This window comes from Pongo pygmaeus, chromosome 4 (genome assembly GCF_028885625.2).
Source record: "Pongo pygmaeus isolate AG05252 chromosome 4, NHGRI_mPonPyg2-v2.0_pri, whole genome shotgun sequence".
Taxonomy (NCBI): domain Eukaryota; kingdom Metazoa; phylum Chordata; class Mammalia; order Primates; family Hominidae; genus Pongo; species Pongo pygmaeus.
The window spans coordinates 129,056,783-129,200,961 of NC_072377.2; the positions used below are offsets into that span (position 1 = coordinate 129,056,783).

The window sequence follows — 144,179 nt, forward strand, 5'->3', positions numbered from 1 at the left end:
GACTCCTCAGCTCCCTGCCAGTGCCTCACAGGGGTGGAGTGACTCACCGCATCTCCCTACCTTTGAGCACATCTGTGGCTCCCCAGTGTCCCGTTATGGCCCAGCCCACAGCACCGCAGGGTCAGAGGCTTCCTCGGCTGTCTGCTGGGGCCTCTCCATGAGTCATCCCTGCTTCAGCCCTCAGCAGCCCTCAGCGGAGGGAACAGTCTGGTCACCAAGCTGTTGTCATAAAATCCACCTTTTATGGTCTGCCTCCCAGTATCTTATCACTGAGGGGATGGTGGGGGCTGGGGATGGCAGACACACGGGCACCTGGGGGTTTCGGAGGCTGAGCACAGCAGGTTCCCAGGTTTATGAGCTTTTGAGGCAGAGTCTCACAGTGAGTGCTTGTCTTCATGGCAGACCTTCTTGGCCAACACTAGGTCTGCAGAGTTCAGCTTTGCTCAGCTTTACGGAGACATCTATGTGCTCATCCAGAGGTGGGAGGGGGTGCCCCACTCGTCTATAAGTGGGAGAGGGCAGGGCCTGGGCACCCTGTCCCCAGGACACAGGACCTGGGCACTCAGTACCTAGGCCCCTCACAGGTACTCAGGAAATACTTCCTGAATGAATTCTGCCTCATGACCTGCTCGCCCACTTTCAAAATTCCTTCTTTTGAAGGAATTAACACTACCCCAAGGGTTTACAGTCACTAGATCTGCTGGGTGGGTCACTCGCCCACCACTCACCCAATCAGGGACAAATTCAGGTTGGTAGAGGGGCAGGAAAATGAGGCCAGTCCTTTATCTTCTTCCCTACCAGACACATTCTGCTCTGCTGAGAGTGGAGAGAGGGCCAAAGGCAGAGAGAGAATCATGCCCCCACCCAGCTGGAAGTTCTAGGGGTTGCCCACCAATTCTTCCCCTTCCAGCAAGAGTGAGATGGTTTTCTGAGACTTGGTCAAGGCTCCTTCCTAACCTTGATAACTCTACATCAGAGACCCCAAGCTAAAGCCTGGTTTCTCTTTCTCCTGAAGGAATCTCCCTTGTTCCTGATATGGTGAGATTCTCCCTCTGCCAGTGGGCTAATTTGTTCTTTCTCTTTCCAATTTTGGTATACCAGGGCTCAACGCTTGCCCTTTCTAACATTCCAGTCCCTTCACCCCTCCACCCACCGCTCCTAATTATATCTAAATTCTAGTAAAAATGGTCCTGAGTTCCTCTTTTCTCTCCAGAGTGCAGAACTTGCTTTGGGGAGAAGGCAGGTCCCTGTTCTTTCTTATATGCTGTAAGTTCTGGAGAACCTCTGAAGAGCGGAGTGTGTGTGTGTGCGTGTGTGCGCTAGGGAATGGTGGAAGAGAGTGGCACCTTTCCTCCTACCCATAGAGTCTTACTCAGCTGTGTCATGGAAGAGAGAGAAAAGACAGACGGTAGGTTTCTGAATCTCTTCATGTTCCTTCAGAAGAGTGAGTGCGTTCAGTGCAGCCCTGTGCCCGCTATCCTAATTCTACCCAATCACCAGATTCTCTAAGGAAAAATCAGTTACAGCGGAGGGTCTCTGAGTTCTGCTGGAGTGCAAACAACTGTCTGCCTCCCACCCACACCCATCCCAGACTTACACCTCAGGAGAACCCAGAGGACACTAGGAGAATCTACCACGTTTCACTGGCCTCAAAGAAAAGTTCATGCCTCAGACAACAAAACATTCATCCCCCTCTTCGTTCTCCCCAACAGAATCCTAGTTCTAAGCCATGAGCCACTCCTCCCATGCATGACTCAGGGGCAGATTCTCATCCTTCTTAGCCTGAGGAACTCATGGTAATCCCATTCTCTTCCGGTAATGTTTCAGGAGTGAGCATGTGTCCTGGTTCTGGCCAAGGATATGGGAGAGATGCCTGCCAGAGGCATCTGAGGAAGGTTTCTTCCCTCCTAAGAGACACAGGAAGACACAGTTCTCTCCCCTGGACGTTGATGTCTCCAGACAGAGATCTGGAACTCCTGTGGCCATAACACAGGGGACAAGCCCAAGGAAGACTGAGCAAAGAGTATCACAGAGAAGCAGAGTCAGCAGCATGAGGGATGATGTCTGGAGATCACCCTGCTCTTGGCTTCGCGTTAGGGGAGAGAACACATTTCCTTGTAGTTGATGGCAGTTTCAGTCATGGTTTCTGTTACAGGCAGCTGAAAACATCCAGCTGTACAGCAGCCTTGCTAGAGACAGTCTCCCTCTCCATGGTTATTATGCTGAAAGATCATCCCCACTAGGCTAGGGATTTCACCCCCCTTCCCCCACCCTGGAAAATTCCGATCTGGTCTAGGAGGACAGGTTGGGTGGCTGGACTACCTTCTCTGGAGAGTGATGAGGAAGATGCAACTACTTTCTCTTTCAGACCTATAGCTCAGTGACCTCCAGTGATTAAATGGGGCCAGGATGTCTTGATTCACTGGCCCCTGCCACCCTTATTAAGGAAGAAGTTTTCAATCAATTTCTGTATTTTGCCCCAACACATACTATTTAGAGCAAAGTCCTCTCAGAAGCCAAGAAAAATCTAGGCATTCATTTTTTGAGGTTCTCACCATATCGAAATAAAGAAGCAATTTCAATATAACATTGCAGAAATTATAATTTAAATGTTTACATCTTGCAAGTATGTTTCACATATTCCCTTGTCCCTCAGTACACACAGAATACACTGGAGAAGGATCTGGTTAGGGGAGGGTATTTAAAGAGTTAAAGCTGAGGTTTGAACATCCTTCTTTCCAATATTTTCAAAAATCCCCTGAGACAGTGAGAATGACATCATTTGTAGATAATTGAAAGTACAAATTTGGGGCCCTTTGTCAGAATGCTGGAATGACCCTTTGTAGGAGCCCATGATAGTCTCTGCCAGAATCACAAAAGCATCAGCCTTCCCACCAGCCTCTGACACCCAAGCACCAGTTCCTATGAAGCCCAACTCTTGTATTCTGAGCTTCTAGTCATCAGATACATATGGTAGAGTATTGAAAAAGGCAAGGGCCACCATGACAATGAGAAAACAAAAAAAAGGTAACCCTTTCAGCAACCTCTGCCAGCAATGCACTGAAGAGCCGCTAGGCTCTCAGGATCCTGGGCCTGGAATGTGGAGTTTAACAAGGGCTTGATGCCTGGCTCCAGCACAGGCTGCACAGAGGCTTTGTCTCACAGCAGCCTGGAGAGACACACTGTTATTTTCCCCTCTGAAATAGTAAGCACTTTAGCAAAGGAAAATCTTGTCAATTCCCTAGGGAGTGTATTATCCCTTCTCTGAAGCAGTATAGCATGGGGTTATGGTCCTGTCACTTACACAGTGGTGTGAACTTGGGCAAATTACTTTAGCTTGATGCCTCAGTTTTTCCGGCTCTAAAATGGGAATAGTAACTGGGTGGTTATGAGAACTAAATGAGTTGTTACACATGAAGTGCAAAGTAAATATACTATAATTTTGATGATGGTCATTATACCAGTTGTAATATTGTATATTATACAGTAGAACTATTATACTATTATTATTGTGTTAATACTGCCCAGGCAGAAAGGAATTTGTGTTGGGTGGTGTGGCAGGTAGAGTGGTAGCCCCCAAAGATGTCCATGTCCTAATCCCCAGAATCTGTGAATCTCGTTACATGGCAAAGGGGAATTAAGATTGCAGATGGAACTAAAATTGTTAATCAGATGACATTGAGAGGAGATGATACTGGATTATTTGGATGGACTCTATCTAATCAAAGATCATTATAAGAGGGTGGCAGAAGAGCCAAAGAAGATGTGATGATAGCATGAAAGTAAAAGAGAAAAAGATAACACCTCCATAAATCAGTAGAAAGTTGGGTCAATAAGTAACGATTCTGGTTCCCCAACTTTTCTGACTGAAGAAATCAGTGCTTTAAAACACTGAAGGTACATAAATAACTTCCAAAGTTTCCAGTAGTTGAAAGCAGGAATAGTGCCATGTTAAGTCTCCTTGCCTGAAATTGGGGGGTATGAGGGTGACACCCTTGAAAGTTATAGGGGTCATGATTTAGTCCCATAAGAATTTAGTTTCTTGCAGAAGTGGTAAACAGCCTTCATGTTGTGTGTCAGCTTTGGTCTGTTTTTTAGGGACTACTGGGAAAGCTGCACTGAGAAAGTTGTTATGAGGTCTCACACACATTCAGGTGGAGAGTACACGGCAATGATTAGCCACGTCCGTTATGGACACAGGAAAGAAGCTTTGTTCCATCGTACTACTTGCCATTCTAGGTAGACAGGGACATGACAACAGCTGGCCAAGGGTCAGGCCAGTCTGATCAGACCTAAACCTAGACTTGTCCATGGGTGTTATCATGGCTTGTGTTCATGATAGCCCTGGATACTTTAACTTTCTCCATATTGCAGATTTTGATGTTTCCTTTCATTTTATTTTCAAATGTCTAAGTGAAAAAAAAACTTCACTGAAATGTATAGTGTATGTGAGAACCTCTCAAAGTTTGTTCCTGTATATGAAAGAAATGCCTCTCCCTGTGTGAAGAAAATCTGAGTTCAATCCCAGCAACTCAATTAAGATTTATCCATTTTTTTCCAGGTTTTCCACTGACAGCCTTCATTCCAGAAGAAATAATATGTATTTTTAGTGGGCTAGCATTGCTAATTGACGTGCTGTGAAATGAATCCGGCCCTCAGATGTGGTTTTAAAATTGAATTCATCTTCAACCTAAAAGAACTACTAATTATTATGTTAAAATCTGGGTCATCCAATTCTTTTTAAGGAGCTGGAGGTCTGGTCCAACTTTATCCACATTGGTAAAATGAGCATCCCCATTCTGTTTACATCGAGTTACAAGGAACCATCAATGGCTTTCCTATCTCCAAAAGCAACAAAGAACAACAGAACTCAGCACTCTACCTGTGGCGCAGGGGCTAGGCATGAGTTCTAAATTTCATACGACCTGTTGGTTGTCACAATTTGTTGGGGAGGTTGCTACTGGCGTCTCCAGAGTAGAGGTCAGGAGTACTGCTAAATATACTACAATGCACAGAACAGTCCCCCACAGCAAAGAATTATCTGGTCCCATATATCAATAGTGCCAAGGTTGAGAACTCACCCCTTGCTTTAAAGAGTGAATTTGTTAAGAAAAATGAAAAGTCAGACTGGGGGCTTTGCTTTGTTTTCTCTTCTAAAGTTAACTGAAAGTAAACAACATTTATGACTCAGGCTACTGCAAGAAGCAGGGAATGGAAGACTGTGGTTAGTGACAAAAACAATAATAAATGGCTTTGCCTGTCTTGTCTCTTTCAGAGTCAGGGAAGGAATGAAATGACCAGTAATTATCATTTAAACTGCTGTTTTTCTCCTGCATCAATCAGAGCTATTCATTCTGGTTACTCACAGACCCTTGGGCTGAAACCACACTAAATCAGGGTCACAGCCAGTGTGAATGTATAAGGCCACACTTTTTACTCTGCAAGTGTTAATGACCTGGGCTGAACAGCAATGGCAAGTTTCAATGAAAAAGTCATCTGAGATTGTAATCTAGGAATAAATGGTTCTATATGGAGCCTATTACCTGGTTTTTAATATTCTGTATTCAATGGGACCACAGCTGTAAACAACTCACTTCCATTTCTCCATGAAGTTAATTTGCACTGTATCAGCACGGCAGGCTTTTTGCATATGTTCAGGACAAGCTGATATGAGCAGGCCTGGAATGAGTAATGTTTAGTAAAATCAATAAACCCTATTATTAGTCACTAAGGGGACTGATTTTATGTCTATAAAAGTAAAACAATTAGAACGTATTAATGGCAGATTCATCATAGTAATATAATGGAGCCAAGTACACTTGTCTTTTGGGAATCTTTAATTTACCATTCGGTACTGACTATATACTCAGCCAGAGAAATGGCACACGTAATACAAATAAGCCCTGGCCTTTGGCAATTCATGTTGTCATCAGCAAAGACAACGCTGTAACAGTAAGAGGAAAAAACAAAACTTCATTTAGTGATTAATGTAAACCAGTCATGAATAATGTTCCAGTAAAAGCCTAGAGGAAGAGCCTATTCAAATTGCAATGTGCTTTTGGTCATATATCTCTTTGTATTTATCAGCATTCCTGTTTATTATAGGGGCAGAGTTAAACATGGTCCAATGCAGCTATTTATAACCTATTTACTTAACCACCTAATTAGAAGTGATTTTAAAAAGCCTGCTATGTAATAAACATACATCTAGTCATTTTGCAGCTGAAAGGTAAGATTGGCTTCCATATATATTAATGCAAGCAAGAAAATTATCAGGAATCCACAGTATCACCCAGCTACCAACAAGAACATGAAAATTCAGCTAGTGAAGATGTAAGTTGACCTTAGTTCTGTTTCTGTGCTTTGACAGTTAAGGGGTTGGTCAAGAACTGGATCAGCATGTAGGCAACCAACAGATACCCTGCCAACTATAGTCTGAACAGAGAAAACATACTTGCTTAACTGGTATAAGACAAATTACCTCAAGTCTTCAAGGATAATCAAGATGTTGTATAAAAACGAAAAAGCGTTGATAGCTTAAAAATGATGAAAAATACGTGAAATACTCTTATGTGTAGGATTAAACACCATAAACAATGTTTTTATAAATGACAGCTTGGATGATATTCAAAAGAGAAACTGAAAACTAACAGAAAAATATCTTCTTACTGAAATCTATTAAGAACATAGACTAGATGTGTAAGCCAAGCAGCAAAGGCAACACCCTAAGGTGGTCTTTCAAATCAAGGGAAACATTTCTTTTTGATTGCAAAATTCTATTCATTTCTGACGCAAAGGCCTCTAGGTAGAACTAACCAAATTATACCAAGACAAATTCCGTCAGCTTGAAGAACTTTTTAGTAAACCACGTGGTAGCACTGTCATTAGCAATTATAGTAAAATAATAAAAACTTACAGCTGGAATGGAGCACTGAAATCAACCAGTCCAAACATACAAAGCACACTCCCACCTTGGGGCTTCGGTACTTGCTCTTCCACATCACCGCAGTGGTGTTCCCCCAGGTGTCTGCATGGATTCCCCCCCATCTTTTAGTGGCCACTCTGTTTACAGTTACAAACTCCAGCACACATTCACTATGCCCCACTCCCATGCTTCATTTCTCTTCATTGCATTTATCAACCATCTAACATGCTCTATATATTATTCAGATATTTTATGATACGTTTATCCCACCCACCAAAAAATGAAAGCTCCATGAAGACAGAAATTTGTGTCTGCTTTGTTTACTGCAATATACCAGAACCCTGTGCAGTGCTTGGGATAAAGCAGGCACTCAGTAAGTGTTTGTTCCAAGCAAAGAAGGGAGAGAAGAGGCAGTTAAAATTTGGCATAAAATATTCTTGTAAATCAATGTAATGACAGCTAACTGACTAAATGACTTTTTACATATTTTCCCCATTATCCACATGTCATAACATTTGCATCTTTGAAGTATCAATCCATACCATAGAAACCTGTATCTACTAATTTCTAGTGATATCGTGCTCCATGTTTAGGGTAAATACCCTGTAAATGGGAATACATTCACCAAATTAAATACACTATTTGGTTGTTACACCTATGTATCCTATAAGAAAAGTTAATATCTGTTTACTGTATCTTATGCATTGGATATTAATAATATTAAGAAACCCTTCTTTGAAAATTAGAATGACTATCAGCCAGGTAGAAAATAACATGAGACAGACAAGAAGCCATTATTTAAAAAAAAAAACTTTTTAATTCTGATTGCCAAATTATTTAAGGCAGGTATAAAAAAGGAAAGCATTCAATATACATTTTACATAAAATAAACTAGATTACAGCATAAAACAAGTAACCAGGCAATGGCGTTAAAGTCTCTCTCTTCTAAAACTGGATAATTGTAAACATTAAAAAAAAAAAAAAAAGACTGTAGAACTATTCAAGTAATAGAACAATCACAGATGTCTCTGGTACGCAGGCTATTGGGTTATTTGCCATTCAAGATTATCAAAAAATGACACCTCATTATTCACAGATGCTCATTATTTCCCCATTTTAATCTTTACATTATATACAACACAGTTTTTGTGGTACTGGCAACCCCATGCCTTCCAAAAGTACTTTTTCCACAATACACAAGTACAAACAGTGACTACAGGAACATTTTACACTGATGCGTCTTTAACAGGAGCCACCAAATAGACATCTAAATTGTACCAAAGTGTCATCATCACAGTTAGCCTTTCTGAGGGGCTTATGGGAAATATGTGAAGGATATGCAAGGTTCAGGCACACTGATACATAACATTATTTATTTACAATTTTAAAGGAAAAGGAAAAGAAAGTAAGTAGCCTTTTGTGGCTAACACTTTTCAACGTGACAAATACATTTTTAATTTCCTTTACTGAGTGGTTTGCGACGTGGCAGCAGACCCTGTGTGTGCGAGCCTGGTTACTGATACAAAAAGTAAAGAATATATTTATATTTATATATATATATATGTATATATACAGATATGTATACGTATATATATATAAAACAGAAGTTTAATTACAGCAACATTTGTTACTCTGTGATAAAATCTGTAATTTACAAAAATGAAATGACTGGTTTTTGCCTGCCATTAAGGCATTTCAAATTAACACCATGGAACTGATGTCTGTATAAAGCGCTTCCCCATGTGATCCAGTCACATGACAATGTACATTTCCAATCTTGTTATTCTCTGCAAAAGAAAAGCAAACCTTAGCACACGGTTCTATCAACATTTTGTTTGTTTTTTGAGTCGGAGTTTTGCTCTTGTTGCCCAGGCTAGAGTGCCATGGCTCGATCTCGGCTTACTGCAACCTCCGCCTCCTGGGTTCAAGTGATTCTCCTGCCTCAGCCTCCCGAGTAGCTGGGATTATAGGCATGTGCCACCATGCCTGGCTAATTTTATGTTTTTAGTAGAGAGAGGGTTTCTCCATGTTGGTCAGACTGGTCTCAAGCTCCCGACCTCAGGTGATCTGCCCACCTCGGCCTCCCAAAGTGCTGGGATTATAGGCATGAGCCACCGCACCCAGCCAACAGTTTTTTTTTTTTTTTAATTTTGAGACAGAGTCTCACTCCATCACCCAGGCTGGAGTGCAATGGTGCAATCTCGGCTCACTGCAACCTCCACCTCCTGGGTTCCAGCAATTCTCATGCCTCAGCCTCCCTAGTAGCTGGAATTACAGGCGCACACCACCACGCCCAGCTAATTTTTGTATTTTTATTAGAGACGGGGTTTCACCATGTTGGCTAGGCTGGTTTGGAACTCCCGACCTCAGGTGATCCACCCGCATTAGCCTCCCAAAGTGCTGAGACTACAGGCATGGGCCATCATGCCCAGCCTCTATCAACATTTGGCACTGTAAACCAGAAAACCATAAGACTGATAGTCTTATTTTAATTCCATTCAAATGTGGAATTCAATTCCAGAGAAAGTGAATAAACATAAAGTAATGACATACATTGTGAAAAATGTTAATTTTATAATATTAATAATTTAATTCCTTTAAATCATTTTCCTTCTTAAAACTTAGGGAATAATTTAAAATATCAAAGAACAAACATTACCTTTAGCATTATGAAAATAAATGTCTCCATTTGCGACTTTATCTTTAAACATAATAAAACAAAGGGAGTCATGGTGAATTATTTTAGCAATGCCATAAGGATAACCCAAGAAAATTTCAACTGTCTAAAAAACTAATCAGTTAATTACTAATCTCTGTAACCCTTACAGAATGAGGTTCATGGAATTTAAGTTGCATGTGAAGCAACTTACATTGGCATAATAAACACATTCATTACAATGATATAAAACCCAAGGAGTTAAGTTTTTGGTCTAAAAATCCTGTACTTGCTTCCTCCCAACCATTAAGATATTTCTATCTACAACTAATTAAAAATGTAGAGGATATTTACCTTCTTTGTCCAGGAAACATTCCAGATGCAGATGCCTGGGCAGCCACCTGCTGAGAGGCAACAAGGGCAGCAGAGGTCAAGCCTAATGGGGAAAAAACGTAGAGTGTCTGTGATCTTTAGAAGGATAAGAGTAGATACAGGCCCAGTGGAGAAGGGCCGCAGACCTAGTAGCAGCACGGTGTCCTCTCCTAAACACACACATGAACTGTTTCATGCAGCAAGGACATAGTACAAACCATTTGGTCTATCTGCTATCTATCCTTTCTTGAATACTCTGCAGTTTTCTTAATAGCTATTCGAAGGAGATACAGCATTCCATCTCTCCGGCTCTGCATGGTGCCAAACGGTTTGCATGCATTCCCTGAATAGGAAGCTCAGGAGAAATAACAGATACCAGGTAACAACAGGAATCAAAAGTCACAGTGAATTACAGAAGCAGCATGCTATTTGCCTAGAATACAATACTTTCATAATAATTGTTATCACTTTAACATTTTCCCCAGTGACTGAACACAATGCACCCATAAGATACACAGAATCAGTAAATCAAACTTAGAAATGCTCTTAACTTTCACCCTGCAAGACGAAGGTAGCAGTCAGAGACTGTAATAGCTCCAAATGGCATGATGTTGCCTAACAGAGAATTCTTTTAAATTCTATAGAAGACAGTCCTGGGGAAAAATAGAGTAAACAAATGCAAACCTAGGGAAGATTACTGTCTCCTTCTAGGTCTTTTATTTGGATATATTTTCTTTTCCCAGAGGTAACTTAAGACAGTACAATAACAATAATATTATCTTAAAAGAGACAATTGTTTTCTTCTCATATATACTTTATTTATATATAGATATAATGTGTTAGACTAGAAATAAAACCTCTTTCTCTTCCAAGTTCTTATCACATTCAATACAAATTGTTTAAGAAATAGGAAAGCTCTCTTTTAACACTACTAGATGACATCACCTAAAAAGACCTGAATAAATAAAAATGACCCCTTCACATTTATATATCACTTCCCAGTTTTGGAAACACCTTCAAACATATTATCTTACTTTCTATTCACACAGCAGCATAAGAGGCAACTTTGCAAGTGCAATAGACTAAATTATGTCTCCTCAAAATATGTTGAAGCTCTAATCCACAACGTGATTAGATTTGGAGATGGGGCTTATAAGAAGGTAATTAAGGCTAAATCAGGTCATATGGGTGGGACCGTAATAGGGCAGGATTAGTGTCCTTATAAGAAAGCACACGAGGGCTCCCCCCTGCCCCTTCCCCACCCACCAGCTCATGCACAAAGAAGAGGTCATATGAGCACACAGCAGGACAGCAGCTGCACACAAGCCAGGAAGAGAGGCCTGAGCAGACGCTGGCTGTACTGGCACCCTGACTGATCTTGAACTTCCAGCCTCCAGAACTGTGAGAAAACAAATTCCTGTTGTTTAAAACCATGCAATCAATCTGTGGTATTCTAGCAAGTTGTAAAGATGGTGCCACCACCCACCCGCTATGAGATGACAAAGATGGGACAAATAATACATGCTCAACTAATGAACCACAAGGTGAAGTTTTCCTCATATCAATCCTATGGCTTAAAACATGTGTCTCTTTCTCAATTCTCCCATTTAGTGAGGTCGCAGCAGTGAAGGGCTGTGAAGAGCCCTTGAATGAGGTTATAAAAGTGTTAAACCTGATCACATGACTCCCATGATTTCCATGGGAAAAGAGCAACTTAAAAGGCAGGCAGAAATCAGAACAAGTAATTTCACCAAAGCTTCCCACCATCCCTCCCTTTTTCTACAATTTCCCTGAAGTCGATATCTGATCTTCTGATTGTTATATTCAGTGCCCCAGACACTGGCCACCGCCCTCAGTCTGTGAGATAACAGTAAGCCACCGATAACATCAACTGGTGACAATTATTAAGTGGTAGCCATTTCATGTCTCAATAGAATACAAAGATGTGGGAATAGCCTTAGCTGTGTCACCAGAAAATAAGTGTTAAAAACCCTCCTGAGAGCTAATGTGAACTCAAAGCTCAATATTTTTAAGATGTGAAACGCAATTTTAGCAACTGTTTTCCAAAGCAGAATGGACAAAGACACAGTAATGATAGAGCTGCTGACCTTGAAAAGGGTCATATTGACCCGGGATTAGCGGGTAACCCATGCCAACGTGGGTGTGGTGGTGCGTGTGCAGGTGCCGCTGGCCGAAGGGGGAGTGGCGATCCCTTTCCCTTTCTGCCTCCCGTTCCCGCTCAGCTGTAGCCTTTTCCACAGGCTGCAACAGAAAAGAGAAATTTTCCCCCTTCATGCTCTGAAAATCAACTTTTAAGAGTACTAAACCACCTTTGTCCCTTCGACAATATTGTGTTAATGATTAAAAAGTAAATATAAAGATACAATTCGTTAGTAACTAAAGAGAATTTCAAAAAACATGCATTAGTTTCAGTTGGAATTAAGCCAACACAAAAGAACTGCTCCACCCAAAGTAAACCAAGTGACACCAATATTTTCCTGAAATGACGGAAATAAGAGCACTTCTCTCTATATTCATTCATAATTGCAGGTTAAGAATTTACCCAATTGCTTCCCATAAACAACTTTTACAAAATAAGTAGTTTTGGAGATATCTTTAAGGTCAAGTTTTCTAATTACACTTGTATTTTGTGGAGAGAACCTATCTCACAGTTTTAAACGTGTCTGTATACATTTTGTTGTACTGAAAAAACATGCTCTAAAGTTATATGCCAATATAAAGCACAAGAAATCACTGTCCTACACCCACATTTTGAATCTCAATTTTTGAACTCTCAAAGAGAAGCCCCTGTCCTCCCAAACCATAGTTTGGGGTAAGGATGGTTTATTTCCTATGACTTTCTACCTTCAGAGCCTAATCATCCTTTAACTAAAGTTATCCTTCTCACTTAAAACAAATCCTTGTACTAAGAAGGAGGACTCAGAAAAAGATTCAGAAATCACCTTTTCTGGTTTCTCTGTAGAGTTTCTGGTAGACTCATACACATTGCAGATGCTATTATTTTAATTTACTTTAAGCTCTTTCCTAGCCAAGCACCATCCTATTTTTGTTTAGTCTCTCTTCACAACAGTCTCTAGGACTAGAGCAGTCCCCTTTTTTGGGGAAGAGCCATCTTTCACAGACACATATTTGTATTACTTCAGCAGAGTTAAAGGGACATGACAAAGAGTCAAGGCCAGAAAACAGCAGACACAGTTCTCACTCCTAAGCCACATGACTTACTCTTGCAAATGAGCCTCACACTGTGCAAGGCTCAAATTTGTGCCTTATTACATGTCACGGGCACTCAGCTTTGCTTGTGATGAACCCCCAACCATGAACACTGATGATGTGAATATGAAGGGTCAATACAAGTAGCAGAAACCTCAAATCTCTCCAGAAGTCAAGCTAACAACAAAGAGAAGTGATGCAGGTTGGGGAGCTTCTATTTATATCCATGCACACTGATGGGGAGCAGCACATCTGCGTAGATGGGGCTACTAGTTCCCATCAGTTACTGCCATGTCATTTTGAACCAGATTTTCTATTGTCTTTTTTTTTTTTTTTTTTTTTGAGACAGAGCCTTGCTCTGTCGTCCAGGCTACAGTGCAGTGGCACGATCTCTGCTCACTGCAACCTCCGCCTCTCGGGCTCAAGCAATTCTCCTGCCTCAGCCTCCTGAGTAACTTGGATTACAGGTGCCCACCACCACTAGGCTACTTTTTGTGTTTTTAGTAGAGACGGAGTTTCACCATATTGGCCAGGCTGGTCTCGAATTCCTGACCTCAGGTGATCTGCCCACCTCGGCCTCCCAAAGTGCTGGGATTACAGGCAGTGGCTCACTCCCGGCCCAGATTTTCTATTGTCTTAAGAGAAAGAGGTCATCTGAACTTGTATGTAAAATGTCTGATTTTTAAATGGTATCCCGCAAGAAAACATTTTTTGAAAAGCTTGATTTGCCCAAAAGGTCAACAGTTTGTAGCCTCTGAACTACTTACGTACAAAAATTATATAAAATATATTCCTCTGTTACCTAATTCCTCAATGTCTTATCAAACATATTTTGCACCAAAAGTTGGTTCCTATGAATTTAAATTTCCACCTAACGACCATCCTCCCGGGTAAGCAAGGTATACTAGATTTTGCAACAGAAAAGCTTGCTACTGCCATACATGCTTTAACAATTTTCTCTCATGTGTGAAAGCGTCTTACTTTTGAACGCTCCATTCTTTATGTATTAGGATAAAACAGCATCCTGAAATCACAGCTGGGTTCTGAAACCATTTATATTTCAAGACTGTTCTCTAGCTTGTTCCCCTTTCTCCCCAAAACACAGTACTTTTAAATAACAACAAAAGGAGGCTTACAGCAGGAGACTTGCTGCGGTATTGGTTAGCATGCTGCTGGAGCAAATCCAGTGCTTTAGATTCAGTGGTTGTTTTCGTGTTGATGCTAGGGCTGGTATTGACTTTCTCTGTCTCTTCTCTCCCTGACATCTTCCCATAAACAGGATAATGAAATCCTGGAGAGAGATAGGCCCCTGCAGATAAACAACAAATGCCACATCAAGTTACAGGCTATATCTTTAAAAAAAATCATTTGGGTTACATGAATTTGGGATAAGAGTCAAAGAGATCTTAAAATAGGCGGTTACATTAAGAATGGGCTATATCATCATTAAACTGTATCTAGCTTCTCCAATTTTCTTCTCCCAGTTAATTCATCCTGATGAAGGGAGCTTATAAACAGAATTGAGCTTACAGCCATTTCATACATTTACGTGTCCGCTTAAGTGAAAGGAATAGTAACTATAATGATTATGACAGTAAGTGCTTAGAATATTTTTATAGGCAATAAAGTATCTGTCAGCCTAACAGCTATAGCAGACCATCAGAGACTATGGAAACTATGGCTGAGGATTCTTGACATTTCATTAAAAAAACTTATATTAAATCAGTTTTATCTTTGGGACTTTAAACAGCATAAAAACAAGCAAAACAAATGTCATTCTCGAAGCTTCTAATTTATCTTGAGTTTTTAACAGCTAATATTTGAACATCGCCTCTTCCCTCCAATATAGTCAGAACCGACAACACGTACCAGGATAACTGTGCATTAGGACAGGAGAAACTGCCCGGTATGCAGGATGGCTGGGGTCATACATCTGTGGGTAAGGATAAGCATGCAAGTACTGTATGTATGACTGATGCTGACTCATGGGTGAGGAGACAGCCACTCTTGTTCCCCGAGAGTCCTTCCAGTTCACAGGAGTCTTTCGATCATCATTTTTCAGCTTGCTCTCCTCCATTGATTGAGAATCAGGACGCTTGGCCTCTTTGGGCTCCTCTTTAATGCTTGTTAATGATACAGGAAGGCTGGGCACACCACTCTCTTTATTAGGAGTTTTCCTCGGACTATCCTCTTTTAATTTCTTCTCTCTATCAAGTTCTTCTGACTTTTGCTGATCCAGATATTTGGGCTGGTATACATAATGATGCCATGTTCTTGAATCTGGGTCCTGATTTTTTTTTTTTTAAAGAAAAAAAAACCAACAGATTTGTTTTAAAATTTCAATTTTAAAGAAAACTTGTTAATAATCATGACAGCACTAGCACTCTTAATTTTAATGCTAAGTTGACATTTATTTCTGTGCTAGACACTGTGCTAATTGCTTTACCTCCTTCTCTTACAAAGTAATAATGTCCCAGGTAGGCGTTATTGTTGATCCCTTGTACAGAAGACAAAACCAAAGTGTTTAAAGTTCAGGCAACATCAAGGTCATGCTGCTGCCCAGTCATGGAGCTGGGCTTCAAACTCAGGTCTGCTGAAATTCAGAGCTGGGCCCTTAATGTCATTTCTCAACACTAAATAACATCCTCAGACATATTTAATTTTACCTTCATTTGCCTTTTAATATCTCACACAGGTAAAAAGAATGTTAAAAACTCCAACTCAAGCTAATAATAGTAAATTTAAGTAATTGCTATAGCTATTAACATCACTTAGGAGGAAAAACTCTTGGTTTCCTAATACATTTTCCTCATCTACTGCAGCTGAGGCTTAATATATTGGCTCACTTCTCATTACGTGCTAACATCTTAATCAAAACAAAATTTCAGAATAATAGCACACATTATGGCTTCTCTATTGGAAAACAAAACCATCTATAAACCCCCAAAATTATACCATTCTTCTGCAGCCCTGTGAAGTGACAGCCTGATTTATGCCTCTGTAAGTGGGGAAACTGAGAATCCTAAATGGCCTTTGTGATCCCCATCCCATTCATGATATAAACCCACTGGGGATTCAGGTTCTCAGAGAACATGCAAAGTTGTGCCTAAGTAAATGTATGTGTGTGTGTGGTGGTGGTGGGGGCTGGTGGTTCTTGCTCTGATGCACCAGGGATTATCTAAGCATGGGGGTGAGGGTGGGAGTGGGGATGTGCAGTGCTGGGAAATACCAGGATTAATGCTCACAGGGTTGCAGTGGGTCAGGATGTCTGAACCATGACAGAAGGTGCTAGTACATTTGTGGTTTCATGGTGATCAATTTTCAGGTGTTCTCAAGCTGACTGACCCATGGGGCTCTGGGACAGCTATTGAGGCCCGCCACCCAAACCTCCTCACCCTCTTCACAAACATTCAGCACTGAGCTCTGAGTTTTGGGGTACTTAATATAGAGAGTAAGGCTGAAATCTAGGCATCTCTGACCCCACGTGAAAGAAATTTGGGCCCCAAATTCTATTAAAAAGATTAATGGGAAATGTAAATTCAGGGACCCAGTTTTTATTATCTTCCAAGAAGATGCTAGTAGAAATTTGAAAATGGAAAATAAATATTTTAGAGATGAGACTCAGAATCTCAGAGTTAGAAGAGAATTCAGCAGCCCCATCGTGGAATGCCCTAGCCTTGGACTAAGAAATTAAGGGATCCTGGCCAGGCGCGGTGGCTCACGCCTGTAATCCCAGCACTTTGGGAGGCCAGAGTGGGTGGATCATGAGGTCAGGAGATCGAGACCATCCTGGCTAACACGGTGAAACCCCGTCTCTACTAAAAATACAAAAAATTAGCTGGGCATGATGGCACGTGCCTGTAGTCCCAGCTACTCAGGAGGCTGACGCAGGTGGGCGGATCATGAGGTCAGGAGATCGAGACCATCCTGGCTAACATGGTGAAACCCCATCTCTACTAAAAATACAAAAAATTAGCTGGGCATGGTGGCACGCGCCTGTAGTCCCAGCTACTCAGGAGGCTGACGCAGGAGAATCGCTTGAATGGAGGCGGAGGTTGCAGATAGCCAAGATTGCACCACTGCACTCCAGCCTGGGTGACAGAGCGAGATTCCGTCTCAAAAAAATAAAAAAAATTAAAAAAAAGAAATTAATGGACCTCATCAGAGTCACAGAGCAAGTTAGTGGCATGAAACACAAATCTGCAAAGCACACATCCACAGTTCCTTTTACTATACACCATGACAAGAAAATACTGATAATGTACATTTTAGAGCTACATAGTAACTCCTGAGAATCTTAAGGTATTTTTCAAGAGCAGAGGAAAAAACTAATGTGGGTTTCTTTCCTGTGTCAGAAGTCTAACCAGATCAAGCCCAGACATGTATAATACAAGTCTCAGACTGCTCTCTCCCTGTTGGGGCCACGCTCCACAATCTTACTTGTTTAAATCTCGAGGTTGGGTCTACACCTGTCTGCTTCATAGAGTCCATGACAGACTTCATTTCTACAGCCTCCTTAATAAGCTGGTGGTTTTCCATCTGCTTAGCTTTGAAGCTGTCGGCCTGAAGCTGCTGCTGGTGATTGGAGAGAAGCTGCGATTTACCTGTCTCCTCAGTTTTATTAGGCACTGATGGCCCTAGTTTAGAATGGTTTTTGTTAGGCTCCGGAGTAGAGGGAGCTTTTGAGATTGTGGCCGATGGCATATTTTTCTGTTTAGTTTCCTCCTTGCCCAGCTCTTTCAAGGGGAGCTCACTTTTCCTTTCACAGTCTCCTCTCCCAGTCTGGGCCATTTTCTGCTCTGCCAGCCTCTGGTCCTCATAGTACTTCTCATATTGCTGTCTATAGGCAGGGCTGGTGGCCATCAGAGACTTCTGGTCCATATAGAGCCCATAGGCATACTGGCCATAATAAAGTGACTGAGCCAGGGCAGGATGTCTTTGTGTGATCACTGACTGGTGCTGAGGTTGTAAGGATGCAGAATTGTGGTCCACTTTCTTAGAATCTAACTGCTCTGCCTTGTCTTTCTTTTCAGCATCTTCCTCAGACTCCTTCTTGATCTTCATTCCCTGCGTGCTCGCACTATTTCCAGCTGCAGGGGCACCGACCTGCCCAGGGTGCATGTAACTTGGAGAATAATAAGGATCATAGCTGTGGTAATAGGGAGAATGGGACTCTTTCAGTTGAGATGATTGTGCTGTAGTTGAAGAATGCCCTTTTACAACACTGTCCTTACTAGAAATAATATCTGATGGGGAACTGGCCTTTGATCTCATACCCTCCGACCTGCTGTCAGAACCACCATCGTCAGCAGCATCGGATATGTCTGAATAGGCCGGGCTGCTTGTCTTTGCAGCTGAACTCTCTGCCCCATTTTGGGTCAACACATGCAGAGGTGCCATTGGTGCCTGCCCATTCACCAAAGTGCTGCATTCCATCCTCGAGGCGCTCCCTATGGAAGGGCTGGGAGCGTTGTCTGTGAAAGTGTAAACCTTATCGGCCTCAGCTTTGATACTGGCCATGCGGCTCTCCTGAGACTCTGACAGTCCATTTGCCAGCCCTTCATTCTTGTTGAGATGATCCTTTAAAAAATGTCCAGGTAAATCTTTGCTGGCCCCCTTGGAGTCCTCTAGTTTCCCCAGTTTGGCATCCATTTTTGGGCTTCCCGTCTCTTTCCCTTCTTTGTCCTTTAGCTTTCGCTTCTCCTTTTTCTTTTTGTCTTTGAGTGACACCAGAGCTGGGTTCACGGTGATGGGCTCTCCCATAATCGTGGGCTTTGGTTGAATGGGTTTTAATGGAGGACTCTTTGGTGTAGCCTGAACAACAGTTGTTGTGAGGGAGGGCAGTCCAGGTATTGTCCCAGTGGTGGTGGTCGTAAAGGTTGCAGTGGGTATAGCGATTAGCTGTGGGGGAGTGGGGGCTGGGGCAGGGGCAATGGGTCGGGTACTTTTCAGTTTAGAGAGGTTTTTGTCCATTTTGCAGTTGTTAGCTTTTTTGCCCTTTTCTTTATCTCCTAAATTTTTCTTGTCAATTAATCCTTCTGCTTCCAGTTTAGGCATCTCAGCAGCCAAACTGCCGTCTGCTGCCGAACAACTGTCTAACGCAGCCGTCATGTTGGAGATTACTGGAAGGTTGTTCAGTTCATTGTTAAGGCCCTTCTTTTTGCCAGAATTCTTCCCAGCTTTAGCACCAATAATGGAACCTGGGCCATTGCTCATCAGCTCTCTCTTTCCCTTTGGGGTCCCAGGCGGGTTTCCAGCACCAGGGGATGCCGGTGCCTTCAACTGGTCATAAGCAGATACACTTGTGCTTGGCTCACTGCATTCAAGTGCCACATTACTCAATGCTTCCTCGCAGTCTGAGATCTTGTCCTCACTGTCAGGCTCGAACTCCAGCTTGTTTTCTGGGTCTAAGTGTGCATGAGCCTGGTGGTACCTCAGGCCGTTAATGTGCTTGTACTTTTTGTTGCAGTTTGGGTGGGGACAGTCGATTAACACTGGAGAAGAGCAGCCTTGGTCCAAAAAAGTAGTCTCTGGTTTCCCTTGAGGGGTAGTGGGAGTGCTTCTGGAATTTGTACGGACACGCTTTCCAGGCTTATTGTCCTCAGAGCTGGAGTTCAGGTCCAGCTCCATTGGAGGTTTGTTTTTCCTTTTGTTGGTGGAGGAAGGGCTGGCTTTGATGTCCTCAGCAGCACAATTTGGGGGTGTCCTTCGTCCACTGGCATTGAGGCTGCCCCGCCTCCCTTTCCCATTGGCCCCCCCTCTGTTCTTATTCTGCAGCCCTCTGGACTCTGTGAAGCTGGCCTCGGAGCCCGGGGCAGCAGCAGCAGACCTTGCTCTCTTCCCTCTGCCCCGGCCCCCTCTCATCTCCAGGTCACTTGTCGGTGACTCACAAAACCTATGGAAGCAAGTAACAGATGTGAAAATGAGCATCCCCAAAAGAGCCAGGTGAAATCACAAAGTACACAATGCAGCAAACAGGAGTCAACATTCCAGTAGCTTAAGGGTTGGGCCCAGTCAAGGAAAAGACTGACAATTTCCAACACCTGCAAAAGAACAGGCTACCAAGGGCTTATATTCTTCCTCAGAAAAAAACAAAGAAAAACAGCTCAAGTAGCTAGCTTCCAATCCAGTTCAAATTCCCACTTTGAGAAAAAATGAAAACAAAGACAGGAGAGAAGGGGTGGGGAGCAGAGATCTTCTGATGATAGAAAAGAAATCTAGCATCTGCATTTTACTGCGTTCAATGCTAAATTGCTCATTTCTCCTTTGCCTGGTTTCAATTACAGGCACACTTTTATGTATTATGAATCTCTCTCTATAGTTTCCCTGCAAAGAGAGGATGGGGAAGGAGAGAAATAAAAGGCCCTGTTCGTACCTGGGAGGGGCCCAGTCGTGCTTGGTGCAGTCCAGTAGGGTTCCCACGTACGTTTTGTTCCTCCACGTGACATTGACCACTAGGACACCTGCAGGAGGCAGGGGATGAAAAAGGATCATAGTTACCACTGATTACTATTATTTCCAGTTCACTTATTATTTCTTTTTTTTTTTTTTTTTTTTTTGCCAGCAAAGTTCTATTCTCATTTGCTTTTAAAAGCTGTGGTTTGCATTCTTCCTCTTTCTGGTTTCAGTGACCTCAAGTTAAAACCCACAGGAAATAATGTGTGTTGTGCATTCGTGCGCGTGCGCATGTGGTACAAAAGGGGTGAGACTGTGTGTGAGAGTGTAATCAAGATACTGCTGACAGAAGGAAATGGTTTTTGCCATGTCCTGCTGTAAAACAGCAACACTCACCTCTTAATTTTTCTATTATTACACATAATTGCTTTCGTTTGGCAAGCAGCCAACATAAACTAGCGCCAGTTACCAGTGCTTAAACCAGAGGGTGATTGAAAGGAATCGGTTTTGTTTCCAATTCAACAATATAAAATGATGGTGATTTTTATTAAGAAAAAATAATTATGCAGGTGCATAAAAATAGGCATAGACAGGAGAGTGGGGACTTAAGAGTCCAGATAGCAGACAATCAACTATGATTTCACTTCCCTAATCCTCCCCTCTTTGACTTTGTGAGACAATAATCAGCCTGGGTACTGTATCTGTTTCAGTGTTTGGTCTTGTTTCCTATTAAGGACTCCTAAAATAGCCCTCTTAAGAAAATAAATGTGCACAATAGATTTACTCTTGGGGTTATCTTTGGAATCAACTTTGGTAAGCATTTGCCTCAGAGGATTAGAAAAGAAATCTCAAAACTAACACACTCGTTTCCTGCAAGCCATTCTGCTTTTTCCAACTGCTTTTCAGACAGACAGTTTAATTTAGCACTGCATCTGTGAATTACTAAACTTAAGTGCACTTAGTATACCAAATGTCACAGAGAAAATATAATATCCTCTTTATTTCTGAGAGGACAAATGCCAAATTACAAAAATCACTTCTTTAAAGCATATTTTAATAGAACTTTGATTTTGAGACATACATAAATTATTAGGGTAAAGAAATAAAATATTTAACTGAGCCTTTGTTTTCTTTTCTGCATCTACCCCTACTCTTTCTTGGAAGCACCAGAAGACATTAGTCAAAATCTATTTCTAGCTAGTTTGCTCACTTGCATTACCATTGCCATTGTGAATTTTACAGAAAACCTGTACTGTGCTCCTTTATGGTAAGGGAAACCTCACAAGGTAAGACTCATTTCCTTGGGAATCTTTTAACAGCAGGTGAAATATTTGAATGGTAGGGACTCAAGTAATGGAGAACGATTTCTTTCCAAACCATTTCTTTCCAAAGTCTCAAAAGGAGATTTTAAAATTGTTTCCCATATGGTCTATGTTGCTATTACTTAGGCAACAGCTGAATTATTTACTCTGTGTTAATTCAGTGTATTGTAGCAATAGGCTAGCAGGGGAAAGGCTAGGATGGAGCAAGGCAAGTATTTCCTCAAATCATAGCTGATTCCAATGTAATTCCCTCAGGAAATTTTTTTAAAACCATTGTGTATAAAATTTCATATTGCGATGAGAATCCATGGTAATTAGGCATTTGGTCAAAATCTGAACAAGACAGAACAATTGGAGGAAAAGATTCTTTATGAGCACATCCCTTCAGGAAAGGGGAGAGGCGGGGAGAGGAGGCGAAGGGGAAGACTGAGCTGGTTTTCTCATCATCTTCTCCCTGGGGCACTGTGTGTGGTGTCAAAGACCTTTGCAGCTGCTTAAAATTCTTTAGCATGTCAGCTATATTTACAGTGCAGGAATATATCTGTATTGCCAGAAGGTTACTGCATTTTAGCTTTAGATCCAATAGGCTGAATCACTGCGTTCCAGAGTCCCTGATGTAGCACAAATGTATAATTAAAATTGCTTGAAAAGAAACATGAAAGAAACAACAAACCTTCCATTCTTGCAGTAATAAAATTAAAAACAGGAAAAGTCTGCACAGACACTTAACATTTGTCTGCAGTGAAAGGCTTTTGTTATTGCTTTTCCCCTAAGGGTTTCGCGTTTCCAGAGAACCCTGGCCGCGGATTGGCCGGCGCCCGCTGCGAGCACTCGCGTCTGATTGGCTGAGCCGAGGCGGCCGACCGGAGCACAGAGACAGCGGTCGGGTAGAGGCGAGCGTGGCTGAGGCAAAGGGACGCAGCCCCCACAGCGCGCTGGCCGTGCGGGGCTAGAGGACCGCCTGCGCTGCTCGGCTCCCTCGGTGCACGCGGGACACAGGCTCATTCGCACTAACGAGCCCGGCCGTGCAGTGAAAGCTTCGGTCTGCGTGACCGTGCTGCGCTCCCCCCACCACGCGGCTCCACACAGCACGCCGGCCCACGCAGAACCCTCAGAACGAAATTCACCGTCTCAATACAGGCTCAAGGGAAACCTGGAGCCGGAAGAAAGGAAGGGACCCAGGGCAGGCAATTAATCACTGGTTATCTGGGGCCACAGGTTGAAGCTGTCACAAAGGCTAATCTGCAGTTGCAACTTCCTCACTGTAAAATTATTCACATCTCCTGCTGCTCTTTCTGGAAGCCACACAAGCAGACCTCTTATCGAAGTACAAGTGATGCCGTTGTTATTTGCACTCGGAAGGAATCAAGTCCTGGAAAGAAAAATCCATTTTCAACTTCAAAGGGCCTAAATAAGTCACCCTTATTTATCCAGAAGCACTCCGTATTTAAAATGCTCAAAACAAATGCTTCACACCCAAGGAGATTTTGAACAGTCTCCATCAAGCAGTGCTAATTAAATATGTGTGCTTGTGTCTATCTTTCTTTATATGTACGAGCCGCTTCACAATGCCACAGAGTGTTTAAATCTGCCCACAATTCACATCCGAATATATACAGGCACATGTTTACACAGCCAAATCTGCCACTCTATATTGGAATGAAGGCTTAAGGAATGTTTCTCATATAAACTACACAGTGTACTGTTTCTTTGTAAGAAGGTCTATGTTTAGACAACACCCCATTGTGAAGGGCCAAGTATAAAGGTGGTGTTTAAGTTCTAAAACATGTAAATGATTTATCATTTTGCTGAAATCTCAAAATCTTGAACATTTTATAACCCACAGTCATATAAAGCAGACTACACTTACTGAAGGCATAAATGCCCATGATGAAAATTAGTTCTTTAAAAGTGCAAATTTGTATTTTATAAATCTGGGCATAAAGTTCTATTTCTCACATATAAATTGGAAATAAGTGTACATTTATTCCAGAAAGATTGGTTTCTTTTCATGCACATTTATTCAAATATTTAGCCTGTGAGCTAGGTGTTGGGGACGCTCTATACAGGTACTTTTCATCTTTATATTCAAGTATTCTACCAGGTTTATTATTCTCCCCTTTCCACCCATGGACTGGGTGGGCCTGGCCTTTGTCAGAGAGCTAATGCCCTGTAACATTTTATACTTGAAAAATATCTGAGGCTTATTACTAATAAAGTAAGAATACAGCTGAAGAGTACAATGGATGGTTTGAGAGTGTGCTGACCACACACAGGTTTCTTCTTTGTACTGTTAACACTTTGTCTAAGATGCTGCCCCCAAAGGCCTATTACCTACAGAACATTTAATAAGAACAAGGTCTTTATTATATAACCTGAGCCTGTTACTTCCTCAAGCCAAAAAAGCCTGAGACCTCATAAGGATTTCAGTCAGTGTTCTGTTATGTCCTTTGTAAAGGGTTTCCAGGAAGATGTCAAGCCCAACAAACACTTATTGCGTGTGTCTACAGGGTACACATTAGGTGCCTATTTGGTGCTATGGAATCAACCACGTTTTACTTGGAGCTCCATCCAAACTCTGTACTTCAAGAGTCTGTGCGTGAAAAGAACAGAACAGACACAGGCATACACTGTGATGCACAAGTGGAAGTATAGTTTTGTCTATTACCTGCATTTTTACAGTAGGCCCCTTATGCTATCACATCAGGCTAGACCCTGGATTTCATGTTCATGGTGCCCCCACCTAGACCAGTGATCCTAACCCTGCCCCCATCTGACTGGACCAGTGATGGGCACCTGGAGCAAAGGCAGCCAGCCCAACAGGGACTTATGTTGGGAATCTGAATGAGAAATATGGAAGTTCCAAAGAATTGGCAATAGGAGTAGAAGCCTAAAGCTTGCAAGGTAGTAAGAGGCATAACGAACCATGATGGGCCAAAGTTCCAAGGGTGCAATAGCTATAAGACCAGGAAGCCAACTGCACTGTTGGTGCAACACCCTCAGGACTGTGTGTGTGTGCGTGTGTGTCCCTTTCCTCTCCAGCTTCATCACTGATAGAAGATTTCACCAGCACTCCCCCAGGATTGCCTAGTTATTTTCCAGCCATCTTGTTAAAAAGTTGTTCCTTGTGTTAAACTAAATTTGTCTTTGAATACCTTGGTCCTGGCTGAGCCTCCTGATACCCTGCAGATGCAGTCCACCCATCATCCACTCAACAGCCTTTCATCCAGGCAAGGATAATGACCATGTTGGCATTCTCCCCACCTCCTGCTCTCTCTCTTTTTCCTATTTTTTTAATGAGATGGGCTCTCAGTATGTTGCCCAGGGTGGTCTTGAACTCCTGGCCTCAAGCAATCCTCCCCCGTCAGCCTCCCAAAATGCTGGGATTACAGTGTGACCCACCACACCCAGCCTCTATCTCTTCTTTACTCTCCAGCCTAGACAAGTTTCTTCAACCATTCTTCATGTCACATTTTTAATTCCCCTAAAAGAAACTTCGAAGATGCCTTAGTCCAAATCCCTAGGGGAAGTTAAAGTTCCTAATGAGTTAGAAGCAAATGGAGACAAATGCAAAGGTTCTCACTTCTGTGAATCCTTGCCCTAGACACACACATACCAGGCACACCGCCAAAAGACAGCCATTCTCTCCTGGATCCCCACAGCACTGCATACACAGTTCTTGCCCTGATGGAAACATACAAGCCATGTTTCCCTCCCCTTTCTGAGCTCACAACTAGACTCCTTCTCAGCCTCCCTATCAGTCTGATGCAGCCATGCGACTGAGTCCTACGGAAATCAAGTTAGAGAACTGATCAATGTGGGCCACTTCCAGGCCTGGCCCATAAGAACCTCTCATCCCTTTCTGTCTGGCTGCAATGGAAATGGCTATTGTGATCTCGAAGGCCTCAGGATGAAGGTGGCAGAGTCTCCTTCATCTGGGACCCTGAATGACAAGGAGAACTTCCAAGGTCTGAACTTGAGGCTATTTGTCCTACCGTAATACATGGCCCCCATAATATTTTACTCTGCTCATATACACAGTATGCCTATCTCTTCCAACTAGATGACACTCCTTGAAAATAGGAGCAGTGTCTGCACCCACAACCCCTGGCAGCACAGTGTCTACCTAATAGTGAGAATTCATTAAACATCTAGAAACTAACTACAGGAGGACTGACGAGAGAGTCTAGACTGAATCCTACTCAGTGACTTCCTTTTATTACTACCATACTTTTTCAATAAGCATAATCTCCCATTAGTTTTATAGATGATAGACATTCTCTGTGGAGAGGCTTTGCTCCCAAGATGGTATAAATGTGGTTTATGAATTATTATTTCTGGTATTTGTGAAGCTGTTTCCTCAAGAACAGGGCAAATGCCTGATTTCCCAGTGGATCGACATAATTCTGTTTGTATTGAGTTTAAAGACTGCTTCAGAGTCTTTAAAGTGCCTCATCCCTGGGACAGAAGCCTTCGCCAAGCATCGCAAATGCTGAGTTTGGAATCAGACAGAAGTTTTTTTGAACTCTCAGACTACCACATCTGGATGCATTTGATGTGCATCCAAGCAGAAAACAGAAACCTCATTCGAATAACACCAAATGGTAACCCATTCATGCCATATGCCTTTAAAAAAGAAAGTTTACAGATTTCTTTCCTTTTATATATTTTTTTCTAGTGAAACATTGGTGACAAAATGTCACAATATGCTGATTTCATGAGTACAGGATAAAATTAATATATTTCAGATATCATATTACCCTACATTTTTACACAATGTGACTATTGTACAAGGTATGATTTATCACCATTTCTTTGTTCAGGACTCCCTCCCCCCATTATTATGTTGTCGTCACTCTGTGGTATTCAATACTGGTACTTTGTAAAAGCTGAATCTTGTATAGTACAAGCTTCGCTGTTCCAGCCTCGGAGCTTACAACCTTCAGACAGATCCTTCTTCAAATATAATTATTTGGGAAAATTTAAAATGTTCAACTAAGGTTGCTCATAAAATACCTGCCAGCCAAAAATCAGAGGGACTTTCCCATTACCTGTGCCAAGTATATATAGAGCACTAGGACAGGGAAAGTAAGTGCTGTCACATGACCATAAAATGCAGTATGTTTTTTTTTAAAGAGCCCTACCGCTGGGCTGAATGTTTGAAGAGTCACTTTAACCACATCCTGTAATCAAACCATCTGGAACACAGTGCTGCGATTAGTCACCCTGAACATAGGGCTTTATCTGAACAAATAGTGTATGGCAATGGAGCTTGGGAGATAGGGCAGTACTAACAAAAGGAAGTGTAATGAAACACTTTATGCCCTAATGTGACGCCACCCCAGTCATAAACCCCAGAGACACACTGCTCTGGTGTTAATGTACTATTTTATGAAAGCACAGTGAGCTTAAAGATTAAAGGACTGAAGGGCTAAAAATTGCTGGTTTGGATAGATCTTCTCTGTCAGCGGCTGGAATATGTTGGCATCACTCTATCTGCGTTAATTATAAACTCTCAGATGACAGTTGAGCATTCCTATTAGGGTTTGGTGTTATTTTCAGGGCATTAGGAACAGGGTTTGTTTATGGGAAGGTAGTTACGATTCCTGGTTTGCCAGAGGTTAATCTGAATACAGACTTTTTTTTTTTGGTTCATCTAAACCCAATCCACATATAATGACAACAAAAAATGAAACCTTAAGCAACAACAAAAGCAATGGAAAAATGCTGTTCTACTCTGCATTTTAAAACATGATAGTCTTTCTTACTTGACTGTACTTATCTCTTTCAAAAGTACATTTGATCATTGGTATACAATCTATGGAAATCCTTTTTAAAAAAAAAAATCTGAAAGGATTTCCCCCTAAATACACAGAATAAGCCCTAAACACACACACACTACACAGCTAAAGAAACCTTGTTTCCCCATGGGCCTTATGGTTTAATACACAAAAGAACACAGAGCCACTTCCATCACTGTCACCTCCCCCGCAGCCTTTGTTCTGAGGCCTGATGAGCTGTATTGATTTGGGAAAATCATTGAGCTTCTTTGGAAAACTAGACTCTCGCTTATTCACTGCCATCTATTTCTTTCCCATGAAGACAGGTGGTCAATATCCAGCTGACTGGTCAGCTAAAAGAAGCCCTAGCTGCTTTTTTCTTGCTTCCCTAGTAACATTATCCTTTCCCACTTCTAGAAGATACAATGGCCTGTTAAGGAGTCTTGTGAGTAAGAAGAGGGAGCAGAAATAAGACTTTTATAAGGCACCACCGGTAACACTAAAATGCTGTCCCATATGTTCACATGGGAGGCTGCACCACACATATAGATGGTGACAATATTTTCACTGACCAAGTTTAAGCATCAGTGAAAACTTAAAGGGCCCAAGATATAACATGAAAAAAAAAGCTAAATCAAAACAGATCATTAGAGGCCAGGTGCAGTGGTTCACGCCTGTAATCCCAGCACTTTGGGAGGCCGAGGCAGGCAGATCACGAGGTCAGGAGATCGAGACCATCCTGGCCAACACAGTGAAACCCCGTCTCTACTAAAAAATAAAAAAAATAAAAAATAAAAAAAAATAGCTGGGCGTGGTGGCGAGCACCTGTAGTCCCAGCTACTCGGGAGGCTGAGGCAAGTGAATGGCATGAACCTGGGAGGCAGAGCTTATAGTGAGCTGAGATCGTGCCACTGCACTCCAGCCTGGGCGACAGAGCGAGACTCCATCTCAAACAAACAAACAAACAAACAAACAAAAAACAGATCATTAGAGATCAATTACTGTTTACTGTGGAAAGACATGCTTTACTTCTTTTAAATAATCAAAACGTATGTTCTACCAAGCAAGTGTCCTAGTTATAAAATGTCACAGGTGTAATTTAGACATTTTAGGTAACAAAGAGCATCATTAAAAAAAAAATCACATGGAGATCTTTTGAAAGTAATTTTTAATCAGAAATTTTGATCAGTAACAAAAATATTTGCTTTTAAGTTAGGCAAACATACATATCCTAAAGCAACATTGCCCTTGATGACTTGAGGCCAGCTTTAAAATAAAATAAAACATATGTACTGCACCATTCATATATAATATGTACCCCTTATTGTGTAGACCGTTGCTCTAGTAGTTTCTGCTAAGGTTCCTGGAGTCCCTGCTTTGGGGACAGGCAGGCAGAACAGGTTTGAGGTGACAGTGTTGGGGGAGGAGTGAAGAAGTCAAGTCCCCTGAGCTTGCTTCAGCAAGGTCAGCAAGTCAGACATTTAACTGGGATGCATCAAAAGCCACCCCCTGTACCCCAAAAGGGATGGTCTTCATGCTGTGGTCCATCAGGGCTCAGTCAACACACAGCAGGATGCAAGGGACAAAGAAGGACAGGAAGATAGAATCAAATAAAAAAATAGTCTTCTGAGACAGACATTTGGAGCAATTCAAATGCATAAACTGAATATGTACATGTGTAGAGTGTCTGTCTGTATACATTTGTACCAAGGAGTTTTATTTCTTGTCTTTGATTAAACTTCCTAGTAAGCAGCTGCCTCCTTTGAGGCTTAGTGCCACCAAACTAAGCAACAGCATCACTCTGATTTCTAATGCCAAGTTTGAAACTTAATTTTTCTCCTGCTCCAATTCAGGCACCACTGGTTGCCTGATGAGTTTGGATGATGATGATTTCTAGTGTGGGGCAGGTTTCTCAAACCCTCTCCTTTTTTAAAGCCAAATTTCCTCATTAGAGTAGCAGAATGCTTTCTCCTTCTCTTCCTCCTCCCTCTCTTCATGGGAGGACAAAGGTTCAATGCCCACTGTAACAGAATTGACTCCTCTCCCCTAAACCAGTCTCACAAGCTTGTATCATTAGCTTGTCAGGACATATTTCTCTTCTTTTAAATAAAAGTGTTAAAAAGTTTGGGAAAGGTATTTTGTAATGATTGAACTAGACCTACTACAAGCTATAATAATGACACAGATCTTGTGGTATTACCTCCTAGTGGTCATCCCTTTCCTAAGAGTGTTATTTTAGAAGACAGCTATTACAAGTGGCCCTGGGCACATAGCACAAGGCCAGGGTCTCTCAAAATGAGAGGGAAACAGCTTTCACTTACTCCCACTGTCAGACTCAGGATGTCACTGAATATAAGCAACTGAAAGAATGCAGCCTTTCAAATCATTGGTCCCAGTCCTTTCCTGCACTTAATATTAATTACAGGATTTTTTTTTAAGTTAACTACTCAGATACCCAAGCTCTCCACAATGCCATTACTTTGACTAGAAAAAACAGGTAAAGAGAACAGCAAAACCAGACAAAAATAAATCATCCTTCAGGCAAAAACTCCCCCTCCATGCCACTCACCAAAAAACAGAGTACTCTAGGACTAAAAGGGCGTAGAAGGGTGTAAAATGCTCTGAATTTGAGAAGTCATTAACAGCTATCTGCCACTTCCCTATTTTCTGTATCTGGCAGTATAGTCTGTTTCTTGCCCAATTCTTCCCCAGTGGCAGGAGCAAAGGAAGGAGGAGCAGGCAGGAAGGAAGGCAAAGTAATTACCAAGATGAATGAAACTGAAACATGCAAAGGAAATAAAACGTAAGAATGAAAAATCTTATGCCTTGTGGGGAGGGATAGGCAAGGAAAAGGGAATAGGAGCTATCGTCTTCCTAATACCTCTCATCACCTAGTTTTCCTCACAAACGCACCACCTCTTGTAGATCAGTAGGTCATGGGTGATTAGCAGAGTTCCAGGTTTAAATGCTATTGAATTGCTTGTCAAAATATGTGTAATACAACTATAGATTATAGGACTGTATCTTAAAGTAATTTCTTACCATCCCCAGTCCTTGAGCTATAAGGAGACAGTGGGAACCAATTGACAATTATGCTCCACATCAAAAAGCTGCTACTGATCCATGTGTCTCACTGGGATTGAAGAGCCAGGCTTCCTATAAATTATGATGCTTTATTTAAAGTCAGAGCGCTTATTTGCTTTTGTGCCAGCTCTGGGCCCTTTTCATCTCTAGCTATACCGGGCCCAGGAGAGCATACATTCCTACTGCTCTGCTGGCCACCAGCTGTGTCCTCTGTAAATCATAAAACCTCTGAACAAGCTATTCTTTACAAAGGCCAACAACATTTACTGGAGATGATCACTCTGCTATTATTCCACTCACTGAAATTTAAAATAGCAATTTACAACAGCAACCGAAAACAGAAGAACTGCCTCTCTGAACTCTGTGTGTGTGTGTGTGTGTGTGTGTGTGCGCGCGTGCGCGCGAATGGGAGGGATCTGCATGTATATGGCACACAAAGGGGTACATTTTGTGTGTCACCAAAAAGCCACTATCTTTGCAAATCTAGAAAGGAAACAAGTAATATGAATGTCAGAGAAACCAGACTCAGTTTCACCTTTGGCAGCAGGGTGAATGAGGCTTAAGTTGTTGGTGAACCTGCCTGTTCTTCCTGGAGGTGGCCATGCCCTGCAGGCAGTGTGAGAAGTAGTTCTCACATTCTGGTAGAGAAGCCACAGCATGTGGCTCCGGTTCAGAAGGCAATAGGGAAAGCTGAAAGGATGAACTCTAATCAAGTTTAGTCTGCAGTCATTTTTGAGGAGTAGGAAGGAAGAAAGAATAAACAGTGGCCGTCAAATGGAGCACCCTAAGCACCTGAAAGCATGTCTCTGGAGACAGAGGCAGACTCACCTGTTCACAACCAGCTTTGTAGCTGCTTCATCTTGAGCTAACCTAAACCTACCTGAGCCTCAGTTTCCTCATCTATAAAATGGGGATAATATGAATATTAAATAAGATGTGATTTATGTAAAGTATTTAACATGAGCACTGGCATAAAGAAGCCACTCAGCATATGTACTATGGCGTCCTCATCTTTTAAACTCTCCTGTAACTCACCCAGGTCATAAGCTGAAGAATGGAAGGAGATGCCAAAATGCTATGAATTCCACACTCAGAAATGCAGCTGGCAGCAAGCCCTCCCGCATTCCTCCCAGGTGAAGCAAACTCAGTTATGCGCATCTACACTAATTATCCCACATTGCTGGTGACCAGGTTTACTATAAATGTGGCCTATCTATCTTTTAGAATCTTAAGGGCTGCAAATTCCAACCTGAGGAACTTCTTTTATTATTTCTATACCCGCCACCAATTTCAACTGATATAAAAGTTATCTTTCCTAACCCATCCATTGTTTAAAGCAAACATTTCCTCTGACTACTCAATAGTAAAGTCAACTGAGAAATGCAGTTCTAAATCACTGAAGCCTCATCTCTGGACCATTTCAGGGTAAGGAAACCTCATTTCATGTTTTCAGGAACAGCTAACTGAATGCCTGACATTTGTCTAAATTACAAAAGCCAAAATTAAAGCTCCCCAGTACCGTGACAACAGAAATGAGACTGCAGCAAGGCTCTAGGGATGCAGATGGACAGAGCAGGTTAAACATGAACTCATCTTTCCAATTCCCATCTGGACCCACCAGTTTTCTTGACAGCACTCAGAGGCTGCCTTCCCACCCTCCCCCATTCCACATTCCAAAGTTCTTATCTTTCAGGGAAGAAGGAAAAAAAAAAAAAAAAAAAGCCCCACAGAGTTACAAGTATTTCAATAACATGCTTAGAGACCAGCTCTTTTCTGTAAACAAGCCTAATGAAGTGTGACTAATAGTGCTCTCCTCCAGCACAGGGAAGGTAAAAGGGCCTTTGTTAGCACTTACTGGAGCAAAGTCGTCATTTTGCTGGAGCAGAACAAAACTTAGCTGGTTATTGATTGACCAGCCTGCTCGGTGTCACTGCTTTACTGTCTATTTCTGTATACTCTGTGTGTAAATACGTGTGTTTACACAGACACGGAGATCATCTGTACACACACAGTCACACACAGCCAGCTAACCGTTCTCTGCAAACAGGATGGAGTGTTCAAGGCATCTAACTGAAATCTAATTCCTCTCCGATATTTGTATCTCTTCTAGTCCTTGATATCACCTAACATTTCTCTCCATGTTGTCAGTATCATGAACCTCAATTTCAGGGCCTGTAAACCGACCCTCCCCATGGACACTTAATAGTTTCCGAAGTCACTCTGATTTAACCTGACCTGGTTATTACATTCTAGAGGTGATTTTGTTTTTTCATGAATTCAAAATTGCTGCTGTTTCCTTTCCCCATTTCACTGATCAATTCCGAAACTCCTGAAATTTGGCTCCAAATGTTAACTGCTAAATAAATATTTCATGATGACTTAAATTATCTTCTTCAATTAACGTTTGTCTTAAGTATTATTAATATACACAGCAGCGATGTTAGCAGGAAGATCTGAAGTTGGCTCTGACTTCTTTCTTGGATGACTGAGGAATTCAAGTCAAAACCTGCTTTCCTTGTGAATCTGAGCACAAATTTCCGTATAAATTATTGACTGCACTTTGGCCTCATCTGAAACATTAGCCCCACAGGCTGATAAGTTCTGACCCCAGGTGGCACATCAGCCCTCTCGGAAGAGGCAGGAACATTAGTGCTTCGCACTGGGGACTAAGGCATGTGAGCCAATCAATCACACTCTCTGACAGCTTTTACTGCCTCTGTGCATTAGGCCCAAGTCAACCTCCAAGACTCCTATTGTTCGCATTATTCTCTTATTCTCTGGTCTGATGAAGTTAGGGTTAAGTCCAAGGCTTTAGCGAGAGAAAGGCTATTGTTAGTAACTCAGTCTTTATTGACTCTGACCTGCAGGGCAGCCGACTTCAAGCCTTTTCCAGAAAGTAATGCACTGTTAATTGCTGCTCATCATCAGCGTGTGTTTTATACACCTCTCTTCACTGAAAGAAAACCTGACCAAATATTTCAGCATCCTCCCAGGTTGCCTTGTAATTCTCTCAAGATTTACAGACACACAGACACACAGACACACACACACTTCTGGACAAAAATCTGATTTGTACTCGCCACAGTCCCTGAACCAGTAAATCTAATACCAATGCAAACAGAATGTTTGGCTGGACAATGCTAACACTTGGGGGTTGCCACCTGGAACAATAAATAAATTTTTTCATGGCAAATATCTGTGGGGATTAGTATATAGGGCAGGAAAATGCCTGATGGAAGAATGAGGTAGAAACCTGTTATTTCCTTCTGATGTCCTTTGCTTAAAATAACTAAAGATCTTTTTCAGTGGAAACTGGTAGTTCTATTTGTGAGCAGCCAGCAACAGACTGGATAGCCTCAGGGTGAAGAGTACAGCATTCCACTCAGGCTTCCTTTGAAGAAATTCAGCACTCTAAAGGGGTGGCAGAATTATTGGTCCAAAGGCTTTCCGGTTTTCTTTGAAAGAGAAAACAGGCAGCCCATTATCTCTTCTTACCCAAACAGGCCTCTCAGGGGAGACAGGAGGGAAAGGCGAGTGGTGTGGCCATAGAAGGTACACACCAGAGCGTCCAGGTCTGTTGCTCACAGCACTGGGGACCCAGACCTGGCCTATCACACAGCACGCACAAAACCTGCCCCACTCCCCAAAACCTTGCTGTTCAAAGTGGTAAACGACAGGTTAGAATGTGAATGCTTCAAGGGAGAAAGCACATGTTGACATTTTGGAAATCAAATTTCTTGGGTTCAGGGAAAAAGCACAAAAACCAAATGGTTTGGTTTTATACACAGCTTTTGATTGAGAAATTTTCAGCCTCAAAAGACTTTGACATTTAGCCAAAGTATTATGCTATTAATACTTTAGTACATCTCAGCATATGAATTAGTATATATGAATTAGTGCACACTTTCCCAAACCAGTGAGCAGAAAGCCATTTTAAATTCTGTTCCATTTGTGTGCTAGATAATGGATTGACTCCAAGATATGTGAAAGTATACTAAATTTGATAAGCTTTCCAAAAAGGCACTGGTTAGGAGAACAATGCTTTCTGTCTTGATAAAGTCTCCTGGTGCGGCCGATTACATTTTCTGATACCATTCAGTTCAACTTAATTTTAATATTAGAGAGAATTAGATCAAGGAAACCTAAAATTTGCAATTAACCCTTTCCCTTTAAATTGTAGTCCTGTATCTGTAGCTTAAATTTTTAACAAATCCTTAATTTTTAACAAACAAGAATGCAACATCATAGCACATTAAGCTCATAAATACGATGGGCTAACAGGGCCAAAACATATTTTGTCAAGCATTCAAAACAAAATAATAGCCTGTTCTTATATAATGAACTTTCTTGAGTCGTCCTATTTCTTATAGCCTAGAAATAAGTTAGGAAACAATTCAGAGGAAAAAAACCAAAATATTCAAGTAGCTGCTGAAAAAAGACACACTACAAATTTTAAGTCTTGAGTTAATAAAGATGGAAACTGCAGGGGGTCAAAATTGAAATCACTAAAAATTGTAAGCCTATGGACAAACTGAACTCAGGATTTGCTCACTGAATCTTGGTAAAGTTAAAGTTGAGGCTTCCTCTGAAGCTTAAAAGAAGGCAATTCAAAACTAATAAAATAAGCATTATTTTACACACTAGGCAGTTAACATTTTTGTTATTGTCCCCAGGGGATAAAGACAGAAAATAAATATTAGGAACATTGATTGAGTGCTTTGCTATGTGTAGGTCGCAAGAATAAGTGTTTTTATACAGCTTATCTCATTCATTCCTCAGAGCCTGTGTGTCAGGTTCTTTTATTATTGCTATTTTACTGATGAGCAAAGTAACTCTTGGAAAGCTTAACTGGCTGACTTGCCCCAGGTCAGAAAGTCAGAGATCTGGAGCACAGGCAGTCTGACTTCTGATACCATACTTCTAAATGCACTGTATAAGTTTACATAAACTTATTCATAAATAACACAGTGTCATGAAGGAATGGTGCATGTATGTATGGGGACCCACAAGGCTAAGGTCATCTTGATGATGACAGTGGTATGTTGGAGGCATGTGCTGCAGGTGGCAAGCATCTCTTCTCAATACCATGTTCAAGGCCGGGCGCGGTGGCTCACGCCTGTAATCCCAGCACTTTGGGAGGCCGAGGTGGATGGATCACAAGGTCAGGAGTTCGAGACCAGCCTGGCCAACATAGTGAAACCCCGTCTCTACTAAAAATACAAAAAGTTAGCTGGGTGTGGTGGTGGGCACCTGTAATCCCAGCTACTCAGGAGGCTGAGGTAGGAGAATGGCTTGAACCCGGGAGGCGGAGGTTGCAGTGAGATGAGATTGTGCCATTGCACTCCAGCCTGGGGAACAGAGCGAGACTCCGTCTCAAAAAAAAAAAAAAACCATGTTCAGTGACATCACACTGCAAACTTGAAACTGACCACGGTGGTGATATAATCACCAAAGAAAACAGCAAATGTTACAAATCAGGGCTCTCTCCCTGCAACTCCCACCACAGAGCCAGTTGTTAAATACTTACGGGCACACCAATGGTTATAAATTTAATTTGCTGAACTGCCATGCTTCAATCACATGAAATATTAAAATAAAGTACAACAGAGCCAAAAGAGCTCCTGCATTATAATTATGTTCCCCAGCCAAATATAAAAGTAAAAACTGGAAAGGTGAAAATTGTTCATCAGCTGCTTCTGATATCTTGTAAGTGAAGGAGCCCGTCTCAGTTGGTTCTTTCCTTTTTTAAAATAATCTGATAATGGCATAGCTGTAAACAATTTGGTTTTATGTACTTCTATTTTTTTTATTAGAAACTTTTGTAGAATAAGTAATCTCACAAGTCAAAGAAATCAGGAATCTTCCTGAGATTTCAGTAGCCATCCAGTTTTATTGGACTATTACAAAAGCAATTGATGAGGTACATTTGTCGCTCACCTGATGTAGAAACTCTAAACGCAGCCCATAACGTGCCCAGCCATGGCAGATCCAGACTGTTGGCCTCTCCCACTACTCCTTGCAGTTTAATGAACAGTCATATCCAACAAATCTCCTCCCAATAGCCTGCCAGTGGTTATTCTCCCAGACTCTGGGCCCCAAAGAGGGATTTGTCATTGCTTAAAATAAATTTTACAGATGTAATAGATAAAGGCAATAAAGAAAACAGAGCTTTTATAAAACAAAGTTGACAGAGCAGAAAGCTATCTCTCCATAATGGGCGCGTACGTTTGTGCGTACTAGGTTGCTTGTGTGTACCAAAGGGAAATAGACAATGAAGGTTAGGAGGCATGAAATGACAGCCTTCTTTGCCTTTCAGGGAACGTAAATTTTACTCACTGAATGTAAATCTTAAAGCCATAGTTTTCAATCTGCATGTGTGATCACCAGAAATTGATTTCAAAGAGATACAAAATTATTTAACGTGTTGCTTGGCAATGCAAATCCCAGGCTACATAGTCAAGATTGTCAATAGTGGAAAATTCAGATGATGTTTCCTGTTGTGATCCTTGTTGGTACAGATTATTTTCATCTGCCTTTTGGTGAATGCACCACTACTGGATGCAATCCATGTCCTCAAGTGGCCCATTGCTTCCAATAGGCACTTCCCTTGTACTAGCTGAAATACTAAAAGATAATTTGCTTTCCCAATGTGCTTTTGGGTACCTCATGCTCTCCAAATAATACAAATAGAGTAGTTTCTTTTAAAATGTCAGTTCTTAAGGCTACTAGAAATCATGTACCTGGCTCCTAATACAAGGGGAAGAAATGGAAAGAAAAAAACTTCAATTTTCTTGCCTTCATAATATAGCAAAGGCACATTCTGCTCCCCCAGCCCTGGAAGATTAGTAACTCAATTTGACTACTTTTATCACAACTCAAATATCAAAATACAAACTGGGTTTGCTCTGTGTGTGTGTGTGTGTGTGTGTGTGTGTGTGTGTTTAATCTGTTTAACAATTTATGGCCTTTAATGCTTAACCCTAGTTAATTAAATTAGCCTAATTTTATGTAAAGACATATTTTAAAATAGAAACTTGGTAAATATGTAGAAATCCCAGTATGCAAGCATATATTCTATAAAATAGAACACAAAATAATGAAAAAATTTAATAAAAATTGTCATTCTAAAAACACATGGTCACAATAACCAACAATGTAGGTGCCTGGAATCAACATATGAGTAAATATGGCCAGTACAGATGCAGAAGGTATCCTCTGGAGGAGCAGATTACAGAGACGTAAATTTTCATCTACTTAATATAAATTAGCAATTCAATTCAAAGTAAAAATGAGCTGCCTGATCCCTGAGTGCATGAAGTATTTAAGATCAATTCTTCAAGATAACATCTACTTAGACTGTATTCACAACCCCAGTCATCACATTAAAGAAATAAACTTATGGGTATGGGTTTGGAAGTTAGGATGGCAGGAGGAATGGCCGGGGGCAAGAAATATCTTTTACAAAGCATTTATACATAAAGCACTGATCCCAACTACATGTGTTCCTATAGTTTAATTCCACCTGACTCCAGAGGAAAGCTGCTTCTGATAATCATTGAAACTGGGCTCCTGGGGACAGAGTGTTCATTCTGTGCAGGTCCTGCACTGCATTCATCCCCTGAACACAGCTTCCTCTCACCCCCACCATCACCGTGGCTGGAAGAAAACAAGTGGCAACATCAACACCATTGGTGATAACTGTAAGAAGATCTACAAGTAGCAGGGTCTTCGATGTTGAAATTCCAAATTATAGACAGCATGCTGGCATGCTAATGACAGACACCCCTGTCTCTGCCTAGAACAAATATTATAACACTGGGAATTGCACTTTTGTTTGTTTAATTTAACAAGTGCATATCGTGCTGACTATGTTAGGCACTATTCAAAATGTCTTCCAAATATTAACTCTTTTAGTCCTCCTAACCACCCAAACAGGAGGTACTATATTATGGTATCTCTACTGTACAACCGAGGTACAAGGAAGACAATAAGTAACTGCCCAACATCACGTAGGCAGTAATCTGTGGAACTAGGAAATGGAACCCAGTTTGTGACAATTACCCAATATTCCCATGTAGAAGACACTGGTGCAAAGAGAGTGAACAGAAGACTCCTGGCCCTCAACTCAAGGGGTTTGCCCCTTGCTCTAGTTGGTCAGGGTGCTAAATATACATGACAAGGTACGTGAATCACACAATAAGCTTCACCATATCACATCTAGAACTCATATAAAATAAACACCAACAAACAAGCAACAAAGGCCAGGCATGGTGGCTCGTGCCTGTAATACCAGAACTTTGGGAGGCCGAGGCAGGAGGATTCACTTGAGCTCAGGGGTTTGAGACCAGCCTGAGCAACATATGGAGACCTTCTCTACGCTTAAAAAAAAAAAGAAAAAAATACATGTATATACAGCCGGATGTAGTGGCTTCCACCTACTCACAAGGCTGAGACCAGAGGATCGTTTGAGCCTTGAGGAGATTGAGGTTGCAGTGAGGTATGATAATGAGACCCTGTCTCAAAACAAAACAAAACACCACACACACAAAAAAAATCACGTAATTTCAAGCACAAAAGAATCTTGGAGATCACTTATTCCATATTTGTCCTCCTTATCAAGAAGGAAACTGGGGCCCAGAGAGGTTAAATGGCTAGTCATGGGCCCTAAAACTAATTGGAACAGAGCCGAAAACAGAGCCCAAACCACACTTGGATCTCTAACTTTCTTCTCCTCCAGTGATCCTTTGCCTCCACACAGCAGCCTCCGGGGTAGATGGCCATCAGGACACCAGTTGCCTGGCTCTCAGCACTTCTCCAGTGAGCATAATGTTCCCTTAACGCCCATCACACAGCTGGGAGGCCTGACCCACACCCGGGAGCCTTTTGGGAATTTTGCCCCAGTGAGACTAACACAAAGCTAAGTGATCAGAAATTGCTTTGGAGAATAGGGGGTTCAAGACAAGACTTCCTTGAGGTCTGGGTAAAGAAGGGGCCAATGCACTAGGCAATAACCAAAGTCCTTCAGTTGGTGACACAGGAAGCAATTCATTTAATCAATCATTCAACCAATTCATTTAATCCTAAACTTCCTCATTAGCAAGACAGCCAAACCCAAATGTCTCAAATTTATGGCACATAAAGTAATTGAAGAGAAGGAACCAGAAGACTACCTATTGCAAAAGGCATACTGCTAAAATATAACCCATTTAGCACCACATTCAGTGCACTGAGAAGAAAAAAAAATCGGATGGAGCAGTAGTGACTTTACTGCCTCTGGTAAATATGACCATAGATTTCCTGGGATAGCACCTTCATAAGACAGGGACAAGTGGTGGACAAGAATGAACCTGGTGACTCAGCGTCCCCCACCAAAATCACATTATAAAATAGAGTTTATCTAAACTTACATTGCAAGCCTCTTGCTCTACTTGCTTCATTTTATCACAAGGCTTACATAGCCGCTCTGGCTGAAAGGTGGGGGGCTGCATCCTCAGATGCACACTGTCTGTGCTTTCCACAATGGAAGAAGAGGTGTTCTCAGCATGGCATCAGCCACCACACGGCCTGCTCTCATGGAGATGGTTCAGCACCCAGGGACCTGATGGGAACAGTGGGCAGCATACAATACAATACTCAAACCAAATGGGCTGTCCCTGCCAAGTGAACACTATAGGCTGCAAGGCACTAGCTTGTTCCAAATGTTAAGAATCATGGTTCCATTTTTGAAGGAATTACAGCGTAGGTTTCAGAACCTGGGTCCCTGGTTCAAAAAAATCCATGAATCCCTTCTCCCAAACACACACACACACACACACACACTCCTGGAGGATGGTATAGATTGGTTTCATACCTAGGCTTATCAGACTCCTGTGTTTTCCCAAACTCGCCAGATGATAAAAATACCCCTGAGTCCTTATTACAGATACTAATCCCTAGCTCTCCCCTAAGGATCCAAGGTGATTCTTATCAGAGCCACCAGGCTAACAGACTTTAAAGACAAATGTACATTATACAAACTAAGATATACATAAACTGTGTTGAGTTTTTCCAGGAAAGAAATGGGGAATGATGATTTTGATTAATTACTTTCCAGTATTTTGGGGACTGGGTTGCAGGCGGGAGTAGGATATATTTGACTATTCCTTCAGAAGTCACTAAGGAGCCTGGAACAAGGCTGAGAGCTTTTTATCTGCCTGAGTCCTATGACAGGAGTATTAATACAACAGCTTTACTTGGTTTAAAGAAAGAATTATTTTACCACCCACACTAATCTCTTCTGGCAAGAGGCAGAATTCTGCTGTGGCTACTCACAAAAGATGATGGAGCCCAGCAATCCTTTCTTCGTAGAGATACAGGGGAATTTGGGACTTTTCAAAATATTAATATAATCTCACTTATTAAGATAAAATGATGTGCTAAATAAAGCACTGGAAATTTTCACAAGTGCAGCTATCCTTTTTCTTTTTTTTTTTTTTTTTTAATGGGAAGGCTCTATAAGAGTTGCCCATTTTCACATCATAGCCTAAAATATGAACGTCTTGATATGCTATATAAATGTGTGCTATTTTACCAGAAGTCAAATAACTGGACCAGTCGCCATGCAAGATAAAATAAATTGTAGTTTAGAGAAAAAACTAATAGCAAGGCTCGCTTCTTCCTTGTCATAGGCATGGATCCTCTGCCAAGGATGCCTATGTATGATGGTGAGTGTGCCTGAGGGTAACTCCTAACTCCACCTAATCACCCTACTTTAGAATCAGTTAACCAGTACACTTTTCATTAAGTTTATCAAAGGCCTTTTCTTTTCTTTTAAAACTATAAGAGACAGAGACAGAGAAAGGAAGGAAGAGAAGCAAACAAGCTTGCCTTTTCTATACCATTCCATCACACAAAACCCTTCTTGTGAGGTCTTCAAAAATAACAATTCAGCAAAAAGTGACAGCAGAGCAACCACTGGGTCAGCCCTTATAAGTCCTTTTCAAAAAGCTGCTTTCAGTGAATCAATTTTCAATGTTGTTTCAGTTATTCTTAGATAGAAAACTTTCTACCCCCTCCCCTTCTCCTTTGGAAATTTGGTAACCATAGTTTCTGTATCCTGCTGAGACTTGATATGTAGAGCTGTATTCTACCTGCTATTAAGCTGCTGATAGCAGTGTTTCTGTTGCAATTTATGAGCAATGTCAGCTGAAGGCAGAGAGTATTGTACACACTATATTTTCCCAGCTGGAGATCTCCGTGAATGGAAAGCAAAAACATGAATACACATGCACTGTGGGCTTGAGGGAATAAAAAGGCAGAAAAGAGTCAGCAGGCTAAAATCAGGTGGGTGGTCCTGATTATAAACCAAGTAGATAATAAAATATTCAAAGGAAGCTCTAACTAAATAGAAATAGAGACATACAATATAAAAAGAAGCCCAGAAAGGTCTTTTTCTGCCTGTGTATCTCCTGCCCAATTCCTAGATCAGTAATGTGCCAAGACTCACCTTGCCACCTGGGGTTTTAAATAACTCACCATATCCAAAAGGTCATTTGAAACCACAAAAACAAATCCCATTCTGCATTAAGTTTCTAATAACTACTACAGCACATGGTGAGAACACCAGATTTAATTTCTCAACCTTCCCTTCTAAATGTGTCTACCCACACAATACCTCAAGAGTCAAATTTATCTTAAACAAAAATATTTTATATGGAGAAAGAAACTAGGCTCATCTTTGGGGCTAAGAAACAGGCACATCATACTGTCTTGGGGCTTCTCTTTTTTTTTTTTTTTTTTTTTTTTTTTGAGACAGGGTCTCACCCCAGAGTGCAGTGGCAGGATGACATCACAACTCACTGCAGCCTCAACCTCCTGGGCTTAAGCCATCCTTCTAGCTCAGCCTCCCAAGTAGCTGGGACTACAGGCATGAGCCACCACACCTGGCTAATTTTTTAAATTTTTTGTAGAGATGGGGGTCTCCCTATGTTGCCCAGGCTGGTCTCAGACTCCTGGGCTCAAGTGATCCACCTGCCTCAGCTTCCCAAAGTGCTGGGATTACAGGCGTGAGCCATTGTAATCCCAGCATTCCCAAAGTGCTGGGATTACAAGGAGTGAGCCCCCTTGGGCTTCTTTATCATCAAGTACACAGAAAAGGTAACAGGCTTCAGAGAAGCCCAATTCTACAGAGAAAAAAAGAATCAAATAATTAATCAAGAAAGTATCCAGGAAAAGCATTTTTAAAAAGTCATTCTTTCCCTAAGAATTCTACTGAGAAATACAACATAAAATATTAATAGGCACCTAGTTAAATAAACTTGATTTAACTCTCTCTCAGCCAAATATAATACAGAACTGGTTTGTCTGTGTCAGTGGTTTCCAATCCTACTGCTCATTAATTATAAGGGAGGTTTTGTTTCATTTTGTTTTTAAATAACCACAGCATGGCTGACTCCTAAATATTGTGATTTGGTTGATCTGGATCCCAAAGGCCACTTATTAAAAAAAGGAATTCTTATGTTTAACCAGAGTTGAAAACCACTAGCCTATGCTCTGCCTCCATGGAAATAATGAATCTCTAAAGAACTAATAAGCTAATCTAACTATGCCCTCGATTACCTCAGTAAGGCTAAGTTGACTGGAAAACAGGAAAACTGTCTCCTGATACTAAATGAAAAATGCATGCAAAATGAATAATTACAAAAAGCAAAAGGACCTTCACTTATTTTCACTGTAACATAGTTTAAGATGTTTCTCAAGTAACACTGGAACAGATCTTCAATCTAGGTGTTCAACTGTCTTCCTAATCAGAATTTAGTGTTTTGATTCAGACACTCATCTCATAGTACCAATATGAAATGAAAATACTAAGCCTATTAAATTTACCAAGCCCAGAGCTAACAGGGAGAAAGTGATTACCAATTAAATAGCAACATGACATTCTTTGAAGGAACAGCCTTTTGATGTTACCTCCTCAAATGCTAAAATGCAAAAATCTCAGATCTTAACCTTGTTCAGAGGAAGTCCAGAGAAAACAAATATGTCTCCTAAAAATTATTTCGTCGGAAAAAAGTATGAGCCCAAGTCATTTATCATAGGCTTGTAGTGAGTATGAGGTGACAACAGTAAGGTCCTACTAAGTTAAGGTGACTCTCAAATAAACAGGAAAAACGGAGAACTGCAGTGGACTGGCTATTCTCAAACTGCAGAAAAAACATAACGCAAAACACTGGGTACGTGCAATTAATACATTCCTGGAGCCTCCAGTACCCAATGAAGGGGCCTAACTTAACTATCAGGTCCCAATACCCACCCCGCATCCCCATCATCAGTATGAGCATAGCTTGTGCATCCTTTCAAATGGATTCAGCACAAAGCTGCAAATGCTTGTTATTATTAAACTCAGTGTACTTTAACTCACACCAGGAGAACTTTCTCCTACAAGAGATTGGAAATCTCTTACAAATGATTAGAAACACCAGACAATATGATGGTTATAGATAGAAATACAGATACGTAGATATATCTCCCACTCTTAATTATTATGCAATTGGTTAACCAGTTGGTAGATTAAGCAGTTTGTACATTTTTTGGACACTGTAAAACATTTATATTTATCCTCCAACCACAACAGATGGTCTTAAACTTTTAATTTATTTCCTAGTAAAAAAAATGTATAAACATTCTTACACAATGCTAGGCACAGAATAGAATTCGATAGATTCTATTGAATGAGCTCAGCTTTTCACCTTTTTTTTGTTGTTCATTTCTCTTTTTTAATATAATACTATATCTGAGTATGTCCTTAAAACAAAAATCATGAAAACAAAATAGAGTTAAACACAAACCAGAAAACAGCTCAAAATTCAAAAAAGCCTAAATAGAAAATGGAGCAGGGGAGAGGAAACCTCAGGTATAATGAGACTTCTCATCAGTTTTGATGCATATTCCTAGTATCAAATGCTTATCTCTAAATCGGCTGTTTATTTCAAGGATATATACAGCATGTAGTTTATGATCATTTAACTACAGAAAGAAAGCAATTATAATTGTTTCCTGACATGGCATAATTTGATGCCTTTTGCTGCTTATATACGTTTTCCCTAAATATGAAATTTTTTTTAATTATTCAAAAGATAGTATGTGCTTGCAAAGCAAGTTTCTCTGCTCAGAGGCAAACCAGGTAAATTATGAGAAAATTCACTCATAAAGATAATAATTCTAGAAGTGGAATATTTACTGGGCCATGTTCCCCAAACTTGCATTATCATAAAAATCATCGTGGAGCTTGGCATTCCTCTAAACATTCTTCTGTAGATTCTGGTGTAGTATCCAGGAATCTGCATTTTAGCAAGCACTACACATTATAGGTAAATTGAATCATCAGGTAAAGTCAGACAAGGGCTAACCTATCTGTGTCTGGTACTATGTTCAAAAGAGCCCATAATTGAGTGTAATGGTTCAAAAACTGCTGCACACTGGAATTAACTGGGTGGTCTTTTAAGCTTTGATGCCCATCCCCACTTAAATCAAATTCTGTGGAAGTGGGGCCCAAATATCAGTAGGTTTTAACTTGCCTAGGTGATTCCAGTGGACAGCCACATTGGTGAACTAATGTTCCAGCCTAGTTTAGTGGTTCTCAGTCCTCGCTGCTCATCAGAATAACTTGTAGGAAGTTACAAACTAACTCATTAAAAAAATGCATAGACTGCATATTAAATCAATTAATTCAGAATATTTGACCATTAGGACTGAGCCAATGCATTTTTTTTCTAAGTTCCTAAAATGATTTTGTGTGTTTGTTTTGCTTTGAGACAGCGTCTCCCTCTATCACCCAGCGTGGAGTGCAATGGTATAATCATAGCTCACGGCAGCCTCAAACTCCTAGGCTCAAGCAATCCTCCTACCTCAGCCTCCTGAGTAGCTTGGACTACATATACGCGCCACCACACCTGGCTAATTTTTTTATTCTATTATTGTAGAGATAGGATCTTACTTTGTTGCCCAGGTTGGTCTTGAACTCCTGGACTTAAGTGATCTTCTGCCTCACCTCCCCAAATGCTAGGATTACAGGGGTGAGCCACCACACCCAGCCCTAAAATGACTTTAATATGCAGTCTAGATTGAGAAGAATAGGCCTAATCGATTCTAAGGTTAATCAAAAGTATTTAAACAACTTAATAAGCTTTTATCCAAACACGCTTTCTCTGCAAAGCACATGACTATGTTTGCCAAATACAACAACTAATTAAAAACAAATAAATTAAAAACAAAACAGTCTCTCCTTTGAAGGAGACTGCAACTCAGCTGGTCAGATAAAAATACACCCTGATGAAAAAACAAGAGTATATTAAAGAGTATCAGCAAGGGTGAAATTTACAGAAGGCTGAAAACCTAAGTGCTAAGAAGAAAACTAAAAATGTTATTAGTAAGTTTCCAGTACATGTTAGCTAAGTGACAAATCATTCAAACGTGTGCAAATTCTTGACAAAAATTACTCTAGCTGACTTGGAGATCATGGATTTGAAATATAAAGTCTTCTGGAGCCTTCCAACCTGACTGATCCTTTTCTATTTGAAGACTGTTTTCTTCCTGCAGGAAAATTTATAAAAAACACTTTCAATCCACATTCCCTTCACAAACATTTAAGGCTAGTATGGCCAGTGGCAGTTTAGGTATCTGTAACACATTCTCATAATAATGTTTCCATTTTTTAAAGCAATATTGTATCCGTTAACATTTTATGTTTACCAAATCCTTAATCCCGTTTTACAGACAGAAAAATAAGGCCTAAGGAGTTTAATGACTTGTTTAAAAGACTCTTGTCCCTATCACAATTCATTCCATGAGACTACGGCCATCATTTTTTTAGAAATACCCTTAATCTATCTGTTATTTAAGGGAAATTCATTTTCTCCATCCATTTTTATGCTCTGCCCCCTCACGGCATTAGGCACTTCTAGGTGCTTGGAATACAGTAGTGGACAAGACAGACTCCATGCCCACATGGGGCAAGAGAGATAATAACCAAGCAAGCAGCTATAATTTTAGGTACCAAATTCTTGATAAAAATAAGGCAAAGGTTTAGGAAGTAATAGGAGAGAGACTATTTTGGAAAAGGGAGTCAAGAAATGCCTTTCTGGGAGGTAGTATCTCTGCCAAGAGCTGAAAGACAGGAGACAGCTGGCCATACAAAGGCCTGCTGGCAGCAAGGAGATGGGCTGCAGAAGTAGAGATGTAGCATTCTACTTGTTCAACAAAGCCTGTCTCAGAAGTCATACTTGAAAAATGGTGCATATTTATTGAGAACTTAGTGTGTTCTCAACATTAAATGAAGTCAAAGAGATGTCATCAAAGGCCTTTGGTGAATGTTACTGGAGAGAAGTAACCAGAGAAGTCTAGAGCCATCTGAGGGGCTGCAAACAATAAACGCTCTGTGAACCCAAGAAGGAGAGGTGAATGCAGCATATGGAAATGAAGTAGGTACTTCTTGGAGGTTTTCTTTTCCTTCTGTTTATCTTTCTGATCTTAAAATTCCATTTGACTCTTCAAGCTGTAGTTTTAACAAATATTAATGAAATACATTTTGCAGAAGCAATGACTTATCTAGACCGCTATTAAGAGCAGACAAACAAAGCTCCTGTTCCTTTACACTGTTGTGTAAATATGGAACTTTCTTTGAAGTGTGTAACAAATAGTCATTTTATAATCTATAATACCTAAAATATTTTATGACGTACCATGTTAGCAAAACAAATCTTTTAAAAAAAATAGCCGCACACTATTTAAAGTAGATTGGTTTGTTTAACAACTGGCTTAGATACCAGGAGAAAGTGTGTGAAATAGTAAAGAACTGGCTACAATCCAAAAGTCCATGGGTACAAGAATGGATAAATAATAATGGTATATTCAAACAACATGATGCAGCATTAACAATGAACTCATGCTTCAAGTTGAGTGAAAAAAGCAAGTTGGAAAAATATTCTATATGTGATTCCATTTATGCAAAGTGCAAAGCCATGCAAAACCAAGCAATGTATTATTTAGGAATTTAGAGGTATATGATAAAACATGGGAATAAAAACCACAAAATTCAGGATAGTGGCTATGTAGGGAGGGCAACAAGCACAATAGGGTTAAGGAAGGATCACTGAGAGGTTAAAAAGGTCCTGAAAGTGAAATTTTCTATTATTCAATCTAGTGATAGGAAATATATGTTTGCTTTCATGTTGTTTTTTATATCTTATGCATATGTTTTAAAATATTATTTTGCATATATATTTAATGTTTAATAAGACAAGATTTTAACTGATTTAGGAAGAACTCAGATCTTCACCCAGATACATTCATGCTTGTTTCATATTTGTCTATAAATTCCTTTTCTTAAGCTTAAATTTAACATCCTTTCTTGCATTTATTCAATATTTTGGTGAACATAGCCTGAAGGAAAAGAAAAATAATCCCCCCCTTTGAAAGGGAAAACATCTTAAAACACAAAGTAAATTGTGAATGAAAACAGTTTTTCCCTGAGGAGGCATGGGAAACTGGAGCGAGAACTCTCCTCTTCTCCTCTTCAACTGAACATAGAGTCTATGGTGTCCTGATCTGTTTGACATAGGACACAGCACAGGGTCTGTAAGGAACACTGCAGCAACATTCGCGTACAAGGGTATACACAGGAAACCAAGGATTAATTTTCCCAAGGCTCACAGGCAAGTACTTCCAAAAAAGGGAAAAATACAACTATTACATATCCGTGCAAATCAAAATTCATAGAACAGTGGCAGGCAGCCAACCCAACTATTTCAGGTCTGCTCTCCCATCTGCTTGGCCTGTTAACTGTCGGAAAATACAAGCAAATCGCTTCTTCTGCAACTAATTCTCAAAAGGGCTCCTAAAAACCAGACTCCATGATGCAACTTTAATAAGACAGAACAACTTATTATGATCAATAGAGCAAAGCCTTCCAGCAGTTGCAGAGCCAAAAGCTCCTCAAATGACTCTTCGGTGGACACGGAGCACGAACACCACCCTTGCCCAGCACTGCAGAAGGCCCCAAGCCAGAAACACTCAGACACCAGGAAGCAGCTCTCAGTCCTTATTCCTCTCTGCAGATGAACCCAAAGGCGATCTCATCTTGCTAGATTTTATTAGCCCCAATATATGGTAATTAATTTACTGCAGGCTCTTAATTCATAAATGGATCAAATAAAGCCTTACATGGCTTTTGGCAGCCAACCCTTACTAAATTATGGTGACTAGAAGTTTGTTCAAATGCTGCCCGTAAGTCAGCCCCTTCAGCTTGTAAAGTTCAATTAGAGAGTTCTTAGCTTATTGTGTGCCTTAAAGCTTCAAAGAAGGCATTATTCATGCCTTTTCCACTGCCAAAAAAGGAAAGCTGGCAATGAAGCAATTCCTAGAATGTTGATCCAGGCATTACCAAGAAATCTTAAAACTTCAACTCTCAGTACCCAAAGGCATCCACTTTGGGACAAAAATCCCAGCAAATGTAATAGACTAAAATTAATCTAATTAACTATGGAAATCCACATAATAATGAAACGGCTGACCAAGAATGCACAAATAGAACCACCTGCCAGAGTTTCTTTTTCTACATTCCCCTTCTAAGTGCCACTGATAGGTTCCTGTAAATGTAATCTAAACAGACGGGGGACTTAACTGGAGGCCAGAAAAGGACAACTTGGAACTAACATTCCCACCACAATGGGCTGCCATTCCGTTCCCATGCTCACATCTAGACTGGCAGGCAAAGCCAGGGGTGTCACTTGCCAAAGGTTTGAGTCTGGCTAGCATTTTCTGAGGGTGCGTGTTAGTTGATGTGTGTTTCCTTTGTATGCTGTCTACTTCTGCCAGGGCTGATGACAGCTCTACCTAGGGCCCATGAGCCAAAAGCTTTCCCTCTGATTCTTCCTTTCCCAGCAGGTAAGTGACTGGACTCTAGTGCTCCTTCCTGTTGGCTGTTCTGTGGTTGCCCTCAGATACGAAAAAAGATTGGTGTATTTTCCCAAGAGTACACCATTAAGTCAGAAAAGTCCTGGGCAACAAATCTCCAGGTCTGTCTGCAAAAAGAAGAATTTGGTCCTGCCAGTTCAGTAAACACCCCGGCCTTTCTTTTTGCTGTGCAGCAGACTTACATGAAGGAGCAAGAAAACAATTCCACTGTGAGCTACTGCCGAGGAAGCCAAGGCTCTAAATCTCCTTGAAGCTGAAAACAAATTAGCAGCTTTGCCTGCATCAAGCTGGCCATCTGAAAGGAGGCTTCTTTTCACTCCAGCATTACAAACTGTGCTCCTTGAAGATAACACTTTTAAGGATATAAAAACGTTTCCTTCAGTTTACTGCCTGTCACCTATTTACTCAACTGGCAGAACAGCACAGACTCCATGCAACAAGCTCCCTCTGGGTGCCTGTGTAGGACTTGAGCAACATGGGAGGGACGGGGGACAGAAGTGGGGAGATTGTTTTCAGTCAGGTTGAAGTCAAGTCATGAGTTCGCTTGACTTCCCCTTCCTTCCTTCCTTCCTTCCTTCCCTCCCTCCCTCCCTACTTCCTTCCTTCCTTCCTTCAGACAACACATATTTATTGGTAACAGCCAATGTGCTGGGCACAGGGGCTACATTCATGGACAAGAGAGAGATAAATCCCTGCCTCAGAGTAAGATAACAATGTGATATTTAAAATCACCTTTTACAGTCTCCACTCAAGGAAGGCAGGCAAGTACCTTTTATTATTCTGAAGTAGGTAGACTAAAGGAAAAAGCACCTTTCTAGGCTGAAAAGAAAAACTTGAAAATACAGGTGACTGAATGTGCTTTGGTTAAGTGAGCAGAATGCTTTGGAGCTCTGGGGAATACGCCCTGCCCCGTGGCTTGGTTTTACCACAGAACATAGCAGTGTACCTTGGTTTTAAGGAGGTGTCTTCCATGCATCTGTCCCTTGTAGAAGGAAAGTGCTTATGAGATCTGTCTTTTCCTAGGACTTTGATTCTTAGAAGTGCAGATATTAAAGGGCTGGTCAACATTGAAAGAATTTGTGAAAAATCAGCTTGGCGAACAGCTCATGTTGATAAGTAAAGATAAAAACAGAGCTCAAGCCCAAGATAATGATCTGGCAAAGACCCATAAGGGAGGGAGGTAGGGCTGGGTTGGGGGGACTCTGGCCATTCACATGCTGCTGTTTTAAGTCTCAAGCTTATAGTCTTCTGAAAACCAAGCATCGCTGAAGACACATTTGAAAAAAAAAAATAGGCCAAGCAAACCACAATAATGATAAATTAAATGACTAGATCGCTGTAGAAGGATAATTATGATGGCACATTCCATATTGACTGAAATTATCTCTATTTCAGGTCATGGAATAAATAATAGCTATGAAGAAATTACAACAAAGAAATGTAAAGCTCTAAAAATTTTCTCATTTGTAAAATGGGGATGATACTATAGCCACTAAAAAAAAAAAAAGGAAGATTTAAGTCATAGTTTATAAAGTTTATATAATGAAGAGTGAATGCTTCACTCTCTTTTTTTCCAAAACTGGCACCAAGAAAGTTGGTTGCCAGCTAATCAGTGAAGGCTTTTCGGGGAAAACTGATAAAAGCAAGAGAAAAGGAATATGGGAATTGCAACTCTACAGAAATAATTGATCCAGGTCTGCCTATACCATCAACCAGTTCTACTGAAGCATGTAGAATTTCAAACTAGCTTCTCAGCGCACCACTCACAGAAGCAGACAGCCAACAGTCATAGGCATTTGAGGAAAGTCTCCAACATAAAATACAGATGACAAATCACACACATAAACAAAAAAGAAACTTAGAGGAATTAAAAGCAATGCTGACAATAAAAAGAAGAAAGAAGAAAAGCTAATTAAATATCTTCAGAGGAATGAGGAGATGCTTCATTCATGAAACTAGAATAGAAGGCTTTTTAAGAGAGCAATGCCAATAACCAAAATAGAAAATAAAAAGCTTTTAGAAATTAAAAACTACATGAGGGAAATGAAAAAACAAAGATAAATTTGAAAAACTCTCCCGACGGAAAATACAAAATGCATATAAACCAGAGTTTTGAAAAAGAAGGAGAAAGATGAGAAAAGAAGATTGGTAGAGGAGGTTCAACTTCTACATAAAATGAGTTCCAGAAAGAGAGAGCATGGAAATGGAAATTAATCATTTCTAAAGAAATACATCTATAAAATTTCCAAAACTACAGGACTTGAGTTTTCAACAAGAGGACCAAGCTCAGAACAACAGATTAAAAAAACAATCCCAGGCCAGGTGTGGTGGCTCACGCCTGTAATCCCAACCCTTTGGGAGGCCAAGGCGGGCACATCACTTGAGGTCAGGAGTTTGAGACCAGCCTGGTCAACATGGTGAAACCCCATCTCTACTAAAAATAGAAAAAAAAGTTAGCCGGGCATGATGGCGGGAGCCTGTAATCCCGGCTACTCAAGAGGCTGAGGCAGGAGAATCACTTGAATTAAGGAGGCGAAGGTTTCAGTGAGCCAAGACTGTGCCACTGCACTCCAGCCTGGGTGACACAGCGAGACTCCATCTCAAAAAAAAAAAAGAAAAGAAAAAGAAAAAAGAATACTAGCAACTCTGGAGGCTGAGCTGGGAGCATCAGCTGAGGCCAGGAGTTCAAGACTACCTTTAAACTCCTAGGAAGATCCCATCTCTACAAAAAAATAGAAAAAAAAAAAAAAATTGGCCTAGCATGTTGGCACATGACTGTAAGTCCCACCTATTTGAAAGCCTGAGGCAGGACAATCCCTTGAGCCCCGGAATTTGTGGCTATAGTGTACTAGGGACCATGCTACTCACTCTAGCCTAGGTGAAAGAACAAGTCCCTGACTCTAAAAAAAGACTCATGCTAAAGGATGGCATTGACATATGTCAGAATACTGGAAACAAAGAAAAGATGAAAGTTTCTGGGGTGGAGCAATAGGTATCAAATACAAGATCTGAAATCAGGAAGGACATTGGACTCCTCAGAGACAACACTGGGGAGCTCAAAGCAAAAGAGCATAATCTTCAGAAGTCTGAAGAAAAACAATTTTCAACCAATTCTTCATGTAACCCCATTATCAATCAAGCATGAGGGTAGACAGAAGACATTTTTACGCGTTACATTTTTTAAGCATCTGAGCTTTCAAAATGTTTACTTCCCATGAATCCTTTTCTTTTCTTTTCTTTTTTGAGATGGAGTTTCACTCTTGTTTCCCAGGCTAGAGTGCAATGGCACGATCTCTGCTCACTGCAACCTCCGCCTCCCAGGTTCAAGCGATTCTCCTACCTCAGCCTCCCCAGTAGCTGGGCTTACAAGCGCCTGCCACCACGCCTGGCTAATTTTTATACTTTTAGTAGAGACAGAGTTTCGCCATGTTGGCCAGCCTGGTCTCAAACTCCTGACCTCAGGTGATCCTCCCGCCTTGGCCTCCCAAAGTGCTGGGATTACAGGCGTGAGCCACTGTGCCCGGCCTACCATGAATCCTTTTTTAGGAAGCTATTGGAAAATGTGCACCACGAAAATGAAGGGATGGACCAAGAGAGATGAGTCAGGAAATAGTGTATCCAACATAAGAGGCAATGGCATCTTCAGAATGGTATACAAGAGATATTTCAGATTTTTATAGCTATGAATAATGCCTAAGCAATCAGTCCAGATTGGAGAAGGTCAGAAAACTCTGGGAGAAACTATCCCAAAAGATAAAACATATAGAACTTATACTTGGTGTATTTCAATATACTGAGAAGCAATTTACAATTCTGGCATGACAGTTGATGGTGAATCAGTGTGGATGCACAGAACACTAAGCAAACAAAAAAATAAGTTATTAACTTGTGGAAAAGAGTTGGATTAGAAAAGGTAATCATAGAACATGGCTGTGCTGTAGTCATAATGTAAATACTGAATATTGACCTAACCATAATTACTTGTGGTGGGCAGCCTCATAATTACTTGTGATGGCCCCTAATGACCACTGCCTCTTGGCATTCACACTCTTGTGTGATGCCCTCCCCTGAGTGTGGGCTGAACTCACTTACAACGAACAGAAGTAATGAGCTATCATTTCTAACATTAAGTTATTCAAAGACTATGAATTCCATTTTGGGTGCTCTGTCTCTCTCTCTCTCTCCCCCTCTCTCTGATCTTGCTGGGAAGCAAGCTGCCATGTTGTGAGCAGTCCTATGGAGAGGCCCACGTGGCATAGCAAGTCGAATTGCCCCGTGAGGAATTAAAGCCTGCCAAAAACCATGTAAGGAAGCTTAGAAGTGGCTCCTTCATCTCCACTGGATGGGGTCTTCAGCTGACAGTAGCACCTGCCTACAGCTTGATTGAAACCTTCTGAGACAACCTGAGCCAGAGGCACCAGCTAAGTTGCTCCCAGATTCCTGACCCATGGAAACTGTGGGATATGTTTGTTGTTTTAAGGTACTACCATCTAGAATAATGTGTTACATAGCAATGAAGAGCTCATAACTCATAATTATATTGGAAGTATGGGTGGTGGTAAAATATATTTGTGTTGGGGGAAAGGTGAGTAAGGGAGCTAAATCATTACCTTCCATAATAAAAAGTTACTATAAAATACCTAAAACTGAAAAATAAATCAAGAAATATCCACATAAACATGTGTTTTCAAAATATAGAGGAAAATGCCAGTTCAATATAGAGGAAATGCCAGTTCAAAGAGTGAGTTGCCTCTGGAAAGTAGAAATTGCGTGAAGGGAAAGGTGAAATATGAAACTACTGTTCTTTGTTATGGGCCTTGTAGAGCTATGTGGCTCTTTAAACTATATAAACATATAACCTGAATAAAAGTTAAAAAGAAAATTCAACTAAATTTTTGTGTTAACTCTTGTGCATCCAATAAATTCTGTATTTCACAGTGGTCTTGTGAGCATTCTAAGGAATCTTAATACAAGGCATATATAAGTCGCACTAGAAGTCATTGGATCTGGTACAGGCACGTTAGACCAGGGGTTCCAAAACCTGCTAATGAAACTGGTAAGACTCTACCTCTTAGGAATTTTATCAGATAATGTCTTTAATGGGTTCATTCTTCTTTGGAGTGTATCAGAGCATAAAATAAGTGTCAGTCTACTCAAAGCAGACCCCGCTTTACCTGCAGAAGTGCTACTAGTTTAATAAATGATGTGAGTAAATAGAGTCCTAGAAACAGATCTATTTTTGGAGACTCAAGTCATGGCTACTCATTCAACAGGACTTCGCACTATGGGTAATGCCATCAGGGCTGACTATTTGCTAATAATTTTGTTTAGAATTCTTTAAGTCTGAAATGATGCTGGCATGAACAACACCTTAAGATCTTTACCACTCCTTTGCTACCTGATTCTGCCATGAAGAACACTCTAATATCTTAACACTCCTTTGCTACCTGAATTTCAGGTAACTTCAAGAGATTATGTACTCCAACCTCCACCCCCCCTTCACTGTACACGTGAGGAAAGTGAGGCCAGGGCCAAGAAAACACAGGCAGAGGGTGCGAAAAGGGAGGTTACAGACCTGTTCTCTTGACACCTGATCCAGTGCTTTTTTCCTGGGTTCTTCTTTTCCCTTGTACCTTATCAATCTTACCCATAAGTCCTAAGGCATTTCTGAACTACATCATATTTAGGTTATATAAAATGCATTAGTTTTCACAGTGAATGGGGGATAATGTCACCAAAAGGAGAGGACGCAACAGGAATACTCTGAAAGAACTTTGTTAGGTCATCATATATACATATATTTTTATAACAAATGGGTGTAGTGGGAAGTGAGAGTTCCCAACAGAAGCTCACCACTTAGTTTTCCTTTTCCTTTTAACTGGTCTCCCTTTTCCCTTCTTTTAAAACCAGTAAACTATAGTAACCTCAAAGTTACAGCAATCACACCATTTTGTTTTAATTTGGTTTTTCTCATGGTTTAGCTACAGGTCTTTTCTCAAAAACAGTTTGTCCAATAGTAGTCATAACTGAAATACCAAGAACTCTTGAGGATTCTGCAACAATACATTTTTTTAAATCTGCTAAGTGGATAGATGCTAGACTATTGCAGTCAAAGAATAATGAAATTTTAAGCAAAATATTACAGATGCTTCTTGATTTATACAATCATGCCCTTTCAGAGGGTCTTAATAAACACAATATTTTGTATGAAATATAAATGCACTTTTTGCTTAGTTGTCATGAGGTATTATAAAGGCAAATAGCTTCTCACATGCTTTTGTAGTCACGTACTATCAACTCCAAATACTTTTCACTATTCATGTATTCAAAAGAGAAGTTCATATGTAATAGAAGTAAGGCTTTGGCTGCCTTCAAGTGAGTTTAATGTTTTCATTTTGGGCTCTAATCAATCTTATTATGCCTACCAACTGGCCTGGCACTCTTGCTACACTTTTGTCGCTTTTCATTAATGATCAGAATGAAATAAACGGGGAAATGACATAAAACACTGAACCATAGCAAGTTGCAGTGCCAGAATTCACAGAGCGAAAGAACAACACAAAATTAGGCTCCCTGACAATCCCCTAATATTCCTCTGTAAACACCAGACTATTCTTTTTACTTTCCAAAATACACAAACAATTTACCCCAAGGAATGCATGAAGTTGCAGTTGCATACCCGCTGGTAGAGTATCTGCATCTCCCTTGGGGAAATTGTAGTGTAACGCCTGACTCTCCTGATCAGGCGTAGTCAGGGTAGAGTGAAATCTAGAGGAAAAAAAAAAACAACAGCAACTTATCAACAGACCCCAGGGGATCTGACTTAGCTGCCAGCCTGATTCTCCAGGGGAGGAACTCAGTACACGGCCAGCCCACCTGATCCTGAAACCTTGAGGTGGGTATATGTGGTTAGAACAACTAGATCCCTCCCAAGCCATCACTAGAGCCACAGAACTCTGTGCTGTTAATTCTCCTTCGGACTCTGCCTTGATTTCTATGCAAGTCATAGATTCCCCCATACTTCATTTTCCTCACTGTGAGAAAATAAAGATGGTGATGCTAAATCACAGCCTCAAATACTTAACAGTCACACTCAACATATGATGTGCTTTGTTGAAATTCCATACTTGGAAATGTGCTACTTGCAAGAAACTGCAAGCTAAGGAGGACTGGTATGGCTGATGATATTTATTTTAAGAAGACTTTTAATTCAAATGCCAAATATAAAGGGAGATTTCCTAGAGGGTGTATACTTTAGGGATTCTCTAGTAACTGGGAAATTTAAGGTAATGCTTTCCTTCTGAATCACTGAAGATTAATGTGCAACCTATATATTTAAGTAGCTCACTCTATTCTGCTTCTTTGAAAGCTGACCCTACATTTCCTTAATCCCATTAGATTCTCTGTCCCTGTGAATGTGATAATGCCCTTCAGTTACCCTATCAGGCAGGAGTCTATGAAGAGACGAGTTCAACATGGCGTTACTGCTTTGCAATGAAGATTGTCCCGGTTCCTGGTCTATGGCCTCCTAATGTGTCTACCCTTGAGTATTCAAAGACTTTTTGAACTGAAAGTGACTCTCACACACGTGCTTACTGCAGCCAGCTTCAAGAGGGAGCCAAGCCAATGCCCCAGTCCCAGTTGTGGTTCTTCTGTGCTTCTGGTACCCACCCACACGTTTGTCTGGACAATAAATAATTTTATATGTGCACTGTCTGGAACTGTCTGGCTTTTTGTATTCTGAAAAGTGACTAGGTCTTCTCATGAAACTGAGGAAAACAGTGGAAAGCAGCTTTTGCGGGTTCTCTTTAAACAAGTTGGCCTCTGCTGCTGCTCAAGTGAAATAAGACATGTTAAATGTTCTCGGTCAGCTCTGTCAACTTGAGTTACTTCAAAAGTTGTCTGACAACGTGGATATGAGGAAGACATCTACAAGACAATATACAAACTGTGCAAATGTACAAGTAAGTCTTCGAAGAGCTGGCAGGATCAAAACTGCCCGCTGGGCCGGGAGAATACAAGGCATTGACTCTCTGAGGCACAGGAAGTGGTGGGCCATTTTTTTTTCCTTGTTATGAAATATATAGTTGGAAACCACACTTGGGGTGTTTTTGTAAAAATATTTGGTGAATATCAAATTTTAAAAACATTTCACTCAATAAGCCGAATTAAATTTCCATATTTCAGTCAAAACCTCAAACGGACAAGCAAATGTTTATTTATTTCCCTCATAGCATATTTTTTAAATAGCTAGTTATATTCACACACACATAAACAGACTCAAAACTAGGAAAGACTAATAATATTAGATAAAACTAGAAATCCGGAAAGAACATACTTCCCACAGTCATTTTCTTTGGATGGTCTGTATCTCAGTTTTTTCATAAGAATAATGGACCTAATTATGGGACTCATCTCCGTAAATGAGAAAATGCTAACTAGATGGTGTTGACAGAGCAACAGAAGGTTCTCCAGGCAAAAGTGTTTAATTGTTCAGACACACCAAATGTGTCTTCTGTCACATAAAGGAAACAGCCACATTTCTGACATCCAAGGATTCAAATACTGTGAAAGAATCTCAAATATATATATTGAGTCTGAAGACTTAATTATGAAATGAATATCTATGGGTAAAATGTATATGTATATAATAAATGCTCAATTTACTATTCAATTCCAAGAAATTATCAAATGAGCAGTAAGCACCTTGCCTGCCTTACAGCACTTTTTTAACCTTCTTAGGTCTCCTGACTGGGTTATGTCATACTTCGCTAGAAACCCTGCAATTGTGCCCACGAGCCGAATTCCTCTAACTTTCTTTGTTGAGGACAGCTTTTGAAAATCCGTGATATGACTTCTGTCATATTATAGCTCATTTTTCTTTTGCCAGGAAAATACCAGCCAAACTTATTTGAGATCAGAAAGGCCCCAGAAGGGCATATAGGAATGCTTTCGTAGATACTACTTTTAAAAACTACCTTGATGGTTCTTCCTCCTGCTGTAGTTATATATAGAAGAAGACAAGGGAAAAGAGACTACAAGAGGAAATAAAAAATAAAAGTAGCAGGCGGCAGGACAGCACTTGGGCATGCCAGGGAAAACTGCACACTGCATGCATCAAGTGACAAATTATATATTATAAACAAATCATGAGACGCAAAAGGTTTTCTAGAAAATCCTGTCCTTCATCCTTCTTTATTCTGAAAAAGCAGAATCCAAAAGAAAAATGTTTTTGGAGACAGCAACAAAAGTAAATCAGATTCCTTCCAGTTCAGAATGGATGTTTGACAGACTAATTTTCTCCCTTGAGTGTTTGAATTCTTCATATTTAAAAGTATCTTTTAACTTCCTTCACTTGGGAGAGAAAGAGCTGTAAGAGTCATTCTAGACACAAGCAGAAGTTAAATCCCAACCTTTCTGTCATCCAGAGCAAAGCCCTCCGTTGAGGCAGAGCCCAGCCGTGTGGTCTGTTGGGAGCATCACTTGCACTCTTGCTTCCTCTTGCTGAACAATTTTGATTTTTACTATAAGGAGAAAGTCTCATTCCCTTTCTACCTAGGGTAGGACCCTGGATATGAACATTGAGAGCTATATACATTTGACTTACAACTTCATCCCTTTGTCATCAAAATGTCAGCAAGTCCAAAGTTGGAAAGGATAACTGAGATGGGCACTCTCATCCAGGAAATATAAACTGGTACAACTCTTAAGGGAAGCAGTTAGGCAATATGTGTTTCCACTACATTAGAAATCTTTGTATACTTCAACTCAGCAATTCAGTTTCCTGAAAATTGATCCCAGCATAAAAATTCCAAATTCATAAAACAAAACAAAAAAACTTCATACACAAAGATATACTATGTAATGCTATTTATATTTATCTAAGAAGTTGAAAGCAATGTAAATATCCATTGTTAATAGAATTTAAATTAAATTAATCTTTGGTGTGTCCATTCCATGGAATATTTGATATTTTAAAAAATGCTTCCTAGAAAGTGTTTTCATAACATCAGAAATGCTTGTGTTTTAATGTTAAGATTAAAAGAAGGCAACATTTAAAAGTGTATCTACCTAGAACTACTAAGAAGTTATAGCAAGGTTGCAGGATATAAGGTTAATATACAAAAGTCAATCAATTTCCTATACACCAATAATAAGTAGAATTTGAAATTAAAAACACAATAATATTTACATTAGCAATGAAAAAGGTGAAATACTTAGGTAGTATAAATGTAAAAGAAATATGTATAAGATCTATATGAGAAAAGCTAAAGACCAGGCATACTGGGTCATGCCCATAATCCAGTGCTTTGAGAGTCCAAGATGGGAGGATCACTTGAGCCCAAGAGTTCAAGGTTGCAGTGATATGCTTGTGATGTGCTTGATATGATTGTACTACTGCACTCCAGTTTGGGCAACTGAGCAAGACCCTGTCTCTAAAATAAATTTTTTTTTTTAATTAGCCAGGTGTGGTGGTGCACACCTGTATAGTCCCAGCTACTCAGGAGGCTGAGAAGGGAGTATGGCTTCAGTCAAAAAGTTCAAGGCTGCAATGTGCTATGATCACACCACTGCAATCCAGCGTAGGTGACAGAGTTTAAGACCAGAGTAAGACCCTGTCCCTCAAAAAAAAAGAGAGAGAGAGAAAGAACTGAAGAGCTAGTTTCCAAAATATTCAAAGACCTTTTCAAATTCAATAATAAGAAAACAACTCTGTAAGAAAAATGGGCCAAAAACCTTAACAGTCAGCTCATCAGAAAAGATATACAGATGGCTGGTAAGTACCAGCAAAGAGGCTCCATATCATAAATTGTCAAGAAAGTTCACATTAAAACAATGAGATACCACTACACACCTATTAGAATGGTCAAAATCCACAACACTGACAACACCAAATGAACTCTCATTCATTTCTAGTGGGAATGCCAAACAGTATTGCCACTTTTCCAAAAAACAGTCTGGCAGGTTCTTACAAAGCTAAACATACTCTTACCAGATGATCCTGCAATTGCACTCCCTGGTATTTACCCAAAGCAGTTAAAAACTTTATGTCCACACAAAAACCTACAAATGGATGTTCACAGCAGCTTTATTAATAATTGCCAACCTTGGAAGTTACCAAGATGTCCTTCAGGAGTGAATGGACAAATAAACCATGATACATCCAGACTCAATGAAATAATATTCAGTACTCACAAGCATTGAGTTATTGAGCCACGAAAAGACATGGAAGAAACTTAAATGCATATTGCTAAGTAAAAGAAGCCAATCTGAAAAAGGCTACAGACAGTATGATTCCAACAATATGTCATCTTTAGAAAGAACAAAACAATGGAAACAATAAAAAGATCAGTAGTTGCTAGGGATGGGGGAAGGAGAGATGAGTAAGTGGAGCACAGAAGATTTTTAGGGCAGTGCAAATACTCTGTATGAAACTACGTAGTGAATACAGCTTATTATACATTTATCTAAACTCACTGATTGTATCACACCATGGGCAAACCGTAATATAAACTAGGAGCTTTGGGTGATGGTGTGTCAATTAGATTCATCAATGGTAACACATGTACCACTCTGGTGGGGAATGTTGATAATGGAGAGGCTATGCATGTGTAGGGGCAAGGGATATATGGGAAATTTTTGTACCTTCTTCTCGATTTTTCTGTGAACCTAAAACTGCTCTTACAAAACAGCCTTTTAAAAAAGTGTATCCAGGTCGGACACAGTGGTTCATGCCTGTAATTCCAGCACTTTGGGGGGCCAAGGCAGGAAGATCGCTTGAACCCAGGAGTTGAAGACCAGCCTGGGCAACATGGTGAGACACCATCTCTACAAAAACACAAACAAAAAAAACCTTATCCGCTGAATGATCTCAACTAAAGACACTAAGACAAAGGCAACAAAAGCAAAAATAGCCAAGTAACTAACAAGTAACATGTAACCAAAAAGATTCCACAGAGTAAAGGAAACAATTAACAGAGTAAAAAGGAAAAAGAATGGAAAAATATTTATAAACTGTTTCTGACAAAAGGTTAATATCCAAAACAGGGATTCCTTCAAAGCAACAGAAACACACACACACACACACAATGAAAAAGTATGCAAAATTTTTTTACACAATTTTTTTTACACAATTGTTCATTGGGTTGTTATTTGCTATAATCCCAGGAACTCAAGAGGCCAAGATGGTAGGATCACTCAAGGCCAGGAGTTCAACACCAACCCGCACAACATAGTGAGACCACCGTCTCAGCCAGGTATGGTGGCACACATCTGTAGGCCCATCCCAGCTACTTGGGAGACTGAGGCAGAAGGATCACTTGAGCCCAGGAGTTTGAGGCTGCACTCCAGGCTGGGTGACACAGCAAGACCCTGTCTCTTTTATTTAAAAAACAAAAACAAAACAAAAAAAAATGGTGAGGGCTGGGGGAACCCTTGAATAGACTTTTCTCCAGAAGAGACACACAAATTGCCAACAAGTATGTGTGAAGATGCTCAGTGCTCAGCATCACTACCCACAAAGGAAATGCAATCAAAACCATGAGACACCATCTCATACCTGTTAGGAAAGCCATTATTTAAAAAATCAAAAGATAACAATTCCACTTCTGGGTTATTTATCCAAACTGAAATCAGGATCTTGAAGAGATGTCCGTATTCCCATGTTCATCACAGCATTATTCACAATAGCCAACATATGAAAGCAACCTAAGTGTCCATCAATGGGTGAATAAAGAAAATGCGGAATATACACACACTGGAATATTATTCAGCATGTCAAAAGGACATCCTGTCATATGTGACACCATGCATGAGCCTTAAGGATATTACGTCAAGTGAAATAAGCCAGTCACATAATTATTACACATATATGATGTATCTAAAGTAGTTGGCCAAGGCAGAAGCAGAGTGGAATGGTGGTTACCAGCAACTGTCGGTGGGAAAAAGGGGAAATTGTTGCTCAATAGGTATAAAGTTTTAGTTGCTCAAGATAACTAAGTTCTAGAGATCTGCAGTACAACACGGTACCTATGGTTAAGAATAAAAAAAAAAAATCAAGAAAATGAACTAACATATTAAGTGGTTACCTAAATTGTGAGATTATAGAGTTTTTTCCCATCTACATTTTTACTTTTTTTCCCAAATCTCCTAAAATGGCATGTATTCCTTTTATAATTGAAAAATAAAAACCGTATTGAGGATATGAATGATTTGAGGGAAAAAGCATGTCAAATATTTTGTTCCTCCTTTCTTGTGCAGATTAATCTTACAATAACAAGGTTGGAAGCTGAAATATAATAAAACGTAATGAGATTTTATAATGGATTTTTAAAAATCAGTGACAAAGCAGATTTCTCTATTTTCAATTGTCTAGACCAAACTTAATTTAAAAGTAACATATTCCTGACTAGAAAGCTATACTACTTAAACAGGTATCAAGACCATATCACTTTATTCCACGAATTTACTCAACATTCAACAAATATGTATGGCGCACTTACTCTGTGCCAGGCGCTGGGGATCCAACAGTGAACAAAACAGATGGAATTTGTGCACTTAGGAAGCTTGCAGCATAGTGGGGCTGAAAATGATGGTTTGTATACATCAACCCAGCTGAAGCTGATTCAAATACTACTGCCAAAATCAGATGCTAGAATTATAAAGAAATTCCTATCATTCCATGTTTAAAAATAAACTCCAGTTATTACATCACACTTGACTCCCTTTCCAAAGAGCACTTTGTAAAATAGACAGGAACTTTTGTGAAGGGGTAGACAGAAATCCAGAACACCCAGGAATTGTATGAAGAGCAAGGGCTCTGAAAGTCCAACCACAGTATGTTCAAATTCAGACTCCCCCCCACTTGCCAGGTGTGCTGCCTGGCACAGATGAATCCCTTTCTAAGTCTCCTTTATTAAAATATAGATAATGACAGTGGGCTTATTTTGGCTTTTGTTCTGAGGATTAAAGAAAATCATGACCTGACAAGCATGCCTAGCACAATGCCTGGCACAAAGTAAGTACTCAACAAGCTAGTCCCTTCTGTTATCTACAAAACATACATGTTTACACATAAAAACAACAAAGAATCAAGGACAATGATGTAAAAGTCAACAAAATGGGGGGACTGGAGTAAGTGGTAATGACTGTTGATGGATACAGGGTTTCCTTTAGGGTGATAAAAAATGTTCTGAAAGGAATTGTGGTGATGGTGGCACACCTCTGAATACACACAGAAAAAAACACTGAATTATACTCCTTAAGTGCGTAGATTATAAGTTATGTGAATTATATCTCAATAAAGCTGTTTGTTGTGAGAACTTATTTTTAAAATGTCAGTGGAATACTTTAACCAAATGCCTACCTAGGATAATAAGCTATTCTTTGCAACCAATGAGACCATCTCCATTTTGTAATTAGAAAATACATCTTCAGCTCAAAGTCACTATAATATTAAGACACTCAAGATTTTCTTACTAATTCCTTCGTTACAGGAAGATTAAAAAGCAGAACAATACCACATATACCCACAAATGTTACAAGATAGTGCTTACATCTTTTACTATAACTAAGTCCTAAGAAGAAAATAGTTTTAAAGTTTTCCATTATATATTCACATATAAGAACAAACCTGGCTACAATATCAACCAACACAAAAAAAGAGGTAACAATGTCTTTACACAGTGAGTTTTAAACCTATTGGTTCATTACTTAGCACCTAATGTCACCACGAAAATATATACACAAATGACACCAAAAAACAAATATTTGACCTAAAAACATTAAACTGAATCCTACTCAACAGCAGCTTATTTTTCACATTGACAAGAGTTAAAGTGACGCTCTATGTTGTTGCTTTCCAACAAAATACACAATCACTCATCGTATCCAAATTTGGTTGCATTCCGTCATCAGGAAAGCATAAAACAAGTAGGTCCAAGAGTAAAGCAAATCCAGGAAAATGGCACAAAACCCTGGACAATTCCTTCCTTTCTCTCTATTCAGTACACCTTTGTTGACTGTCTATTGTACGCCTATGTGAAGACCTGTCTTCCATTTTTTTTACCTTCTGTATTTTTCTGTGAAGCTGGTAACACTTCATTAATCTTTTTTTTTTTTTTTGAGACAGAGTCTCGGTCTGTTGCCCAGGCTGGAGTGCAGTAGCGCAATCTCGGCTCACTGCAAGCTCCACCTCCTGGGTTCACGCCGTTCTCCTGCCTCAGCCTCCCGAGTAGCTGGGACTACAGGCACCCGCCACCACGCCCAGCTAATTTTTTTTTTGTATTTTTAGTAGAAACGTGGTTTCACCGTGTTAGCCAGGATGGTCTCAATCTCCTGACCTCCTGATCCGCCCGCCTCGGCCTCCCAAAGTGCTGGTATTACAGGCTTGAGCCACTACGCCCGGCCCTCATTAATCTTAAAATGAAAATACCCTGATGAGTTTTGTTGTTTATTATGTATCCTTAATTCAATTTTATTTTTACTAAAAAAATTATTTTCATCAGTATACTCAGAATAGAGGTAACTAAGATGGTATATGGTCCAGTAAATATACAGATTTGATTCACTATTGGGGTTGCCTTTTCCATGTGAAAGTGGGTAGCACTTGTGTACTTCAGAAGTGCACTGCTACCCTGTGCTGCTCTGTTGACAATGGTGACGAACCTCAAGGAACTATCCACACTTTCTTTTTTTATTATTATACTTTAAGTTCTAGGGTACATGTGCACAACCTGCCAGTTTGTTACATATGTATACATGTGCCATGTTGGTGTGCTGCACCCATTAACTCCTCATTTACATTAGGTATATCTCCTAATGCTATCCCTCCCACCTTCCCCTACCCCATGACAGGCCCGGGTGTGTGATGTTCCCCATCCTGTGTCCAAGTGTTCTCATTGTTCAATTCCCACCTATGAGTGAGAACATGCGGTGTTTGGTTTTCTGTCCTTGCGATAGTTTGCTCAGAATGATGGGAACCATCCACACTTTCACTGACAACTTCCATGGCAAGATGGCCCAGGAAGCCGAGGGGAAAGTTCACAGCCAGTACAGAGTGGCACTAACTAGCAGTTCTTCCAGCCCCTCAGAACTTCTGTAGAGTTCACATTGAGGCTCACCACTTGGCCCTTTTTCTCATTAGCATGGGAATTAAACAACCATGCTCACCTGCCCAACTCACATATTGGGGGCTGATTTATCTCCATTTAGCACAGGAGTCATAAGAAGCATGCCCAGTAGACATCTGAAGTTCCCCATTACCACACTGTTATAATCGCCACTGATTTGGATAGGGGTAACGAAATACAGACATCTTATTCCTCTTGAGAGTCAAAGTTGAATTGATAAAGTCACTATGATATACCTCAATAAATAATATTTCACTCTGTAAAGTACTGTACCAACTCCATGCTGTTACTGAAAATACAAAGTAAGCCTGGATTAATGTTTAATCTCGCCTCAAATTAATCAGAATTTCAAAAGAAAAGTTCTATTTTCAGTAGTAAGATTGACAAGTAAATACTGCAGAATGAGAATAACAATACCACAGATTCATTTTCCATTACATAGGATCATTTGCCTTTTAATTAATTAGCTTGAGGCTGAGTGAGATACCTCACTATAATCCCAGCAATTTGGGAGGCCAAGGCGGGTGGATCGCTTGAGCCCAGGGGTTCAAGACTAGCATGGGCAACATGGCAAAACCTCATGTCTACAAAAAATACAAAAAAAAATAAGCTGGGTGTGGTGGTATGCAACCTGTGGTCCCAGCTATTCGGGAGGCTTAGGTGGGAGGACCACCTGAGCCCAGGAGATCGAGGCTACGGTGAGCCATGATCACAACAACTGCACTCCAGCCTGAGCGATGAACTGAGACCCTGTCTCAAAAAAAAAAGAATTAGCTTGAACCTCCTCCTACATTGCACATTTAAACACTATCATCTTTATGACTTTGGAGATACAGGAGAAGCAGAAGAATTTTAGAACATCTCTGGTGATTTAAAAGAAAATCATTTCGGCCAGGCGGGGTGGCTCACGCCTGTAATCCCAGCACTTTGGGAGGCCAAGGTGGGTGGATCACCTGAGGTCAGGAGTTCGAGACCAGCCTGACCAACATGGAGAAACCCCGACTCTACTAAAAATACAAAAATTATCGAGGCATGGTGGCGCATGCCTGTAATCTCAGCTACTCAGGAGGCTGAGGCAGGAGAATTGCTTGAACCCAGGAGGTGGAGGTTGCAGTGGGCAAAGATCGTGCCACTGCACTCCAGCCTGGGCAACAAGAGCGAAACTCCGTCTCAAGAAAAAAAAAAAAAGAAAAAAAAGAGAGAGAGAGAATCATTTCTTTCTCCAGTTAACTACCCTGAAAACATTGATTCCCAAAATCAGTTTCCTTCCTTGAAAAATGCATAAGGTGAAGAAGGTCCTCATACAAACAAGCATTCGTCCTCTCACACCAGGTGCTGAGTCTTCTCATTAAAATAATAGTCACTATCATAAGTTGCCCTTTGTATTTTCATTGCCCCCCAAACCCCCAAAAACTCTGATTCTCTGAGCACATTCTATATTTGCTACATTAACAACTTTCCTTAATACTATGGGGTTCTGAGTTATCTCAAAAATAATTCAGCAGAGGCCACACAGTAATAGAAGTATTGCATCTGACTCACTTGAGAAATCAACAGTAGGGTCCACTCTTCCCATATCAATAAATTAGGAAGAGTGGTACTACCAGTTGTTTGTTAAGCCTCTTAAATCCTCTGTGGAGTTCATGTTGAGGAGCAAAGCCAGACCCTCTTCCTCGTCAGCACAGTGATTAAACAACCCTGCTCACCTGCCATAGCATCTTGATAAACATTATCTGCTCTGTAAGTAGCAGGTAAGCAGGACGGGAGCCCCTATGTCCATTTTATACCTGGGAAAGTGAAGCAATAATACATGTGTCTTCCTTACAGGGAAAAGGTCAAGGAACTTGCAAAGGGCTAAGACATCAACTCTTTGCCATGAGACAGTGGTTCGCAACCTTGTTTGCACATTAGAATCACCTAGGGAGCTTTGACAAAACACCAATACCAAACCAGACCAAAATGCCAACCCAGACTAAACAAACGCCTGGGGTGGTGCCTGGGCATCAGTGGGTTTTAAAAGCTCCCAAGGTGATTCAAAGGCACAGCACCGAGAACTGCCTTTGGCAAGTACCACTTTTCTTTCTCTCACTTTCTTTTCTTCATGGCTTTACTTAACCAGTAAGAAAGTGAAAGGGTCGTGAATGATAGAGTGGCAGAGCAGTAGTAAATAACGGTCATAATAATGGCGACAGATGCAGCTAAACCAAGTATGTTCTCAGGTAAGGCAAAAAAAAAAAAAAAAGCCAATAAGAAACATGATTCAATAAAAATCAAAAGGAAACACATTCATAAAGGCTAAAAAGCCAAGTTCAGCACATATGTATTTACACATATTGCTATATACACCATGTTTTTTCTGTTTTTTTTTTTTATTTTTTTTAAAAGAGCAAATTTTCAAACAAATGACTATACAGAGGCATGTGTGTCCCAAATGGCAGGAATAAATGCTAAGGAAATTCTTTCCAACATCTGTGAGTAATTTTGTACCACACATCATTGGTCCTATGCATTCACCTTAAGAAAAAAGATCAGAGTAGAATTACCAAACATCCAAATGCAGTAATAGTTTTTCTCTCCTATTAGGCATGATCTGAAATCCATTAATTTTTTCCAGAGGGAACTTCACTAGTAACACTTTATTCCTGAACACAGCTTGGTTCTTAGACAACCAGTACTTCACGTACTGGCAGTAACACTAGGGGAAAGACTGACGAAAAGAATCCTCCTCTAACGAGAAACTCCAAACACAAGAAACAATTAAATATTGAATGGGGATCCTCCTAGCCCAGTCTTGCGATTCCCAACCATCCAAATAAATATTCAATATTCCCCCCCAAAGAGTTCAGACATGAACTCTTAAAATTCTAGGATCTTAAAACACACGCACATATATGACCTTCACAGACATATGAACTCACGTAACAAATTAGGTTTGTGGAAAACACTACCAGTTACACAATACTCTCCAAGTGAAAATACCAGGGACGGGGTTTTATTCAACTCCATCTACAGGACATTAGTCAAAGGCACCTGACAGTTTTATAAATGCTCAACTTGAAGCTCTTTGTTAGTGAAACCTCATACTACAAAACTATTGCAGCTTACTCTCCCCTCCCCTTCTCCTGGAATCCCTCTCTTTCAGCTCTGCCAAATAACTGGCTCCCAATGTGTTTGTTCTGTGTCTCTCTTTGTTTTTCCCAAAAGGAAAAAATTAATGGTCAAGTGGGTTTAATTTTTAAATTGGTACAAGAGCTTTAAACACACTATAGTGAGAAAAATGCAAATGGAATGCTCTTGCAAATGGTTGCACATTAAACATACATCTTATGACCCAGGCCTTTACTAAGACGAGTTCTTAAATTCTTTGGAGGTCAGAAGTTTAGTTTATTCAGCAAGAATAACTCTATTAACAGCTCCAGCTCCTTCTTGTCACCACAGTAAACATCCACACATTCCAAATCCTGGAAAATGTGAGGCAGTAAAGAGAAGGCTGGAGCTGCCAACAGCCTGAAAACCTTCTAAAGCTATCAGTCTGTTATACGAATGTACAAAGATATTCACAGAAACGGATGGATCGGAGCACGTATAAAAGCAGCCACGTTGGACTCAGGAGACCAATTTTTCAGAGGACAGAGTGGAACTGGTGAGGCTTTATGTATATCACTATCAAATAATAATAATAGTAGTAATATCTTACAGCTCTTTAAGCATATGCCCAGAATTCCAAATCATCTTATGTACTGCTATAGTTTTTAAACCCAGATTTTTTTCCTAAATAATCTTATCTTTGAGAAGAGGCTAAGGTTAAAAGTCAAAACTAAGCAGACTTCTAAGCAAAGTGAAAAATAACCCAAGCTTTACAGCTGTTCCAGAAAGTCTGTGGCTAATTTTACAACATCTACCACCCAGTGAGGTCACACTGCAGGGACTTAGTCCTACTCTACACTTGAATAAATAAAATCATGACAAGCAATAAACTGATGGGAGTGCTAAGTCATAGCTAAGAAATGGGAAGACAGCATTTCACCCTAATGAGTAAATTATCCAAGTACAAAAAAATCTGATGTTCAAGTTTAGGGAAATTACCCTTACACTTTCCAAATATTTTTCTGTTCCTGAAAATGTGCACCTAAACAAATTCACTGTGACCTTATTAAGGTCTTGAATACTTTTTTATACTTTTCACACTGAGTGTCAGTCTGAAAGCCTTATCCACCATTTCCCTTAGAGAAAATCTAAGGGAAGGCAAACTGCACAACCCAAGAGAATAACATGATAGAAGCTTGCTCCCCACATGGGACGCCTTGTACTGGAGGGTGACTGAACAGACAAGCAAGATGAGACAAATTCTGGCTCCTCCTACATCAGTTCCTCCCAGTGTGGTTCCACAGTATTGTTTCAAATGGCTTCCCAGAATATCTGAAAAACCCAAATGAAAAGTACAAAATGAAAGAAGAGACCCAAAACTCAAAAATTTCTAAAGCCAAAAAAGTAAATTTTAATCACTTCCCTCTGAGCAAACAAGAGCTGACCATAGCTACTTTCAGTCCTTTTCTCTGATTCTTTCTTGTATATTGTCTTTATTTATACTTACCAGTGCTATCTACAAATATTTTTATTTAGTTACGAAACATATCCTACAAGAGTATATTTAATATGTAATATTAGTAATTATTAGTAATTATTATGTAATATAGTAATATGTAGAATTCAGAGTTCTCTAAGAACCTTTGTTTTCTACCTTGAAACAGCTTGAGCTGTTTTCTACCTCTTAAGAATTATACTCAACACTTGTCATCTGATTTTCATTTATTTTTATCTTCTTCTTTCATTTCCCAGTTTGTCACTATCCTTAACTATTTTTTCTCAACTACTTCTTGCCCAGCAATTATCCTCAATATTCCCCATCCACTCAGCCACTTTTGAATACATTTCACCTTCTCCCTTTGAGTTTCGGCCCTCAATTTTTCCCCCTTGATTCAGAGGAATCTGATGAATAATTGTGAGTCTCAGACCCTTCTTGTTACCCTCATCTTGCCCTTACTCCTCTGGCAAATGACCATGATATCAACAACTGTCATCTCCCTTATCTTTGACCGATCTAACTTACAGGGAAAAAAAAGTTCCCCCACCCCTTCATTTTTCTTTGTTCCCTGGTCCACTCTGAAGCACCCTGGAGCATGCTTCTTCCTTATCTCTTCTACTCTACTCATTCCCCAATGGAGCACTGCAGCTCTTCTTGGTAGTTAGTTTTCAATTATTGGTTGGCTTGTTAATGACACTGGCCATATGAAACACTTCATACCTGGTGGTCATGTGCTATGAGACATGGCCAACCATGATTTGGATCCACTATCAGCATGGCATATGCTTTGATTTATATTCCAATAGCAATGATAGATTAATCCTGATCCATTTCCTTTGAACCTTGTTTCTCTTGTGACTAATGGATTGCATTTGCCAAATGGCTTGCCGAGTTAAGGAACAGAAAAGGATTTACATCTCTGGCCATAGAAGAGAAGTGACCGGCCTACTAGGGCTTAAGTCTTTGGCCCTGGCCTCATTACTTCTGAGCACCAGCTGGCCACAGCCACATCATGACAATGATCCTCACTATGTGCAAGAACCTTGGCTCAATTCAGAAAGTAAATATAAGCCTCTACAACACAAAAACAACCATGTCAAGACAGACACATTGGTTGGCACCCTAAGAATTAAATAAACTTGAGATCTATCTCCCTTCCTAATTTCCACAATACCTTTTAGGGGAAGAGTAAACCCTGACCCGCTTCTCACAGTCCTTCCATGTTAGCACTTAAAGAGGAGAATCACTTTTAGAAACACCTGACTCATCTACAATTTAAAAGCAGCCATGCACAAGAAGACAAACACGGTTCTTACTTCCAACACAAATCCAGAGAGCGGAAATAAAAAACACTTTCCATTCCTCTCTGAATACTGCAAAACAAATTCTCCTCACACGTGGACATAAATACATCATGGGGAAGAGGGCATGGGGAAATATATAAAAATAAATTGTATTTACCTTCTTCTGTTTCATGCCACACGATCCCTTCCAAATTCACACTGGTCCCAGGTTCACAGGGCCCAAGACACTCTGGCTCTGTCACTACTCCAACTTCACATGTATTGACACCCACAGAACGAGTCCGAACCAAAAGCTGTTCAACCGGTGCTGCAATATTGGATGAAGATGGGGAAAAGTAGGAGGGTAGAATCTGAGGCGTGAGACTGCTGGAAATCGGCGGTGGTGGCGCTGGCACTGTAAACAGGGGGTCAACCTGAAAGACAGACAGGCTTACTGCAGTAGTGCTGCATTCCGTGAATTCCTTTTAATGCAATTTGCTTATATCACTTCTAGAATATATCACCATTCCAAATTCCATTTGCAATTATAATATGCTTTGAGTGTTTTAATGGTGCCAAAATATAAAGTAGAATAGAAATGAGCATTTTGTTTTTTCATGCCAAATAAGCTAAACATGAGAGCGCTAGCTCCCTGAATCATAAGCAGGCCTTCAGTGTCCTTCTCCTTCTAAATTCATCATTGGACAACCGTTAGCCTCAGCAGACGTGAATGAAACATGTTTTGCAAAATTAAGGCTACTTCTCACATGTGATGAAATCTCACTTTAAAAATTATAACATTTTCCAAAGGAGAAACTCCAATAAACACTAAAAATTTAAGTATAAGAGATGAAATAAAATTGTTTTCAAAGAACTTTATAAACCATAATGAATTAAATCACTACTAAAATATATTAGCTTTGCTGAATATATAAAATATATAAACTTTACAATCTACACCAAAACACAAAAACTGGATATTGTTAAGCATGTATTAAGCATCAACTCCTAATTAAGCGTTCTATTGCAAAGTTTAGCAGAATTCATATAAGGGGGGAGATAAATGCACGTGCCCAACGTCAACATAACTTGAGTTTTTCCAATGCACAAATTCTTCTGTGGTTAAACTGGTAAAGATCCCTAATGAGTTTGATTAAGGCTCAGCCACCACCTCTCTAAATACAGGAAATGTAAATCGCAGCCAACTACAAGATCTTGTGGCATCCCCTTTGCACTGCTATCCCCAGGAGAGCAGCAAAAGAGTTCTTCATCACAAAAAGTTTAAAAGTCTGGCCATAATGCAACCAAAGGCTATGCATGTACTAAACAGCACATTCATTTGGCCCATTGTAACAACTGCTAGGACTGCTACAGATAGCTTTGACCCTGATTATTGGTTGTGAAAATGCCACACACAAAGCCCATTTGTACCGAGACTCCAGATTACCTATGTCTTCGTGTTGCACATAGAAACGGCCTACATTTAAGGGATGACACCTTGTATGTATTATCAGTTGGGCTAACAAATCCTATATGTAAAAAGGGCGCGTCGAAGATCATTCTGGTAAAATGTTATCTTATTCTGCTGTTCATAGATTCCCAGTTAACCACTGTAAGTTATCTTTTGTAGCCACTTGGCTACAGGCGTAATAGTATATAGTCTTTGTTGGGTTTTGGTTTTTTTTTTTTTGAAAAGAAACAAAACAAAAAGAGTGTATTTCAAGAGTCATATGAGGAAGTGTGCTCCTAGTTAAACAGCTGAAGCAGTCATCTGTGTGGGCTCCTTGTTCATATGACTGTAGGAACTATTTCTACAGTTTGCATTTCACTAAAATGATAAACTGACGTTCACTTGCCTGAGTGATCCAAGATGCAACAGAACAGCCTTTCACCCATCTGCATGTTAAAAAAAACTTAATTTCCTGCTCTCAAAGCTGCCATAAAACTTCTTTTGCTCCATGCTTTTTATTGTTCTGCATTCTTGATCACAGAGCCCAGGAAAGAAAAGCATTTAACAGCCCCAAACCCCAGATACTGTGATTTATGCTTTTGTGTAAATGTAGCTTAATGTGGATCAAAGTTCACACTGATAGTTCTTATTTTAAAACTGAGCTGACAAATGAACAAAGCAGTTCTGAGAGAGGAAATTTAAGAGGGGAAAAAAACAATGCTACCTAGTAGTCTTTATTACAACTAAAAGACTGTCTGAGATTAGAATCACTTTCCAGAATTAAAAGTAAAGACCAAAGAAAATTATAAACCACTGTTTTTTTTTTGCATGCTTTCCAGCTTCTTAATTTGTATAGTTAGTTGTAAACTGACTGCAATTCGATGTCACATGTATAAATTGAAAAGAAAAAATAGAATATTATTCTGAAAATATTCTTCACATCACCTGATCAACAGCCTACATTAATACCAAGAGAACAAATGTAGCTTGAATAGGATGCATAGGAAAATGAAATAAAATTAGAGATGAGTCTTACAGCGTATCAATTCTCTGATTTGGAGGTGAGAACACAATGGGGCAATGAGAGTTATGGTGGCAAGACATACTAACACTAGGATTGGTGCCAACTCTGATATTAACTAGCTTATGACCCTGGAGAGTCATTCAACCCCTCTGAGGCCCATTTTCCTCAACTAGAAAACACATTCCTGGCCAGGTGTAGTGGCTCACACCTGTAATCCCAACATTGTGGGAGCTCCAAGGAGTATCACTTGAGGCTGGGAGTTGGAGACCAGCCTGGGCAACACAGCAAGACCCCCATCCCTATAAAAAAGAATTTAAAAATTAGCCAGGCACGGTGGCATGCGAGTAGTCCCAGATACTCGAGAGGCTGAGGTGGGAGGATCAATTGAGCCCAAGAATTCAAGGCAGCAGTGAGCTATGATCATGCCATGGCACTACAGCCTGGGCAACAAAGCAAGCCCCTGTCTTTTAAAAACAACAACAACAACAAATGCATTCTTCAGCCGCCTAATATTGATGACAAATCCTATCACAACAGCTTCTAGACTAAATCCTTATTTCAACATAACTTCACCTATAGATATATTTGCATTCAGAAACACGCACACACACACACACACACACACACACACACACACACACCCCTCTCGCTCTCTCTCTCTCATATTTATGTAATTTCCAAGTTCAAATTTCTATGGAATCTGGATGCCTTGAGGGGAGAAGCCAGAGTATTCTGGGCCTACTTGTAAGTTAATTGTGTTTGTTACCATTAACACAGTTCAAATGTAACATGAAAGTTGAATTGATATTTATAGCAAGCACTTTTGAGCCCAGTTCAACATGTTTTAAAATGAGAAAGCTAAGGTTCAGAGAGTTTGACTATAAATATACACTTAATCATAAATAGCACCCCGATGTGATAATAGTCGTTAAGACTATTTAAGGCTTTTAAGGCTTAAACCTGATAGTTACTATTGTTTTGAGGTTCACATCTTTGACTTGCACAAGTGAATTTCTTTCTTTCTCCACTGTAGTATCGGCTTCTCATAGTGGCTCAGAACTGCCACTCCCATAGGTACCAGACCAGCACTACCAGTGACAGGAGAACCAAATGAGAGGAGAATCGCACTTTCTCCCCATTCACTGTGAGATGTCGGGATTGGGGAGGAGGTGGAGCACAAAGTCGCCCCATGTGGTCTACCATAGGCCCCTCTTCCTTAGAGGTCGCCAACAAGAACAGGATTTGCAGGTGGGGATTACAGCCACTCCCAGAGGTGTTTTTATTTGGCAGGTAAGTTACTTTTTAAAACATTCCAGTTTTTTTTTTTAGCAACACTTTAATAAATTAGGAAAGAATTGGATTTCTCCTATTTTGTAAAATAATAATTGGATAATGTGCTCTCCTGGGCCCACATTCCTCATGGCATCAACTGACAGGACTGAGCTTCACTGCAGCCTTGCCACGTGACTTGCCCAACCAGAGAATGCTGGAGTTTGTGCTTCCACCCTCTCCCTGAAACAATCACAGAATGTCGCCTAGCCCAACCTACTCAGTCGAGAGAAAGCCGTGGCCCATATTTGTACAAGTGTAATAAGCTATCTCTAGTGGCAGCCCAGGTACACATAAAACGATGGCATCCCACAAGCAGAAAATTGACAGGAGTTCAACATACACTGGGAAACAGAAGAAGGGTGGAAGGGAAGTAATTCAAAGAGTGTGGCCAATTCTTTCTGCTAGGTAATGCACCCAGCAGGAGCTGTTCCCCCCAAAAGGTTTCAGTTCTCTTGTGTATCTCAGTGTCAAACGTGAAGTCACATGTATCATATGTAAAGCAGGATTTTAAAGCATTTTCAGTAGTTATTTTTGCCTTATACAAAAGATCAACTCCACTGCACCCTGGTTTCTCAGGTCACTGATCCATACGCTGAACCATAATTTCTTCAGTCAATGAAGGTCGTTAAGGTAGAGGGTGGCAACAGTTTCCACAAGGACTCCCTCCAGTGAGGAGGCAGCATACCAGGCCTTGAACCTCTGGTTCTGTTAGCTGACAGAATTGGGTTCAAATGCTGACCCCGTCAGTACTTGCTGTGTGGAACCCTGAGCAAGTTACCGGGCTTCTCCTCTCTAAGACTCAGTGTCTAGTTCTAAGAAATGGGAGTAATAATAACAATTACCCCCACAAGCGTTGCAGTGAAGACTCAATGAGATAATCCGTACAAAGTGAATGCTCAGCATAGTGCTTAGGTCAGTAAACACTGGCTTAAAAGTCCCTGGTCTGATATTACAGTTCCCTACCCTGCACCCAATCTTCCAAAGCTCCTTTTTATATCCTACTATATTTAACATAAATCTATAATCCCCTCCAAATGCATGGTTAAGTGCGGTTAAAGTATGTTAAAAATACAAGAAAGGGGGCTTAACCTTGAGAAGCTCAGCCTGGGGAAATGCTGCTTCTTTCATACACTGACATCTGGCAGCAGTCAACTGGCTTAACCCACCTCCATTTTACAATTTTATGGCAATGATGGGATCACCGTGAAGGCCCTGATGAGTCCCGTACTACTACAGAATCTCCTCCTCCTAATCTCTAGTTGCAGCTTTTTTTCATGCACTGCTGCCCTAACAGTCAGCTCACCTCAACTCTTATCACACATCCACCCAATAATTACTACACACATGCCGTGTGCCAGGCACCGTGCAACCTGCTAGAACAACAGTGGCCCAAACAGACCTGGTCCCTGCCCTTGTGGACTGACTGTGTAGTGGGCAAGACTGTGACACTAGTCAGATAATCATACAAATATAGCAAAATTACAAGGATAATTGTAGAACTACAACCAAAGGACCTTTCATGGTGGCCTGAGAGCAAAAAGTAGGGTATTAATGGAAGACAGGGTGGGGCAGGGATCTGTCTTCACTGGGAGTTGGAATCCAGCTCTACTTAGCTACAAAACCTTAAGCAAGTAGTTTGATCGCTCTGGGGAATCAGTGCCTTCATCTGTAAAACGGAAATAACATCTGGCTCATGTGACTACTACAGAAGATCATACAAATAACTTTAGCTCAGGGCCTGGTAGAAGGTAGCATTCAATAAACAGGGGCTATTGCTATTGTCAATATTAGTATCATTATTACAAATATATCTGAGACCTGAAATCGATAGGTGGTTTGGCCCTATGGGACCAAATGCTAGTATTTGCTACATTCAAAGGCAATTCACAAGAGGCAACTACAAATCCCTTTCTGAGGGGAGAAACACTAATACAGTTCTAATCAGATGCTCCTCATTTAAAAATCAGTGGGGGATTATTAGTCTAATAATACTAATAACTGGAATAAAATATCAGAATAGAGAACTGGCCTGTTTTAGCAATGGTTTCTTTGTGAAAGCTCTTTTCTGTCATCTTGATAGGACACTGATGTAACCTATTAGAGCCCAAAAAAAGAGGAAAGCAGGAAAGCAGCCATCTCCACTGGAAAAAAAAGACCCATAAGTCTAACAGCTGGTGGTGGCAGCCTGTCAAACTGAGGAAAGTTAATGTCAAGAACAGACGCGCGGCAGTCTCTCACTGTTATTTTTGCATGATTATTCCCAGGTGTTGGTGCATGCTGAGCAGTAGCCTGGCTATTTATCACGCAAGAGAGCCTAAGAGCATGGGAGGGGGGAGCCGGGAGGCTCAAGGGAGGCAGGGAAGAAAAGGTTATTTACACAGATAGCGGCACTTAGTGTGTGTAATCAGAGGGCTGGGTTGGGGGCGGGCAATCTGCAGGGAAACCCTGGCAATATTTTCTCTGTTCACCTTCTTTCAAGGGCTTCCTGAGTGCTGATGGGCAAGGAAAGATCCAAAGTTGGAGTGTTGGTGGGGACAGCTTTTCATCACCGGGGCATTTCACTGTGTTGGTCAGTGATGCTTTCAGTACCAGGAAACCGACAGCCAGTGAGGATAGGTGGCCAGGGTAGGACTGGAGAGTGCTCCCTCGAGCACTCCTGCTCCACCCAGACCCAACAAAGAGACATTCAGGTGGCTCTGCTGCCAGGTAGAAGGAGAAGGTGAAACCCAGGACTACCAAGAAGCAAGCCTCCAGAAGGCAGAGAGATTCCCTCCTTTACCTGGGATCAGGTCTAAACCCTGACAGGGAAGCTTGCCATAGCTTTCTCACGTCTGTTGCCAAAAATATCCACACCGATCCTGCTATTAACCCCTCAATCCCAGGATCACCAACAACCAGAGGGGGAATGGTGTTTTACTTCGCTCAGAGCCAATATTTTTATAGTCTATGAGAATGCTGGGGCACAATTACTTAATGCTCACGTTTTCTCCATATCCTGGTATTGGGCTGTTTTATGAGATTGCCCATAGTCACCTCTTCATTTAAAAAGCATTAGAAAGAGACTCCACTACTACGTAGGGGAAATCACTGCTCTTTAGAGGTGACCACTGCTGCAGTCTCTTACTTTGCATTTTAACCACCCTTTTTCTGCCTGACATCACTGCTTCATTAGCAAAGCAGGGGAAGCTTTAAAAACCATTTCCTTAAATTAGGCACTGATCTTTTCTGCAAAACTAATCATCAGGGCTAATTTCCATCCCTAAAGGACAAACCTGTAACAACTGAATTTTGGTCACTTCTAATTCCGCCTTTCGTAAATGCGATGGAGACAACTCTTCCCTTCAGAACCATGATCAAAGCAATTTACGCTTTGCAGCTTGCTGAGAAAACAACATGGGCAAATTCTCACAAAGGGTCTAAGGTACCAGACTTTTTCTATCTCCTTTAATTCTCACAACATTCCTGTTTTATAGAAGCAGAAACTGAAGATCTCAGAGGATGGGCAACTTTATCCAAGGAGCTGAAATTCAAGACCAAAGCTCTCTGATCTTAAAGTCCATGGGCTTTCTCATAAAAATAGTAACATCAGCAGCTACTTTTTAACACATACAACATAGAGGGATTATAACTGTCTTACCACATATAGTGTAGGAGGGATTATACTGTGCATTCTCTCTTTTGATCTTTACAAAATTGTTAAGGGAAGTATTTTACAGATGAGGAAAAGGAAACGTGGGAAAAGTTAAGTAACTTAAAAGGTCACTCAGGGTCGGTGGCTGAGCCAGAATTTGACCCCACATTGGTCTAACATCAAATGCAAACCCTTCTAAATGTAAAATAGAAGATGAGATGGAAAGAAACCTTTCTCCATGGGTAATTTCTGACCCTCTTCCGTATGTTGGAAGCAATATACCTGAATCACCCTTTATTACCCATAGTTCAGAATAGTGAATCTCAGGCTTGCAAGCAAATACTACAATCCCTTCAGATACCTCACTTTAAAATCTTACTGAAACCAAAGCTCAGCTTTTGTTTTATTGTTGTTGTTGTTTTAAATCATCCAATTCTAAAACTACCACTATGCACAGACTAGGAATTATATTGCCATTTCCACTTTCTCATTATCAGGTATGAAGACCAACCCTGCCCTCAAGTGCTGTTCAGGCTTAGCAGCTGATCTGGTAGGACCTGGCCTGGGGATGGACCAGGGCTCTGGCCCCAAGGCCAGTGGGGCCAAGACGGATGCTTCCACCTCCAGCCAGAACCCCGACCATGCCAAAATTCCAGAATGCCAAAAATCCGAGGCCCGGTGCAGTGGCTCACGCCTGTAATCCCAGCGCTTTGGGAGGCCGAGGCGGGTGGATCACCTGAGGTCGGGAGTTCAAGACCAGCCTGACCAACATGGAAAAACCCAGTCTCTACTAAAAATACAAAAATTAGCTGGGCATGGTAGCAGCACCTGTAATCCCAGCTATTCGGGAGGCTGAGGCAGGAGAATTGCTTGAACCCAGGAGGCGGAGATTGCAGTGAGCCGAGACTGCACCATTGCACTCCAGCCTGGGCAACAGAGAGAGACTCTGTCTCAAAAAAAAAAAAAAAAAAAAAAATCTGGGGTCTGCATGGCACTGCTTTGGGGTGGAGAGGAAAGGGGGTCACTGACTGTTCGTGTCTGACTGCCAGAAGGATCCCTATATGCAGGTCACAAAGCAAGAGAATGTACACAGCTACATGTGTAAAATATGCTTTAAACAGCAGTGACTATTTTTAACTTCATTCTCTAGCCATGACAGTTTTCAAAGCAAAACAGAAGGTACTGAGTATGTAAAGATGGAATATAATTAAACTACTCTACTCAATGTCTTAAATTTCTTTTGTTATGAAGCCAAATTAAAATTCCTCCCTCAAAGGCCTTGAACTGTATAGAGTTCCATAGCTAAGCGATATTGGTGGAGGCGGAGCAGACACAGGGACTCTTTTCTACTACACCACATCAGTTGTCACATACTTAGCCTCAGTTGTGTTCTTTGAAAACCTGTCCTTCCTACTGCTGAGCCACAGATACTTAATCTGTTTCAAAAGTGCCGCTGACATCTTTCACTGCTCAGAGAGCTGTGTGTGCTTTAAATAGTAGCAGTAAATGATCAGTGTTTTCATATCTTGTTCATAAGAGTTCTCTGATTTCCTCTCATCCCACTTCCAAAGACACTTAAAGCACAAAAATAAGCCACAAAGAAAGGAGACCATCGAAAAGGTACTAAAAAAGCCTGTGTTCTTGGATTAATCCTTTGCACAAGGCCCTTTGTACAAAGCTGAATTCCTGAAAAGTTCCATGCAAATTCCATTTCTATCAATTAGATCTTGTTCCCAATCCCTTAAGAGTGAAAGTTTTTAAAAAGAAAGTTCAATGGTAAATTCTGGATGTTGCTAAACATGGTAGCGCCTACATTAGCCAATAAATCAATTTCAAAACACATGAATAATGCATGTATCTTAGTTGATATTGGTCATTGATAAATACACTGTCCTTGTGTGACCCTTATTTCTCCTTGAAATTAGGTTGAAATCAGGGAAAGTTTAGAAGTCTCTCATCCTTACGCTTCTGGATGCAGACATGATTTTAAGAAGGCAAGGAGAAAGGAAAGAAAAGCCCATTTTGGAAACCACCGTATTCCAATTTCTCTCAGCTTAACATCAGTCATTTTTCTTACCTTCTTTTAGGGAATCTCACTTGCAACCACCTAAAAGGAGTATTTTCAACTAAAATTTTACACATTTGAATTACAAACTCAAAACATGCTGGTCATAACAAATTAAATGACAAGGAAGCACCTGAGTCACACCGTATGGGAGCTATGTGGTGTATAAAGGTTGCAGTGAGCTGAGATCCATGTAAAGGGAAGGCCACAGAAGCACCCAAAGCATCATGGGTCGGCCACAGAAGAAGACAATTTTGACTCCCTGCACAGGATACTATCTTGGTACCACTCACTTTCCTCCCTGCAAAATCTGAATATTGGTCACATATATTCAACATATGTCCAAGGAGCTTCTTATGTATGTCTCCTGCCTCTTCTTTCCATACCTCCCAAATGTTGATCCAAAACACTGATCAATTTTAATAAATTAAGCAAAGTTTTGAAAATGTAATTTCATTCTGAATCACAGTTAAGCAACTGGGTAAAGCTCTCCATAGTTTATCACAGAAATGGAATGGTTAGAGAGAACAAGACAAAGCTTCCCCATACACCATCTCTATACATGCATGTATATGATATTTCCATCCATATGTAATACTTAGCTACATATCTATTGTCAAGGACTCTTTAAAGAAGAGAGTCTTCTTTAAATAGGGGGAGCAGGGAGAGCTGAGGCTGGAATATCAGAGAATTCACAACAGCCCATGCCAGGCTAAGAATCTGGGGGGTTATTATGAAGTTGGAAGTGGGCACCAAGGATTTTAAAGTAGGGGCACAGAAGGATTCGATTGTTAATGCGGTAAAAAGCACACTGGAAGCCATGGGAAAACAGATGAGACAGGGCAAGACTGGAGGAAGGAAGACAAGAAACCATTACAAATTAGCCGGGTGTAGGTGTGTGCCTATAATCCCAGCTACTCGGGAGGCTGAGGCAGGAGAATCACTTGAACCTGGGAGGCAGAGGTTGCAGTGAGCTGAGATCACACCATTGCACTCCAGCCCGGGCAACAAAGCCAGACTCCATCACAAAACATAAAAAAAGAAGCCATTGCAGTACTCCAAGAAGACCTGGCACCCGTGGTGGGGTGGCGGGATAGGGAGGAGAGGTCAGACTCGGGAAGGTGGCAGAGGAGGACAAACTCAAGATGTGCCCAGGCACATTCATTTTTACTACAGCTCTAGAGAAAGGCAAGGGTGGGTTTTCTCATCTGATTGTGTAAACTGAAGAAACTTAGTCTTAAGAGATAAGTTACTTCTCAGGGTCAGGAGCAAAAACAAGAGGCCACAGCCTGTCCCAATGAGGTCTATCATGCCCCCTACCGAGTTCTAAACCATAAACCACTTTTAAAAGTTTCTTCTCACAGAGGCCTCCACAAAAAACAGCTGCATGCTCACAGGTCCAGAATTCGGTTTCCCCACCTTGAGAACACAGCAGATTTTATTAATAAAAGTCAACAGATCACTCTCCAGAGAGAACCTCTCTTCTAACAGTTTGTGTGTTCTTTCAGAAATTTTATCCACATAGAAACATACAGAGGAAGAAGGAATCACTTTTCATTTTATAGCCTTCTATGCTGCTTAAATTTTAACATGACCATATACTATTTTACCATTTCTTAAACTAACTTTTTAATGAAAAGATGCTAAGGCATTCCACTTTAGAGTAAAAGTAAAGCAGAGAGGAGAGGGTAGATGCTTGAAGACTATTATTTCAACTCCTTATGCAGAGGTCCTGAAATCCACAAGTGAGTCCAAGGTGGCATAAGGACCTAGTTTGTGTGACAGGAATCATGTATTAACCCCAGGCCCTCCCCTTTAGATGGGTTGCCATTTAAGCAGCCTCACTGTTGGGGAAGTCATTCCTTCATCCAACAAATTTTTGCCAGGTGCCACAATGTGCCAAAGGTGGGGAGATGAGCAGTGGCCGCAGAGCCAAGTGCGGTCAGAGCTGAAGATGGTCAGTTAAGCCCAGGGCATTGTGGGAGCACCAAGGGGGTGGGGCAGGGAGTGTGCTGAGCTGGGTGTTAAGGAAGTGGAGGACTTAGCCTGAAGGGATGGGAGGTGGAGTGGAGCCGGGCAGCTCTGGATGGTACACTCTGTGAAGGGACTGGCAGCTTAGGGGGTAGGGGAGCAGGGAGAGCTGAGGCTGGAATATCAGAGAATTCACAACAGCCCAGGCCAGGCTAAGAATCTGGGGGGTTATTATGAAGTTGGAAGTGGGCACTGAGGATTTTAAAGTAGGGGCACGGAAGGATTCGATTGTTAATGTGGTAAAAAGCACACTGGAAGCCATGAGAAAACAGATGAGACAGGGCAAGACTGGAGGAAGGAAGACAAGGAACCATTATAAATTAGCCGGGTGTAGGTGTGTGCCTATAATCCCAGCTACTTGGGAGGCTAAGGCAGGAGAATCACTTGAACCCGGGAGGCAGAGGTTACAGTGAGCTGAGATCACACCACTGCACTCCAGCCCGGGCAACAGAGCCAGACTCCATCACAAAACATAAAAAAAGAAGCCACTGCAGTACTCCAAGAAGACCTGGCACCCGTGGTGGGGTGGGGGGATAGGGAGGAGAGGTCAGACTCGGGAAGGTGGCAGAGGAGGACAAACTCAAGATGTGCCCATGGGTCTGTTTCAGTTGGTGACAGTGTCACGGCCTGGGATGGGGAGGATGGGCAGAGGATCGCCTGTTGGGCAACGTCTATCAGGCAGATGGACAGAATTAGATCATTCTAGATCATCTCTGTGACCCCTGGCAGAAATAAAGTAATGAAGTCAATGGAGTGGCTGAGATGGCTCAGGAAAGTGCAAAGAATGTAAAGAGAAGGGCCGAAACCCTGTAGACCCCAATAGTGATGGGGCACAAAGAGTGAGAAGGAGCAGAGTGGCTGGAGAGGCACTGGCAAACCTGGAAAGCGGGGTGACTAATCTAAGCAGCGGGGCTCTAAGAGTACGGAGGTCTGGGCAGCCTGGTGTCCAATGACGCCAGCGGAGAAGCCACGAGGAGACAGTGCCCGCCCACCCTGTGGAGTTGACCCAGGGTCCCTGCTTTCCCTCCAGCTACCAGAAGAACAAAGCAGCTGGATTTTTAAAACCTGTAGATTCCTAATAATTCCCTTAATTTTACCCTAACAGCCACTGGCAGCCTCACAGTGTTGCCCCTACACCAACCTGGAATCTTTTGTTTCAATTTAGGTGAAGAAATGACTCCACACCATGCTGCAAGTCACCTATTTTTCTATTAGATGACTCATGATCTTTGAGAAACCAGATCTCATCCCAAATGCCATGTCCCTTAATCTTCGTGTGTCACTGACGGCCACGATAATGAGCCCTTCATTTCAGGAAGCTAAATCACAAAAGTAATGGGTATCCTAAATAAGCTTTTTCAAACCTCTTTCCCCACCCACCACCTGATTCAGGCCTTCCCAGCATGACGTCCAAGGCACATGCCCCTTAATCACCATTGGTCCCTGAACAGAGATAAACTCTCTCTCCTTCCCTTCTCTCTTACTACTCTTGTATCTTTATATTCGCTAGTTCCCTAAGGTGGTTCCACCCTACAAATCCCATTTGAATATCTTCCCTTTCCAGTCTTAGAGCAATGAGCCTTTATAAGAAGGAATATCCAGGGCAAGTAACCCTGCTTAGGGATTTCTCAGTCCACAGTCTAGTTAAAAGGTCACCAAATGATGGCCCACGGTCCAAATCCGGCCCACTGTCTGTTTTCCTAATGCCTGAAAGCTAAGAATGTTTTCTACAGATGAACTTTTGCAGTCAATGTAATGACAGCAAACATTAACTTTGAACACTTATTAAGTGGAATGTTATTCTCTCCCACAAAAAGAATTTCATTCTTCTCAACAGTAGATCTGTGTTACCAAAAATTGTGTTCAATAATTGTCATTGGATTTTAAATTTTGTCAATTAAAAAATTCTGTGAAAATTTGTTTTCTCTCTTGTTATCCAAGTGCCTACATAATATCCGTGATGTTGCCTCTTGGCCTGCAAAGCTTAAAGTGTTTACTATCAGCCATTTACAGAAAAAATTTGCCAATCCTTGCTCTACTGAATTCAAGAGCTCATTTAGGTTCACACTTGGACGTTAATATCTGTTGGTGGAGAGGGGGAGGAGGAGTTAACAGTATGTTGGAAAAGGGCAGGAAGGAAGCGAAAAAGGAAGTAGGGAGTGGAGAGAAGTGTAGGAGATTTTAAAAGTAAACATCTAGATCCATCTCTGAATGAAAAATAATAATAAATGTGCCTACTACTACCTAACTCTCTTAAAAAAACCTAGGAGTCATAAACCAAAAGAGATATGAGGAGCCACATTCCAGTTCTAACTTAAGCAGTCATAACGTAAAACATTAAATATTTATTGAACATCTTTTTATTATACCAGCCATTGTGCTGGGTGCTAATGACAACCAAGACAGACAAGATCCCTCCCTTCACGGAGCTGACAAAGAAGTAAACTTTTTAAAAAAAAAAAAAAACATTGTCCATCTATGATACCTCTCTATTCCTAAAAGAAGAAACAACCATCCTATGTAATTGCAGTGTGTTTTTGGTAACATTTTCAGCTCGAAAACCAGGATATTTTATCTTAATTCCCCCATAAGTGAATGAATTACATGAAAAAATCAAGTTCTCAAACACATTCTGTTGAGGACTAGAAATGAAACAAGCCCTCCTAGAAAGTTGGGGTTCTTTCATCCAGAAGTCTAGTCATGGATGAACAACTAAGACCATCAGTCCCAGAAGCTACTTCTCACAGAGGATGACAGGTCAATGTCACACATCACATGTCTCACTAATGCTTTTGAACTGGTTAATATAGTGTAATAAATAGGAGTGTGGTCTCTGTGCTTCAATCTCAGATCATTTACTTACTAGTATAATCTTGAAAATTTACTTAACCTTTCTAAGCCTCAATTTCCTCACCTATAAAGTGGAGATTATAGTATTACCTAATTGTATTTAATGTAATAGACACATCAAACAAGAGATCCTACATAAAGCCCTTAGTATCTCTATCATATAAGTGCTCAACAAATGTTAGTTATTATTGTCCTTGCCAATACCAATCTCAATAACACATGTTCATAGGGCTTGCTTAATTTGTCACATGGCTGAACCAACACATTAAAAACATACTGCTGTAGTCTCTGAAAACCAGATGACAATTTTCAAATTAAACAAAACACTTCAAAATACCTGGGGTTGAATTTATAATTGAATATTTAAGGTTCTTTAGAACCAACTATATAGTAAGATTTTATTTGGAGGGAACCGTGATTTTTCCTCTTCTAAAAGCTGACGTCCTAGGAGAAATCCCAGCCTAAGAATGAGATCAGGATCTTCTACTTCTAGTGTTAACATCCATAAGAATTAAGAATGCTTGCCTCAGCTATTTTATAGGGGTACTTCAAGAATCAAATGAAATGGACTCTATGAAAATGCTTCCTCAGCTATTTTTTAGGGGTACTTCAAGAATTAAATGAAACAAACTCTATGAAAATGGCCTCAAAAGAATGCACAAATGTAAATAAAAATAAATGTTATTAGCCGTTTATTCTTGCACAGTTACCAAGTCACATCATTTACTCTTTAAGACAAAAAAAAATGATGCCACAAAGAAATGAAGGATAGCAGGGGTGGTAACAGGATCACACTCTCTTGGCATCACATTTCCAGAATATTTATTATTTATTTTTACAAATGTGTCTAATATCCAAGTACAAGCAGTCCACGGGTGACAGAGCTTGCCATATCTGCAGCAAAATAAATATTTCTATTATGCACTCCCTTAACCATTAAAATAATTTCTAGCTAGTTGACAAACACCTGCAATATAGTTTTAGCATTATCTAGACTACATTTAAATCAAGTTGATTTGAATCATGATTTAAATCAGTCAAGAAAAACTATTATCTTCTAAAATTAAAAAATGCATGCTTATTTTTTGCCATAATGGTAGTATACACACTTCATAAAGCTCATAGATATATGTACGTATACTGCTTTTAAACAAAAAATATTATTTTTAAGTGGTGTAAAAAATATTTTTAAATGTTATCATTATTTTTATTTTTAATATTACCAACCAGCCCTTACTTATGCATACATACCTTACGTAATGAAAACCATACTCCATAACTTTTAATGCATTTTTCTCATATTTTATAGCTGCATTAGAAACTCTAATATAGGCCGGGTGCAGTGGCTCACACCTGTAATCCAAGCACTTTGGGAGGCTGAGGCGGGCGGATCACGAGGTCAAGAGATTGAGACCATCCTGGCTAACACGGTGAAACTCCGTCTCTACTAAAAATACAAAAAATTAGCCGGGCGTGGTGGCGGGCGCCTGTAGTCCCAGCTACTGGGGAGGCTAAGGCAGAAGAATGGTGTGAACCTGGGAGACGCAGCTGGCAGTGAGCCGAGATCACACCACTGCACTCCAGCCTAGGTGACAGAGCGAGAATCTGTCTCAAAAAAAAAAGAAAGAAAGAAACTCTAATATAGTTGCTTTACGTACCAAAACTAAATGAAGCATCTATTTAAATCACTGAATGGCTATCTTCTCTAAGTTAATCATGGGTATTTTTCCATAGTGCATTAAAATCTAATAACCATAACCAAAACAACTTAAATTTAAATTGTTTCATTTAATTAAAAAAAAAACGGGATTTCCTTCAACCACAAGTCATTTAAATAAGCAGCTTAGTTAAGCACCTTTGTTCATCAATGTTAATACTTATCAATAAACATTTATTCCCTGACTATAGTGCTTATTTTAATGACAGCCCTAAAATATACTAGGAAAAAGTAGTGCTCATGTCAAAGCCACTCTTAGGAAGTTGGGAAATAAACTTGCCACCTAGACTTAAGGTCTAAAAGTACTGGATATAAAAGGAAGTACTCAGTTAAATCTTACGTGACTTTTGTTTTGGTGGAGTGGGGTAGGGTAGGATAGGTGAAATTTTTTCAGGTAGCTTTAGTGTTAAGTGCATTCTCCTGCATTCTTGCATTCTAGAGCTCTAATAACTCTTTAAACTTTAATAAGTTATTAACAAAAGCCCCACTCCCAATCTTTGTCACAGAACATAATTTTATCCTGAATAAAAGTTGTAAATTTTGGCCAGGCATGGTGGCTCACGCCTGTAATCCCAGCACTTTGGGAGGCCGAGGCAGGCAGATCACCTGAGGTTGGGAGTTGGAGACCAGCCTGACCAACCTGGAGAAACCCCGTCTCTACAAAAATATAAAATTAGCCGGGCCGTGGTGGTGCATGCCTGTAATCCCAGCTACTCAGGAGGCTGAGGCAGGAGAATCACTTGAACCTGGGAGGCAGAGGTTGCAGTGAGCCAAGATGGCGCCATTGCACTCCAGCATGGGCAACAAGAGCGAAACTCCGTCTCAAAAAAAAGTAAATTTTGATTAAATATTTACCCTCTGACACATTTTAAAATTATATAAACTTCTCTTAAAAGAAATGTGATTTTTAAAATTCATTTTTGCTGGCCAGGAGCAATGGCTCATGCCTGTAACCCCAGCATTTTGGGAGGCCTAGGTGGGCGAATCACCAGGGTTCGAGACCCGCCTGGCCAACATGGCGAAACCCTGTCTCTACTAAAAATTAAAAAAAAGAAATTAGCCAGGCATGGTGGCAAGCACCTGTAATCCCAGCTACTGGGGAGGCTGAGGCAGGAGAATTGCTTGAACCCAAGAGGCAGAAGTTTCAGTGAGCCAAGATTGCGCCACTGCACTCCAGCCTGGGCGACAGAGCGAGACTCCACCTTAAATAAATAAATAAATAAATAAATAAATTCATTTTTTTAAAATCACAAACCATTCTGATTTAACCATTTATTTGCAATCTAATATTTGATCTCAAAAATTAAGCAAAGATTAACTAATATTAGCAAAAAAGGCTTTTTTGAGGCTCTGGAACAATACAGTCCAAGGACATGCAAAATTAGGAGCAATAAAATGACCTTAGATATTATTTAGTCCTTTTTTGTTGTTGTTTTAGTTTTATAAATGAGGAAAGTTAACTCAAGACCACAGGAGTTTGTAGCCAATAAAGACCCAAAACTTAGCAGAAGTTCTCAAAGCCCACCATGTGCATGCAACATGCAACCTGGTTTCATCTCTGCAGTACACAGAGTTCTGGACAGATGGGGGACTCTGGGTGTGTCTGTGGCCAGCCAAGTGTCCCCATAGGGGCAGCAAAGGAGGAAAATGAATCCTATGGCTGGCAACTTTTCCTCTTATAAATCCTTTTTGCTTTCTCTTGCCTGTCTATAAAGCAGAATCACAGCTTGACGCATGGGCTCAACACATAACATGGCTGAACAATTAGTGCTCTCTCAGTACTCCACCCTGTCACAATCTGAGCACAGGCCCACATTCTGCAAACTTCCTCGCTGGTGGCCTCTTCTCTTCTTCTTTCAAAGTGGCATGGCACCAGACGCCATGGCCCCATTCCATTCACCTTGGAGTAGGTAGCAAAAGCAAAACTAGGCCCTGCCATCCCAACTTGTACATCTTCCCACTGAAAGCAAGTCATCTTTCTCTGCTTAGCACTCTTTCAATGCCTTGTTAGGGGAACAAAAAAATTCTCTTTCACATGCATTAGAAAGTCTAATATTTTGTCAAACAGAAATGAAAAATAAACCTAATCTAAGCTGTCAAAGAATCATGAAATGCCTCTGGCACTTCCATCAAAGTATGCAGAATTGTACGAACTCTTTGAAGAAATGAAACTGCAGTTTATCAAGTGTGATTTATAAGCAACACTGATTTAGCTGGTAGATAACACTGCTGTCTAATCATTAGTAGTCAGACAACAGCCATGTGAACACATCAATTATGGGCCACTGCCAAAAGCCCTTGAGATCTTGGAGATTAACAGCCAATCCTCTGTTTTACAAGCTCACATCAAAAAGAATATTAATAAGAGGAGGGGCGATGTGAAAGCTTGTCAGAGTAATTCAGCCACTAAAACAAGGCATTTTTTTTTCTCTCTTCTCTGTTGAATTGGCCCAAGGAAGAAGCTGGCATCAGCTACAAAGTGCAATGCTGCCAATTTCTTGGAAAATGTTTTTCACTAGCATATGGGAACTTGCAAGGGTCTGCAAAACTGCTATTTGGTGAATAAAGACAGGCAAGCCTTCTCCATGTCCCTTTTTAATGCTGGAATGAAACAAATGGAGTCATTATCAAATTATTTTTAAATTAACATGCACAATAGGAAATCCACTGGCTTTTTCTCTACCCTCAAAATCAGAAATTTTGTACAATCTCATTACATATGTGCCATTTTTAATACTTCTGCCATCCACCAATGTGTAACTAAGAGAAACTGCTAGTACTGACCTGCACATTAATGAGTTTCTTGAAATTAACATGGTTCTTCTCAATGTAGAACAAAAATCAAAATGTGTGCCAAGTGCTTACATTTCTTCTTTCCAACTATTTGAAGAAGACAGATATAAATCCCACTGATATTTCTGCAATTAGAATTAAACTAGCTCTGACACCCATACATAGAAAGCACTTGCAAAAATGTATGTCACAGGCACAGCATTCGTTTCAGTGATGTCTGTATTTAACATACACACCAGTGAGGATTGCTATATTTTTGTAAATGATCAGATTAAACCAAACAGCTGGCAACTAACAATTTAGTGGGGTTCCAGCAGGCTCCCTAATATATGAACATAAGCCACACTGCGAAATGTGTGGCCTGGGTTTCCCTGCCACTTACAGATTTGTTTGCATTCATATCTGTAGAACACTATATTTACAAAGTGTTTTCCTGTTATTTCATTTGTTGTTCACCACTTCAAAATCAGCATGGGGTGGTGGGAAAAACATTAGGGGAGGAAAAGAAGCATGGGGTTCCTATTGCTTCTCAGTAGTTAAGCTATTTGCCCCCTAAGTCAGTTACTTAATTCAAGGGCTTATTGACAAGCAATGGTTAAATCAAAGATTCTTTATGTGGGGATCAAAGATTCTTAATCTGGGGTTCAAAGATTTGTGGGGCCTCAGAAACCTTGTAATTACAGAAGCAAAGGTTTATGTGTTTGTGTACTTTCTCTCTTCCTTTTCCTGGAGAGAGAGTCCATAGATGCCCAGTAAAATCCTAACCTACCTAGGAGATGAAAACTGACCCAGTGGTAAATTCAAGGGCAACAGCTGTGCTTCTTCTTCATTACAATGCATACTCAATAAACATTTGCTAGACTAAAAGCACAGGCATTCATTCTAAACCTCAGTTTCTCCACCTGTGAGCCAGAGCAATGACATACTCTCTTACGATCGTTGAAGGCTGTCAAAACAACAACAACAATAACAAAACAACCAACAGGAGTATGGCTTTGGAAGCACTTAAACATAATTTAAGGTGCTACTGAATTCGACAAATGTTCCTTGGGCAGCTAGATGCCAGGCACTGTATAGAGATTACAAATTATTGATTGTATTTTTTATTTTAGAAAAGAAATAGCCTTCTCAGTAAGTAATTTATCTGAGTGAATGTATTTGGGGGCAAGCGGGGTGTCTCAAAAAGGAAACTCTTCCAAGGCTTTGTTGATACTGTATTAGAAGCTCACCCCAAAAGATGTTAGATTTCTCATTAATGGGTGTCATCATCTTCTTTTATAATATATCTGACTATGAGGTTTCTCTATCACCTTTCTGATTATGAAGTTTCTTTTTTCTACCACTCTTCCGGCAAAAATTGTGAATGGTAAGAAAAATAAAACTTAGTAGAGGCTCTACAAAAACCACAACCATGCTATAGCTATCTAACACAGCAACACCGGAATTCATTCAGGTGAAACAGACTTTCCTGGCAAACATGTATATCTTCAATCTGTTGAATGTATACTGAGAAGTATACTTTTTCGAAAAATAAATTTTAATAACATGTTGTGTTTAATGGGCAACTTCCAGGTAAAAATAAATCCAACCACTGTTCTTTTCAGCAACAATTATGGCTATGAATGACCTATGATTAAAGTGTCAGAATGGGCCGCGCTTCATGTTCTTATACAAATTTCAACAGAGATAAAGGGGCCAAATTCATGCCTGAGCTCGTAATATCTAATTACACTCCCAACTCCTGGGCTGGCTTTTTTTTGCTTTTTCTTTATCTTCCCCCCCACCACTCCGCAAATTAAATCATTAACTTGGTTTAAACAACTTTCCCAAGGTCACACCTAAGCTATATGTTATAATAAACGCTTCTCTCTTACTTTTGAATAATGACTTAAAGAAAAAAGTAGCATTTCATTTTAGCCCTGAAAATCGTGTGGATAACAAAGAAATCATCAGACAAAAATCTGCCTAATGCAGATTTTTGCAAACAGGATGCCATGACAGTTTGTTATTCTGAGAGCATGACCCTTCCGAATAAATCATCTTTATTCTTTAAAACTCAACAGGCATGCTCTACCAAACCTGGGAAACCAGGTGCAATATAACTGATTATACAGGTGACAATACTGTTAAAGAATTAAAAATGTCACATAAATGCAAGATAGATAATTCCCATCAATGTTTTTGCCAACAATCTCTACATGGAAGAAAAGACAAAAGATGTGGAGACAGTTTTAAGACTCTTTTTTCCTCTGTAACCCTACTAAAAGAGAATCGAATTCAACAAATATTGACTGAGCATTTCCTGTAAGAGGGCGCAGTGCTAGGCGCCAGGGAGATAAAAACAAATAAGATGGCATGCATGCCCCTCAGGGGTTCCAGGCTGGCAGGGGAAACATGCGCTCACACACCACAGAACAAAACAGCAAAAGTGTAGATAAACGACATGTGTTTCCAGAGCAATAAATAGAAATGGGGGAAATTACAACTGTTTTGGAACAGTAAAGATAGTCAGACAACATAACCAAGAAGCAACTAAGGCTCAGAGCCAGTGGCTGTTGCCCAAGGGTCATAAAAGAACTCAGAGCCAGGCCGGGCACAGTGGCTCACGCCTGTAATCTCAACACCTTGGGAGGCTGAGGCGGGTGGATCGTCTGAGGTCAGGGGTTCAAGACCAGCCTGGCCAACATGGTGAAACCCCATCTCTACTTTAAAAATACAAAAATTACCCAGGCGAGGTGGCGGGCACCTGTAATCCCAGCTACTTGGAAGGCTGCAGCAGGAGAATTGCTTGAACCCAGGAAGCGGAGGTTACAGTGAGGCAAGATCGCACCACTGCACTCCAGCCTGGGCGAGACTCTGTCTCAAAAAAAAAGAACTCAAAGCCAAATCATCAAGTGGGACCAGTACCCCAATTCCCAGTTCTAGAGCTTCTCTCCCTGGATCATGACCCTTGTAGAAATCAAGAGTAAAAGGTCTGCAAGAGGGAACAATCTACCTAAAGGCCACACGTGGCCAACAGCAGCAGGACTTATTGGCTACCTCCACACAGAGAGCACAATAGCAAAATGGCAATTTTCTGAGGCCCAGCTGACCAGAAAAGATGACCTGCATAGATGAGACCTATAGCAGCAATACTTACAACTTCATGCTTTATACACTCCCAAAACTTTTCCCCCTGCCTCCATGGCAATTTTCTACATTGTACTAAGCCAAAATGGCTAACTAAGCAAAGCTATGGCTCATCTTTACTACTTAAGCAATTCATTTGTGCAGGGATGTTTCTGCCCTAGGATTCTGGGAAACACCAGTAAGTGTATTTACTGGCTGGAAATATTCCTAGGGCTGGAGCTGCAAATCATTAGTCCTTTTGCCTCCCATTTGACCAAGTACACTAATTAACCACCTGTAAAACACCTTAATGAAGTCATATTTAAAGCAATACTGTGATGATTTTTCTATAAATAAGAACCCTTAAAACACACACACACAAGAAATTCTAATAACCATCCCTAACATCTCCCTTTTAAGAAAGGGCAGGGAGGTGGGGGTTGCAGGTTGGAGAAGATATCTTCAAATAAGCTATCTGAAGCTTTTGCTAAATGCACACGAAGGAGCCAAACTTTAGAGCTGGAGAATCAGAATAGGGGTTACGAGGCCTGAGACTGGATATTTGTGGAACTGAAAACAATTAAGCACTCTTTAGGTAATTCAGATGCACAGCTATGATTAAGAAATAGTATTTATATTAAGAGTTCAACAATTCTGTATACTGGATCAAAAATTACTTAAGTAGAAATACGACCCCCAAAACCAAGAAGGTGTGTATCATAACTTCCAGTTAAAGACCATAAAAATAGTTCAACTACCATAAAAGCAGTAGGAGACTTTAAAAAAAAAATTTTTTTTTTTTGAGACAAGGTCTTTCTATGTTTCCCAGGCCGGAGTGCAGTGGCACGATCTTGGCTCACTGCAGCCTCCGCCTCCCCAGTTCAAGCAATTCTCGGTTCTCAGCCTCTCAAATAGGTGGGATTACAGGCACGCAACACCACTCCCAGCTACAAGGTTTCCCCATATTGGCCAGGCTGGTTTTGCATTCCTGGCCTCAGGTGATTCGCCTGCCTCTGCCTCCCAAAGTACTGGGAATACAGGCATGAGCCACCGCACCCTGCCTTATAGTCAGATTTATAATTCATTGCCTTTTATGGCTAAGGGGTTTTGTATTGGTTTAGGGAGACATTTCTTACTCCAAGGTTAATAAATAAAAATTTTTGGCTGGGCACAATGGCTCACCCCTGTAATCCCAGCACTTTAGGAGGCCAAGGTGGGTGGATCACCTGAGGCCAGGAGTTCAGGACCAGCCCGGCCAACATGTTGAAACCCCATCTCTACTAGAAGTACAAAAATTAGCCGATCATGGTGGTGGGCACCTGTAATTCCAGTCACTCGAGAGGCTGAGGCGGGAGAATCACTTGAACCCAGGAGGCAGAGGTTGCAATGACCAGAGATCATACCACTGCACTCCAGCCTGGGTGATGGAGTGAGACGCTGACTCAATCAATCAATCAATCTGACTATACAGTTTAAGATATTTGCACGGGGTAGGGGGAGGAACAGCATAAACAGAATCAAACAACAAATGAAGAGATGGGAAAAAATATTTGCAAAGCACATAAAAAAAGTTGCAAAACACATGAAAAAATTATATATTTAATTATTATACACCGAAATACTTTAAAATCAGTAAGAAATGGCCAACAACTCACTAGACAATCAAAGGTTATAAATTATCAATATTTAGGAAAACAAATACAATGGCTTGTACATATGAAAAATGCAAATTAAAATAATGGATTACTATTAGATTAGCACAGATTAAAGCCAGAAGATTATAACTCACAGTATTAAATTGTAGAAATTACAGGCAATTCATGTTCCACCATTGCTAGGAATGCAAACGGATGCAATCAAGTTGGGGGGCAATTAAATTTTGAAACACACATGTGCAAAGATGTTCAAAGGAACATTGTAAAGGTGCCGATCAGTTTCTTTAATATGCTGTGATTTGTATAAGGGGACAAAAATATAAATATATATTCTTGAACATATGGAGACTATTTCGAGGACATACAAAACTGTTCAAAATAATTGGCTCTAGGGACCAGTTTGGGGGACATAAGGGGGAAGTAAAACCTACTTTTCATTATATAACATTTTAGTATAGTTTGAACTTTTACCAATTTCTGACCTTTTTTTTAATTTAAAAAACAGTCAAAAAGTAATAAATGCAACTACTTTCTCGGGGCTCTAGACCAGTCTCCTAAGTAGGAGACATGTTCAAACCCAGGGAATACGCAAGGAGTGCAAGAAAAAAAGACTGGCATTACTATTTATATTATTACCTCATCATTTCCAATTTTTTGTTATTTGTAACTTTAGTAAACATCAACTATATTAATTCAACAGCACGTGTGTGTGTGTGTGTGTCTGTGTGTGTGTGTGTACACAACCAGAGACACCTGGAAAACATTCTCTGGGGAAAGTAATACTCTTTCAATTAATGTCTTCAGAGAAAAGTACCATTTTGTCCACTCTCTGAAAAAGGACTCAGTATTTATGAACTTGCATGTGAAATCAGTTAATATAATTCACATGAGGTAACATCATCTCCCTTAACCACTGAGAAATGAGAATGAAATCAAAAGCCAGAGGTTAAGCTTAGGATCAGTTCCCACACACTGAGATACGTTTAGAACTTAAGTCACAGCCTGTCCCTCCTCTGCTCAAAGCCCCCCAGTCCCTCCCACCTTTCTGAGTCTTACTTGGTTCTGGAAGGCTCTCTGGAGCCTGGCCTCAAGCTCCATCTTAGATTTCATCTTCTGGAACTCTCCTCTCTCCCTCATCCAGCTTCAGTCACTCTGGTGTCTCCTCAAACACACCAAATACACTCTCCTTCTCCCCGACCCCCAGGGGGATTGTACACAGGCCCTGAGTCTAAAAAGTTCCCTCCACAAGGGGGCCAAATGGCTCCTAACTGTACTCAGGTCCCTACTCAGACATAAACAAATAAAATTCTTCTTTTCCACCATCTCTCTCTACCACCTTCTCCTGCTTGATTCTCCCTTATAGCACGTAACGCCAACCAAAATATATTTATTTGTCTCGAATAAATTTGAATATAAGCTTCATGATAGCAGAGACTTGGTTTCTTCACTACCGTACCTCCAGGACCCAGACTGTGCTAGGCATATAATAGATATTCAAAAAAATGTTTGCTGAGGAAATATTTTTACTAGGTATTTTTGCTGGGTAAACAAAGTAAGGAATGAATAAAGGAATGAATAAATGAAAGAACAGATTGAGACCTGCTTTTATACCTCCCCCATTCTAATTATTTTTGCTGTCAGAACACAAAATGGCCAAAGCTTCTAAACTGTAGGAGGAGGCAAGGAAATGAATATTTAACTGCTGTCTATGTCATGTGTATTTTTTTTAATCCCTTAACACAGCAAAAATACCCTGCACAGTGATAAAATGAAAACGCTCTAGTTTTTTTCTAGAAAAAACTGTACCACCCCTAAATCTGTACATATTCCCTTTCTCCTGTTATAATGGAGGACTGTCCTAGCTCCAGAGACCCATGGATGCACCCTATTTCAGGACACTGTCTCCTCTCTCTCTCTAGTATGGACAGCTCTTCTCCATCCCTCTCTCATCATTCCCATCAGCATACAAACAGGCTGTGAGAGTTCTCCACTTTAAAAAATGATAGATATTCCCTGATATCTTTGCCCCTTATAGAAAAGGGTGCTATATTCATAGTGTCCTGTTTTTTCTCACCTCCCACAAAAAAAATCCAAGCACTCTAATCAAACTTTTTATTTCCCCATCACTACCCTTTACCCCAGAAACGATTTGTGCTAATGTCACCAAAAATCAATTCTGAGTCTCATTTTAACCTGACTTCTCGGCAGCAGTTGACACAGCTGATCACACCTTCCTTGCTAGAATTTCTTCAATTGCTTTCCAGAAACACCAGACTGGCTGGGTTTTCTTTCCCCTCAATGGACAAAGCGCTGGCTCCTACTGCTCCATAGCCCACCTCTGGGCCTTAGTCTTTTCCATTGTTACTAACTCTAGAGGTGACCTCTTCCAGTCCAATAACTTTAAAGCCCACCTATTTGCCCATAGGTGTCTCCAGCCCTGGCCCTCCTGTGGAAGGACCATAATCACTTGGCAGCCACAGGATATATCAAAAATGAGTCACAACTCTTGATTCCATCCACCTCCAAAATCCAGGTATTTTCCTTAATTCTCATTCTTTCACAACTCCACATATATCCATATCCTCATTATCTCAGGACAATGTGATAATGCCTTGAGATCTTGCCACTTCCCACCACTTCCATGCCTACCAAAGAAGCCTATCTTCTCTCACTAGGACCACTGAAAAAGTCTTGTAACTGATTTCCCTTGTCCTCTTCTTGCCTCTCTGCAGTCAATTCTCCACACAACAGTCAACAGTAAGATTTGTTTTAAAAATAAAGTAAAATAAAATAAGTCACTGCCTTGCTCAAAATCCTGAAATGGTTTCTCATCGCATTCAAGCTAAAATCCAAATTCCTTAGCATGGCCTACAAGGCCCTGCGTGACCTGGCCTCTGCCCAACTCCGAGTCCAATCTGGACATGGTCTGTGCGCCCAACACATATGTGTTACCTGAGTGGATTTAACAGCATGTGCAGTCGGTCAAGAAACAGACTAGGAAGCACCTCCAGAAAAAAAAATGCAAACATCCAATCAACTGGGATTCTGGGCTTTGGATCCTCTCTCAATTCAGCATCAGTTGCTGTATCTGCCCTTTCTCTCCCATCTCAGGCTTGTACTTAACACAGGCCTCTACCCTGTAACAGAGCTTCAAAATCACAGTGAGATCCTGCACTTCAACTTCATCCCTTTACCTATAGTTCCTAGCACCAAAGGTCTTACAGTGACAGCAACAGAGTTTTGCAACAAGTAGGCAAATTTCCTCCAGTAAATTTCTTCTCCACTGTGTTATAAATGTGCCAGGATTTCCAATAGAAAATTTCACAACCCTGTGCTCTATCAACTCTAAAACCCTCTCCTCTCCCCAAGTCAAGGCTTCAGAGGAAATGAAAAGTGTCACTGCTCATACAAGCTGTATTGAGTTTATCACATCCATTATCTTTCTGACTTGTGTCTTTGGGATTCCAGTGGTCTTGACCTTATATAGCGGCCCTCACAGTATCTTTGTCAGTTTATGCAGACTACTTCTATTATTTCTCTTTCTCAAATCAATTTCATTGGGTATGTTAGAAATATGCAGAAATTCTAGAAATGAATGTATATGTAAAAATATATTAACAAATATGGAAAAAAGAAATATATAACATTTATACTACTCTCAAGATGGTATCAATCCTCAGGATCTCATTTTCTTATTAGGTCCCTATTGAACTTCACTTCTTAGTTATAAAAGTCCCTTAAAAAAAATCAGACCAAAAAAAAAAAAAAAACCACACACATCAGATACAGCTTCAGTTTCATCAGTTATATCTAGTTGCCAGCTCCAAGTATCTTTTTTTTTTTTTTTTTTTTTTTTTCAGATGGAGTTTTGCTCTTGTTGCCCAGGCTAGAGTGCAATGGCATGATCTCGGCTCACCACAACCTCCATCTCCTGGGTTAAAGTGATTCTCTTGCCTCAGCCTCCTGAGTAGCTGGGATTACAGGCATGTGCCACCATGCCTGGCTAATTTTGCATTTTTAGTAGAGACAGGGTTTCTCCATGTTGGTCAGGCTGGTCTCGAACTCTCGACCTCAGGTGATCTGCCTGCCTCGGCCTCCCAAAGTCCTGGGATTACAGGGGGTAAGCCACTGCGCCCGGCCCCAAGTATCTTAAGAAACATCTGTAAAGGAGGTTCTCTCCAAACACAGCTTTACAAATAGGCAGAAGAGATGACTGCCCAAAGGTGTGATTTAAGACACCAGGAAAGCTCTTATGCCTCTCCTCGTATCAGACCAGTCCCTACCTTTGAATTCCATACCTTGGTCTTGAAAAGTCGACTCACGATGGGATAGAGGTGCTATCTTAAAATCACCTTAAGGGTTATTCAATAGGTTGGTAGTGGAGGGTAAAGCTCTTGATAAATGGAGAAAAAAATAGGCTTTAGGTGGATAGGAACATATCAGAAAGGTATTTTCAGGAGGAATTTAGCCAAGGGGATCAAAGCAAAGATCACCTCTGCTTTGGGGTGGCTGACCTTTTGTTTATCTAGCTCTCCCATGCTACTGGCAATAATAATAGCCTCACAGACATGTACAGTACTCACTCCTCCACAGGAAACACCTTCTCTTGACCTATCTTACACAGATTTTCCATAATCTGAAAATCACTATCCCAACATGTCTGGCCTTCTGCTTATCTTCCTTACCATGCAAGACAACCTCAAACTCATTCCTTAGCCATTTTTAAATGCTGAAGACTCAATAATCAAATATGACAGCAATTGATATATGATAAATACGTATACATTTAGCTCATTTCTCTATACTTCCTGAATATTATTAAATATGTTGATTTATAAATATTTGGGCATATGTCCACTGTAGTGCAAGAAATATATCCATGTTGCTTGCGTTGTAGACTCTAGCACAATAAACCCCACCCACTCAAACAATGCCGACTTTATCAACAGCCCCATAACCTCACCTTCTGTCCTGCTATTTCCTAAACCCCATGACACATCACTCTTCTTTCTCTTCTTATAATTCCAGGTAACACAAATAAAATTCACTATAGAACCCTATTAGCCCACCAAATTCAAAGCTAATTTATGGGCCCAAGATTTAGGTCAGCAGTATTCTAACTCTACAAAAGGGGAGGAGACCAATTTCTGTCCTTTAAGTTCTCATCTGCACAGGAAGCAACCAGAAGGAGGAGGTCCCTGAGTCACTTTAAAAGCATCAGTTCTGATTACTGTACTCATTCTGGCATGGCCATCAAATGCAAGAAGTGTGAAGAAGAAATGGATGCTGTTTTAAAAGAAGGCTCGTCCTGACACAGCACACTGATCACCAACTCACTGTCCCTTTCACAAGCTTACTCCCTCTTTGAGCTTCACAGCTGCAGTTTGGGAAGAACAGGCTAGCCTAGGCCTCTGAAAGCATCCCAGAGAGGAAGACCAGCCAGTGGAGGTCCTGAGTGAGAGGGACATTTGCCCTAATGTTTGGTGAGATACCTAACAATGCCCCTAAACCAAGGATAGCCAGTGGCAGGAAAGTGGTATCTTAACACACTGGAGGGGAAACCTATTCTGAGCCCGGGAGAGGCTAAACACTCACATTTAGGAAACACTTAAGAACAGAACATAGTAAATCCTTAAACATTAAAAATTACTCCTCTTGTAGGTTGTATTGGTTCATGCTGTTACAACAAATTCTTTAAGCTGTTCCTTGACTGAAAATACTGTACTTCTATATGTGTATATGTTTAAGTATATATGTCTATGTGTGTTTATAAATATAAAGTATACATATATGCTATATTTAGTGATCTGTGGTTACTTTTATTTCTTTTTTGTTGTTTACTTGTTGTTTCCCGCACTCCCCCAAAGGGTACTTTGAAATCTTTCCAGTTTTTACAATTAAACCTAACCATCTGGACAAAAATCTTCACATTCACTAAATTAGTCACAGATTTTGTGGGTAAGCTGAGAAAGTAAATGCTATGCTCAGTGCTAGGATTTAAACCACATCTACCACAGCAAAACACTCTCTCTCCAATAATCTCTCCAATTACGCACGCACATTCAGGCTCAAATAACATGGAAGCAACTACACCTCACTGCACAGATTTGTACAATTAGTATTATTCCTTAGATCCTTAAGTAACAACAAATCCAAAGTAAAATTATTCAAAAAGCCTTCAGAATTTATCTTACAGACAAAAGATAAAACAGTACCTATTTTTTCACCACCATTTAACTTCCTCCTACTACTGGTGTGTGCTGGCAAGCTGCTCACCAAATGCACAAGCGATTTGAAGAGATTTGTGTTTATGTGTTAAACACTGGCAAAAATGTGATTTGAATACATAGGGCATTTTCTAGATTTTTCAAGTGTAAAAGCCTTCGACCCTCTTCAGAGTTTACTGTAAGTGTCAAAAAAGGAAAATGTAACATGTTTAAGACCCAATATACTTACAGAGCTGAAATCCAAAAAGGGCAAGTGATTTCGTGTTGTCATCCAATCACCGGTATACAGCTATAGATATTACAAAATTTCTATCAATCTAAAACTAGACAGGATTATCTGCTGGAAGTAACTCTCACAGATGTACTGACTCCAGGTAAATGGAAAAGACTGGTTTTTACAAGGAAATAACGTACAGGAATTTATAGCAGGCTTACGGATGCAAATGCTAGTGTTTCAAAGGAGACTTTAAGCCTTTAATATGAGCTAAGATAGAGAGTATTAGACTTTGGTGTAAACAGGTTTATAGAAATCATTTTCAGAGTGTCTTACGTTGGCATTTTTCCTTTCACATTTTATATGGGCAACAAAAAGGATCCACGTCTGTAGTATACAGAACAGGTTAGAGAGGAGAAACAAGAGACACGAACTCTTGTTAATATTAAATTTTGAGGGGCTGAAAGCTCAGCACTTACTCTCCATTCTTTATGCTACATGTGGGCACATATTAAACTTACTGAAATAAATTTGTATTTTGGGGGGTTGTTTTTTAAATCCTCAGAAGCATTCATATGGTGGAGGCACTGACAATTTGGTTAAAAGCTTTCTTTCCAGGAAGGATTAAAACTGTAGAGCAATTTCAAGATTGCAAAGCCTCTAGGCTGTCACAAATATTAAGAGAAGCCATGTTTATCTTTGCACTTTTGTTTTGGTTTGCTAAGTAAACCTAGACTGAGCACATGTTAACATTCAAACAACCAAAGAAATCACATGTAGGTGAGCATCTGCAGGTTTTCCCACTGGTAAGACATGACTTTTTTTTATAACTTTAAAAAAAAGTGTTTACACAAATTTAGTCTACTTAGTGACTATGGCAGTGTTATTGTTTTTTGGGTTTTTTTGAGACGGAGTCTCGCTCTGTGGCCCAGGCTGGCGTGCAGTGGCACGATGTCAGCTCACTGCAACCTCCACCTCCCGGGTTCAAGCGAGTCTCCTGTTTCAGCTTCCTGAGTAGCCGGGGTTATAGGTGCGAACCACCATGCCTGGCTAATTTTTGTATTATTTTAGTACAGACGGGGTTTCACCATGTTGGTCAGGCTGGTCTCGAACTCCTGACCTCGTGATCTACCCGCCTCAGCCTTCCAAAGTGCTGGGATTACAGGCATGAGCCACCGCACCCGGTCAACTTACATGAGATTTAAAAGTTTGGAGTTTTAGGCCAGGCATGGTGGCTCACGCCTATAATCTCAGCATTTTGGGAGGCTGAGGCGGGCAGATTACCTGAGGCCAGGAGTTCGAGACTAGCCTGGCCAACGTGGTGAAACCCCGTCTCAACTAAAAATACAAAAATTAGCCAGGCGTGGTGGTGGGTGTCTGTAATCCCAGATACTCGGGAGGCTGAGGCAGGAGAATCGCTTGAACCCGGGAGGCAGAGGTTGCAGCAAGCCAAGATCGTGCCACTGCACTCCAGCCTGGGCGACAAAGCAAGACTCCATCTCAAAAACAAAAAAAAAGTTTGGAGTTTTAGACATTAACAGAAGTAAAATCCAGTCTCTTTCCTCACTAATATGGAAAATATTAACAGGAAAGAATCAGGAATGAGCAATAGCACATTAAAAAGTAAGTAGCAGTTTGACAAAACCGAAACTACTTAGACCTAATTTTTTACACTCTCTTTGCTCCCCAATTCCTACAATCCTTCTCTTGTTCACCACCCCTCAGAAGAAATAGATCTATAAAATGAAGCTCTCAGCCATTATTTGGACTCAAAAATCATGCCATTTCAAAACGATCATGATACCAAAATAATAAATAATACCAGAACTTAAAGCTAGGAGAAAAACAAAACAAGATCACCTAAAGCCAATTAAGATATTTAAAAGTTCAATGTATCAAATATGCATCAATAAACAAATGATTTTAATGTTACAGAAGAAATGGGCTTTTTCGTGGCATGCATCCTGAGTTATCAAAGAGAGAGACAGTTTATATACAAAAGAGCAGATTAAGATAAAGGGTTTCACTCCCAAGATTAAAGTAAAAATAAAAACAGTGAGTTGGGGAGTGTTTAGAATGATACTTCTAGAAAATAATGCCAGATCTTTCCAGAAACCTATTTATTCACAATAAGATTAGAAGGACAAACTGCAACTACAACATGGACAAATGCCATGATTTCTGGTCTTCTAGTCCTTAGGAAAGGGGTTTTTTTGTTTGTTCAAAAAAAATAGACATACTGACATTCAGGCTGCCAGGCAACTGCTTTTCCCCCTCCAAAACTGCTGTACCACTTCACTGCTGTTGCTGGAGAGTCCCTTTCTATTCAGAAACAGGGCTACTAACTAATGAAATCATGGGGAATTTCTATAAATGGTCCCAATTATTCAAGAGAATGCATTGTCTAGGGCCCTTGCAACAAAAGCTCTACCCCAACCACCCTCTTTCCCACACACCTTTCTTCTACTTTTCACTCCCTACCTCCACCACCACCATTCCTCCTTAAGTGAGCAAACAGGAAAATTCAGCAAGTCTTCTAGCTCCTCTCTCAGCTAAAAGAACCTTGAGAGTTTTGCTTCCTGACCAGGGAGCACAGAAATAACCTGCCTCCCCACCTTCTTCCCTCCCTCTACACAGCTTAAAAAATGCACTTGGCCAGGCAGTTCTCTCCATTAAACAATTCATTCTTCTTTTGCCTTCTTTGTGAAAAAAAGGGTAAAAACAGCTGAGCATGATCACAAAACATAACATTGGGCATTCAATTGCTGTACCTTACGGCCTCATTCTTTCACCTCATCCATAGGATTTGGCGACCAAGTAAATCTTAATCTGCAAACAAATGGTTTGCTCTACAATTAAACCATTCATTTTCTTTTTTTTTTTTTTCTTTGGCGGCTACCCAACGCAAAGACTTCTAGGTTCTTCCATTTTTAACCATTGGTTTCTCCCAATGGTTAAAAAGCAATAAGCTCATTTGGAGTTTATAAAACTATGCACCATCAACAAAAGCATGTAATGCTTCCAAGATGCACAGTGGCTTCTACAAGCACAATGAGGAGCTGTGTGTAGTCTCCCCCGAAACAAAAATGCCCAGGCCCCAATTAAGCACCCTGGGGGCTTTCAAAGCAGTTATGCTAAGTTGCAAATACAGCAAGATCCACTTGAACTCCAACTGTCTTGTGTGCTTTTCCTCCCAAGGTAGGGAAAAAGCTGGGGCAGACTGACCTCATTAAAGGGTAATTAGTGAACCCCAGGACTTGAGGGGCTACCACAATCATTGCTATTGTGAGCATTTCACTATGGGGTCACTATTTTTTTCATTTTTTTAACCCAGGAGGTCTCTGCAATCTGAAGGCCCAACATTTTAAATTTTTAAGGATTTCAATCTGGCTGTTTTTTTCTACTACTAGTCATTGAGTAAGAAGAAAGGAAGCAATACAAAGAGCACTCCGACTTCTTTTGTGGATTTCTGGCATATCTAAAAATAAGTTTTTAGAAAACCATTTAAATAACGTATACCCTATATATCTAAGAAATAATTTTGAATAGGTTTTGTTGAAACAAAATGAAATAAATTCTCCACCTCCTGATTAGAGATTCAAAGTGGCACATAAAAGAGCATTAGAAATCAATCAATATAAGGTGTTATGATTATATACGATAAAGATGTTTAAAAAAACTCATGCATCCATTTACATGCGCAGTTGTTACTCAGAAACTAATACACAGTGATGCGATCAACATAACCACTTTACCATCAATAAAATCCTTCACACCTCTTTAAAGCCCATTATTACTGTTGATATCAATCTGCCAAGATGCTTGAGGACTAAAATTCTACTATAAAATGCACCAGTAAATTTCGCTGTTTACATTAAGAGTAGCACCTTTTCACAAATACTAATCCACTGCCTTGGTACTAAAATTCTGCAGTACTTGAGAAAGCAGTCTTTAAGGCAAGTAATAAAATGGTTGTCTTAACTTGACATTCTCAGCAACCAAGATTTAAACAACTCTAATATTTACACATAATCAGGGGGATCAACATCTTTGTTAAAAAAAAAAATCACTGAAAGAGAGGAAATGGAGTTGGGGTGACGAGTGATGATCACCCTCTAAACAGAACCACCCCAAAGCCCAGAGCTAGGTCCATTCTCCTAACACTGGCGTACGGAGGGACTGGGAAGACCAAAGTCACAGGAACCCACCTACTATACTGATCTCAGCACAACCGCCCCAGCCGCTCGCTGAGGGAGGGTGTGCTCCAGAGACCTACACAAAAACTTGGGTACACATTAATGCCCACAGTAACTTATTTAATGCTACCCCTTAGATTTGTGCCAAGCCAATTAATCACTCCATTCGTTTATTTGGGTTTACAGCTTTTGAATATTGAATGAAAGAATTTAAACGTGTGGAACAAAAGTCTTTGTGTTTTGGCCAAAGTATACTTAAACTATATTTAGAAGGAAATGTGTGTGTATATTTCTCTTTTATTAAAACACTGCATAGGGACCCTTCCTTAGCCAAACATCCTTGTTTTGTTTATTTTAGAAATACTACAAAATTTATTTGCATTACTTAAACATATGCAATACATTTTGGGAAATCTTGAAAAGATGGAAAAGGCGTATTAAGTGATGGGGGGCAACCATAGTTGCTTTGTTTTGTTTTAATGTACCCAGTATATTCGGCTTTCGGGAAAAAATGCAAATCCTGGAAGTCATTCCAAACAGTTGGAAACTCTTCCTCTTAAAGTAAATCCAAGGGCTCAAAAAATAAATATTCAAGAGCATTAATTTGTTTCTAGATGTGTGCGTGCAAGTAAAACAGCAGTCATAATGTGGAAATTTCAGTCACATTTTGCAACTAATTGGAAGCAGATTAGAATTCTGCCTCAGGGGAACGTTGTCAAACTAGAAGCTGGAGCAAATGAAGAAAGAGGTGAAGGCGTCGTGAAGAGCTGACAGATTTACAGCGCTCAGGGCCATAAACGGGTCCCCGGCGGGAAGAAGGGCGCGTCCCCGGCTGCACGCCCCCGCCGCCCCGTCGGGAACGCGCAGCCCCGGGCCCGAGGTGCCAGCGGCCACGCCCCCAGGAGCCCAGGGCCCTCCATCTGCTCCCATAGCGAAAACAATAAACAGACCTGCTGAAGAAACCAGTGCGACTGATAAGATAGAAAACCTGCACACTGATAAACTGGAGGATGCAAAAGTCAAAGGGAGAGAAGGCTTCTTTAAGAATGGGGGAAGGGGAGAGCAAAAGAAAGCAGATTGTGGAGGATAATACAGCAATGGAGTAATGTTTGGAAACAGCTGCTCGCTTTCTACTTCAGTGTCTGGCATCTGCTGCGGCATCATGGGAAAGGCTGGTGAAAGATTTGGGCAGGGAATGTAAATGGAGACAATTGACCAAACGGAGTTGGATGCGGAGAGGCTCAATTGCTCTGTTTTAACATCATGTTGCTCCCTTTTGGGGGCAGAAACAAACAATATTACTTAACTCAAATTACACCTTTAGAGAAGTTTAAAGATTTGGGAATACGAATCGCTTTTCAATTACTGAAGATGTCAAACGATACGAGGGGATAAAATCTAGCTGCAGCCTCCACTTCTCAAAATGTTGAGCTCATCTTCCACACATCTTCACAGAAAAGCTAAATGGTAGTAGCTTCCTCTGTGTTTCACTTATTTTGAAAAAAAAAAAAAAAAAAAAAACATGTTTAATCACCACTGCTTACTTCTTAACTGGCTCAAGGGATAGTTTCTATTTGTTGTGCCTATTTTCCCCTTCGCTGCAAAGATTCAGCTCTAATTTCATTTCCATCACAAAAGAATTGGCAAATAACTAAAGCACGGGAACACATAACTAAAGTGCGGCTGTGCTAGTCATAAGCCTATAATAAAGCACAGATTTGATAGCATTATCCGTGTACTGTGGTGAACCACACACAAATAAACAGTTCTCCATGAAGAATGAAAACCCAAGGCTTCAACCCCTTCCAGTTCAAACATTTTTGTTGTTTTTAACATGAGCCATCCATAAAATCAGCCAAGGAAGTGACAGGAAATCCAGAAGTAATCTGGTCTGGCTATGCACACTTTGGAAAAAAAAGTTAGAAGATGCTTTCCAACTCATCCTGATGATGTTTGAGTTGAAGAATGGATAAAACTGTAAAATCTAGGTACAGAAACAAAAGGTACTTTTATGCCAGCTGAATCCAAACACATGATGAGTGTAGTGTAGTTTAAAAAAAAAAAAAGTACATTTCCTCCAGCATGGGGACAATTTTCTAACCTAACTAGGAACAACTTAGACACAACCTTTGAACCTTCAGTGACTAATGCGAAGGACAAAAAGGTGTACCAAAAGCGGCCAGAGGGCCAGATGTGCTTTCCTAAGAAACTAAACCAGGAGTTTTCTTTAATCAAAAGGACAAACAGTGACTTCCAGGAGTTTATGAAAGTGTGACCAATTGGAACTTTGTCGTCTGTTGCTAATTGAGGCATATAAAAGAGTCCACTTCTTAAAACATACTACTAACACTTTTTTAAAAATTCTCTGCCACATGACAAAAACCAGAATCGAGTTGCCTGGTAGAAGATCAGTGCAACCAAAGACCAAGCTATTATTTCAAACTGTCAGGGGAAGGCAGTAAAATTGCTACCAGGTCTCCTTAAGTTACCCTTCAATAAAAAGAAGCCATCAGGGAAATAAGAGGAAAAGAAAACACATCAAAACCTTAAAAGTCCCTTTAAGTAAAATTATACGTCTGTGGCACCATGCCATCTGCTCTCTGGTTAGCATAATAAGCCAATTCCACAACCTAAATATCTGCTTTCTGAAATCATTATGTACAACACAAAATATAATCAATATATTTTTACTTGCTTTTTAAACTGTAAAAGCTACATTCATGTGGCATTATTGGAATATGCCTAAATGTCCCTGTAGACACATTTTTCTTAAGGCGCTAGCTGACAATGAGGATTCCCAGGAGGCAGAAAGCTCAGTGGTTGGGCTGGAATAGTCACAGTGAATAATAATCAAACTAGGTCGGGGGGTGGAGATGAGAAAGAAGAGTAAGTGGCTTTGAAAAATCCACAGAAGTATTTGTTCATCATTTCAAACCTATTTGTTCTAACCGAAACACCTTTTCCTTTGAGTTCTCTATTACAATTATAATTTATACCTTTAAGTTTTCATTTAGTTTCACTGGGGGGAAAAGCCTTCTGAATACCAGATGGGATCCCTGTGGTTCAAGGCCCACTGACCTAGCAAAATGTAAGTATTTGCTTTGTGATCATTTCAGTTCTTAAGGCAAAACCCATCATCTTTTCTACTACATTCCCAAAGGTATTTCTAAGCAAAATTTAGCAAATATGCAAAATTCAGCTTTAGGAGCAAAGTCTCACTTTGGATATGCAAGAGGTTGCATATCCTTTGAGCTCTCAAAATAACATTACAAACAGCCCAACTGCTGGTCAATCAACTATGAATAGTTTAACAACCTTTCATTCAGTTGCAAAGGCTTTGTTCCCATTGCCAAAACCTTGAGCTTAAATTAAAAAGGACTTGTGACAGGGAGCAAGTAGTCACTAGTGAAACTGCAGTTGGAAGAAAGAATTAGACGCAGAGGGAGAGGTCCATATATTCTGCAACAGAGTGGAACGTAAAACCAACAGTGAACATTTTTTAAAGAATAAAGCCCATACTAACTAAATACTCCCAATCCAACATCTGTATATGCAGTTACAACATTTATATACACACACCTATGAAATACCAGTTAACAGGGCACCAATATCATACACATATTACTTACTCTCTAATGACAATCTAAGTCATCACTGAGGCAGAGAGCTCACCTGTTCTCCTTCCCTTTAATCTTCAGTGACTACATTAGGAGAGTATTATGATCATTTATCAACAAGAATCCTAGTGAAGAAGGGTTATTTTCCCTAAGATGTTGCTAACAAGGATAGCCCAGTATTTCCTTAGTTCTGACTTCCATATAACACAGGAATGTAATACAAGTAATTTAGGAATAAACTGTTTTGTATTCAAGCAAAACCCTTGATGTTCAGATTGCTGGCAAGTTCAAAGTGCTGGCAATCAAAACTATGTTGTGCTGCAGTAATTACTATGAAAAACTTCCAGTGCTTAATATTAAAGAATAGAATAACATGATCCTGCCACCTCTTCTACACCTCTAGAGTGTGTTCAACGTGGCAATTATCTTCCTTCAAGAAGCAGAGAGTTTAAACTGCATTGAAACTCAATTATACTCATGACTTTTGAAAACATACACTCCAAGTCAGGTTTCATCACATTCAAATCACTGCACAATATCTTATGAAACAGATTTTATCCCCCTCCCACAAGACATCGTCAAGCATAAAGATGACTTATTTTCAGCTCTGTACCCACTTTTCACTTTATTAAAGTAGAGGGATGGCTGAGCAATGCTGAAAGACAAAGAAGGATCTCAACTGATAAAAACAATTCAATGTGCAGCTCTCCCACACGTCATTACCCAGGCAGCCTAGAGCTGCCACCACGTTAAAAAACCAGATCACACACTTGTTAACAAAAAAACACATTACTTTGCTACTTTTAAGAATGCAAAGAACTAGGAGTAGTAGATTTATGATTTAAGTGCTTGTGGCTAAAATAGCTTTCCAATTATCAAGGGCCTCTTAGGAAGAGCAAGAATGCATTATGTGTTAATGACCACAACCAGGGGTCCCTTTCTCGACTCTTTTGTCAGAACCCAAGCAGATCCTCCCCGCAGCTTCACCATTAACATGTCTGTTTCCTGTCAGGCCACTCAGAGATAATGTCATTTATCTCAGGGAGGCACAAGCCCAGTCATTAGCTTCAATAAAAGACCTCAAACAAAGGCCGGATAATGTTTTACCCAGGGCTCTAACTAAACCCAGAACCAAGATTCTTAGTGTGTAAAAGTCAAGGACTCAAAAGTTACCCTTCCTTAAAAGGATATTTTCCTCATTATCAACAATCCTAGATTACAGCTCTGAACAAGAGCAAGGTCTATGTATAGTAAACACCAGTCCACAGCAATATCACACACAATTAGATTAACTGATAAACGCTGACCAGAGTTGGCGTGAGAGCCTTTTCCCCTCCTTGCCTCCAGGGGGAAAATGGACAGAATAATTCAAGTACTGACTAAATAGTCAGATCTTTGGAAAAGCTGACCGCTCATTGTGATTGCCTGCAGGAACTGTATAACCATTATAAAGTGTTCAATGGCTGGGCTTCTGGAAATCTTTTAAATAAAAGTGGAACTGGTTAAAATAAATGCAGGAACATGTGTTTTCACAGTGTTGCTCATATTACTGCAATTTCAAGTTTCTATGAAGTACCAGGTGAACTTTTTTAAATTAAAAAAAATACACGCGCACACACAGACACCGTCGAAATTGGAGCAAATCTCAGCCATTCAATCCCTCTTTTTCATGCTGAAAACGAAGAACAGATGGTACTTTCCATGTTGTTTGAATCTGGTTATTGAACACCTCTGTGGTTAGGGAGATTTCTACTTAGCACTTTCGGCATACATTTCATTTACTAACTATAAAATGCTGCTTAGGAAAAATAAGTCTTTATAACAGTCTAATTAAAACCATCTTGCAGCCAAGCAATTTCACTTGAAGAGCATTCTTAACCTCATGACATTTGGACTATCAATCCCTCCCCCCACCATTTTTTACAGACTATTTGCAAAGTTATTAAAAGTTGCAAAACATTATTTATCTCCTACAGGACAATCTTGATCAGTTATGCATATTCCTTCTCTCTCCAGCAAAGCAAATGGATTTCACACACCAAAGTCTGAATTCAGTGATGGGTCTGATCACACAAATACCTAAGTTCCATGTGTTCTTGGGGAAAGGGCAGCCCCTCCCTACCTCAAAAAGCCCTGTCACCCTGAGGAGGCCTATAGAAAAGGAAGGAGCTGGATCAATGCTGATTGGAAGCCACCCTTAGTTACCAACGTTTTTAACAGCTAAATCTCTTATGTAGCTTTCAAAACAGTGTGCTGTCCGACAACAATGGACTCTGTTCTTTAATTATAGCAAGTGACCTTTCTGCCCTTTTATTTCACAGTAGATACACTACACTCTAGGCAGAATTCATATGGGACACTATATTTGAAAAAAAAAAAAGCATAATGTCCACAAAACTCATTAATCAAAATATGTTCTTAAACTGCTCACACTCACTTAGAAAATGTGCCAGAATTCCCTAGTGAAGTATAAAAAGGCCTCTACAAAAGAATAAAATAAAATGAATGATATCTTTTATGGAGAGGTACATTTGCAGACACCACCTTTATGACCAGGGCCATCTTAATGAAAGCAATATGATATTACAGAAATAATTCTCTTCCCTGAATAGGTATTGAGACACAACTATATGACCTCCTGTGCCTTTCACTTCTGTTTAAGTATCAGCCACTTTTAGGATTTTTGAGTTTTTGTATATATTTTTGAATTTCCCAGAAATCAAATAAACCCATCAACTTTACATATAAACTGTTTATTTATAAAGCCCAGCTGAATGCCTCCCTATCTGATAAGGCAAAACTGTAAGATGGCTAGGAGGATACATAAAGAAGAGCTTCAATACAAGGCTATTATGCTTCACAAGAAAGGAGGGGAAGGTGGAGAGGCAGGTTTTAACAACCAAAAGCCAACCCGTCAAATCTACTTATTCAGACATGTCACTGGTGGCTTAACCACAAAATGGGCTACAGAAATATAGCTCAAACATCTTAGAATTATGGCATGTTTTGATTTTGTTCACGTATTAAGGGAGTGGTGACTTTTACAACATACTTGTGGTTTCCACATAAAGGAGTAGAACACTCATTGATTTAATTAGGTTTCATAAGGTCCAATTTATCATGTTTTACATGACTTTGTGTAGTGAAGAAACAGAATAAACAGACCAAAAATAGACATTTAAGCATGCTGTGAAAATTAACCGGTGACAGCAAGTCTTATGAATCTCCTGTGAACCTTCCAACCAGAAAAAAAAAAAAAAAAAAAAAAATGCACAAACACATACACTCCCCTTTGGTTTTCACATGTGGCCCCTCACGAGCCACATCTGATTGCTGAAAATTAATAATCTTCACTCTCCAGGCACTTACTCTTCACAAACTCGATAATCAAGCCAGGCTGAAGGAAATTAAAACATTGTATAAAATGGCAAAGAACCTCAGTGCTGAAATATTTTTTCAGGTGAAGCTTCTGGTCCTACTAAATCTTTACTTTCTAAATAGGTATTCTCACATCAGTACGAAGTATTTTCTAAATTGATGCCTAATCTGATGCAACCACTAGTTAGTGGAATTAGAATTACTTTCCTGGGTGGCATTCATGCAAGGGAGTGCCATTTCTGTGTGCCAAGGATGAAAGCATTCTTAAGAGAAGTCGTTCTCAGGGTGAAGTGGGGGTGGGGAGGAAAGCCTTAAGGAATAATGTTTGAGATCCTGAGCCAACGCCCAAGCTGACAGAGAATGGCCAACACTACAGGATCTAAGACCCTGGATCCAAGCCTTTGAGGGGCACCTGTGCCAACTCCAGTGGCTAAGATTGGTGGCACAGCTTCCTCTGGTATAGGATCAGAAGTGAATCTAAATTGCAATGTGCTTTCTTCCCTCCCCCACCCCAGATCCACTATGACTTGTTTGCTCTCCCTTTATGTAATTCATTTTTATCACATTTATACTGCTCTAACTGAAGATGAGTTGCATGTATATTAATAATTTAATTCTTCCATTCTTCACCCAGTTTCCTCTGTGACTGGAAAGTGAAAAGAACACACAAAAACTGGAGAAACGACACCACGCTCTAATCTCAGTTGCCATGACAGCAGCCTTTGAGATACTGAAATGTTCCGATTGCCAGCTAAACAAAATTGTTGAATGTGAACATTTGGCTGGAAGATTAAAAGGCTAAGGGGAATGCAAAAGGGCAGTACCTCCCACATTCCAAGCAGCCAGTGAATCCAATCAAATGGCTCTGACTCCTTAACCACAGCCATTGTGAGCACTGGATTAGGGCAATTCATCTAGATAGTTAAAGCAGATTAGAACTGCAATTTGAAGACTATTGGCAACAAAAGTAAATGCCCTACTGTACTAAGTAATAAGAAGATTTCAGAACACCTTTTAGCAGAAATAATGTGAAACTACACATTTAAACATAAGAATCAAAACCTGGAATTTTTAAAAGTTCATTTATAGTCATCAATGTACCTGACCAAGAGGATATGAATTTATAAGCGTTCGGAGGTTTTTTGCAAATTTGGCATTATCTACACCTTAATGTGCCTCTATCAACTTTTAAAAATCAAAACTTTACTCCTATACTCCAACTTAAATCCTGAACACAAAAACAAGAATATAAAAGTTTAAGTAGCAGTGAACCATTTTACACAGAAATAATTCTCCAAAGACATATTATCACCACTTACAATCCCAATCGCCAATTATAGCAAAAAAAAAAAATCAAAATTATTTAATAAGCATGTTCCCCAACAACCATGCCACAACCCACATGACAGAAATCTTGCTTCTGTAAGGCACAACCTGTAGAATTAATATGAAGATTAATTTCATAGAAATATCACACACACACCCCTAACTCCTTCCCAACCTGCCTAGTGGACAGAACACCTTCTGTTCCCAAACATTAGTCAATGTGGTCTATGACTAAGCAGCAAAACATGAGGTGTGTGTCGGGGCGGGCAGTTCTTCCAAGGCAGTGTCTAACTATAGACTTCTACAAAGATGGGAGGAAGGGTCCAAATGGTCTAAATCAACCATCCACACCGTTTAAATGCAGCACATAATTCTATATTCCAATTCACTCAGCCGTCTACATCCCCTTTGGCTACATTTTCACATTTCACGAGTATCAGTCCAGCAAGTCTGTTTTATTCTTCTTAGCAGCCGTCCAGCTCCCCAGTCAACCTAGGTATCCAAGTGATAACACTCTTAAATCTCTAGCTAAGAACTGGGTGAGGGAACAAGGGTAGAGTGCTAATAATAGCCACCAAAACCATCGAGTTTTTCTGCAGTTATGAAACCAATGACCCAACACATCAAGCTTGGGGTTTCATTCAGGACCAATAACAGGAACTCATTCAAGGATATCCTTTCACAGTACTATTTTGGAGACAGTAAGAAAAAAAAAAAAAGGGATGAGGTCTGTAGAATGTAAATTAGAATCCTCGACATTCTCTCCAGGGAGGGAACTTGAACCTTGCACCTAAGGACACATTACCAGCAATACTAGGATGAATAAATTAAAATAGAAAACTGTTCCCCTTAAGGAAGAAACCAGGACAAGAGTCAAGAGGGTGCATGAGCAGGTTTTCTATTAAAAGCACAAGGCAACCTGCTGACTAGTGAGGAACCGATCTACAGGGCAAAAGGTACTTAGAACACTCAGGCCCTCCCACCTGGGAACCCAAACACTAGCATCACAAGCAGCAGCAGCAGCAGCAGCAGCAAGGACAGCAGAAGCAAGAGCCAAACACTGCACCCAAGTAGGCTCCCCCATATCAAATTTTAATATAAAGGATGCATATCATAGAAATCTCACAAAGAACCAGAAAGCATAAAGAAGTGTAAGGCACACAGAGGCACACCCCCACACACCCACACAAATGCACACAGAGGAGAGTAGGACATCTAGGAAGGCGACTTTATCCTACCTTCTCAGTTTTCAGTTTCTTGATTCGCCTGTGGCTCTCCTCCTCCTCCTCTTCCTTCTTTACCAACATAGAGTTTCCCATGAGCCCTGAATCCGGGGCACTTTTGCTAACTTCCCCTGCAGCGGCGACGCTGCCACTCCCAGTGCCCCCGCAGTGGAAGGGGCTCGCGCCGCCTCCATTGCTCTTGGCCCCAAAGCCATAGAGGTGCCCCCCGGAAGGGGCCTGGCTGCCACTGCCATTCTGGTGGCCCTGAAGCAGGTCGTGCTTGTCCTTCCTGGATTTCCCCGCATCCTTATCCCTCTTGGCGCCTCGGCTGCTCTGGCTTTTACCTGGCTTCTCCTCTTTGCTTTTCCCACAGGAGCCTGCCCCCGCGGTGGCGGCAGAGGTGCTGGTGCTGGTACTATTGCTGTTTGGGTTGCCGCTGCCGCCGCTGCTCACACTTTGACCCAGCGCTGAATTCATGCCAGTTGCCTCTCCAGGGCGCCCTTGGACTTCCTGCCTCTTGCCAGTGCTGCTGATCTCGGGAATCCCATACAAGGCAGCAGAAGGCAGAGATTTATTAGCATCCTTAGAAGTTTTACTCCTTTTCACTTTTGATTTGCTGGTCTCTTTGTGTGAATTCCCCTGGGGAGCGGAGGCCTGAACAGAAGCAAATTTTAGGCCATCAGCTAAGGCTGCGGTAGCACCAGCCCCACTGGAGGCCGGACCTCCACAATCCTTGGAGTTGCTGCTACTGGTGGTGTTGGTGGAATTATTCATCTCAAATTTCTGTCTGTCCTTCTCCAAATCAGCGTCCAAATCAATTATTAGATTTCCAACCCCGATTTCCCAATCATCGCCACTGTCGTAAGTATCAACTGTATTTGGATCCACACCTTTTCCTGCAGTAGAAATGTTCACTGACATCCTGAAGATGAGCTCTCTAGAATAAAAATCCGATGAACTTTTCTTTGGAGATGAGGGGACATTCGTTTATCTCCGCTGGGCTTTCTTTCAAAGAAAAAAAAATCTTCTAATCTTCCTCTTCTTTTTCCTGCCCCACGAATGTGTCCAGGGATTTTACACCCTCAATCCAGGTCCACCTTTTCCTGTGAAGGGGGGAAAAGTCGAATATTTCTTGTCTGGGTGTTACCAGAATAAAAAACGATTAGTATTGGGGAATCAGTAAAGGGGACAGGAAAGGATGGAGAGTAAGGTGGCTCATGTATTGTCCTCACAGTCCAATATCAGGTTTAAAGGAAAATAACCAAACCCGAAAAATAAACCTATGACAGTAAGCATCTTACGGTAGCTAAAAAGAAAATCCCTTTATCAACAACACAAGGATAATCACCTTTTTAAAAGCATTAAATTATCTTAAGGATCTGATTCAAGTCCAGAAAGGTTTTTGTGTTCTTTTTTAAAGTTTAGGATTTCAGTCTGGCACATGTGATATCTCAAACCCAGAAACACAGCCTGAACACTCAGACAAGAAGGAAGAACACAGCCTTAAACATCCCTAAACATGTCCTAGATCTTGCAGTTTAGAAGACCAGACCCTGGAAGTTCTGAGGCTAGTGTTCAGAATAGAATGTCGCTAAATTTTCCTTATTTCTAATTTTAGGTTTCAGTACTTCTTTTTACAAATTGTCTGGGCAATCTGGTTTTTGTTCCTAGTAAGGAACAGAAAAAATAACCAGTAACTGCCCCCAACACACACACATACCTCCCTCCTATCCTCTTTTCCCCAACAGCTTATACAATTTCTTTTTTGAAATATGCATGTCTTTTAAGAGCATTTCTCTTTAGAAAAGACAGTGTTATATAAAAAGTTAAGTATCTGCCTTTTGAGAAAAAAATACATTTAAACAATTCTACCGTATTCCTAGGTCACAGAATTGCTCACTCTGTTAAATATGGTGCTACTGACTGTACAGAAAACTGATTAAGACATACACTTTAAGTGATCTGCGCCAAGGTGGCCTCAATGACCGCAAATGAGTGTGTGTTTGACAAAGAGCAGTTAAAACGGTTTTTAAAGGGATCAGCCCCTTTTTAACAGTTGATTGTCAAGAAAAAAATAAATAAATATACATACACACACACATACACACACACAGACATTGCTTACCTTTTAATCCTTTATCATTTTTTAATTAGGCCAGCAAATCAAAATGCCTTTCCCACTCCACTCGGCAAACAAGCCTGTGCCTCATTTTACTTAAACACCAAATGATCAAGAAGGAAGAAACCAAATAACACATCTCAGCCAGAATAATCACTCGATAACATTATTCCACCTCCCCACCCCCCTTTTGGCAAACGAATCAGTCCTTTTCTCCTTAAAAAAAATGTGTCACTGTACAGCTGGAAAATAATGTTTCACATTCACAACAGAAGCACCAAAGGTTTTTTTTTCCTCTTAACAAGCATCGAGAATAATAGTTTTTTAAAAAACAGAGAGTTTAGAGAAAAAAGTTTTCCCAACTTCTCATTCCGCCTTCAGTTCCAGACTTCAGAGTCACCGTGATCAGTAATGATCCCATGTAGCAAACCTACAGGCGTCCGCTAGTAACGAGACAGAATGTGCTAACATCGGGATAAATTAGTGAAAGGGAAGAAAGAATAAGAAGAAAGGACTGAAAATCTGGGCTGGATTCCGCCTGTTAGTCGGGAAGTGGCATTTTTCCGCCCGTCCTGACAGATTTGATTTCTTGAACTAACTTAAGAGAAAAGGAGGGGGGGAGTAGAGGGAGGAGGAGGAGGAGGAAGAAAGGGTGGGATGAGAAACTGGGCAAGAGGAGAAAAAGAAAGGTGTGGAGCAGGAGGGAGCAGATGATTCAGCGAGCTGATAAACCAGTTATAACAGCATTCGCTCGGGGCGGGGGGCGTAGGGCGGTGGGATGGGGAAAATAACGGCGTTTAAAATGGGCTCAGTCTTCGAAACCTAAAGGATGTGATGTTTTCCTGTCTTATGTAGTTTTAAGAAAAAGGAACTGAGTTCCTAGTATAGCTCCCGAGGGGAGTGGAATCCTCTGTCGCTCAGGTCATTCAGTCATGTGGTAATTCGATAATTAGAGTCAAAAAAAGGTTTTTGTTTTTTTTTTTTTTTAAGGCGACCTTTTTCGGGAGTTTTTCCCTCTTATACTCGCAGCAAACGGTGTGTCTGCCTTTTATTTATTTTTTCTCTCCTCCTCCTCCCTTCGCCCACCCCCTCCTGTGTTTAGTCAGATGGCCCCGGAGCTTGGCTTAGTATTTTTAATTAGCTGGCGTTTGGAAGCTAAAAGCAGTAATGAATTGTTGATGGATTGGAAGTGGAGAGTCGCTTTGCTGGAAATGTCGGGGCTGGGATGGGGGGGATGGGCGAGTTAGTAACAACCAACCATCTAAAAGGAGCGATTTTGTTACAGTGCAAGCCTTTCACATCACGTGAGGATCAAGGGCTCAATTGGTTGTCGTGAGAACAAAAATGGTGACAAGCGTATCAAGAAAATACTGATCTGGTCTTTAAAAAAAAAAAGCTGAAGGTCTCTCCCCTCCCCCTGCACACACTCCCCCAACCTCCTCCCCCCGCTCCCCCGCAGTGGGCGAAGCTACAAGTTATGAATGTGAAACATTTCTCGGAGATCTAGGATCTCCGAAGTTCGGAAGGAGTGAAATGTAATGAGCACAAGAGCAAAGCAGATGTTTTAAAGAAACACTTTATAAACCTTTCCTCAACTTATCTCCAATTTGTCGCCTTTCCCAAGGGGCCAGAGACGGGGACGCCTGGGGGAGGGAGAAGGGTATCTCCGAGCTACTTGGATTTTAGGGACCCCCACTTCATGTATTAAACAAAGAAAAACCTTTTGCTTGCTCCCCAGCCTGGTCCTGTAATAAACACACCATTGTTACTATTTGTGGGTTTGTTTGGGTTGGGTGGGGCTTTTATTTTTTCTCTTAATGGTATTTTTGTTGCTTGCTTTTTTAAGGAGATGGCGAATGGTAATTATAACCATTACATGTAATGAGTGACTATTCCCTTGTTTAATATTAAATTATCGGGCACTGGGATCTGACAGGAGACAGAAATCGGCTTGTACTGCCCTTGCCCCCATTTTCCTGGATCGCTTTGGGAGGGGGGTTTGCCCAGCTAGGACAGAAGAGGGAGGGAGTAAGGTGAGCTAGAGAATTGACACTGCAGACCAGGATATGTAACTGTGTCACTTTTATTCTCCTTTGGGTTAGAGCCCAAAAGCTAATTTCCTCTAAGTTACCCCGAGTGCCCAGTCAAGCTTAATTTGTGTGAAGTTACAAATGCTTCACCCTCCACTGAATAAAATTCACCCTTCTTGGGTTGTTGTTCTAAATGCAAAAGCCAAACCCTGTAACTAGTTCCTCATTTCTATGCATAAAACTCGCACATTCCCCTGCATGAAGTCCCCGCTAAGTGCTATATAGAGACACACCACGCAACCGTACTTACGGTCTGTATTGGATCGAGTTGACCTTTTCCTTCTAACTGCATTGAATGTGTTTGGTTGCAGCCGCTTTATTTTGGAAATTATAATCTCTTCAACAAATTTATTATTAAAGAAGATGGACCATCAAATGTCACAGACCGTCCTGTGTATTTTTTATAAAAGCAAAAATTAAAATTAAAAAAAGCAAGACAAAAATCCCCCTGGTGCACACACACAACAAGCTTGTTCTGCAACACTAAATCAGGACTGAAACACAACACACACACAGGGGGAGTGGAGCAAAAGAAGCTCTCAGCCTCTATACCTGAAAGGGACTTTTCTTTGTTCCCAGTGCCCTTTCGCATCGGGCCAATCAGAGAGCAGCTTTTATGAAACTGGGCTCTCTCATTGGCTAGCTGCTTTCTCTTGGCTACTGTAGGGGTTGAGATATACGCACGTATAAAACACACACTGAGAGCGGGTGGGGGTGCTGTGGGGGGTGGTTGTGGAGACAAAGCGTTTTATTTTCCAACCAGATTGGGGTTGAGGAACCTCCCGCAGTAAGAAGGGAAAAAAATGGTGCGCCCGTTTCAATTACTACATCATTCACATAAAACACTTATTTATTAAAACAAATCTCAAACAGGCTGCGAGGAGAGGATGTCGGTAAATACAAGTTTGATTGTGTTATCTTGGGGGAAATAATGTATGTGATCGCTCGGTGGCAGAGAGAAGCCAAACGAGCCGCTAGCGCGTAGCGAGGAGAAAAGGGAGGCTGGCTGTGTGGAAATGACTGCGAGCATTTTGCCGGCTTCCCTTCCTTGTTCCAAGGACTTCGCAGCCCAACTCCCAAGACTGATTTTCTGTATTGCAGCTTCTGGCTTTCAACCCTCCCCCCACCACTTTGCCCTTCTTGCAATTTTTTTTTCTTCCCTGTGTCTCTCTTTTTACTCGCTGATTAAATAAGAAAAATCGATCTGCGGGTAAAGGCGACGGTGGGGAAACAAGTAACCCTTTTGTTTCCAGGGCTCTGGTCTACAGGCACCGAAGTGTGAACGCAGACGACCATTTAACCAACACTATGTGAATGGTTCTTCCCTGGAATTGGTAACAAATCTTTTCCACCTGGTGTTATGTGACTCCAAAAAAGGAAAACTTAATATTAAAATAAGGCCCCAGCTAACCATAGTAACACCTCGGGCCAGCCTCATCTTTTAAAAAATCGACTTATGAAAGTTAAATGTACTAGGAAGATTAACTGTTAAACAGTCCCAGTACACATATTTAAACTGTGGAATGGTCAGAATTCCTCTTCCTCCAAATCTTTAACCCTACTGGTGGGGAAGGGGGCGTCATGAATCCTCTGAATGCCACATCTACAATCCACAAACACAGAAATATTTTAGAATTTATTGTAGGACAAATGCCAGCAACCAAGTTAATGAGACTCAGCTCATAGGATAAGAAATGTTAATATGAAATAACAAGTTTAGCATTTTACTATAACAGCTAACATATTTAAGCTAATGTATTTACATATATTAAGCTTTTAGAGTACATTTAATTTTTAATTTTTTATTGTTACCTTCATTGTTTTTAGAAGCTACAATATGGACATTTGAAAGTCAAAGGGTACTGTAAACTGAAAGCATCATAATCCCAAGTTTTAAAGATCCAGTACTACTGGGATTGTAATTTCCACGTGACAATTGCAATTTAAGGTTGTGTCTTAACTGAGTCATATGGACGCGTAAAGTGAATGAGTGCTAGCAGAAGACAGCTTCTGATGTAAATATTCAGTGATGACTTCGTGGATCAATAAAAATATTTATGTCACATATTTTAAATAATGGCTATTGACTCATGTTTGAGCTTTCAGTATATTTAGTCCATAAAAAAATTGCCAATTAGCTGTTTCACTACCATAAATGAACTAGATTTGAGGCTGCAAATAGTAATAAACAGCAGTTTCCACCCTTTATCGGGACATATAAACCAGAGGAATGCAATCTGTACTAGTCCTTAGCTCTCCCTAAGTCAATTTGTATTCAAATCAAAGCTGTACTTTAACAAATAAAATGGGCAAATTAGGGATCTGATATCTACCTAGCCTCCATTTTAGCTTTGAGATTTGTTTTATATTTTTGAATATACAGATTTTACATTTGTGTATGCCCTATTGATAAGAGTACAGCACCATACTGTTTTTTTACTTTTCTTCTTCTTAAAGAGTGATTTCTCAAAGGACCAGCTCACTCTTGGGCACTTCCTGTGTCCCTGGGGTGTCATCTACATCTCAGCCTTTGGAAGCCCATGCCTACCCCATATGTTATATTAGTTTGGAAAAATCAACAGGTAGTTCTTAAAAGAATGGGACATTTAAAAATGAGATCTAGTGAAGCTGGAGAAGATTGGAGTTCCTCCAATACAAAACAAATTACAGCGTCTGCAGCACAGATGAAGTCTAACTAAAACCAAAGTTTAGGGTTTGTAATAATCAAATAATCTAATCTAACCCTAGCTTCAACACTTAAACCCAAACCTTAAACCTTTCTGAGAAACCCTACTGGCCCAAGATGAAAGCTTAGGCCCGACTCAACCACATATTTAACCCAAACCATTTTGATAAAGTATTTCCTTCCATTCCACCATCTCCACACTCCATTTACACCCCACCCCCACCTCCTTCCTCCCAGGTTCTTCCAGGAGACTTTTGAATAAACCAGTGTTGTCAGACTGGCTTTTCTTGTGTTTGTTTTGTTTTGTTTTGTTTTGTTTGACAAAGGGGCCAATCAAAAGGCATCAGAGGACCATCAGCTAATTGATGACTGAAACTAAGACAATTAACTACCAGTTTTGAAAATCAGAGCTACTCCTCTCACAAAATTGGGAAGTTTTCTGTATTTGTAGAGATGAAAATGTTATCTTAATCTCTCATCAAGGTAACTAGGAACCTGTTTGTCACCATACTAATATCCACATGCATATACTTCATAATCTCAATACACTACTGTATAATATAAGCACTATGTAATTTTACACCTTAGTGTCTACTCAGCGATGTGGTAGAAAGGAGAAGATGTCTGGAAATGAGTATTTGGAACAGAGGGGCGGAAGGAGCATGAGGATAGTGTAAAAGGGGCATTTAAAAAGTATCATCCAGCTCTTTGGGAGGCCGAGGTGGGCGGATCACCTGAGGTCGGGAGTTCAAGACTCGCCTGACCAACATGGAGAAACCCCCATCTCTACTAAAAATACAAAATTAGCCAGGCGTGGTGGTGCATGCCTGTAATTCCAGCTACTCGGGAGGCTGAGGCAGGAGAATCGCTTGAACCTAGGAGGCAGAGGTTGCAGCAAGCCGAGATCGCGCCATTGAACTGCAGCCTGGGCAACAAGAGCAAAACTCCATCTCAAAAACAAACAAACAAACAAACAAAAACCAAAAAAAAAAAAACAGTATCATCTCCCTCCAACAACCTCCACTACCCCCTCCTTGGATCTCAAGATCAACTCTGCCCCTGCTTGTACTACATCATTGTTAAGGTCATCAAAAGGTCCCTTTCCTGCTTTTTTAAAGACAGACGATCTCAATGCTGAGGCAGCCAGGAGCTTCTAGCAGTAACACAGGAAAACATGGTGATCTTTCTTTGGTGCCTATTTCCTCTGATTTAGGGTATATTATTAAAGATCAAAGATTATTTCTTGGGCTAGGCCCGGTGAGTCATGCTTGTAATCCCAGCACTTTGGGAGGCTGAGGCTGGAGGATCGCTTGAAACCAGGAATTCAAGACCAGCCTGCTCAGCATAGCGAGACCCTGTCTCTATAAAATTATTTTTTCTTTTTTTTTTCTTTTTTGACTCAGTCTCACTCTGTTGCCCAGGCTGGAATGCTGTGGCGCCATCTCACCTCACTACAACCTCCACCTCCTGGGTTCAAGCGATTCTCCTGCCTCAGCCTCCTGAGTACATGAGATTACAGGTGTGCGCCACCACGCTTGGCTAATTTTTGTATTTTAGTAGAGACAGGGTTTCACCATGTTGGTCAGGCTGATCTCGAATTCCTGACCTCATGATCCTCCCGCCTTAGCCACCCAAAGTGCTGGGATTACAGGTGTGAGCCACCACGCTTGGCTACAAAAAATTTTTAAAAAGTTAGCCAGGCGTGGTGGCACATGCCTATGTCCTAGCTACTCTGGAGGCTGAGGTGGGAGGATCATTAATGGCCAGGAGTTGGAGGCTGCAGTAAACTATGATCATACTACTCTACTCCAGCCTGGGCAACAGAATGAGAACATGTCTAAATATATATATCTATTTCTCCAGTTTTTGTGTATTTGTAAGGGAGTCTGTTCCTAGGCCTACCTTTTCTATATTTATGCCAACATTGACACTTGAGATCTACTCAGGATCAAGGGAAAAAGTGGAAAACAAAGTTATAAAAAATAAAACCTACATGGAAATGGGGTTAATTTATAGGAAAAGGAACTTAATTTAGACAAAATGAGAAACTTACCGGCTATCCCAGAGGATTATGGAGAAAGATTCTTATCTCTCTGGGTTTGCTTATCAACAGGATGGCCTCAAGGCAGTGGGCAGGTGTCCTGCCCTGGTTTCCAGGGAATATAGTTGATGACTTATTAAACACCCACACAAACACAAGAAGGTCTTTGCTTTTTTTCCCTGCAGGTAACATCCTGACTTGCTAAAGGTCCTGTAGAAAAAACAGTCTCTACTTTTTCACACCTGCATGCTAAATTCTATTTAAGTTTCTGGGTAGTACTTTAAACAATATCCATTTCCCAGGCTGGATGTGGTGACTCATGCATGTAATCTCAACACTTTTAGAGGCTGGGGTGAGAAGATGCCTTGAGCCCAGAAGTGCAAGACCAGCCTGGACAACATAGGGTGACCCCGTCTCTATATAAAATGAAAAAAAATAGTCAGGCAAGGTGGTCTATAATGCCAGCTACTCAGGAGGCTGAGGCAAAAGGATCACCTGAGCCCAGGAGGTCGAGGCTGCAGTGAGCCATAATCACGCCACCGCACTCTAGCCTGGGCAACAGAGCCGGGCCCTGTCTTTTAAAAAAAACCAAAAATATCCATTTCTGGGTAACTGTTGCCAAAAAGAGACGAGCAGTGTTGTTCTTGGTCAAACATTTGACGTTTTGCATTATCCTGAAATATCACTGGAGCAAGACAAAGCACCAAGAGCCTTGTCTACCGTGGAAAGAAGGGCCCCTGCACACCACAACATTTCAGGTCCTTTTGGGGAGCATGAAGGGTCTCAGAGAAGAAAAACATCAACAGTGTTCTCCCTGCCATGAAAGACTGTGCGACATTTCCAATATACATTTTGTAAATATGGCTATTTACACACATCGTATTACTCTGCTATGTTAACTTTTCAAGATACTTCTATGCCTTATTAATTCACCTTCAGTTTAAATTCCTTAGAGTATAACAAAAAGACCCTCCATCCAAGGGAGGGCAAATAATAACTGTCTTGACATGTCTTTACAATACAGGTTACCTTAAACAAGTTGCGATGATATAAAGCAAATATTACGTGAATTTATTTAAGACTACAATGCATTTAATTAGTAAAGCAATATAAAGTTGAAGAACTTTATATACTTATAAACCCTCTATGTTTATGTAATTCCTCATACAGTCTCTAATCCTCCATCTTAAAATAATCAAACAGAAAAGCAGCAAATTGTCTTTTTTATGCTTTGCAGCTCTAGAGAACCTAGCAAAATATGGCAAAACAATGTGATCTTTAAAGGGAAACATTTGTATACTGCTCGCATTAAGAGAAGTGCAATGTAGGTCAGTGTTAAGTATCTGAAATTGTACCTCCGCTTGGCTCAGGCTTTTGTGGTGTGGTGTGTGCAGCTATATCTGAGTGGGTGCCCAAGCAAGGTCTGAGGATCAGTTAGCAAAGTAAGGCAATTTACATCTCATGTAATGGAACCATTTCTGGAAAAGGATTTTTCTTTTATGCCAGTGGAGACTGGCTGCATAAAGAAGATCAAAACACAAGCTACATTAAAAAAAAAAAAAAGAACTACTTATTGGAGATTTCTGTTGCTGGATTTATTACAATATGTATTTTACAGATTTAGGTAATAGCCCTGATTTTTCAAATCGACCTCTGTTGAGACACATTTCACTTTGGGCTGTTTCTTGTCTGTAAAATTACAGTCATTTGCACGTTATTACAGCGAGTAGGAGACAGATTGTATTTAGCATTGGGTGGGGGAAGGGTTATTATGGGAAGTGATCTGCTAAGGTCAGCACATAATTTCAGCCTGAAGAAAATTGCTTCTGAATGGCTGGTCTGTTAGCTAGCCAAGGAATAGTCACTGGGAGAGACTGCAAAATACTTCTGCTTAATCTGCATTATAGAGTTATTCTCATTTCCAGATAGATGGCCTGTAGATACAGTGTTTGTAAACCTAAATTTAAAAACTTGTAGGTGAAATGTTGTCACTGCTCTATTTGAATTCAAAACAATTACAACAAAATGCAATATGATCAAGCACAGGAAGATCAAGAGGCAGCAGGATCCAGCCATTACGTTCCACTCCATCTTTCTCCTTTGCCTCCATTTCTCTGCTTCTTCTTTTGTCATTTTTAAAATCCCTATGACTTAATGACAGTAGATTTTTACATATGTGTAAAAATTGAGAGCAATACCAAACACATTGATAAACATATCTCCAACTTTCACACATATATGACTGCAGGAAAATAAAATGCCTAAATTAGTTTCTTTTTGGAGAGTGGCAGAATTCCCTCAAGTGTGAAAGCATTAAATATACTTTTGATGCTAGAATTTAAGGATTTTTTTCACATTTTATAAAAATATATTCTATTTGTGCACATTTTCTAAAGCTGACAGAAGAATAAAGCAGTGATACTTATCAGAAACAGTAACCCCTGCCTAATTTTATGATTTAAATCCAACCCTTATGCATCACCTAGGAAGTCTTAACATATTTGGTTAGATGAAATCAGGAGACCAAAGTTTATTTTAAAGAAGAATAAAAGAGTTCCATTATACTCGGCTCTTTCGGCTGTTGAATATCACTTTTGTTGTGAACAACTGTGCCTCTTTTGTTTTCAAAACAAGATTTCCTAAAGAATGAATCACTACAATCATTTGGAGAATATGCAATAAACAACAGAAAGCCAGAAAGTTGTTTTGCTATTTTCTCAGCAGAGCCTTTCCCCCCCTTCCTCATAGCTCTGCGGAGCCTCCAGTCCACCAGCCAATCATCATTATGGAAATATGGTTCTCAGCCCCCTGATTGGCTGACTTCTGGTCCAGGATGTTTAAGGTTTCTACAGCTCAACACATGCATTGCCTGCCAGACTGCTCTGTGAACCTTTTTCTGCTATGAATATTTTAATCATCTTTTATTTTCCTTTCTTTTCCTTTCCGTCCTTCTGTCTTCTTTTTTAAGATTCTTAAAATCATTTAAGGAAGCACCTTGTATTTTCTTGCAAACACCTTTAAAATGGAATGATCTGTTAAGAATAGAGTTGAATACACAAGAACATGTTTTCTAACCATATTTTAATGTTTTCTGTTTATTTGGGTTTTAATGGTGTGTCTTTGGATTTTAGAGGAGTCCCGTGAAAGTTAAATGAACAAACATATGCTTTAATTTTTATAATTCTAAACATAATGTCTCCCAAAAAGAATTTTATTGAGATTTTTACAATTCAAAACATTAAACTAAAAAACCTTTAATACTGAAAAGTAATCTTTCAGGCAAAGCAGACAATGTATTTTTTCATAATTAAAACATTGCCTTTTATTTGTAATTTTAAAAGATGTTTTAAACATTAACACCCTTGCCCGGGTGGTGTGGCGTAGGCCTGTAATCCCAGCAGTTTGGGAGGCCGAAGCAGGTGGATCGCTTGGGGTTAGGAGTTCGAGACCAGCCTGGCCAACACGGTGAAACCCCGTCTCTACTAAAAATACAAAAATTAGCCGGGCATTATGGCAGCCGCCTGTAATCCCAGCTACTCAGGAGGCTGAGGCAGGGGAATCACTTGAACCTGGGAGGCAGAGGTTGCACTGAGCCAAGATCACACCACTGCACTCCAGCACCCCAGTCTGGACAACAAAGCGAGACTCTGTCTCAAGGAAAAAAAAAAAAAAAAAAAAGAAGTTAACACTCCTATAGTGTATTAAGGATGCACAACTATTTCAAGCTTGTTGTTGTTGTTGTTGGGTTTTTTTTGTTTTGTTTTGTATTTTTGGAGACAGGGTCTCACTCTGTCACCCAGGCTGGATTGCAGAGGCATGATCAAAGCTCACTGCAGCATCAACCTCCTGGGCTCAAGCAATCCTCCTACCTCAGCCTCCTGAGTAGCTGGGACCACAGGCATGCACCACCACAGCCAGCTAGTTTCTTTATATTTGTAAAGAAGGGTGTCTCCTATGTTGCCCAGGCTGGTCTCAAACTGCTGGGCTCAAGGGATCCTCTTGCCTCGACCTCCCAAAATGCTAGGATTATAAGCATGAGCCACCATGCCCAGCCTGAAATAGGTTTGTAATTCAAGTGAACAATAGTAGGAAATACATGTGTGATTTACTACGTTCCAAAAACTCTTCTTAATTATTTATACTATTAATTTATTTAATCTTCATAGCAGGCAAGTGAGATAAGTAGTATTAGCATCAGAATGAGGAAACTGAGACACAGAAATGATGTAATTTGTCTAAATTTTCCAGCCAAATCTTGGTCCAGCCAAGACTTAATACAGGAAGCCTGTATGCTTAACCACTGCACCAGGACTATCATAAAAGAACAAAACTCCAGACAACATTGCCATTCTTTTTGTTGAGCGCAGGAACGTTAACAGGTGACCAAGGACTTCTTTTCCTGAAAGAATGCAGTTAACAAGCAATGTGCTAACTTTTTTCTAACATAAAACAATTCCATGCCAAACTGAAGATATGGCACATTTGATCAGATATATGCAAATTCTGCGAGAAATTGCGTCACTTCTGGTCCTTATACTCAGGATATTTTTTTAAAATCAATTTTCTTCTTATCACTTAATTGAAAAAAATGTTTTTGGTCACATCTTTGGATCTGAGAAAAATTTTAAACATTTAAAAAATATTCCCATAATAGTGAGGCAGCCAGGTGGGAGGGGTCCCTGGAGAAACTCCAACCAGCCTGCCCAATGAGGTGGAGCCTCGCCAACGCGAAGTTCAGGACGTTTGCAGCAGGGAGGAACCTTGCCCCACCTTTTCCTGTGTGGAACCTGGAATTCAAGCTGCTGCTGAGCAGCACTCTATCTGCCAGAGTCCTTGCTTCCCCCTTTTCTTCCTTTTCACCCAATAAAACCCTGCTTCACTCACCCTTCAAACCATCTGGGAGCCTAAATTTTCATGGCGGTGGGACGGAAAAGGACCCTGTTGTTAGCTGAACCAAGGAAAAGTCCTACCACAATAGGTGGCAGAGTGAAGTTAAAAAATGACATAAAACTGGCCATTATTGGGACTAGTGGTTTGTTGATTGGGATCATAATATTCTCTTTTTTTTTTTGGAACAGTCTCGCTCTGTCGCCCAGGCTGGAGTGCAGAGGCACGATCTTGGCTCACTGCAAGCTCTGCCTCCCGAGTTCAAGCCATTCTCCTGACTCCTGGGCGTGCTGGGACTACAGGCGCCCGCCACCACGCCCAGATTTTTTTTTTTTTTTTTTTTTTTTTTGTATTTTTTAGTAGAGACGGGGTTTCACCGTGTTGGCCAGGATGATCTCAATCTCCTGACCTCGTGATCCACCCGCCTCGGCCTCCCAAAGTGCTGGGATTGCAGGTGTGAGCCACTGTGCCCCGCTGGGATCATAATATTCTTTATGTAATACATGCGCTTACATACACACACACACTTTTGAAAATTTCCATGTTAAAAACTGGGGCCAGTTGAGAGGCTCATTGCTATGATCCCAACACTTTGGGAAGCCAAGGCGAGAGGATTGCTTGAGGCCAGGAGTTCGAGACCAGACTGGGCAACATAACAAGACCCTGTCTCTACAGAAAATTTCAAAAATTAGGTGAATGTGGTGACACATGCCTGTAGTCCCAGCTACTTGAGAGACTGAGGCAGGAGGATCACTTGAGCCTAGGAGTTCAAGGCTCACTACAGTGAGCTATGCCACTGTACTCCTATCTGGGCAAAAGAGCAAGACCCTGTCTCAAACAAACAAACAAACAAAAAGCTACCGTGCCTTGGAGAAGGAAGGAGCTGTTCAGAAACACAATTTATCCCTTGGCTTTAGAACAGTTTTTGCATTAATTCAATAGGGTAAAATGACTTTACTGTATATACAAACAAGCAGCAGATTACACCTGTAGCCTACCCTTTGTTTACACAGGTTTTTGTTTGTTTGTTTTGAGTCCAATTTACTTGCAAGGCTATATACGTTGAAAATCTGTAACGTGCTATTTATATTTTCTTTTTTTCTTGAGATGGAGTCTGGCTCTGTCACCCAGGCTGGAGTACAATGGCGCTATCTCGGCTCACTGCAACCTCCACCTCCTGGGTTCAAGTGATTCTCCTGCCTCAGCATTCCAAGTAGCTGGGATTACAGGCATGCACTGCTACACATGGTTAATTTTTGTATTTTTAGTAGAGAAGAGGTTTCACCATGTTGGCCAGGCTGGTCACGAACTCCTGACCTCAAGTGATCCACCCATCTCAGCCTCCCAAAGTATTGAGATTACAGGCGTGAGCCACCGCACCCCGCCGCTATTTATATTTTCAACATGTGTCTAGGAGACTCAGTTGAACAGTTTATAACTTCCTTGCACAAACTTTTTTTTTTTTTTTTTTTTTGAGACAGAGTTTCCCTCTTTTGCCCAGGCTGGAGTGCCATGGCACAATCTCAGCTCACTGCAACCTCCGCCTCCCGAGTTCAAGCAATTCTCCTGCCTCAGCCTCCTGAGTAGCTGAGATTACAGACGTGTGCCACCATGCCCAGCTAATTTTTGTATTTTTACTAGAGATGGGGTTTCACCATGTTGGTCAGGCTGGTCTCAAACTCCGGACCTTGTGATCCGCCCACCTGGGCCTCCCAAAGTGCTGGGATTACAGGCGTGAGTCACCACACCCAGCTCATTCATTTTCTTTAAAATAAAGAAAAAATTTGGTAGTTTAGATTTCTTCAGTACATGTTTTCTATCTTACTCAAAGAAATAGAGTTGTAGAAATGAAACACACAATTCAGACACAGAATTAAATTCTTTTCTTTTTTTTTCTAAGGCGAGCTCTTGCTCTGTTGCCACAGCTGGAGTGCAGTGGCATGATCATAGCTCACTGAAGCCTTGAAATCCTGGGCCTAAGCCATTCTTCCGCCTCAGCCTCCTGAGTAGCTGGGACTACAGGTGCATGCCACCATACCTGGCTAATTTTTTAGTTTTCATTTTTGTAGAGATGGGGATCTTGCTTTGCTGACAAGGCTGGTCTTGAACTCCTGGACTTAAGCAATCCTCCTGCCTTGGCCTCCCAAAGCACTGGAATTACAAGGATGAGCCACCATGCCTATCCAGAATTAAATTCTTTAGATAAAATAGCAGCATACAGTGAAAGACACTATATAATATAAGCAAAATTGAACAGAATTAGACTAAATGAAGAGAAAAATGTTTAATCTTTTCACAAAGAGGTCTAAGACATCGACATTAAAAAGGGCATTGAAAAAGATAAAATCGTGGTAACAGTTACTATTCTTAACAAATAGGATATAATTTTGTGAAATAATGAGATTATAACACAAGGAGTCACTGATAAAACTGTTATAGCAGAAAATGGATAAATCATTAAATATAATGAGATTTAACTATCACTGTAAGAGAAATGATATGTAATTAGAAAAAGGAACAGAATATAAAAAGAAAGCAATGTTTCTATCCATGGTTCCACATTAGTAAAAGTCTAGTGATAAAGAGGGAAGTATCTCTGAGTCTATTAATAAATTATAGACCCAGTTTTCATTAATTATAATAACAATGGTCCTTCCAAATTCAAACTCATCTCCTATCATCCTTTCATTTTTAAGGAACACCTGTGTAGCACTTACTCAGTGCAAGGCACTATACTAAGCATTTTACAAATATCAACTCATTTCCTGTAATTAAGTTTGAGATATCCATGTAGTAACTCAACAATCCTTTATTGTGTTATGTAAGGTTCAAAGAAGATATGAAAAGGAAAAGACATCATCTCTGCCCTTGAGAGACTTTGAGTTTCCTAGAGGAGATAAGACACCCAACTATGAAAAGAATATGATTTATGATAATAAGTAGAAAAAAGCATTGCTTTGGGGGAAAAGGAAAAGCTAACTTTATTTAAGGAGTCAGTATAGGTTCTAGAAACAAAGTAGGTTAAATTGTTAAACCACATTATAATGGAGATTGTATTTCCAAGCAGAGGAAATATAATGACCATACATATGGGGCAAGAAAGAATGGGGCCCCAGTGTTGTCCAGCATGGCTAGATCTTAGGGGTCTTAAAGGGAAGGAATGCTGGTCAGGCTATAGGCTGAAGTCTTATTGTAGATAGGGTCATTATGAACTGGCACAACGGTGTTCTGTTGAGGGAACAATGGACGCTGACATCAGGCCATGCTCTGCTCACCAGGCTGAGTGTCCTGGCTCTGTGCTATGTCACCCTAACGAAGGGCAATCTTTTGTAATGTATGTCAAACTGTGCTGTCATCCAGACTGGATTACACAGCTGCCTTTACCCCCTTTAGAGGAGCGTTTCAGTTTATCAGAGGACAATGGCCTACCCCAGTAGGGACTATGGAAAATTCTTGAATCTCTTATCACTTTCAGTTTTTTACTGACGTATATAAAAAGAAAAGACAGAAAAGTTCCAGAAGATAGTAATGGATCATATCATATCATATATGCCTGGGTAAGTTCTTGAAAATTGTAATGCTCAAAACATTTGTTAAATTAATGAATTTATATTGAACTTCTATATGTGTAAATAGTAGAGAGAATGGATTCCCCAAAAATGTAAGGGGCAGTAATGAATCACAAGCAGCTTAGGATGTATTGAGATATACTGAAGCCAATGAGTATATTCACTGGACAAAAGATAACAATAAACATGTATTAAGACAACTCGGAATTTAGAAACCCTCAAATTAGAAAGTGCAAATTCTGCAAGAATATTTTACGGCCAAATTAAATAAACTAATGAAGGCAGAGAGAGGTCTTTATGAATGAAAACCTGTTGAGAGACAGGTCCTTACGAATCAAAACATGTTGAATGAAACAAAAGTTAACGTCAAGAAACGGAACATAGAGTCAAAAATGGGATCCCTAGAGAACAACAACATCTAAGTTGTCAAGGAAGATATTCTGGATAAATAAATAAATAAATAAATAAATAAATAAATAAATATCTAAATCTAGGGCAAAAAATAAAAGGTCTTGAATGAGAGAGAAGAGAGATTTTCTTTTCTTTCTTTTTTTCTTTTTCTTTTTTTTTTTTTTTTGAGAAGTCTAGCTCTGTCGCCCAGGTTGGAGTGCAGTGACTCAAGCTTGGCTCACTGCAACCTCCGCCTCCCAGGTTCAAGTGATTCTTCTGCCTCAGCCTCCTTCGTAGCTGGGACTACAGGCACCTGTCACCACGCCCAGCTAATTTTTTGTATTTTTATTACAGATGCGGTTTCACCATGTTGACCAGGCTGGTCTCGAACTCCTGACCTAGTGATCCTCCCACTTCAGCCTCCCAAAGTGCTGGGATTACAGGCGTAAGCCACGGCATCCGGCCAAGAAGAGAGATTTTCTAAAGCTAGAGAAGGTACAGCTCTGAAGAGAGAGTGACCAACAATTCCAAATGCATCAGGGAAATCAAGTAAGTTTCAGATGGAAAAGCCTCCGTTGGTTTTTTGGAGAAGTCATGGGTGATCTTAAAAGGAGTAATATCAGTGAAATGGTAGCAATAACCCATTCACTACAGTGGGTTTGGGACTGAAATAGACAGGATCAAATGAAGTCTGATCAAATGAAGTAGATCAAATGAAGTCTACTCTTAGAAGCTTGTTGGTTGAAAGGGAAGAGAGAGCATCATTTTTAGAAAAAGAGTCTGGGAAAAGGCTTTTGTTGTTGTTTACCTACTATGAAACAGCCTTCAACATTCTTTTTTTTTTTTTTTTTGAGACAGAGTCTTGCTCTGTCGCCCAGGTTGGAGTGTAGTGGCGCGATCTCAGCTCACTGAAACCTCTGCCTCCTGGGTTCAAGCGATTCTCCTGCCTCAGCCTCCTGAGTAGCTGGAATTACAGGCGCATGCCACCATGCCCGGCTAATTTTTGTATTTTTAGTAGATAGGGGGTTTCATCATGTTGGCCAGGATGGTCTCAATCTCTTGACCTAGTGATCCGCCCACCTGAATCTCCCAAAGTGCTGGGATTATAGGCGTGAGACACCGCGCCCGGCTGACATTCTTAATATGCCGAGAGAAAAGAGTCAGTAGAGACGGGCTGGCCGTGGTAGTTCACACCTCTAATCCCAGCATTTTGGGAGCCGAGGCGGGCAGATCACCTGAGGTCAGGAGTTCAAGACCAGCCTGGCCAACATGGTGAAACCCTGTCTCTACTAAAAATACAAAAATTAGCCGGATGTGGTGGTGGATGTCTGTAATCCCAGCTACTCGGGAGGCTGAGGCTGGAGAATCGCTTGAACCCAGTAGGAAGAGGTTGCGGTGAGCTGAGATCATGCCATTGCACTCCAGCCTTAGGGGCAGAGTGAAACTTTGTCTCAAAAAAAAGAAGGACACAATGGACTTTGGAGACTCGGGGGAAAAGGTGGGAAGGGTGTGAGGGATAAAAGACTACAAATTGGGTTCAGTGTATACTGCTCGAATGATGGGTGCACCAAACTCTCACAAATCACCACTAAAGAACTTACTCATGTAACCACACACCACCTGTTCCCCAATAACTTGTGGAAATACATTTTTTTTAAAAAAAGAAATGCCTGTTCAAGGTTTTATCCTAGTAACAAATGCTATGCAAAAGGAAAGGAAGGCAGCTGCATACAGTGTGAATATATTCCCAACACCCAGGCCCTTTGGTAGACCTTGCATTACCTAGGGCTCCTCTCCGACTTGAACTCACAAACTAGAGTCTGTCTTATTTTGTTTGGAAAGAAGTTAGAGCAATAACCTGGAGGCAAAAAGCCTTTGCTTCCTGCTGTTCAATTGATGTGGCAAAGGAGCAAGGAGTTGGACCCTACTAGTGTAGCTCTTTCAAATGTGGTTCTTTGGTACTTTGAGGATTACTGTGGATCCTCTATTGAACTTCCTATATGTTAGGTTATTGTTGATATTACTGATATCACGTTTGTGGTAGCTTTCTTCTGTTCATGTTTTTCTCTACTGGTTTTTCCTCTTTCAGGAATTTCTCAAGATAATATGGTGCTCTTATGGTAACACATGTTGCTTTATAGAACTTTTTTTTTTTTTTTTTGGAGACGGAGTCTCACTCTGTTGCCGAGGCTGGAGTGCAGTGGCGCGATCTCGGCTCACTGCAACCTCTGCCTTCTGGGTTCAAGCAATTCTTCTGCCTCAGCCTGCCGAGTAGCTCGGATTACAGGCATGCGCCACCACACCCAGCTAATTTTGTGTATTTAGTAGAGACAGGGTTTCACCATGTTAGCCAGGCTGATCTCCAACTCCTGACCTCAGGTGATCCGCCCGCCTCGGTCTCCCAAAGTGCTGGGATTACAGGCGTGAGCCACCGTGCCCGGCCAATATGGGGCTCTTATGGTAACCGATGTTTCTTTGTAGCACTCTTAAAGGTTATTTTCTGTCATTTCAGTGGAGTTTGGGGTGTTAAAAAATTATATAGGCATACTGAGGCCATTATCTTGATGTAATCCCTATTGGGTTTTAAATTGAAGAAATAAGTAAAAATAATTACGTTTGTCTCATAAAGGAAAAATACTACTACTAATAAATGCAATATTCAGGTGTATATAAAGCAAAAAAGAATAACTTTCCTTCCAAATCTCCTGCTAACCGTACTCTCTTATCCAGTAGAAATGTTTCTCTGCGATTTACTATATTCCCTTGCATATTTTGTTTCCATGCATTTATAAGTGTATACATGTGATATGCAGTTTTTTTCTTGCAAAAACTAGAATTTCTCTATTACAGTTTTTTCTGCAATTACTTTTTCACCTAAGAATATATGATAAACATCTTCCCAGATCAGTACATATGAATGAGCTCATTCTTTTTATGGCTGCATGATATCATTGAGACGGAAATACTATAATTTACTATATCAGTTCTCCAAGTGATGAATATTTAGGTTGTTTTGAAAAAGCTTATGGTTTAATTCAACATCTCAAATAGTTATTAAGGTGTTATATGTATCAGGGGTGTCAAATAACATCTTATATCATAACAGAAAATATTATTAAACTATTCAGTATGAAAAATGAAGACTATTCCAGGAAAAGTCATTTAGTTGTCTCTCTTATGCTTAGGATTAAAATTATTAGGCAGAAAAAACTAAGTAACAGTGGCCATGGCTGAGCATGAAAGCAAACATCACATTAAATATTTGCTTTCCATGGGTCATTTGAGGTTCTATCAACTCTAAACACATTGCCTTAAACTGTTGAAAATCTAAAAATAGTTATACTACTGCTTTCCTTTTTGTTCCTTATTCTTCTCATATCAGTTTACCTGATGTGAGATGTTTTGTTCTAATATTTATTTAAGCACTCTCTGTGTGCCAGGCGTACTAAATCTTTAGCCAGAGTATTTTGCTTAACCCATACACCATCCAAGAAAAGTGTTATCCCCATTTTTAAATTAGATTTTGTTCAAATCCTAGCTCTGTTCTTTGTTAGCTCTGTGGCCTTGTGCCAGTCATATAACTTCCCTGAGCTTTGTGTTCCTCATAGAAAATAATGAGAACCATACTCTAGTACTCAATCATTTACAAACGTTTATTGAGTTCCTACTGTGTGTCAGGCACTGAGTAACAAGGTTGTTTGAAAGATTCAATGAAATCATACTTCTAAAATTGTACCTGGCACAAAATATGCTTTCAAATGATAAATATCAGGTTGGTACAAAGGTAATTGTGGTTTTTGCAATGTAATAGTAATATTTTTTTAAATGTATTTATTTATTTATTTTGAGACCAGATTATGAAACTGGCTAATTTTTGTATTTTTGGTAGAGACAAGGTTTCACCATGTTGCTCAAGGGATCCACCTGCCCTCAGCCTCCCAAAGTGCTGGGATTACAGGCGTGAGCTACTGCGCCTGGCCTGTAATAGTAATACTATTATTGTGGCTAGAAAGACACCAAGCTTGAATTTGAACGCAAGTCTATATGAGTCCAAGGCCTCCTCTTTTTTCTTCATGACTCCATGTTATCTTCCCAAAACCAAGGTCATGTGACCATACCTGTAATTCACCATTTGTTTCACTGGTTTTTGCAATCTAAATCATACGGTTCTTTCAAGGCTAAAAAGTAAATCAAGCCCACCATAGTTTTTATGCTGAGGACTACTACCCCAAATCATTTTTTACTTCTCTTATTTGTTTTTTGTTTTTGTTTGTTTTTTTTTTTTGCACTGTGCACTGCATGATCTAGTTAGTTCTCCATGGGTTGTCATATATTTTTTCTCTAAGCTATAAAAGTTAGCCGGCACTATTCACAATAGCAAAGATTTGGAACCAACCCAATTGTCCAACAATGATAGACTGGATTAAGAAAATGTGGCACCTATACACCATGGGATGCTATGCAGCCATAAAAAATGATGAGTTCATGTCCTTTGTAGGGACATGGATGAAGCTGGAAACCATCATTCTCAGCAAACTATCACAAGGACAAAAAACCAAACACCGCATGTTCTCACTCATAGGTGAGAGTTGAACAATGAGAACACATGGACACTGGAAGGGGAACATCACAACCGGGGACTGTTATGGGGTTGGGGGAGGGGGGAGGGACAGCATTAGGAGATATACCTAATGCTAAATGACGAGTTAATGGGTGCAGCACACCAACATGGCACATGTATTCATATGTAACAAACCTGCACATTGTGCACATGTACCCTAAAACTTAAAGTATAATAATAATAAAATTAAAAAAAAAAAAAGAAAGAAAACTCCACCAAAAAAAAAAAAGTTATCCTGGGCTACCATAACAAACAAATACACTGGGAGACTTAAGCAACAGAAATTTGGTTTTTTCACAGTTCTGGAGGCTAAAAGTCTCAGATTAAGACCTGGGATGGTTGGTTACTGGTGAGCATTTCCTTCCTGGCTTGCAAATGGCTCCTTTCTCCCTGTGTCTTTATGTGGTGGAAAGAGAGAGAGGCAGAGAGCTCTCTGGTGTCTCTTCTTATAGGACACCAATGCTATTGGATCAAGGCCCCATGCATATGATCTCATTCACCCTCAATTACTTCCTTAGAGGCTTCATCTCTAAATACAGCCACGTTGGAAGTTAGGGCATCAACATATGAATTTGGGGGAGACACAAACATTCAGTGCATAACCAAGTGCCTTCTTAAATGTATCTTGTCTTTCAAGACTTCAAGCAGAGAGATAGTGTTGCATTTTTTACTTCTATGTTTCTTGCAAAGGGCTTAGCTGTGACTAGACATGTAGTAGACTGAGCAATATACAAATGAAATCTATTTTACAAAATTTGCAAATCAAAATAAGTGGAAGGACAATCAATATGATACATGGGTTCATGGATACTAGTATGAAAGAGGTCAGTGATAGAAGACTGAAGAAAGGGCAAACATTTAAAACTTCTAGGCTCTTTGACATTGAAATATATATATATACATATATATATGTTTTTCTTTTTTTTTTGAGACGGAGTTTCACTCTTTTTGCCCAGGCTGGAGTGCAATGGCATGATCTCATGATCTCAGTTCACCGCAACCTCTGCCTCCCGGGTTCAAGCGATTCTCCTGCTTCAGCCTCCCGAATAGCTGGGATTACAGGCATGTGCCACCACGTTGGGAAAATTTTTTGTATTTTTAGTAGAGATGGGGTTTTTCCATGTTGGTCAGGTTGGTTTTGAACTCCCGACCTCAGGCGATCCGCCTGCCTCAGCCTCCCAAAATGCTGGGATTACAGGGGTGAGCCACCGCACTCGGCCTGACATTGAAAAAGATTAATGCCAATGCCCATGATGTTACAGTAATAAAATTGGGAAGGTGAGTGTAAATCAGCAAGAGTAAACATCAGTCTACTAGTATTCAGAGTTGTAAATAGCAGGAACATTACAGTTCAAATGGTAACCACCATTTCCCAGAAAGAGGAATGCTTTTTTTCCCACTAGAATCTTGGAGTTTGCTTGTTATTTTTAACTGATTATCAGATGGTTTCCTCACCAGGGCCCATGTTGGCGAAGGTAGTAGGGCACTAAAGCCAAGCATAACCAGAATTTTTTTTCTTTTTTCTTTTTTTATTTTTTGGAGACAAGAGTCTCACTCTGTCACCCAGGCGGGAGTGCAGTGGAGTGATCTTGGCTCAATGCAACCTTCACCTCCCAGGTTCAAGTGATCCTTCCATCTCAGCCTCCCGAGTAGTTGGGACCACAGGCATGTGTCACCATGCCCGGCTAAATTTTTTTTTTTGTATTTTTAGTAGAGACAGGTTTTCGCCATGTTGCCTAGGCTAGTCTCAAACTCCTGAGCTCAAGCAATCTACCCGCCTCGGCCTCCCAAAGTCCTGGGATTACAGGTATGAGCCACCACCCCGGCCAGGATTTTTATCTTCAGCAACACATCACATCTGAAACTCTGAACTGCAAACACCTACCTGTATAACTTTTCATAAGAATATAAACACATATATATACTTTTCTATTTTTATTTTTGTATAACAAATTATTTGACTATTCTCCCCAAACAAAGCAATGTGGTCAATGGGTAAGAGATCTCTTACAGCAGTGAAGAATTTGGTGATGGGCACCTAGTGGAGTGAGTGAGCTGGCTGAGAATGGGGGCAGGAACCATGGAAATAACCCTGGATTCAGAGTTAGAATCCTGGGTTCTTGTCCTAGTTGTCACTAATCAATGGTGGTGCCTAGGGCAAGCCACTTCAGTTTTCTGCTGTGCCCTAGTTTTTCTTGTTATAAATCGGGACAATAAGGCTTGCCCTACTTATCTCATTCATTTGTTGTGAGGGTCATACGAGTTAATGTGTGAATGTGCTTTTAAGACAAAAAGCCATCCACAAACGCAGTGCATTTTCATTTTTTATGTTGTCTAGTGAAACTATCAAATAAACATGTAGTTGGATGATACTCCATCTTTGACGGCTGTGGATTATACAAACAAACATAATAAATTGCTAATATTATACCCTCAAATTTTATTTCCAGTATGAATTGATAGAGGGATAAAAACAGTTGTATACAGATGAGGCTAAGAGTATGTTAGAAAATGATATATTAGACACTGATAGCTTTAGGAGATGTTGAGATAAAGATGTAATAGCAAATGTGCAATCTAGATCAGTTAGTCTAGCATTTGATAAAATAATAGTGAAGTTGAATGCTTTGCTACAGTAGTTATTTTAAAATTTAACCTGAGAAAGTATAAAAGTAAATAAAATTTTTCATCATTAGAACTATATCCTTCCTTCGTTTCTCTCTTTCTTTCTTTCCTTCCTTCCTTCCTTCCTTTCTTTCTTTCTCTTTCTTTCTTTCTTTCTTTCCTTCTTTCTTTGATACAGAGTCTCACTCCTGTTACTCAGCCTGGAGTGCAGTGGCATGATCACAGTTCACTGCAGCCTCTACTTCCCGGGCTCAGGTGAAACTCCCACTTCAGCCTCCTGAGTAGCTAAGACTACAGGTGTGCATCACCACACTGGGCTATTTTTTTGTATTTTTAGTAGAGATGGGGTTTTGCCATATTGCCCAGGCTGGTCTCGAACTCCTGGATGTAAGTGACCTGCCCTCCTCAGCCTCCCAAAATGTTGGGATTACAGGCATGAGCTACCACTTGCAGCCAGAACCAAATATTTTTAATTGGAAAAGACCTTAGAGAATATTCTAACCCAAACTCCCGTAATTTTGTAGATGAAAACATGGAAACTCAGCTTGCTTGTTCCTTGTCAAAGGTCACACATCAAAGATAGTGGCAAGATTAATCTAATATTCTGGATAATCAGAGCTATCTTTGAAACCATTTTTCAATCCCAAAGTGAGAGACTCACTCAAAGTGGTAGCTACATTAAGAATCTGGGATTCCAAAGATGGACAAGATGGACAGTGCTGGCATGGCTGGGCTGGGAGATAAAATGAAGCTTATGGATAACCAGGTGTAAAGACAAGTTGGTTGAATGATCCACTCCAATAAAAAGATAGAAATGGGTCAATTAAATTCTAAAGGAAAAAATAAAGTATCTGAAGGGAGACCTTGAGCTGAAGGCAATGTAGACACAAAAAGTAAATACCAGAAGTTAGGACAGGCTAGCCAAAATAGGTTTGGGAACAAGGGCAACAAGAGAATCATGATACTAATTCTAATGAGTCTCACTCTGTCACCCAGGGTGGAGTGCAGTGGCACAATCTTGGCTCACTGCAACCTGGACATCCTGAGTTCAAGTGATTCTCCTGTCTCATCCTCCCAAGTAGCTGGGATTACAGGTGTCCACCACCATGCCCGGCTAATTTTGTATTTTTAGTAAAGATGGGGTTTCACCATTTTGGCCATGCTGGTCTCAAACTCCTGATCTCAAGTGATCCTCTGGCCTTGGCCTCCCAAAGTGCTCGGATTACAGGCATGAGCCACTGTGCCTGGCCTCATCATTTTGTTCTTAAAATATATTTTAAAAAAGAAGATAGAAACTGTTATCCCATTTTAGGGAGGAGGAAATGGAGGCATAATGGGAGAGTTGGAGCTTAATTAACCTGCATAAGTCTAAAATCCACATTCTTTACTACTATGGTCTATGAACTCCAAAACAGGAAAAAAGAGAAGACATACACTGGATTTGGCAAGACCAGTCTTTGATCCATAGGCTTGTTGTTAAGGGTGCAGTGTATGGCTCCCAAAAGCTTTCAAAGCATTTGAATATAATATCCAGAACCTACATCCAACTCTTGTTTCAAAATTATAGCTTAGCTTGTAAGTTATCATCTTGCACTAATTCTGGGTCATCATATGTCATAGTTTTCTTTGTAATGCAGATGTGATAAAGTGGCAGTAGAGAGTCACTGGACATCGGCTTGCAATTAATTCCAGTGGATTGACGTTTATACCAAACTGCAATCAAAATAATCAGGTCATTTGTATACTAGTTAAATATTTACAAAATTATAGAATCAGAAGTCTATCAAATGTTGATATATGTGTTTAGAATAACCAATACCCATTCATTAGTTCTTTCAACAAATATTTATTGAAAATCTACTGTGTGCCAGGCTTTGCTCTAGGAACCAGGGATACTAAAGTTCCTGCTTTCATGAAGTTTATATCCTAGTGAAGTTGAGAAATAATATGTAAACAGGTAATAACATATAATAATTTTAGATAGTAATAAATTCTGTAAAGAAGATAGAAAATTATGATATGAGGGAATGTGATGGGAGCAGGAAGAATTTTAACCCTCTACCTGCCCTCCCACCACTTCTTTAAAAATCCATGAGGGTCTTCCTTTCGTAACTGTAGAATATTCCTCTGAATTGGGTTTAAAACAAGCCTCAAAAAATATACTCGCATTAGAGGGAATATTAAATAAGCATTGTCCATATGAAATAGGACTAGCCCCAGAAAAACCATGTCTTGGTTCTGTGTGACCGAGGGACCCACAGGAGTAAAGTGCACTTGTCATTTTGCACTTCTTCATTGGCCATTTGCTGCATTCTCTTTCAGGGTAACACAACCCTGGGATCCCAATGAGCTTTTGAAGACTGATGAAATAACTGACTGCTGTGGTCTGGGTAGTTCACAAGGAAAGGCACAGGACATAAATTTTCCATGTTTTATCATATCCATCCATAAAATTAGGCTAACAAATTGGTAATATAAACTGGCATTCTGAAGTTATCATCAAGAAACTCCCAATATTGGCTGGATCATTTTCATAATGTTGCCATTTCATTTTCATAAGCAAAGAGACCCCATTTGGAAAATAGTGCCTCTTATGCTTTATCATGTAAATGCAAACCACTGTTGAAGTTGAGACACATAATGCTATGGAAGTGTGGAGACCTTGTTTTTGCAAACTGACAGATCCTATTGTGTCTCTCTGATTAATATGGAAGTGATGAATGCAAATCTTATGACTTCATTTGATATCAGCTATGGTAAAAATTTGACTCATAATATTGTTTTCATGAAAAAAATCATTAAGAATCAAGTTTGGGAGAATAAGATTGGGGATGGGGAGAGAAGTTGTGAGGTAGGAAGGGAAAAGAAATGTGAAGAAGAGTCTTAAGAAAGTCAGCAAAAAGAGGGACCTGTAAGGAGATTATTCAACCTTTGGGCATTGATTATGTGCATATGTATCTCTCTTCTAAAGAGAGGTCTTTGTATCAGATTGACATGGAAACCTGGATGTATACCACACTCTTCTGTGGAAGGTGCTTCTTTTACAAAAACAGAACCAGCAAGGATAGTCTACTTTGAAAGATGTCATTTAGTTTGGGCCAAAATTACCCAGGCTTCAGTTGAGAGAGCTGTCCCAAGTGTTTTTTCTTAGAACCAGCACAAGAAATGTATTTTCCTTCAGTTGGTTCAAAATCCCTGTGGGATAGAGGCACCATCAAATGCAGATTGACATCTATTTGTAGCACAACCAGAAAGACAGTTTCATTCTGAATTATTTAACATGGCAACATTTTGCACATATAAATCATGTCCAGCTTTATTAGATTAGGCCAATTGAAGAAATATATACACCTGCCTGTCATGTAAAGCCCTTTATCTTTGGGAGTAGACTTCCCAGGGGGACATCCCAGGAAGTAAATTGAATACTGAGTGGTTTATTCAGTGATGGGGCCTGAATTGAAAATTGAAATTCCTGCATGGACATCAAATTCACATCAAAAATGAGAATCTAGTTTATCTCTTTTGGTTACCAGGGTACTAATCACTCTAGAAATTTGGATTTACATGACTATGGCCCCTCTGTGCCCTTTATGTTGGAGC

General features: G+C 40.4%; 1 protein-coding gene across 4 annotated transcripts; it reads right to left on the bottom strand.

Annotated features, from left to right (window-relative positions):
- Window positions 1–7,719: 7,719 nt before the first annotated feature.
- Window positions 7,720–120,301, bottom strand: ZNF608 (zinc finger protein 608). Of its 4 annotated transcripts, XM_054488633.2 has the most exons (11): window positions 117,677–118,673; window positions 115,567–116,654; window positions 71,893–72,148; window positions 20,560–20,647; window positions 17,625–20,079; window positions 15,054–15,471; window positions 14,321–14,493; window positions 12,062–12,215; window positions 9,936–10,017; window positions 9,585–9,626; window positions 7,720–8,712 (listed from the first exon to the last, which is right to left on the bottom strand). In XM_054488633.2, exons 2-10 carry the CDS (start codon window positions 116,470–116,472, stop codon window positions 9,623–9,625), a joined length of 4,536 nt encoding a protein of 1,511 aa, XP_054344608.1. In that variant the 5' UTR covers window positions 116,473–116,654; window positions 117,677–118,673; the 3' UTR covers window positions 7,720–8,712; window positions 9,585–9,622. The 4 variants fall into 4 exon arrangements, with proteins under 4 accessions (XP_054344608.1, XP_054344606.1, XP_054344605.1 ...); XM_054488631.1 differs by lacking the exons at window positions 9,585–9,626; window positions 117,677–118,673 and adding an exon at window positions 120,011–120,301; XM_054488630.2 differs by lacking the exon at window positions 9,585–9,626.
- Between the last annotated feature and the right edge of the window lie 23,878 nt (window positions 120,302–144,179).

Excerpts from the sequence above, each read along its gene's own strand:
- ZNF608 (XM_054488631.1), bottom strand. The coding sequence starts at position 116,472 with ATGTCAGTGAACATTTCTACTGCAGGAAAAGGTGTGGATCCAAATACA. Across the intron at positions 12,216-14,320 it reads ACCGCAGCAAGTCTCCTGCT|CCTGTGGAAAAGGCTACAGC; the intron begins GTAAGCCTCCTT and ends TTTCTGTTGCAG. Across the intron at positions 10,018-12,061 it reads TCAATATGACCCTTTTCAAG|GCTTGACCTCTGCTGCCCTT; the intron begins GTCAGCAGCTCT and ends TTTCCCCATTAG.